Here is a 117339-nt window from a genome sequence, read left to right as displayed (position 1 = left end):
CTTCTTCTTCTTCTTCTTCTTCTTCTTCTTCTTCTTCTTCTTCTTCTACCTAGTGTGAGGGGGTTGGAAGGAATAGGGGTAATGTAGAGAGGTAGGTAGGAGAAAGAACCCAATAAAGTAAAAAAAAAAAAGTCTGGTTATAGGGGCTGAGCAGTGGTGGTTCATGTCCTTAATCTACCAGCACTTGGGAGGCAGAGGCAAACAGATCTCTGAGTTCGAGGCTAGCCTGGTCTACAGAGGGAGTTCTAGGATAGCCAGAGTTATACACAAAAAACATGTCTCAAACAAAACAAAAAATCAGAATGGGGGGATAGACTCAGCCCCCCAAAAGTCCCAGCTGGGTCATTAGTTAATCCCAGGACAAAGATGACCCAAGGGCGGGGGGGTTCCTTCCTGGGGCCATATGGCTGGCTCCAGGAGCTCCTGATCCTGCTATCATCGCTTTCTTGCAAGGAGGGATACCTCCAGATTCTCTTAGGGAGATATTGGGTAAATGTTCCTGAGGAGATGTAAGTACCACAGACCAAAGAATTCCACTCAAGTCAACCTCTGTGAACGACTATAGTTTTATTTCAGTCACTTTTAGGAGCATGGGTAAAGCGTTACTTATAAAACAGCTGTGTCAGCCTGGTGGCGAAGCCATACCCCTTTAATCCCAGTACTTGGAAGGCAGAGGCACGCGGATCTCTGTGGGTCCAAGACAAGCCTTGTCTACAGTTGGAGTATCAGAACAGCCAAGGCTATACAGAAACCCTGTCTTGGCAAAACAAAAACAAATACAAAACAAAACCCAACCTACCACCCGTCTGAAAATACATAAAAATAAAGCTTCTGCTTTAGTGAAAAGCCCTCTCAGCATGATGCCCACCTTCTGTTTCCCTACCACCTTCTGTGTGCTCTAGCCTCTCCCAAGAGCACATGCAGCTGGGAGAAGGGCACAGGAGGGAGAGGCCGGAGTCTCCAGTGAGAGTCTAAAGTCCTTCCCTTCTTCCAAGAGGAAACATCACCAGGCCCCCCCTCCCCCCAGGCATCAGAGAACTCTGGTCAGATTTGAGGGTTTCTTGTGGGCCTGAGGACAATGGGAGTGGCCTTCCATCTAGGGCAAGCAAGAGCAACTGTGTCCACCACCAGTGTGCATACACGGCAGGCTCAAGGCTGAGCTGTGAGGGGGGACAGAAGTCTGGTACAACATCAAGGTTTGAAGGTGAAGAGGGGCCTGGGAGGAGAGAGGCTGCAGAGGCCCCAGAAGAGGGCCTGCAATCCAAACTGGCGGCCATTGACCAGTCCCTTGTTCTGCCTGTTGGGGGGGCGACCTTTGGAGCCATACTGTCTCATATTGCCTCTGCCTGAGTTGCAGTTGTTGCCACTGATTTTTCAGTGCTGTCCCAGGGCTCCAAAGGAGGCAGAGGCAGGAGGATCTCTGAGGTTCTTTGAGGCCAGTCTGTTCTGCATAATGAGTTCCAGGACAGCCAGGGCTACACAGAGAAACTGTCCTGAAAACCAGAGAGACAAAGAGAGAGAGAGAGGTCTCCCATTGATGCTGAAGGGTCTGGGTCAGTGGTTCCCAACTTCTCTGATGCTGTGAACCTCAACCATAAAATTATTTTATCGCTACTTCCTAACTGTGAATCTGCTGTTACGAATCACAGTGGAAGTGTGTGATGCACACAGGTTGAGAACCGCAGATCTAGGAGTGAATGGATGAGCTCCATCGTGCATGAGAGAAAGGATCCAACAGGCCAAGGCCCCCACATCTGACCCAACCCAGCGTCACCTGCAGTTTCCTGGGAATTTAGAGGAGATGCTGAAGCTAGAGTGGAGGCTGGCACGAAGTGTCTGTGGTCAGAGAGGGTGGGCATCTCACCTGGACACCTTGAATGTGGACGTCTAGCTTCCTGTTGCATCAGGGCGCCCAGTCTCTGAAAATTTCAGTTTCAGAAAAATCAGTGTCTGACACCAGAAGACAACATGGGTCCTCAGAGAACAGACAGGCAGATGGGGTGGGTGGGGTCTCCTGATACCTGTAGGCCTGCTAAGAGAGAGACACATGAACTCACTATATCAAAGCTGCCTGTGGGCTCTTCCCAGCCTGTGTCTTCCTAGCCTCCCTGTGCCTGTGCATGGCCTGGTTAAAATGCAAACCCTGACTGCCCAGTGATGCCAGGCCACTGCCCTTGGACCTGGCATTGGTGACTGGAGGTTTGGGGATAAGAATCTACCTCTAAATATGCCTGAGAGATGGAGCACCAGGCACCCTTCAGGGATGCAGGAGGAGTCCACAGCATGGACAGCCTTGTCCGCTTTCAGCCATTTTAGTCTAGACAGCAGGGAGCTACAGAGAGATAGGCCTTTCTAGACCCCAGGGCCTGGTCCAGCCTCGGTGCTGTGAGCACCTGCCATTGGGTTTCTGTGAAAACGAAGCAGCTGCCTGATGACTCTGCTGGTCTCACTAGGCAGCTGGTTGGGATCACCTCTTCTGTGGTCCCACCTGATGATGGGGAAGCTCTAAATTAGGAGAGCCTGAAGAGCAGGGCTTGGCAATTGGAAACAGGCGGGAGGAACCCTGGGGACTCCTCTTACCAAGATGCTCAGGGGCACCTGAGCTGGAGCCACAAGGTGAGTGTCTCTGTCTCCCTTCTTCCCTCCCAGAAACAACTGCTGGGAACCTGTGGGCCGAGAAGCCACCTGTGTCTATGATTCATTTGCAAAGGGGCATGTTGAACTGGCTGGGACTGGGCACCCTGATGACACAGAAACTTTGTCTCTCAGTCCAGGAAGCTGGAAGTCCACATTTAAGGTGTCCGGGTGTTTGTTTTGTAAGTTTATTATTTTTATGTGTACACGGAGGTCAGAGGACGACTCTGAGGAGGGGTTTTTCTTCTCCCACCTTCACATGAGTCAAACGGGTCACCTCAGGTCACCAGGCTTGAATGGCAAACGCCTTTACCCACTGAGCCATTCTGCCAGCCTGACTTGGTTGCTTTTAAAAATTTTAGTTCCTTCTAAGGTTCAGGTTTTAAGATGATTAAAAAAAAAATGTTTTGAGTCAGGACCTCACTGTGTAGTCCTGGCTGGCCTGACACTTGTTATGTAGACCAGGTTGGGGCCAGACTCATAGAAGTCTGCCTGCCTCTGTGTGCTTGGATTAAAGATATGTCACACCACGTCCAGTCTCAGGTGATTTTTTTTTTAATGAGTTGGGCAATGACAAATGGTTTTACCTTTTTTTTTTTTTTTTTTTTTTAATTTTTTAATGTCCTTTAGTTGCAAAAACAAGAAAGCAGGTACGTACTAGCCCTGTGTTGCTGCATGGGCCCATGAAGCCTGCAGGTCCAGACCCTCTGTATAAACAGAGATACTTGACCCTCTGTATAAATATTAAACTCTGCATAAAGACGCCTGTGCAAGGATGTTAGGTACCAGCTTGTGATGGGCAGGGTGACTGGTGTGCCCAGCAGGATTGGCTGATCCCCAACCGTGCTCCTTTCACATGCTGGGAAAGTGTAGATTTGTGTGGGTCCCAAAAGGCAGTCTTATGTGGAGGGAAGAAGCCGGTGTGGCTCCGTGGTGCTGTCCCGGGTGTAAGGGGGAGCAGGTGGATGTGAATGCGTGTTCACAGAAGTGTGGGAAACCCCCACGGGGACCCTAGTGACAGCTGCAGGGAGCCCTGGGTAGAGATGAGATTATCTTTTCTTTTTTCTTCCTTTCTTTTCCCTTCCTCCTCCCACCATTTCTTTTTCTTTCATGCACTGGGTCTTCTGTTTAGCTAACCTTCAAGCCTTCCGACACTGAGCTATAGCCCCAGCCTGTTCTCTCTCTCTCTCTCCCTCTCTCTCCCTTTCTCTCCCTCCCTCTCTGCTGTTTATTTGGAGATAGTCTCACTGTCCAGTTTGGCCTTGAACTTTCAATCCTCCTGTCTCACACTCTGGAGCAGCTCTGAGGCCTGGCTGAGATTTTCTTTTTCTTCTAATCTCCTCTCAGACTCTTTGACAATTTATTGTGCTCGCATGTTAGGAAGAAAATGCCTGGTATTGTGTGTGTGTGTGTGTGTGTGTGTGTGTGTGTGTGTGTGAAAGAGAGAGAGATCTGGGATGTATGTGTAGGTGTGAGGTGCATGTGTAGATGTGGGTTTTTCCTCACACCTCAGCACTGAGGACAATCTGGAGGGGCTGCAGGAATGGTCTGCTGCCACTCGGAGCCTTCCTCGGAGATGAGGTGAGACTCGGAGGCCTTTCTCTTAGGCATCAGGAAAGCTGTGCTGGGGTCTGTACTGAAAGGGCTGCTGGTGGGCACCCTCCCCTGTGAACACTCTGCCTTTGTACCCGGCAAGAGGCCCCGCTGGGGGACTCACCTTCTGATTCCCCCGACATTAGCAGAGAAAGTGGGTCCATGGGGCTCCCTGGTTGCAGCCTAGAGTATCTTAATTGTCTCAAGTACCCAGGCTGCCTGAGCACACCGTGGCCCATCACACCAGCCTCTCGTGGTGGGCTCAGCCGGGGGAGTCATAACAGCAGGGGGAGTGCCAGAACAGCATAGCTGAGCTTTGAGGATGGATCTGGGTGTTCATCTCATAGGGCAGCTGTAGGGAGGAACCTCAGATGGGAGGTGGGGGTGGGGAGCTGAAACACCACGGTCTGGTCTCCTCTCCCTCCCCTCCCGTTCTGAATTCTGATCGATGTGTGGGCAGGGCTGGTTCCTCCCTCTGCTTCTCTCCGGGGCTGACAGATGGTGTCTTTATGTGTCTGCCGCAGCCGCCTCCTTCATTTGGCCTGTCGGTCGGTCCTTGCCCCGTAGCTGTCTGTGGGGCAGTGGGGACACTTTAGCTTTCTGAGCAAGACTCCTGCCTCTCTGTGTGCAATTGATCCCCCGGCTCACTTTTACCAAACTGTTCTGGGTGCCTGCTCTCAGACCGCCTCCCTCACTGGCGAGTTTTCTACTTTCTGGCACGTGGTGGGTACTCAGGAGCTGTGCAGATGAATGGCCGGTCATGCAACGACTTTACAGACCTGGTTTCCCCCAGGCCTCCCCTAGGAGAGCCAGTGGCATCTGGGGTCTTAACTTCCGTATGCGTGTGCCAGTGTGGGTGCGCGTGTGTACACATATATGTATGTGGAGGCCAAAGAGCATCCATGGTGTCATTCCTCAGGCACTGTATACCTTGTTTTGTTGAGATGTGTGCTTGCTTGAATTCTGAGCACACACTAGCAGGCCTGGCTCTCTCTCTCTCTCTCTTTTAACATAGGTCTGGGGATCAGTACCAAGTCCTCATGTTGCACGGTAAGGGTCTACCAGCTCGGAGTCCACAGATTGAAGGCACTGGGCAACGGTGTGAGCAGGTCTCTGGGGCAAGAGGCTAGGTTTTGTTTCTTTGTTTTTGTCTGTGTTTCAGCCAAGGCCCCCCCTCCCCCATCTGTACTCCCGGTACAATGACTGCACAAGACCTGTGTGTAGTAGCCATTGTCTGTTCTGGTTTAGTGTGTGCCTGGTGGAAAGCCCCCTGGGGGAAACAGCATGAAGAGCATGTAAGACCACGCAAAATTATCTTTGAAACTTTGCAGGAAGTTGTACTTACAACATGGCCTTAAAATCCTTAACTTCTTTTGAAATTTTTAAAATTGCACCTCTCCTCTCTTTTTTTTCTCTCTCTTTTTTTCTCTCTTTCTCTCTCTGTGTGTGTGTATGTGAAGGGTCAGAGGACAATTTGTAGGAGTCAGTACTCTGCTACTTTGTGGGTTCAGGGTATTGATCTGAGGTCATCAGGCTTGGTCGAAAGCCCCTTTACACACCTAGCCTGCTCACTGACCCCATAGTTCACCTGTGTGTTTCACCTTCACACAGCTCAGCTCCTCATGCTTCCTGTGACCAGGTTCAGCCTGTGGCCGCTGTGGTGCCCAGCACAGCTGCAAGCCTCTGCTGCCCTCAGGGCATGGCTACCCCGGAGGCAGAGTTGCTATGCCGCCTCCCCCACTGGCTGCTTGCTTGGAGGACCAGCTACTCATCTTCCGGATGTGGCCCTCTCTCCTGACTGGGAATGACAAGGCTACAGAGTTGTTTTCGGGATAAATGAGCTCTAGCCTGGGTGTTGTTCATTTTAACCACTGTACTGGAAGTTGGACGACCTCATTTAACTTGAACACCTGCCTCTTGGTCTCCCTGGGGACTCTGGCCCTTCTGTAGAGGGTCAGATGGCCGCCATCACAGAGAGAGGTCTTGCAAGCCTCTTGTGAAACTGAGTACTTCCTCCACCTTCCCTGGGCTGTGCTTGGTTGGCTGGTGGGTGGCTGCTTTTGGCCTTATAAGGCAATCCCTCCTTTCAGTGACCCAGGTGAATAGGCAGCCGTGGGCCTCCCATAGCAAAGCCACAAACTCTTCCAGCTGAGCTGTTCACAGGGGACTTCAGCAACTGGATGACTCTGTCGCCTTTTATGGCCTCAGAGGAAGATGAGAGACCTTCGCAAAACAGAAGCACAGAGTCTCACCCTCTGAGATGTGTGGGCTGAACTCAGGGTGACACCACAAAGCCAGCTTTTGCTGTGTCACATGGTGACTGCACAGAGACACAACAGGAGGGCTGGAGACCCTGTGGGGACAGCAATGGGGTAGAGGGCAGAGTGTCCTCCAGGCCCTTTCCCCTGCTCCCTGTGGGGTCCGGCCATGCCTTGGGTCATCAGCACCGATGTCCGCCCTCCTGTTTCTTCATCTCAGGGCTGGGTGAGGGCCATGACTGACGTTTTGAGGGGATATATGAAGGTTCTGAGTTGGGGTAAGGGGAGAGATGAGGAAGTTTGTTCTAGGCAGAAAGGAAGGTGCTGGGGGAGTGGGTGTGGACAAATGTGGGGGGGCCACCTGGCATGGGGCTCTGCTAGGGTGGCAGGCAGTCACAGGCAGGTGTTGAACCAGGTGTGAAGGAGAGAGAGGCAGGCTTCCTGTTGGTGTGGTAGAACTGAGTTGCTGTGGCTGGGACATCATCAGCCAAGTGTCACTCAATGGCCACTTTGAATCAGGGTCTCCTGTAGCCCAGGCTGGCTTCACACTGACTATGTAACTGAAGATGAGCTTGAATTTCTAATCCTTCTGCCTCTACCTCCAAGTGCTGGGATTATACGTATGAACCATGTCAGTTTACACGGTGCTGGGGATGGAACCCTGGCCTTTATGCCTTCTCCCTACCTCTCTCCTTGTTTCCCCAACCCAACCTCTTGGGATAGGTCTTCTTCTGTAGCCATGGCAGAGCTCCATCTTGAAATCCTCCTGCCTCAGCTTTGGAGTAACTGAAATGGCAAGCCTGAGTCATCCAGTCTGGCTAGAATGTAGTTTTGGTTTGTTTCTGTTTTTCCAAATAGGCTTTCTCTGTGTGGCCCTAGCTGTCCTTGCTCTATAGACCAGGCGGGGACCTGCCTGTGCCTCCTGAGTGCTTTGATTAAAGATGTGTGCCACCACCGCCTGGCCTAGAATGCAGTTTTTGGTTAGTATCAATGTAACAATGCCAACTCTTGAATGGTGACAAATGTATTAGAGAAATATCCAGTGGTGATGACAGAGAAGAGGTGTGTTACACAGCAGCCCTCTGATGCATCCAACACTTCCTTGCAAGTTATTTTTAACTTTTAAAAAGATCTATTTTGATGGTGCATGCCTTTAATCCCAGCACATAGGAAGCAGAGGCAAATGAATCTCTGTGAGTTCAAGGCCAGTCTGGTCTACATAGTGAGTTCCAGGACAGTCAGAGGTACATAATAAAGGGACTGCCTTAGGTTCCCTCTTCTCTGATGACTCTAGCATGTGTCAGGTTGCCATAAAACTAGCCAGCACAGTATCTCTGTACAGCCTTGGCTGTCCTAGACTCACTTTGCAGACTAGGCTGGCCTTGAACTCACAGAGATCAGCCTGCCACTGCCTCCCGAGTGCTGGGGTGAAAGGGGTGCACCACCACGCCACCAGGCATTAGTGATTGATGAGAGAAGGCCCAGACCATTGTTGGGGGGACCACCCATGCACTGTAGTCCTGGGTTCTATGGTTCTATAAGAAAGTAAGCTGAGCAAGCCATGAGCAAGCCGGTAAGCAGTGCCCCTCCATGGCTTCCGCATTAGCTCCTGCCTCCAGGTTTTTGCCCAGTTTGAATTCCTGTCCTGACTTTCTTCAGTGATGGATGATGATGATGTGGGTGTATAAGCCAAATGAACCCTTTCTTCCCCAACTTGCTTTTGGCTGTCATAGCAACAGTAACCCTAACTGGGAATGACCTCATGACCAAGGCAACTCTTACAAGAGAAAGCATTTATTTGAAGTCTTGCTTGCAGTTTCAGATGTTTAGTCCATTATCATCATGGCAAGGATTATGGCAGCAGCATAGCAGGCCTGGTGCTGGAGAAGTCATTGAGATCTATGTCCTTCTCTGCAGGCATAGAGAGAGAGGGAGAGAGAGACTAGGCCTGGAATGGGCTTTTACACCTCAAAGCCCACCCCCAGTGACGAACTTCCTCCAACAAGGCCACAACTCTTAATCCTTCTAATCCTTTCAAAGAGGATTAAGTATTCCTCTTTGGTAACTAAGTATTCAAATGTATAAACCTACACAGGACCACTGTCTTTCAAACCACTATTTGTCTCAAGAACAAAACAACAACAAAAGATTTATTTTTACTTTACAAGTGTTTTGCCTGCATGTATGTATATGCACTGTGTACCTGTGTGTCCTGGGGGCCAGAAGAGAGCATTGGATCTCTTAGAGCTGGAGTTACAGGGTTGAGAGCTGGGATCCAAATCTCTGACCTCTGGAAGGACAGCCAGTGCTCTTAACCTCCAGGGCATCTCTCTAACCCCTTCTGCATTCTGTTTTTAAATTTAATTTTATTAATTTTGACTTCACGTATGTTTGTGTAACATGTTCATGCAGTGCCTTTGGAGGCAAGGAGAAGGTGTTGGGTCCCCACAGACAGACGGTTGTGAGCTGCCATGTAACTGTCTTTGGCTACTTTGTGGATTCTTTTTACTTCCACACTTTCAACCCCCTCACGCTTGACAGGAGAGGAAAAAAGGATAGAAGGGAAAGGAAAAAGCTCCCTGAATAAAGTCAGGAGTCAAAAGGGGGGCCATGTTATCGTTACACTACTTCCTGCTGATTAGGGGCGTCAAGTTCCTTGGGGCAAGTTTGATTTTTGTTGTCAGGATATCTAACTACTACTACTTCTTCGCACGCAACTCCTCAACAAACCATGACCAACAGCAACTACCATCACCACTACCAACATCACCAACACTAACCAAGCCCCACTCCACCTAGGGGGCCCTAGCATTTATATATCCTCTAAAAAGCCCTCGGGATTTCCAACATCACAGTATGGTGGGAACTATCTGCAGCTGGCAAAACCTTGCCCTATGGTTTTTGCACGAGGCAAATCGTAGTCAGCTGCTGTGGACAAGCTGAAGCAGCCCCAGATTGCACACCTGGGGATTAAAACAAACAAACAAACAAAAAAAAAAAACAATATTCCCACAATATTTTTATGTTTTCCAAAGAAATAAGAGCTCCGAAATTGTCACTACACTGCCATACGGATGCTGGGTCTCATGGAAGAACGGTTAGTGCCATTAACCCCTGAGTCATTGCTCTAGCTCCCACATTTTGCATTCTTAAAAAACAAAGCAACAACGAAAACATTACGTTGATTTGAGAACAGGGTTCATGTCCTTGAAGCTGGCATCGAATCTCAATCTTCTTGTGTCAACTCCTGAGCGCTGGGATTACAGGTACAGTGTGCCATCAGGCCCTGCAAAGCCATATTATTTTATATTTATTTTTTTGACAATGTTTGCAGCAATCAAGAGTGCCACCTAGTGGACACAAGGCTACATGGCCTTGCTGTACTTAGGAAGAACTTTCCCATGGGTCTGTGGGGCAGAGTGGCCGGGCCTGACTCCTGCTCTCTGGTGGCCCTTATCCAGGGGGGAAAACCTGCAGAACAAGGTTAGGACTCCTGAGCACAACAGCCTCTGCCTGTACCCCCACTTTGAGTTGGACACAGGGCTGATGCATCCCTTTGAACTTGACCCTAGGCAGCCTTTGGGGCTTCATTTCCTGTTCCCCCTGCCCTGTCCTGCTTGGGGATGATGGGGAATTGACTTCCCCTCAGAGAACCCCGAGCTCCCCCCCCCCCCCCGAAAGGGTTTTCTTATGTATTTTCTTCTGTCAACGCATAAGCAGTCAGGTCCCAGAGTCGCTACATCGAGAGTAATTTCAATTCATGAAGGTCTACAGGGGCGGGGGCAGGGTCTCCCCCCTCATTCTCCTGCACCCCCAGTGATTTCTAGCATCAGCACTATGCTCACGTTATTATGAGCTGGGTCCACCTGAGCCGTCTGAGATGCTTTCTTCATCTCAAGGTCCTGGGCTCGGTCCCACCCGCAGAGTCCCTTTGGTTGTGGGAGAGGGCATGTGCAAAGGGGTTACAGATTAGGACATGGCCATGTTGGGAGCATGCAGCTTCGCTCCATCTGAGCCTGGCCCATGTCTCCCTCTGCCTTTGACCTCATGGCCCCCTTTCGCACCTTCCTGCTTCTGCCATCTAGCCCAGAGTGCACAGGGCTGGTGGTTTCCCAGTCACCTGTTGCAGCCCCGTGGACTCTCACTGCTCGTCTCCTGCTGCCTTGCAAAGGCCCCGTCTGTGCCGACTCTAGGCAACAGGCTCATGTGTCCCAGGTCCCCACCTGAGCCTGCTGCTGTGAGCAACTGGTCATGTCCCAGAAGCTAGGCTGGTGCCTGCTGAGGGGACAGCGGCAGGGCTGACTGGTGTCTTTATAGGAGGTTGGAAGGAGAGAAGAAGTACAGCCAGGCCAAACAGTGGCAGGGACAGTGGGGATGCAGAAGATAGCTCAGGGATCACAGGATGAGGAGGACTGAATGAGGCCATGTGGTGCTGCTCCGCTCAGGAGGACGCCGGGCAAGGAAAGGCTGAAGGGTTCCAGGCACTGGCTGTAGCTGAGGCTGGCTGTCACGGAGCGAGGAGGGGGGCAACCCCGGCTGACATGAGAAATTTGGTGGCAGGTGAATTTGAAAAACGGGTCTTGTGAACTGCAGCGGGAAGCCTTAAGAGTCTCTCAGGGAGGGGTGGTGTGATGACATCTTCCTTTTAGGGTGGCCCTGGCCACTGAGAAGACCTGGAGCGAGATGGCAGCAGGTCAGACAGGAGGCTGCAGTGTGGTACAGTGTGGGCAGAGCAGTGGGACGTGTGATGGCAGCGGCCAGGAATGAAGGTGCAGAGAAACAGAGCCCTTCCCACTGTTTTCATATCTGCCTGCCTTGAGTCTGTGTCCTTCAGGCATCACGCGTGCAGAGTTCGCGCCTGCAGAGTTCCGGGGACTCTGCCGGGTGGAGGGCTGCCTATGCCTGGTCGCTGCTCCAGAGTGCAGTAGAATCCCTGGACCGGGCCGGTCTTAGATGCCTTTTCCAGAGGCTCCTCCTGCCGAGCATGGGCACACCTCACAGGGCCTCTAGAAACAAGGCTACCTGCTCAGGCTCCCAGGCTGGACATGTGCCTGTCATCCTAGCGCTTGGAAGGCGGAGGCAGGATTGAAAGTTTAGAGAGACTGCATCCTAAAACACACACACACACACACACACACACAAAACCACAGGTCCAAGCAAGATGGTCTAGTGGGTAAAGTAGCTCGCCACCAAGCCTTATGACATGACTTCAGTCTCTAGCATCCGTACAGTGCAAGGAGAAAAGCAACGCTGACATTGTCCTCTGACATTACACTGTGGCCTAGAACAACAATGAGCTCCTGAGGTCTGAACCCACAGGGCACTCTCTTCCCTGGAAATGACTGCCAAGACACCAAGCCAGGTTACAATGGAAAGAGCCTCCAGTTTGGCATCAGGACTGCCTATGTCCTAGCTGTGTGTCCCTGGCTGTGTCCTGGTTCAGAAGAGGGGCCCTGGCTTCTCATTATGAAAGGCCTGGAGAGACGTTTGACCCATGACACAGAAATTAGCATGCGAGGACGAACTCTTAAGTCTAAACAGCCAATTGGGATCTTTAAGTTTTTGGCTTATGGAGACAGGGTTTCTCTGTGTAGCCCTGGCTGTCCTGGATTCACTTTATAGACCAGGCTGGCCTCACACTCGGAGATCTGCCTGCCTCTGCCTCCTGAGTGCTGGGATTAAAGGCGTGCACCTCTTAAGTTTATACACGTCAGGTGGGGGCTGAATGAGGAAGGAGGGTGCTGAGGGCAGGGGTTGTGGCCTGACACGCCGTATATTATAGACTGAAGACCCATGCTGCCCTGGAGGACTCAAGGGTTGTCCTAGCTGGCTTAGCCTGACTCCCTCATGATGGTTCATGGAGTCTAACATAGCTTGAGGCTGTTCCCACTGACTCAGGTAGTTTTCACAGGGGCTCATAGGAGGGTGGGCCTCAAGTCAATCCAAGACATCTCAAGCAAGGCCAGGACTAGGCTCCTGGTTCTCAAGGACTGGCTGTGGGATGCTGAGAAGAGACAGCACTAGTGAAGCTTGGCTGAGCCAAAGGCTGCAGGCTTTTGATGGTCATGTGACTTCAGTCCACTGGGGGGAACTAGCTGCCCATTTTTTTTTTCTCCTTTGCTTTCTCCTCTCTGCTCTCCTTTTCAAAACTTCCAATCCCTCTATCCCCCCCCTTCCCCCGTCTAGGCCTCTTGGAGTGTTGAGATTACAGGTGTGAGCCACTACACTCAGCTGGGTTGATGTCATTAAAAAAAAAATTATGTGTGTGCTATGCCTCTGGAGGCCAGGGGAGGGCGTCGGATCCCCTGGAATTGGAGTAAGAAGCAGGCATGAGCTTTACCTGTGTCCTCTTCTAGAATAGCAAGTGTTCTTAACTTCTCCGCCACCTTTGCAGCCCCTGGTGTCATTTTTCCGGCTACAATTTCAAACAGCAAAGCTTCTGTTGCTGTGGGCTTCGGAGTAGTTCTCCTGCGCGACTGGGACGGTGGAGTTCTCAAGAAGAAGCTGCCCGTCAGTGAGGGGGCATCGCTGCTGAGAATTCTGGCGCTCCCCTGCACCCAGCCTCGAATTCTGGAGCTTCGCCGCACCCAGCCTCGGCTGTGTCTGTGAGCAGCCTCAGAAAAGGCACAGAAGGGCTGAAGGAAAGCTTTCCCGCTTTGGGGACAAGGCCGGTTGGCGTCTGCTTCTCTGTGTCAGACGCTCCACTAGCCAGCAGGATGGACTGCAGGAGGTTAGACGCTCAGCTTTTCCACCCTAGTTCTGGGGGGCTAGCCCCAGCTTAGGCTTTCTGCTCCCACATCCCTGCGATGCTCCCCGTTCCTCTGCTGCCAGCTCCTCTAATCTGCTCCCAGCCTCCTTGCTGGGAGCCATCTTCTATCAACCCCCCTGCGCTTAGATCCCTGCTAGGATCCCAGCCCCTCCGCCGCTTCCCAGCACCCCTTCAAGCCCCAGGCACCGCCTCCCAGAACCCGAGCGGCTGTCCCGAATACTCAGTTGCTCCTCCCTGCAGACTCAGGTTCTCCGCCCTCAGGCTCCGCCCACTCCATGTGAACTACAACTCCATTGGTTGATCTCTGCCTCGGGCTCCACCGCTAAATGGCCCTTCCCCAATTGGTGCTTGTGACCGTCCATCAGCGCTGTTGGTAGGGAATGGGCTGGGCGACCCAGGGAACCTTGCTGCCCTGGACGCACCGGAAGAAGCTCGGTCCCTGTAGGCTGTAGCGGGTGAGCCGGGGGGAGGGAGACCCGGGCGAGGCTGGGGACAGTTCAAGGAGGGAAGTCCTGCGGGGTGGCCCGAGCAAGCCGCCAAGGAGCCTTCCCACAGTTAAGGCTACTGTCAGAGAAGCGGAGAGCGCCAGGGAAGGGTGAAGCTGGGCTCTGAAGGGGTCTGTGGGCTTACCTTGTTTTCCAAGACAAACCCAGCGGGGTTCCTTTCAGCGGGGAGCTCAAAACCAAGTTTAGGGGGAGACGCCCTGGCCTGCACCCCTGCGCGGGGCTGGGCTGGGCTGGAAGAAGGGCGGTCAGTCGCAGAGGCCTCAGTGGGCTCCAGGACTCAGCATGGGCTTGGTGAGGCTGTTCAGATGGGGTGATGGACATTGCCCCAGGAACCAGGCAGAGGGTCATTTGGAGGCCCTAGTGGAAGAGCCCGAGGCACACCACAGCCTGCCACCAGCTTGGGGCTGTAAAGACCTGGCATTCTAACTCTTCAGAACAGACTCAGGGACCCCCTTTTCTATCATCGTGGGCCCAGCTGTTTCTGTCTTTGGCGGCCAGGAAGCACGACCAGGTGCCCTGGATGGCTTCATTCAGCCTGATGCCCTAATGTTAAAGGGTTCACCTGCGCTTATTAAAGCGTGGCAAGGCAAACTCCACTTAGGCCGTGGAGACGTGACTTGGTGATGGGATTTCACAGCTGGGGAGAGGTTGCGCTCCTCTGGGAATGGATCACCTGGTTGGGGGAGGGCAAGGACGTGATTAGCTACCAAGGGTGCTGGCGTATTGAGGACGGGCTGTAGCTGAGACTGGATTGTTCAAGGACTCGCACTGGTGGGTTTAGGAGACATGAGATCTGGTCAGGCAAAGACCTGGCCCTTGATTGTACCCAGGTGGGAAAGCAGTCACGTGTCCATTGTTCCTGGAACAAGTATTTGATGAGGCTACTCGTGCCCAGAGTGTGACTGCAGAGCTCAGGCCCTGCTGTGTGGCAAATGGCCAGGGCTGTGACTACGGGTGACCTTCGAGGGGCCCCTCCCGTTTGGTCCCTACCCTGTGTTCCCATCAAGCCATGGCTGGATGCACTGTGGTGGTCAGGGTCTCCCTGTGAGGCGTTCAGCAATGTCCCTGGCCTCTGCACAGTGACCATGAGCAGCAACCTCCCACCCTCACCCCCGATGCCACTTCTGAAAAGAAAAATGGCTCTGCTCCTTGCTAAGGCACAGGACAGTGGTCGTGAAGCTGGGTCCCTTTTTGTAGCCTTCAGATTGGAGCCAGGAGTCACATGCATGGCCTGGGGAAGGGCTGTGGGGTCAGGTGTCAGGTTGCCAAGGGGGACAAAGCAGGACAGGAGGGACGGGCTCACCCCTGAGTGAGGGCCACCAGGGAGGTCCTCAGAGGAAGTGACCTCTGAGCGGAGTGAAGGAATCGGCTTACAGCACTTGGAGGAGTCTCTCTGGAGTCTGTGGACTCTGGCACCTCCAAGCTTGTGGGTGGGAGGTCAGGATGGCATGGGCTCTCTGCAGCGTGAGTAGGAGGGGCTTCCCAGGAAAAGTGGCAAATGCTGAACAGTTAGTTGGAAACAAGAGCTGGAGAAGGACAGTGAGGGTTGACAAGTAGGAAGGAATCCACCCTTCGAAGGTGATTCTGACATCTCATGATGCCTTTGGAGCCTGCTTGGTGGGAGCCGCCACCAGCCAGCCTTGAGCCTCCATCCCTGACAGGAGGCTATATACCATGCCTTTAGTAGGCTTCTTCCTCCTCGATATGTATGTTTGTTTGTTTGTGTATATGAGTCCCCTATCTGCATGTACACCTGCATGCCAGAAGGGGGCATCAGATCCCATTATAGATGGTTGTGAGCCACCATGTGGTTGCTGGGAATTGAACTCAGGACCTCTGGGAGAGAGATAATACTCTTAACTGCCGAGCCATGGCTCCAGTCCTCCAGTCCTCAGTAGGCTTCTTGAAGTCTGACACTTAGGTGAGATACAACTCTGTCAGAAGCCCTCAGGCCTTCTGATCCCTGCTTGCTTCTGGACTGACTGACTGACTGACTGACTGAGAAGGACAGGGCCTTACTATGGGACCCAGGCAGGCCTTGAACTCACTACCCCACCACAGCCCCCCAAAAGCCTGGATTACAGATATCACCACCAGGCTAGGAGTGGGACAAACAGGAGTGCTTTGAGGCATGAAGGTCAGCCTGCAGGGGGGAACTATCATGTGCCCGTGTGTTGTCAACACATCTGTCATCTGCAGGAGAGTGCAGGGAGAAACAGACAAGGTTTTCGGTGACTTGGTAAATTCAAATGCCCTTTGGTAAGAGGAAAAATAAAACCCCAAACACTTGTAGCCACAGGTGGTGTCCTGGAAAGGCCCAGGGCTATTGGGGTGTGCTTGGCCTTCAGCCCTTGGTGAGTTTTCTGTGTGTCAGCTGACAGCCACCTTGCGCTACGGGCAGGGCAGGGCTCGGCTCTCCCGAGGCGTGCAGACAGTCTGCAGCAGCAATGGCACCATTCAGCCTCCCTGTGCAGGGCAAGGCCAGGCTGCACAGATGAGAGCAGGCAGCTCTCTACCCTCTTGCTTCTTGGGTAGAAATTAAGATACTGAGCCAGTTGGGTGGTGGAGTCTCACGCCTTTAATCCCAGCACTCAGGAGGCAGAGGCAGGCGGATCTCTGAATTTGAGGCCAGCCTGGTCTTACAGAGTGAGTTCCAGGACAGCCAGAGCTACACAGAGAAACCCTGTCTCAAAAAACCCAAAACCAAAAAAAAAAAAAAAAACCCAAAAACAAAAAAACAAACAAACAAAAAAAAAACCAAGCCACTTTACTGTCCCCTTTCTTGGAGTCTTTCCACTACCACCACCCAGGACAGTTTGGAGTCCTTCCTGAGCCCTCCCCGCACCCCGGTCTGCAGCTCTGACTCCAGGCCTAGTGCCGCGTTGGCATTTTCCATCGTAGATGGCCCAACCCTGCCTCAGAACACTTTGAAGTGGTCCCCACAGGGTTCCTGGTGGCCAGATGGCTTGAGAGAGCTGTAGAAGCCATCCTGTGAAGTCCACTATTCTGGCTGTTCAGGAGCACACTCTTCTTTACTGTCCCCCTCCTGAGCACAGGGCACCACGACTTCCCCTAAACAACTCTGACTTCTCTGGAAGTCAGTGGCTGTTTAAAACTCAGCTGGGGAGACCCATAACCTGAGTCCCAGATGGCTGAGCTGCTGCGCAGAGTTGCAGTCTCCAGGGGTCTGCTCGGTGCGACAGCACAGGCCTCGTCCTTGGAGGGAAGGGCTTCAGCTGTGCTGCTGCCTGCTCTCAAGGGGAGGCCAGCCCCGTGCTTCGTGCCCTGAGTGTAGGCTGGAGCTGCCGCTGAGAGTGTTACGTTGGCAGGGGGCGGGACTGGGTGAGTCCCCTCTCCTGCCTTCGTGATCAGTGTTCCCATGAGCCCTTGGAGGGACATGTCTTCTAGGGGAGCTTAGTAGCATGGAAGCCTGTCAAGAGCAGGGCCCCAGCTCCCTAAAAGACAGCAAAGATGTGGAGAGAGTGGGGCCTTGCACTGGTCTAGTGGGAATGTAAATTGGAGAACAAGATGGCAGCTCCTTAAAACATCAAAGTTCCACTCTCCTGTGTCTGAGGCTTGAGCATGTGGGTAGAATATAGAGAGCTGAAAAGAGGGGCTCAAGTACAAGGGACTGCAGCAACCCTCTCTAATAGTCCCATAGTAGAAGCAGCCCAGATGCTTGCCAGTTAGTGATTGGTGAACAAAATGTGGTACGTCCATACAATGGCATGTTATTCAGCCACGAAAAGAAGTGAGGTATTGATAAGTGCTAAAACATCACCATGTAGCTGGGCTGGCCTCAAGTCACAGCCACCTTACCCTCCTCTGCTTCAGTCTCCCATAGGTTAGGATTATGGGCTGTGCCACCACACCAGGCCAAGCAGTATGCTTCTAGAAGGAATCCAGGCTTCTTCAGTTGACTCGAGGGATCAGAATGGGGCCCCTGTACTTCACTGTGTCAGCTGCTAATTTTTACCCCGACAAATGAAAATGTCCATCAAGAGTGTCTAAGCTGCATCTTACAGTAAGTGGTCATTCACTGACCGTGGTCTTTCAATATTTCTGTGACTCTCATGTTGGGGTTTTTTCTCTTTTTCTGGCCTGCAGAGAGTTCCACCAAGCAGGCAAGATGGGGAATGCTAAGAGCCATTCGAGTCCGAAGACGTGCTCAAGGTTCTTGCCTGAGGAGCAGGCTGAGGTGGACAGGCTGTTTGACACCCTGTCATCTAATAAAGGCAGCTCGGCAACAGGAACATTCTCTCTGGAGGCACTGAAGGCAAGAGCGACCAGGTGGAGGGGATTTAGGGTCTGCAGTTGTGCCAAGCACCAAAAAGCCAATTTTTGGTGAAGGGTCCTTTTTTTTTTTTTTTGGCATTGTGGGCTCTGTGACTACACTGCTCTGTCCTTTAGGGTGAAAACTCGCCATGGGCCATGCACGAACAACACCCCCACCCCATTTTTTTTTTGAGACAGAGTCTTGGCATATGCCAACACTGGCCTAGCCTGGAACCCACTGTATAGCCCAGGGTGGCCTTGGATGGATAGTGATTCTCCCCTCTTAGCCCGCTGAGTGCTGGGCTCAGTGTGAAAGTGTGAAAGCACAGTGTCTTATTATATGAACCAGAGCGAGGACCTGGGACAGGTGTGGTTGCTCCTGCCCCTGGGCCCCACACTCAGGAGGCTGACCAAAAAAACGGCTGCTGAAAATTTGATCCTGGGCTATAGGGAGGCTTGTCTCAGAAAACAGGAAGAAGGGTCAGAGGGAAAGATGGAGGGAAGGAGAGAGGGAGAGGGAGGAGGAGAAGGGAGGGAGAGAGGGGACTTGGAATGGACTGTCACTGGGCCGTTCAGGACATTTCTAACTTGTCACAACATGAGAGGAGGAAACGCTTGACACCTCAGCTTCTGTTACCTGTAGAATGTGACCCTGACATCAGGGAAGGTCACAGCACTCCTTGTCCAGTGCCAAAGTCTCGTCGTAAGAAGTGAGAAGTGGCTATGCCCTCAGGGTGAGCATCCTTGAGCAGGTGTGCCCTTGCTCCTTAAGACACGGACACAAGCAAATATCAGCTTACCCCGGAGGCCTGGGACTGGGTACAGTGTGCAAAGCCATTCTAAAGGCTTAGCTTCCAGAGCAGCGATTCTCAACCCATGGGTCGCGACCCCCCTGGAGCCAACCACTTCTTTCACCGGGTCGCCTAAGACCATCAGAAAACAGATATTTACATTATTATTGGTAACAGTAACAAAATTACAGTTACGAAGGAACAACATAATTTCACGGTTGGGGTCAGTGCAATGGAGGGACTGCATCAAAGGGGTTGCAGTATCAGGAAGGTTGAGAACCGCTGTTCCGGAGCATGGCAGAAGATAACTGATGGGCCTTTAGGGACCCACAGTCACGTGTTGCAGGACATTTGATCACACCGTGAACCCCGAGATTGTGTTATTTCCTGAAAGAACCTGTTACTAGTTGTGGTGTGGCCCAGCCCTTAGCACACACCTTTAATCCCTCTGGCTGGAATATACAGACATGCCCTTGTACAAACCTTTAATCCCAAACAATGAAGGCGAAGTCAGTTTGTAGAAAGAAGAACCCATGTTTGAAAGTGATATCTAATTGAGTGACAGAAAAAGTGATGAACCACAGAAGGATTTGGCAGAATAGGAAATGCCCAACTCTCCCAAGAACAGCACAGGAAAGGGAGGCTAGTTAAGAGCAGAGTAGGAAGAGAAGAGGCAGTTTTACCGGTAGAATTTTACAGAAACAGGTTAAAGAAAAAAGGAATGAGTTGCAGGTGAGGACAGAATGAACTAGAGAATGAGTAGGAGCCAAGAGATTAGAACAGATTGCTGGGGTTAGTTTGAGGCCATGCAGAGCAATGTAGAGGCTGAGAAAGAAACCAGATTGAATAAGTCATCTGGGAGAGGAGTCTGAACCAGAACAGCTGAGTTGGACCAGCCAGGCAGAGCTCAAAAAGAGCTAAAAAGGATGAGCTTATTCAGCACTAAGTCTCAGAGGCTGAAAACATCCTAGGCCTAGAGTAGAGTGTAGAGAGGCTAGAAGCTTCCAGGACTAGGCCTAGGTTAGCAGATGGAGTCAGTAAGCCTCCAAGAGGACAATTACATCGGGCGAATAAAAGTTACATTTACAACTACGTTCAGCCAACCAGCTGCTCCAGAAGTTACCGGAGCCCCAGATTTGGTGTATGTGCGTAAGTGTACGTGTGCATGCATGTATGTGGGTGACTCAGATGCAGCTAGGCCCAGCATAGCGTATGCATGTAGCTGCAGCAGACAGATCAACCATGTATGAGGGAGGAGCCTGGCAGCAAATGCAGCATTCAGAAGGGACAAGCTGCTGGTGTCCTGACCCTGCTCTGCAGGACACCTGTGACTGTGAGACACACTCTCTTTCCACTTCATCACCACATCAGGTGTGATGCTCCAGCCATTTGTAGAACATTAAGGTCTTAAGAGTTGGTCGGTCTGATGGGTGGTGTTGCAGCTCAGTGGGAGAATAATTACTTGGCAATTGTGTGGCTCTGGGTCCCCTCTGCATCAATGCAAAGGGACACAAGGAGTGAAAATAGTTTAAAACATGGAAGGAATAAGAGCCAGCTAATATATAGTGGCCCAGTGTAGAGATCACACCAGCTCCCTACAGACATGGTCCACGTGTTCATGAGCTCAGACCGGTGCTGCGGCTACGAGAATCTATGGACACGGTCCCCAAGCGGCATGAGTAGCAGAGGCAGGAAGGCGATGTCTGGCCTGGAGAGACTGGAGTATGAGGTGTGGTCTGTGACTAGACTGGCAGTCTCTGATGCCCATGGTGAGCTGGAGTGCTTTGGTTCTTTCCTGTTTTACGTGTTTCTTTTGGTTTTGCAAGACAGGGTTTCTCTGTGTAGTCCTGCCTGTCCTGGAACTTGGTCTGTAGACTAGGCTAGCCTTGAACTCTCAAAGATCTGCCTGCCCCTCCCTGGAGTGCTGTGCAATGCCACCACCCAGCTTATTTTATCTCACACCGCAGATCAAATCCTGGATCTTCCACGCGGCAGCAAGTCCTCTAGCACTGAGCTCCACCCCAGCCTGAGCCAGTACACTTCTCTGGTTGGGGGAGATGGTACCGTGGGGTCACAGGCAGATCATGCAGCCATAGGCAGCATCTGTGGGACAGTGGTTGGCCTTGTCCTCAGCTTGTTTTCCAGTGAACCCTGCCTGACCCTCTCTTCTGTTTGTCCCCGACAGAGCCATGTCAAGGAGGATCTCCCCCAGGCGATGGTCACCAGACTATATAACGGCATGTGGAGGGTCAAAACGACCCAGAAGGCACACGGGAGCCAGGGGAGCCAGGGGAGCCAGGGGAATGTTTCCCGGGAGCAGTTCACAGAGTTCCTGTCCCATCTGTTGAAAGGCAGCTTCGAGGAGAAGGGCCATATGGTTATCCAAATGCTCTCAGCTACAGAGAGTACTGTGAAGGCCAGGGACATCCTGAAGGTAGACGCTTGGTGTCCAGGGGTGGGGGATCTGGGACAGCCAGCGGCTTAGGTGAATGCAGCATCATGGTGCTGGCCAGCCTCAGGATGCTGAGCCCACAGGATGGCAAGATTTGTTTACTTATTACATACATAGTTTTCCACCTGCATGTAGGCCTGCAGGCCAGAAGAGGTTACCAGATCTCATTATAGACGGTATGGTTGCTGGGAGCTGCGCTCAGGGCCTCCGGAAGAACAGCCGGTGCTCTTAACTTCGGAGCCATCTGTCCAGCCCGATTCAGAACTCTTGAACTAGGACTTTGGCAAGCTTCTAGGTGGGCTAAGTGTTACCAATGAAATGAAAGCCAGGCCTGGCGTAAAGGTCTGGCATCAGAGGGTCGAAGGCCAGCCTGGCCACCTTGGTAAGATCCTGTGTCAAAATTCTACAAAAAGGGGGGCCAGGAATGTATCCTCACCTGGTGGATGTTGACCTAACATCCATCCGGCCCACCGGCCCATCCCCAGCAGCTTTTAAAACCAGTATAGTGGCCCACATCTGTAATCCCAGCACTTGGCAGGGAGAGGCAGGGTGATCAAGAGTTCAAGGTCATCCTCAGCTACATAGCAAGTTTGGTGCCAGTCCTGGCTACATGAAGTGCCAAAAAAAGAAAAAAAAAAAAAAGAAAAGAAACAAAAGAATGCGTAAATAGGATGGCTCAGAGATTAAGAATACTGGCTGCTCTTCCATAAGACCCAGGTTCAAATCGCAGCACCCACATGGCAACTCACAACTGTTTGTAGCTCCAATTCCAGGGGACCAGGCACCTTAACAGACATACATGCAGGAAAAACACCAATGCACATAGAATAAACACAAATCTTAAAAAAAAAAAAAATGAACATATGAATAGCCACACAAGGCAGGTGATGCCCACACTGGTCCATTTCGATTGATACTAAAAAGATAACTGTCACTGTCCTCACTGCGATGTACTGGGAGTAAGTCGGGGAGGGCTTGGCTCTAACAGCGAAGTATCTCCCAGTTCACAGAGGACCTGGTGGCCTCTTTGGTGCATGTGCTGATCCACTGGCCTGAGCTTCGAGGCTGGACTTGGAAGAAATCCACGGTGTGCCCCGAAAGCATGCAGGCCATGGCTGCCCAGCTGCTCTCAGAGATGAAGTTTCAAGGCAAGTGTGGACTGTCCTCTGTCAGTTTAAAGTGTGGGACTGTCCTGTCAGTGTTAATTTAAAGTACGGGCTATAGTTATTACGTTGCTGTATCTAACCCGCTATCACAATCAGTTTAAGACACAGACGCCTGATAGATTTTAGAATTGCCTTATCTTCCTGGGGCACTAAACTCCCTTTACCTCCCAGCCCCCACCCCAGGCCAGCTCTAATAATTTCTACCTGGCTACATCCCATCCATAATTCCATAAACACTTGTTTATTCTCTCATCTGGGCCGCTTCGTGTGCTGAGGTCAGAGGGACACAGCCGGGGATCTGAGCTCATGTTTTCAGCTTTGCTTGACAGCGTTTTACCAAGCCAGAGATCTCCGATGCCATGAAATTCTTAGTTTCTTCAGCAAGGTTTAGATGATTAATTTGAGGTCTCCTTTCTTCAGTGTAGGTGTTGATAGCTGTAAAGTTTCCGCCTGAACGACCCTTCAGCTGCATCCCAGAGGCTGCCATGTGCTGCTTTGGTTGTTATCCATCGTAGTAGGTTTTTTTTACTTTTCCTTTCTTTCTTTCTTTTGCTTTTTTAAGACAGGGTTCCTCTGTGTAGTCTTGGCTATCCTGGGATTGCTTTGTAGTCCAGGCTGGCCTGGAACTCACAATGATCCTCCTACCTCTGCCTCTCAAGTGCTGGGATTAAAGGTGTGTGCCCTCATGACAGGCCCATCTAGTGTTTTAAGACGTTTATGGATTTAGTTTTATTTGTGTGTGCACAAATGTGTGGGTGCCTGTAGATGCCACGGACTGACCCAGCTGGGTCCCACAACCGCGGGAGAATCAGGGTTTTTGGATATCAGGTTAGACACAGGTAGACGAATGACAGAGGCCATACCGAAGAGTGTTTGATTCTGCTGCAATTTTACTGAAGTCAGGCTAATAATTTTATAATAATTGCATAAGGAAACACCTTAAAGTTGGCATACTTCCCAGAACACTTAGATTTTTACCAAGAATACAAAGTTTACACTTTGACTCAAAAGTGTAGCCAAACATAAAGCAGTGCCCACAAGAAATCTTGGCCTGAGAACTTTTTGATCAAAGCAAACAAAGGACAAAACCTCAAACTGCAGTTTCATTATTGCTAACCAGTGAAGAGGAAAGTCAGGAGCTAAGTCAGATGCCTGCCAAAATCTTTCTCTGCATCAAAGTCTAAATACACCTTTGTTAATCGTCCTCCCATATGTCTTGCTAAAGATTTATAATCTTCCTTAGAAACAAGACGCCGAAGGGAGGCATGCTCGAGCCAGCTGTACTTTCCTATGCTCTCTTTTCCTAAGTAGGAGCCCATTATTTTTTTCACTATTCTTGTAATGCTTTTTAATACTAAATCTGATTCATTACTTCTCTTAAAATTATTTTTCTTCCATTCTATTCTTATTAAAGCTTTTAGTAATCTATCAAAAATATGTTTCCTTGAATAGTTAATTGTGCTGTCCCAAGAATAATAGAGAAAAATCAAAAGGCTCATTAATCCAACCCCACAACCGCAACCGAGAAAGCATAGAAATCTCAGGATACGTCTTTTTAGCTTAGGTGGTGGTGGTGTGTGTGTGGGGGGGGGGACACTTGCCAGGGACCTCCAGGGAGCGTGTTCCCGAAGAAAACGTATCTCCCGTCTATTGGCACAATCTATTGCTATGCTACACTGACGACGCTGGAGTGGGTGTAGCATGTAGAGGCAAGAAGAGGGCGTCAGACCCTCTGGAGCAGGAGTTCCAGGCACTTGAGACACTGGTGCTGGAGATCCAACCTTACCACAGGGTGCAGTGGAGGCAAAGGCAGTCGGATCTTTTTAGTTCAAGGCCAGCCTGGTTTATAGAGTGAGTTCTAGGATGGCCAGACCTACACAGAGAAACCCTGTCTCCAAAACAAAATAAAATAAATCCAACCTTGCTGAGTTCACACCTGGGTTCTACTCCCTGGGATTCCGAGGTGTGAACTGAGCCTTCCATCTCTTTCTGCAAGTTCAACTATGTATGTTCCTCCTGTCTCCATGGCAGTTTAGTAGGGTCTAGCATAACCTCCACTTTAAACCCAGTGACCCCGAATTCAAGATCCAGGGATGCCGTACAGGTTACCCTGTCACCTCCGCTCTTTGGAGTTAGGTAGCGGAGAGCTACACTGGGTATTTTTGGAAAGAGATGTGGTTAGTAGTTGGTAAAACCTGCCTTTCCCAGGCAAGCCAGCGGTGCTCCATGAGCCACAGCCTATCCTGCCAGGGAACAGTACAGGTCTCCAGCCTTCTGCTAATCTTTGGGGCCAAAGTCCTTGGTTGGGTATGGTCACTGGAGCTGTGGGGTTCCCAAGCTGGCCTTCCTTGTAAAGGCCTCCTGTCATCACAGGCTTCCAGAGGGCAGTTTGAGGAGAGGAAAAACCAGAGATCAAGCTGTTCAAATCTGTACCAGCCAATGAAATAGGCCAGCCCACAAGATGTCAGATTTTCTAGTGGTCACATTAAAATAGTACAAAGGTTGGCCTGAGGCTGTGCCTCAGTCAGTAGTGCCTGGTGTGCACAAAGCCCTGGCTTCAAGCCCGGGCACTGCATAAATCAGTTGTGGCACACATCTGTAATCTCAGCATGTGGTAGGTGGAGCCAAGAGGGATGAGAGTTCAAGGCCATCCTCAGTATAGTGAGCTTGAGGTCAGCCTGGATGACATGAGACCCTTTCTCCAACAAGAACAAAATTATACAAAGAAACAGACGTGAGTTTTGCTAATATATCCAAAATATGCTTCCAATATAATGTGAATATTTTGGTATTTCACAGTAAGTCGTCATAGTGGGTGTTTAAAATTAGGAGTGCTCATTAGATCTATGACATGCCTCAGCTCAGACGAGCCGCCTCCCAGTGACTTATGGTTTTTAGCTTGGTCCTTGCAGGCTTGGACAGTGGCCGTAAGGTGACACAATGGGCTCAGTAATGCCAATCCCCTCTTTCCTTAGATGGCCACAAGTTTCTGGGCCCTCAGTTCCTGGACCAGGTCTGCGACCAAGCCATGATCCAGGACTGGGTGTTCCACGTGCCCCACATGGGCATGTTTCTGAGTGTGGTCGTCCACAGGGGCCTTCGCCTCCTGAGCTCATCCTTTGACCTCTCCACACTGGTCCCCGAGTGCCACGTGGACCGAGGGAGGCCGTTTGAGAGCATTCTGGACATGCTGGCCGTCATCTACCTCAACTCCCACCTGGAGGCCGAGCACCGGCACGTCTGGCGCCTGCTGTTCTCCACACAGCTCCACGGGCAGAGCTTCTCCCAGCTGTGCAGCCATATCACGCACCAGGGGCCCTGCCTGCTCGTCCTCAAGGACAAGGACGGCTACGTCTTCGGTGGCTTCGCCTCCTGCTCTTGGGAGCTTAAGCCTCAGTTCCAAGGTAAGACTCCAAGGCGGCAGGGGGTACTGTGCCGGGCAGTGTTAACTCCCTGGAAAGGGAGTCTTAGGCTCGGCCAGAGCAGGCCTTTAATAGATGTGGGAAGATCCCGCCCATTGTTGGTGGTGCCATTTTGTGGGCGGGGCCTAAGCTGTATAAGAGTAATGAAAGCCAGCTGAGAGCCAGTGGGCACTGTGGATGTGCCCTCTCTGTGGTTGTGGTGTGCCCAGCTGCTTGAGTCCTTGCCTGGACTTCCCCAAAATGATGAGCCATAACCTGGAGTTAGTTATGAGACAATCCCCAGTCCCTGTGCTGCTTGTTGCTCGGGTCTTATCGGAGCCACTGAAGTGAAGCTTAGGACACTGATCTTTGTTGCCGTGACCAGCTACCTGCCAAGAGGCTGTGTCATGGCTCAGGGTTTGCAGGGTCACAGGTCATCATGGTGGACAAGGCAGCGGGAGCAGGTGCCGGCTGCTCGCCTACATCTTGGTGGGTTAAGGAGCATTGTAGTGGGGCCGGAGAGACGCTCAGAAGTTAGAGCCCTGGTTTGAGTCCCCGCACTTACGTGGCGGTTCCCAGCTGCCTAGCTCCAGCTCCAGGGGATCTGATGTCCTCTTCTGGCCCCAGGGTCACTGTGCACACATGGGACGCACATACATACATGTAGGCAAAACACGGGTACACACATTTTGTGGGGGGCAGGACAGAAGTAACCTGTGAGTCTCCTCAGCACCCTCCTCCTCCTCTGCCTAGAGGTTCCATAGCAACCCCCAGACAGCCCCACGTGTTCAGACAAGCGAGCCCATGGGGGACATTTCACACTCGAATCATGGCAGGGACCTAAACCCTGAGGGCTTGAAGTCGCCTCGGGAGGGCTGGGGAGATGGCACAACCTTCAGCTTCTGTACAGGTTTGCACACACGTCGGCTTGCACACGCACATGCCTGGCTCCTACGCTGTGATAGAACTATTATGCTTCTCCTGGCATCACAGACTCCTTCTTTGGTCCTGGAAGGGGGGGGGCATCAACCCTGACTCAGATGTCACCTGTCACCAGACAGATGCCCGGATGGGGTGAGTCACCTCTTCACGGGGTGCCTATGCTTGCTGCACTGCCCACTACCGACTGTGGTGGCCTGGCGTGCCCCTCCCCCTTCTGCTTGTATGGCTTTGTTGGCTACAGAAGCTCCATGTGTAACCGGGTCAGCTGTACCCTTCCTTCACTGCCCTCCCAGGAGCTGTCCCCACGGAGGACCCGCTTCCTGTGCCCACACACGGCCAGCTTTCACTCAAGGTGCCATCATGGTGCCCCTCTGTTACAGTGTGCCTCAGTTCTTCCTTCTCTTCCCCCTGCAAATCCAGCTCTGGAGGCCGGGGCGGGGGAGGGAGGGGTCGTGCCAGGCGTGTGTAGGTGGTACTGCCATTCCCAGAGAGCTCCTGGTCAGGCTGATGGTCACAGGGCCGGGAGGGAAAAAGTCGGTTTGTTGAGGCTCGTTGCATGCGTGTGCTGTTTGCCCTGTTGTCCTAGGAAGCGGTTACCCTGCACCCCACTAGAGACTCCGGGTCAGGCTGAGCTTGCCACCTCACTGTACCCCTACAGGCTCCACTCAAGGGTTGAGTGAGGTCTCGGATGAAACCCACTTCCTCCGGAGCCTTTGCTGCAGGACTCCCTGCAGCAAAGGTTTTGAGACAGTCAGGCTTTGGCTCTGGTGCAGAGGGCACTTTCCGGACTCCCACGTGCTCTGCGGCTTGAGCCTGGTGCACAGCAGGTGGTCCACACTGACAATGGGATATGGTGGTGGAGCTCTTGGGTTCAACTCTTGTCGCCTGGTCTGAAGATGGCCACACTGTCTATTCACTGTCATCAGATCGTTGAGCCCTCAGCCTCTCCTCCTAAGTTCTTAGACATCCATAAGTCTTGTCCTGTGTGGGGTCTGGGGCCGGGCCTCTCATCACCACTCCATACCTCCCTCTGAAGATGCACAAGATCTTAGTTGCTGCATCCTGAGGCTCAGCCTGTTGGTGTTGGCAGTTCTTGGTGTCTGGCTCTGAGGCAGTGACTGCTCTCCTTGGCTCTCCGTCATTTCCAGGGGACAGCAAGTGTTTCCTGTTCTCCGTCTTCCCCAGCATGGCCACGTACATGCACACGGGTTACAATGACCACTTTATGTACTTGAATCAGGGTCAGCAGACCATGCCCAACGGACTGGTAAGCAGGAGGGGGAGGGGTGTCCCACCAGCCAGGTGTGAGAGCGTTCTGTCCCCCTGTGGTATGTGCTGAGAGCCAATGCTAGAGCACATCTTCCTTCGCAATAGCCATGCCTTTGCCGGATGTCCCCCTGGTCTGTGTGCAAACAGTCCAGCCGTTTCCCTGGTTCCCGAACGATTGTTCTGCAGCCGTCACAAGCTACTGCCGTCTGCCTCACACCCGCATGTAACTGCACAGTGAGCCCATGTGCTGAGCTTGGTGGTGGCAGAAGGTCCCTGAGCCGGGGCCTCTGGGCACTGGTCTAGTTAGTGGTAACTTCATGAGACAGAAAATGGGCTCTATGTGGTGGCCGTTTTCTTGCCTGTTGCTAGCCACAGGAATAAGAGGAGAGGAGGGGATAGGAGGGGAGGGGAGGAGAGAAGAAATGAATGGGGGAGGTAGAGGGGAGGGGAGAAGAGGGGGCAGGTGAGCAATGGCGGCTGGATGGGTAGTGGTGTAGTGTGACAGATGCTCATAAGGATGTTTGGCATGGGTGAGAGCCATCCAACCTGCTGGCCTCCACCCCCCCACCCCCCGCCCATGCTTCTTGATGAGTCTTCTGGGAAGGCCCAGCTCTGTGCTTGCTGAGCTGAGAGCCAAGGCTGCCAGCTACAGAGGGTCAGGGTTTCCCTCCCAAGCTGCTGCCAAAGCAAATGGGAGGGACATGGTCGGGTTCCCAGGACACCAGAGTTTAGGCATGGGCCCCCTCCCAGAGTAGGCCTGGCTGTCAGCCTCAGGAGTAACCTCAGTATCCACAGGACCATTAGTCTTTGGCCTGGGGACCAAAAGTGGTCTCTAGACATAGGCTCAGACCCCTACAGTCCAAGATGGAAGCAGGTAGCCACCACATGTACCCCAGGCCCACCAGGGACAAGAGGGTGTGACAGAGGCGACCTTAGGACAAAGCTGTCCGGGAGGCAGGGTTACAGCGGGCTTGAGCCTGGCAGAGGGAAAAGCATTTGAGTTGCCGCTCTCAGCCTGCCACCTTTTCTGAGGGAGAGTCATTGGGCAGAGGTCGGTTTCCCGTGGGGACAGGACACAGGGGTCCCTGTGCTTTAGCTCATCCCCAAGTGCTGCCCAGGGCGTCTGCAGATTTTCTAGTCTGCTGTCCCTTGTGTGTAGCCTTGCAGAGAGCTGTGGAGTGTAGTTTGATGGTGTCCATGACCATTTAGCAACTCGGAACATGATTATAATCACAACCCTGCTTTCCCCATGTCGCAGGCTGGTTCCACTACCACCCTCTCTTTCTGAGACAAGGTCTTTTAGCTCAGGCTAGCCTGGAACTTTCTGTAGCTCAGGCTAGTCAAGAACTCAGGCTCCTCCCGGTTCTCTGGAGCGATGAAGCTCATTGTTTCTGAAGTTCTGGACCTGCTGATGGCTGCTGACACTGTTGCCTGCCCCACTCTGCAGGGCATGGGCGGGCAGCACTATTACTTTGGGCTTTGGGTGGCCGCCGACTTCGGGAAAGGACACAGCAAGGCCAAGCCTGCATGCACCACCTACAACAGTCCACAGCTGTCTGCCCAGGAGGAATTCCAGTTTGACAAGATGGAGGTGTGGGGACTTGGCAACCTCCCAGAGACCCATCTGGTGAGTTTTCCATGGCTGTGACCTCATGCAGAGCCACGGTCTTTCTGCTTCTTACTCTTCACTCTGCCTGCTTCTCCATCCAGGGCCAGCTTGTCCTTACCAGCTGTGGGCCATGCCAGGACGCATGCAGCAGAGTGGAGTGTGGGTTTGCCTCAGAGAGGGGGACCTCCATAAGCTCTGCACCCAGCCCAGCTAGCTGGCCCACCCTACCTGTGTGCAAGAACAACAGGTTTCTGCATGACCCTGGCAATTGCATCCCAGCCAGGGAGACTTCAGGGTACCCATGCCACCTGGCCTCCTGTGGCTCCAGTCTGATAAGCCAACCGCTGGGAGGGAGTCACTGTGAGGTCTGGGTTGGGGGGAGCTGCTATCTCCTCCTGTTCGTACTGAACATACCCACCCCTTTCTTCCCAAGGCCAAGAACAAGAAGAGCATCCTCGACTCAAATCCTGATGCCCGGGCCATGCTGGAGGCCAGTGGACGGACCCGCCACAGTGAGGGACTGCGGGAAATCCATGATGATGGTGATGACTGAAGCTCCTGGACAGTGGACTTCCTGGAGCAGGAGCAGGGACTCCCCCAGGGATGCACACAGCACCCAGGTTCCTCACTGCTGGGCCAAGCGGAGCTCTCCAGACCATCCGCCCTCACTCTGGCTTAGCCTTAACTCAGAGCCACATGGTCACACCCAAGGCCATCATGGACATACTTAATCCGAACACAGCCATGCCAAGAAAAATCCCTCTGAAGCCATAATTGATGGGTGTCGCCCCCCAGGGACCCTGAGTGTAGGTTAGAACCTTGGCCTTATACTTTTTTTTTTTTTTTTTTTTGTCGTCAATGGCATCTTAATTCAAAGTGGACAGTTGTAGACTTTAAGATGGACTCCAGCAATCCTGAAAGACTGAAGATTACTCAGGCGGGCAGCTGCCCATCACACCTTGAGCCATCACTGTCCAGTTTCATCCACTCCAAAGAGCTGTGAGCCTCTCTGTGAGACCTCTACCTCTTCCGTTGTTTGCCTTTTGCTGTAAATGTCAACCTTTATAGATCTGATAAAGGTTCTACCTTTGATGATACAGCTTGTTCCAATTAACAGCCATAGTACAGCTGGCTGTGTGCATTTCTCCTATTCTGCATTTTTTGCCCAGGAGGCTCCTGGAATACTCCATGTACCAATCTTGAGCACAGCAGAAAGGTCTGAGGCTAGCACCTTTTGAATACCGGTGCCATTCCTGTGCTGGAGGGCATGTGGTGCTGACAAGAGCTGGGCCATTTTGGTTTTCTTGGTAAGAAGCCTGTGGTCAATGGTTTGTGGGATAGAGACAGAAAATACTAGAATCTTCAGACAGTCCCACTGTAACTTCACAGAATTAGGTCACTGTGCTGTGGAATAGTTTTTGTTTTGTTTTTTAAGTCTGAATCCTCAGACTTTTCTTTCTTTAAAATAATTTATTTACTTTTATTTTATGTGCATTAGTGTAAAGATGTCAGATCTCCAAGTTATAGACAGTTATGAGCTGCCATGGGGGTGCTGGGAATTGAACCCAGTCCAATTGGAAGAGCAGACAGTGCTCTTAATCACTGAGTCATCTCTCCAGCCCCTTGCTTTGTTTTTTGAGACAGGGTTTCTCTGTGTAGCCCTGGCTATCTTGGAACATACTTTGTAGATGAGGCTGACCTCGAACTCAGTGATCTACTTGCCTCTGCCTCCGAGTGCTGGGATTAAAGGCATGCGCCACAACTGCCTGATAAGTGTTTTGTTTGTTTTAAAATAAAAATGTAGTGGTGTGTCTTGTTGGTAACAGACCTGTGGTGACCAAGGCTTGGTGTGACCCCTTGGGAAGTCATGACACTATGGCCCCCATGCTCTCTGACCTCTGTGCTGGGATGGAATTCCACCCCTCAAGACGGCACCCAAAAGTGTTTGCTCACAGTGCAGCCCTCTTGGGGTGGTAGCAGGCTCTGTTCCCCCCACACACACCTGTAATGTTTTTGAGGGCCCAAATGTTTGTGGGGTATCAGCCAGGCCCCAAGGAACTTTCCATTTCTTGCAAATGAGGAGTGTGGCCTTCTGTGAACCAGGAACAAGAATTCAGCTGTAAGTGCCAGAGACCTACCTCCATGCTGAGCTGACCGGACCCAAAAAGTGTTGGAGGGAAACGGTAAAGAAGCACAGACCGCACTGCAAACATGGTTATAACACATGCCTGAGTGAAGTGCTGGAAGGATGGAGATGAGAAAGGACAGCTCTGGAAGGTATGCCCCTCCTCCTGTGTGCCCCCGGGAGGTCACTCTGCACAGTGGGCCACAGCTGTGTGGCCACACGTTATCTCTCAGCGTTGGCTTTTCAGTGAGTTGCTCAGGGTTTCTCCCCATCTGTCAGCTGTGTAGATGCTCCATCTTGTCAGGTAGGTCAGCATCTTATTGGAGACTGACTGTTGCTACAGTGGCCATCCTTGGTGTGTCCATGATTGTGTCTCTGGGATGAACTGAGTGACTAGTTGGTTTAAAAGATGCCTTCTCTCTCTCTCCCCCCCTCCCCCTCTCCTTCCTTCTCTCCTTTTTGGTAATACTGTGGGATGCAACCCAGGGCTTTGAGCACGCTAGGCAAGTGCTCACTACTGTGCTTTGTCCTCAGCCCTTGGCTTTATGAGACAGGGTGTCCTATAGCCTAGGCTAGCCATGGACTCAAGGTCCCCCTGCTTCTGCCTCTCAGACACCGCGGCTACAGTTGTGCCGGCTGAGGTGGGTCAGCGCTCACCGTCACTCACCCTGTAACATACGGAGTGCCTGCCCGCTCACCAAGGAGCGTGGCCGTGGACAGCTTCCTTTTTCAAAGTGTTCTGGCTTTCTAGGGTGTCTTTTTGATTTATGAGATTCTTTTTTTTTTTTTTTCTTTTTGAGGGCGGGAGAGGGGCTCAGCAGTTAGGAGCACTGCGATCACAGAAGACCCCTGTAGCTGGTTTGTAGTCGAGTCCAGGAATTGAGCGTGAGTTGTTGGGCTTTGACACTCCGCTTTCCCTGCCGAGCTGTCTCCTCAGCCCGAGACCGTCTGTTACATGATACGATTTCCTCTTCTTCAGCCACTTTCTTTTAAAAATTGTGTTTATGTGGTATACGTAAAATGGACATTTTGTCTGCATGGATGTCTGCCTGTCTGCAGGTGCGCACGCGTGTGACACATGCCTGTGTGCAGATGTGTGGGGGGGGGACATGTTTTTATGTACATGTGTGACACATGCCTGTGTGCAGATGTGGGGGGGGACATGTTCTTATGTACATGTGTGACATGCCTGTGTGCAGATGTAGATCCACGTGTAAGCGTAACGTGCTTATGCAGGTGCACAGGTGTGTGATGCATGCCTGTAGCAGATGTGTGTGTGGGGGGAACATATGCCGTCATGCATCTCCACGTGTGTGTGATGTGTGCTTGTGAGTACATGTGGGAACACATGAGTCCATGTGTGTGAGATCTGTCCCTGCTGCTTGTTGAATCCCTTCGTGTCATGACCCCCAGCCAGAAGTGTGTCAGGGTCGCCAGTCCGCCTCCTTGAGACCCAGGAGCGTGGGCTTTACCTCACTTGAGGGAAGTGTGGAGGGACCCGAGAGCCTGTGCTGCCAGGGAGATGCCACGCTGCGGGTCCCAGCTCCCCCTGGCAGCCACCATAATGGCTTTTTGTTCAGCTATAGATTGTCTTGAGCGTGCATGGCTCCTCTAGTGGCATTACACATATTCCCACGACTCTTTTGTTTCCAGGGTGGGACTGAGCCCAGGGCCTCATGTGGCAGCGGCTCTAGTGCTAAGTCCCAGTCCTTTTAAGAGGCAGGGGGATCATGAGTCTGCCTGAGGTGCCCAGGCTGCCCTTGAGCTTGTAATCCTCTTGCCTAAGCCTCCTGAGTCACTGGCATGTCAGGTGAGTGCCCAGTCCTGCGATGCCCCCCAAGCTCCTGACCCACATGGAGACTGTTCTTTCTCCACGAGGCATGATGCTGGCATGTATCTGGTTTTCTTGGGGGGGGAGAGGGGGACTTCCATTCGTGTTTGTGTTTGAGGCATTCCTGTCAGGAGTGGAGGTTGATAGAGCGAGAGCTTTGCAAACGCTAGGGGACTTGGCATTTCGGTCACAGCACAGTTTTGTAAAAATCTGTGGCGTTTCAGGTTTTTAGATGACTAAATTCCCTAACCATGCTCGGTTGCCGCCACCCTGTTTTTGCTTTTGAATCAGATTTTACATAAGCAGTACTCGTGGAGTTTTTTGTTTTGTTTTCTGGAGCACTGGGGACTGAACTCAAAACCATGAGGCATAGCTGTTTGTGGAACCGCATCTTCGGTGAGGAAGCCAGGCCCCAAAGGGGACGGCTGTGGGCAGAGAGGCTGCACCCCTGGTTGCCGTGAGGCCCCGTGCTGTCACCTGGGGCCACATTGCTCAAGCACAGAGAGAGACAGGTTAAATAAAAAACACGGTGGTTTTAATAAATAGTTCCATGTTTTAGTGTGAGCCCCACCCTGTCCTGTGCACGACAGGTCCCAGCAGGCCAGGAGGACATGTGGAGCCAGGGTCCTGAGGCTGTGTGGTCCTTCAAATCTTGCCTCTTGGAGTAGACAGTGCTGAAAGACTGGAGAAGAGGCCACAGGCCCCCAAGGACACAGGTTGCTCAGGGCTGTGACACAGCGGTCCCTTTACACGGCCTCTGGGAGCATCTGGGTGGTCCTGGCTCCAGAGCAGAACTTTTCACACAGCTTGAGCAGCTCTGACAGAACGAAGACGGATGAGGCCAGGCCAGTCAACAGCAGCAGGTCTGTGGGAAGAGAGGCCCAGACAGCAGTGCCCACCTGCAGGGCACCCACCACGTCCTGCAGCGCCTCCCTCGGTGCTCTTTGATAGACTTGCGGTGGCGGGGAAGGAGCTTGCCACCCTTGAAGAAACCAGGGTCCTTCTGTGACACTAGATGCAAATCACGGTGGCTTTGGAAGCTGGCTTTCTTCCCCACCACGGAAAAGGCCACTTACAAACTTGCTCATTGGTTCCCTGTCTCTCAGAGGTGGGTCTCAGGTGAGCCCGGGGTTCCCTGTCTTTCAGGTTATGTAGCCCTGATCCTCCTGCCTGCATCTCTCCAGCGCCAGTTGAGATTACAGGCATGCTTAGGTCATGCTGAGGGTTGCTCAGAGCCCCAGGCCCAGCCCAAGGGTTTCTTTGTGTGAGTGCTTTCGTGAATGTGCAGGTATTGATATCGGGGTCTCTGCCCTCCACCTTCTGCGACAGTGTCTCTCACTCACTGAACCTGTAGCTCACCATTTTGAGGCTGGCTGGCCATGGAGGCCCGGAACTTCCCCCATTCCTGCCGTGTGGCCTCTGGGGCTCAAACCTGGGTCCTCATGCTGACCTGTCTCCCCAGCTCCTGAGTTCCTTTTTTCCATTTCATTCCCAGGCCACTCACTGGGCTCCCACGGGGACATGGGTTTTAGGTCACAGGGAGGGGTGTCCATCTGGCCTGCTCCAAGGTCTGAAGTGCCCTATCTGCGTATGTTCACACCCACACGGCCGCTTTGGGCCTGTAGTGAGCTGTGCTGGATCTGGAAGCTGACCCTCCGTCCTCCTGGATGGAGGTGGTCAGTGACCAACTTGGGACAGAAGGAAAGGTAGGGGACCTGCAGCTGCTGCTGTTGGGCTACTTGTCCTACAGGCCTAGGGACTGGTTGCTCCCTGTCCCCACTTCTGTTTGGCGGGGGGAGAGTCCTGCGCTCCAGAGCAGGGCACACAAACGGTAGCCTCTGGGCATCCCTGACTGCTAAATTATGTCCTTTTCAGCAAGAACTGCTGGGTGACCAGCTCTCTCATGAGAGAGCTGTCAAGGCCACACCAGCCCCAGTCAAGCCCCAGACTGTGTGTGACCTGAGGCAGAGGACTCCGCCACCCAGGCCTAGCCCGGGGTCCCACTCTCAGCAGAGGGGCTTCTTTTTGGGCTTCCTGTGTGTTCCTCGTGTCTGTGTGTCAGCTTTCTACCCTATGTGCCACAGAGCAGATGCCTGTGGACGAGCCTGTCTTTTGAGGACGGCCACCTCCCGCGCTCTGGCCCGTCTCAGGTGACCGCTGGTTCTGTTCCCGGCACTCACCGAGCGCTCTCAGGTTTTCTGTCTGGAAGACCTTCTGCAGGGGCGGGGCGTAGATCACAGCCAGCTGCCCGAGGAGGGACCCAAAGACCGAGTACAGGAACATGCGGTTCCGGAAAAAGCCGATCTCAAATATCAGCTTGGTCTGGCAGGGGGGTGGGGTGGGGGGGGAGGCACAAGTGGGCTGCTGCGGGCACACAGCGTGGATTCGGCAGCTGGGCCCCACTGTGCCGTCTGTGTCCCCCCATGATGGCACCTGGGCAGGATGGCAGGCGCCGGACCGGGAGCCACTAGGGGCATGAAGGCTGGTTCCTGCACCCCTCTCCCCAAAACTCTGCCAAGAGTGTAGAGAGGCAGTGGTACAGTGTCCCCAGCCACAGGGGCGTGGCCTGGGGCGGGGTCATCCCTGCTCACCTGAGAGCGGCAGCTCAGGGCATTGAAGAGGTCGAAAAACACGAAGCAGGTAAAGGCCATGGTGGTGGTCCTTGGGGTGCTGGTGCCGTTCTCTGGGATCTGGAATCACAGATGTGCTCATGGCAGAGGAGGAAGGGGGACCCCCTGCCTCAGAGCTGAGGGATACGGTGTGCTGGGGGTGGGGTGGGGTCCCTGGTCAGCCCAGCCCCAAGGGTATATACTAGAAGCTGGCCCTGTGCCATGTTCTGTGCTGGCCCCAGAGAACTCGCACCCTGGGAGGAATGCCAGTTGCCAGCACAGCTGGAAAGTAGCAGAGAAGGGAAAGGCACTTCTCCCGGGGGTCTCAACCCTTCCACAGGGTCGCCTAAGACCATGAGAAAGCACAAGTATTTACAATTCACACAGTAGCAAAATTACAGTTAGGGAGTAGCAATGAAAATAATTGTATGGTTGGGGGTCATCACAGCATGAGGAAGGTTGAGAGTGGATAACTAACTGCCTCTCAGGTCATGCTGCTACACAAACCCACAGACCAGAACCCAGGTCCTATGAGGAGAGTGGGGCAGCTGACAGTTCAGCATGATAAGAGCATCAGTTGCAGTCCAGCTCTGTCTGCCCGGGCTGGCTCATCACTGGGACTGGCCAGAGCCCTGGTGAGATGGATTTGTGGGTGTACGTTTTTAAGACCTTTTTTTTTTTTTTTTGCCTCAGTTTTCCCCTATCTAATGGAATCCTCTCCACCTCAGCTGCCAGGCAGACTTGTTCAGAACCAAGCTCCTCTGGCTATCCCGGAGGACATGTCTAAACACAACGGGGGTCCTCAGCCTACGGGAGGCTCAGATCCCCGCCTAATTCCTCATCTTGGCCATGGACAACCATGCCAGCGATTTCATGGCCCAATGAGACATGAAGATGGACCTGTGCTAAGAGAGCGTCCTATGATAAAATGGCTCTGGTCCCAATGCTTGGCCTATATGCTTCTCCCCACTCACTCTCTGGCCTCTGACAGCACCAAGCTCCTTTGTGTGTGTGACAGAGTCTCTCTCCCCGTTAGAACACCCACGTCTCCAGTGCTCAGTCCTGCACATGCCTCGCTCACCTCCCTCCAGAAGATGAAGAGAGTCCCTCCTATGATGACAGTGGCCGACATGAGGATCTTCAGGATCAGAGCTCTGTTCAGGATGGTGTCCCCGAGGCTCCGTGGAGGCCTCCGAAGGGCATCTCTGTCCACAGGCTCCACCCCCAGGCTGTGGAGAAAAAGGAAAGTGAGGCTTTGAAACGGCCAAAGCCACTTGGAAGCTGTGCCCTGTGGTATACACCTGTCATCCCAGCTTTCGGGAGGCTGAGGCAGGAGGATCTCTGAGTTCAAGGCCAGCCTAGGTTACATAGTGAATCCCCAAGCCAGGCAGAACTACCGAGCGAAAGCCTGCCTCAGAGAACCAAACACTTAAAAAACAGCACTGGTCCAGGCCCACACCTCAGCCTTGCGCTCTGGATTGTTGCCTGGAAGTGAGGCTGTCTTTTCCCCCAGCGACTGCCTCAGAGATAGCCCTGCCTCTCATCTGTCTCCAAGTATCCAGATGTGGAGAGGCCAAGCAGCTAGCCAGGGCCAGCAGTGGGCTCGGGCCTTCCCCATGTCACAGCCCCCCCCCCCCCCCCATGCAGTTCCCACTATCGGAAGGGGTCCTGAGAGCGGCCTGGAGAAATGACAGGAGGTCCCAGATGCACATAGGGTAGAGCCTTGGGTGCTACCCGGCCTGCTGCCTCTCACACAGGAGCCTCCCAGAAGCTGCAGCCCCTCACTGGGCTCGGGGGAAGTCACTGGGCCTCTCCCTCCCTGGAGCACAGCAGATGGTTATGCTTGACACTAATAGTAACATCGCCGCCTTTAGAATGACACCTCCACTAAGGCTGCTGGGCACACAGGTCTCCCGTGCCCTCCCGCCAGCCTGTGCCCTTCCCGTGCACGCCTGTGGCACCGCTGAGTTCCTGAGCATCCAAGTCATGCAAACATCACCGTGGGGGTCAAAGGTGCATGGAGTCCATGGTAACCAGCTACGGTGGGGATGGATCCAATCAGTCAAAACAATGTGACACTTTCCCCTTGAGGGAAAAAGCAGGGCACAGGCCCACGGATGAGGCCACTCCTGTTAAGAGTGCTCAGGGGAGGACTCCCTGCATGTGGGGGGCTGACTTTACGGGGGGACTGAGCCCCGTGCCCCAGGAGTGCGCCATGACCTAGGGAGCACAGGGCTCCAGCCTGCCCTTCCGAAAACTGCTCGCACTTCCGCAGCCTGGAGATCCCTTTCCAAGAAGGGGCGGAAGTGGTCCTGCCTGCAGCCCACTGCCTCACCTCTGCGCTGGCGGCCCATCCATGATGATATTCACCCACAGGATCTGCATGGCGTTGAGGGGGCTGGGCAGGTTGCACACGGTGGACAGGGTGATGAGGCTCAGGGCCGCGATGCTCCTGTGAGACACGGGTGACAGGCAGCCCCTCAACGCATGCGCCAGGCACAGGTGCGGCACCCAGGGACGACGCAGGAGGGTCCACCCCTGCTTACGTGCTCAGCTGGAAGCGGACAAAGTTCTTGATGTTGTAGAAGATGCCCTTGCCTTCCTCCACTGCGCTCCTGAAAGGGAGATGAGTGTGTGTGTGGGCAGAGAGGTCCCGGGGATTGGCTTAGCCACTGTGTGGTCAGGCCCGGTACAGCAGGGCGCTCCCGGGACACACAGGTAGGAAGTGATGTCGGCCCTTCTGTGCAAATCCCGTGTGTGAGCCCTCTCAACTGGAGCTCAGGGCCCCATCTGTGCTCGGGATGTGGAGCCTGCTTGACACAGCAGAATCAAAGAATCCAAACTCCACACTAAAGGGTCAGAGCCATCACCGTCCATCTGTCTTGAGTGTATGTTCCTGTGCAGTTTCTGTGTGTCAGAGCATGTGTGTGGAGCTATAGGAATATGTTGGGTGTCCTGCTCTCTCTCTGACCTATTCCTTTGAGGCAGTGTTTCACAGAGACTGAAGCAAAGCTGGCAGCCAGCAAGTCCCAGGGATCTCCTATTCCTCCCTGCCTCTCACAGTGCCAGAACTACAGGCACGTCTACGGCTATGTCTATGGAACACACACATGAACACACACTCTCTCTCTCTCTAAATCATGCTTGGGAGAGTTTTAATGGCAGAGAAATGTTGCTACAGTGGTGTGTCTGCTGTTAAAAACACTCTTCCAAATGTTCTGGACGCTAAGTATTGTGATTTACTCAAGAGCAAATTCTGAATTAAAGCTGGTTAAAATTAAATCCAGAGGAAGGGAACTTCAGTGCTCCTGTCTCAGCCTCCTGAATTCAGGGATCACAGGTATGTGCCTTTGTTGAGCCTCCAACCATGACTTTCACTTGTGCAAGCGTGCACACGTGTGGAGGCCAGAGAACCTGGTGTCATCCCCAGGAAGGCTGTCAGCCTTCTTGGAGACTAGATCTCTCACTGCTTGGAGCTCACCGGTGAGGTGAGGCCGGCTGGCTGGTTAGTGTCAGACTCAAAGCCCCATGCTTGCCGGCCAAGCACTTCTGCTGGCTGAGCCATCCCCCAGCCCCCAAATATGATTTCTAACATCTGCCTCTGGTTACTGGCCATTCAAGGGGCTCTAGGCCAGCGGTTCTCAACATGTGGGTTGAAATCCCTTTGGTAAACCTCTGTCCCCCAAATATTTACATTATGATTCCTAACAGGAGCACAATTACTTATGAAGTAACAACTGAATAATTGTATGGTTCGGGGGGGGTCACCCCAACACGAGGAACCATTTTAAAGGGTCACAGTATTAGGAAGGTTGAGAACCACTAGGCTAGGTTTTCTTTATATCCCACAGTGATGACGGGATGGCCCCAGGACCCTACCTTGAGAAGCTCCATACATTTGGAGTGGGGGCCCTTGCTACAGTGATGGGCCTGGGATGTCTCCAGGGAGTGCTCTGAACCCCAAGAAAGCCCCCCTCCTATCCACCACAGTCCATCCTGAGGATGCTGGTTATGGCAGCTCACATAATGGTGGAGAAGTCATCATCCACTAGGATCATGTTGGCGGCCTCTTTGCTGACATCCGTCCCTGACTGTCCCATGGCAATCCCGATGTCCGCAGACTTCAGGGCAACCGAGTCGTTCACACCGTCCCCTGTCATGGCCACAATTGCCCCCGACTCCTGCAATGCCTTCGAGAAGAGCAGGTGATGGCGGCCTTCGGCCCTGCAACCCTCTCAGACCCTTCCTGACACCCTGCCTGTACCACGGGGCAGTAGCCACTAGATGCTGGGGTCAGCCCGGCCAGTCACAGTAGCTCTCCTGCTGTGGCCGTGAGGGCGGGCATAGCCCTGACTTATTCAGCTTAGGTTTTCATCTGTAAAGCAGTGTCAGCCACTGTCATGGCCTCTCAGGCTGCCGGGAGACCCCAGTTAGGACAACACATGGGATTTATAAAGGTGCTGTTAGTGAGCAGTAAACTAAGCCATACATCAGGAAAAGACGCTTGAAAGACACTTGTTGCCAATCTTGATAACCTCAGTGTCATTCCCAGGACCCACATGGTCAATAGGAGAGAACTGGTTCCCACAATGCACTGTGTCATTTTTATTTTATCTTAATATATATATATATGTATATGTATATATATATATATATGTAGATGTATGTGTATATATATACACTTTTTTTTTAAAAAAACAGTTTTTCTATGTAGCTCAGGCTGCCCTGGAACTCATGAGCTGTAATCTTCCTGTTTCAGCAGGAGGACTGCTGAGACGGCAGTGTGAGCCACCGTATGTGGTTGGCATTTATTCTTTAGCACTAAAAACTAAATATCCCAGAACCCACTCAAAACACCCCCCAAAGAACAAGCTCCAGCCACCAAAGAGCTCAGTTAATTTCCAGGTACAGATGTGGGGAACGGTCTGAAACTAACAGGTTCTGGTTGATAAAGAGAAACCACGGCAGCGCCATGTGGGCACCTGAATATTCTTTCTTTACATCAGTGATGTAAAGCAGTGATTCTCTGCTGTTTCCAGTGTCTGTGGCCAGTGGTCCCCAGTTTTCCCACAGCCACGTTTTTAGGGCCCACCCATGTTTTAGCTGTGAAGTGCCCATCCCACTAGAGATGGCGTTTCCCAGAATCCTTTGCAGCTGAGCATGTGCTAGCATTCTGGCCTGTAAAGTAGGGATGGGTGCATAGGATGCATGCAGCTGCCTAGAACCTAGAGAAGAAAGCGATGACCAAGGCCAGCTGAGCACCCTGCCTTCTGGACTGTCCCTGTCACTTGGCCAGCTGGGCAGCCTGCCCTCGCCCAGATGGTCCCACCCTGGACAGCCCGTCACTCAGCCCACTTACCTTTATGATCTTAACCTTGTGCTTTGGGCTGGTCCTGAAGAATATGGACACCTGGCATGGAGCCAAAGAGCCATCAGTGGACATGGGAGGTGGAGAATCCCTCCATCGCTGCCCCATCTGCCCCTGGGAGAACCCACCTGCCTCACTCGGGCCGCCAGTGTGCCCTGCTCCATGCTCTCCACCTCCTCTCCAGACATAGCTTTCAGCTTCTCGTTGCACAGGCCGATGGTTCTTCCTTTGAGAGAGTCAGGGCTGAGGGGTGGCTCCAAGGCCTGAACTGTGGTCCTGTCCCACCCAGCAGGCGACACGCCTGACTTTAGTCTGTCTCAGTCACAGTGTCTGACAGGACCGTGGCGAACCTGGATTTACCCATGACGAGGAAGCTGTGGTGAAAACTGGCTTTCCTGAGGCCACACGGCTGGGAGGGGGTATTACTGGCACCTCACATGAGGCCTCTGAGACTCTGGCTTGTGACCTCACAGCACTGGGCTTAGTGGGGCAAAGCCAAATGGACTGCTCTTAACAGGTGATAATTGGAGGAGGCAGAGCAAGCTGCTAGCCCATTGTGATGAAGAGATTTAAGGATCAGAGTGGTTCTATGGCTTATCAAAGATGCCCAGCCAACAGAGGGAGCCAGACTGGAACGCCACAGTGGGAATGCCACCTGTGTGTGTAGATCGAAGCTGAACAGCTCCTACGTGCGTAGTAGGTCCGCAGTTTACACAGACTTTCCCCCCTTTGGATGCAAGGCGGAGAAGGGAGCACTGCTCTGCACAGCCCAGAGCCCTTTCAGATGCATGTTAGGCCCCTCCACTCGCCTCCCCTCACCCCGGTTACCTACGGCCAGGGCGGTCTCCAGAGCGTCCCCTGTCACCATCTTAACCGACACACCAGACTCAGAGAGGACCCGGACGGCCTCCTTCACGCCAGCCCTCGGGGGGTCGATGATGCCCACGAGACCCAGGAATGTAAGTCTCCCCAGCTCGGGCCCAGACGCCAGGGCCAGCACTGTGAGAGACACGGGGACAGTTGCCGGGGGCTGGGGTACCATCTTTTGTCCTAGCAAGCCACACTGTGGCTCTCGGGACAGCACGGATGCACTGGATAGGGAGGGAGGGGGCGCAGGACATAGCCCAGGTGGCACAAGGCAGATTGTCCAGCCACAGCCCCCGGGCGATGGCCTACAGGCATCAGGGGCAAGGGGGGTCAAAGTAATGAAAAGGTGAGCCCAGCTCCTCTCCTACCCCTGCCCCCAAGGAATACTAGTATTTTAGCATGTTTTAAGATGTTTTCTCCAACAAGGGACAGGGCAGCAAACAGCCCAAGGGCTTTAACATCAGTCTGATGGGGAAGCCATGGACCCTGTGGCCGAGAAAACTGCAAGTGGCCAGGAAATGAACTGTCTCCCTTCCTTGGAGGGTTTTCATGGCAGAAGGCAGGGAGCGAAACGGTGCCTGAAATTAGTGTTCATGGCACAGACTTCAATCCTACAGAACTTGGCAAGCAACGCCCCCGTACACAGGCCGGATGACTAGGCACTCTCTCACCCTGGGCATTGCTGTCAGCCGGCCCCTGCCTGCCATCCTGGCTGGCCGCAGGTTCCCCCAGGATCCTGCTCCCACGAATCCCAGCAACAAACACTGAGGCAAACTCAAAGCCCCAGCGGGCAGGGGAGGGAGACAGGGCACCCACCCCGCAGGCCAAGAGACCCCATCATCTTCTCCTCCTGCTGGCAGTAGGACTTCTGTTGGGGCGTCAGAGGCAGGGGGATGCCCCCATTGTTATACATGCTGCAGTGACAGATCACTTCCTCAAAGGCCCCCTTCATGAAGTAAATGTCTTCCCGATCCTTGGAAAAGAAACAGGAAAAAAAAAATCCTCTGTTTCTGGGGTGCCTCCTGCTGCCTCACGCTTGAGCCTGTACCAGGACCCCCAAAACACGCAGGCCCCTGGGTCCACACCTGGACTTTCCAATGTGGGCCAGGAGGAGCCAGAGACCCCAGGGATGCAGGTCCCCATCGTGAGCCCCATGGGTCATAAAGCCAGGTTCCTGGCCGTCACTTTCCTGTTTGGAAGCTCCCGGACACCCTCTTCCCCAGGGTGTTCGTGCCTTACTTTGGTTTGGGGAAAGGATGGCGCTCATACAGCCCACTCCTGTCACCCCAGCTCTCAGACCCTGAGGCAGGCCAGTCTGGGCCCCATAGCGAGGCTGTCTCAACAATAGCCAAGCTCACCTCGTTCTTCAGGCTGCACCTCACTGCCATCCACTTCTGCTCTGAGCTGAAGGGAATCTCCTTTTTCCGTATGTAGGACTCTTTGACGCCACCCAAGTTCATCTAGGGTGTGAGAGGGGATGTTTGCAGGGAGTCACCCCGAGCCAGGCTGCGTGCCAAGTGCCAATGTAACCCCAGCGCACGAACTACAGAAACCCGAGTGACAGCTACGGAAAGGCTGCCTGATTTCAAAGGTCTCGCCCAGGAAAACAATTCCTTTTCTCTGGTCCCAGAACCAAGCCATCGCCTCAGCTCCCTTGGAAACTTCTGGGGAACAAAAATGTTGGGAAGGTGCAGCCTGGGGCCTGCCCAGCCATCACTTCTGTGGTCTTTGGTGGCCTATTGCTCACCAGCTCAAACTCAGTTTTCCAAAAGCAAACCAGTGTTAGCTGGATAGCTCACGGACTAGAGATGGGAGGGAAGAGAATCCAGTATTCCAGTAAAAATGGTAGAAGTGGGAATGACTTGAGGAAGGAGGCAGCCATGAGGATCCTGCTCCTTATGGGCCTGGGATTTGCTATGTAGACCAGGCTGGCCTTGTACTCACAGAGATCTGCCTGGCTCCTCTTCCCTGGATGCTGGATTTAAAGGCATGTGCCACCATGCCTGGAATGAATGCCTCTCCCACTCCCCTCAAAACACAGATATGCTGGCAGTCCCCACAGCAGCGAACAGTGGCTGTGCTGTGGATTGCTGTCCTCTGAGAACCGTCACTATCTTCATCAGAGAAACCGACTCATCCCAAGAGACCCTCGAGATGAGGCCTCAGAAGGAGTAGGGTGGGCCTTAGACCCTTGCCTCCTCATCCAGAGTCCAGTCACCTCAACCCCTCCCTAGCTGTAGCGGGGACAGGCTAGAGTATGTAAGAGGCAGAAGGTCCCCTGCAGGGGACACACCAGAACAGGGCGGGCTTCATCTCTGCGGGAGATGTTTCACCCATGCTGGGGTGGGCTTTGCAGGGATGTGGCTGTTTGGGGTCATGCTACTTTGAACAAATGCAATAAGCTCATTCACTCAGCAAGCTGGGCTCAGGTGGGCTCAGGTGGAATTGGTTCTCTCTGTGGGCGCCCTATCTGGAGTGAATAGATATTTGTTGGCGTCACCTCAGGAGAAGTTCACAAAACCACAGAGATGTATAGTGGGCAGGGTGTGATGGCACGTGCCTGTAATCATAGCTACTCAGATACTGAGGCAGGGCTGTGAGTTCAAGGCTGACCCATGCCACCAGCAAAGGTGAAAAAGGGGGGTGGTGATGGAGTGTGGCTCAGCCAGACACGATACCCTGGGTACCATTCTCAATACTGAAAACTAAGTAATGTAATTGTGAAAGTGTTGTACGAGAGGGTTAGGCAGATGTCTGGGGCTGGGGAGATGGCTCAGCAGGTAAGAGGGCTTGCTGTGCAAACAGGAGGACCTGAGTTCAAATCCCCAGCATTCATGTGTACTAGTCAGGGTTCTCTAGAGGAACAAACTGATAATTTAATGACGTGGAAAAGAAAGAGAAACCACAAATACCTGCTTAACACATGTGTATATATGCACACACACATTCTTAACAAAACGTGACACAGAACATTCATGGCAATCATAATCCTCGTGCCTGCAACTGCTCACGTGACCTTAGCTGGAGTTCAGAACTATCTTTCTCTACTGCCCATCTTGCGTTTCCTCCACCCTCAGCAAAGGCCTCAGCAGGTCTTGGCTCTTCCCCTGGAAGAAAGACCCATACTTTCATTCTGGGCGGGTCTCTGGATGGGTCTGTGCCCTTTGCCTTCCTGCCTGGATTAGGCTGTTGTAGCTTCCCATTGACCTTAATCACGGGACATGGCAGCATCAGGCGATGCCCCAAAGAAACTCCTGCACCCCAGACATGATCTTTCTTGCCTCCGTTGTGGAAAAGCAATCCAATTTCCCCCTAGGAGTCCGGGTCAATCTCCCCTCCTAACCCTGTTATCCCTTTCTTAGCCTGTTGGCTTAAGGACATCAGAAGCCCAAAGTTTCCAGCTCAGTGGAATGTTGTTGTGTCTCCGGGCAGGGGTTCTCCCAGCTCTGGAACCAAAACTTCTAGGCATGCCAGTGGTCATGTGTGTTCTAACCTCAGTGCTGGGGTGGGGATGGGGGGTGGGGCAGTAACAGGAAATTTCTGAGGATTGTTAGCCTGGCTCCAGGTTCAGCGAGAGATTCTGTCTCAAGGGAACAAATGGAGAGCCACAGAGGACATGGACGCCCTCTTCTGACCTCTTACCTTCATGGCCAGCGCCATCAGGGCTCCTTCTGTGGGCTGTCCCATTACAGTGTTCTTTCTGATGACAGCATTGTTGGCGACACAGCCTGCCTGAAGCGGGGATTGCAATATCCGAGGTCAGTGCTGGGAACCAGCGCCCGGGCCCTGGACTCGCTCACACCGTGAGAAGGTTGGACACTGGTGGGCCTGGCCTTGGAGCTGGACCCGGCCCAAATAAGTCAGGGTCTCAGACACACACGGGGGTGTGTCCGTTCTCCCCACCCCATCTTCAGGCATTGAACTCAAGGCTCTCTAAGTTGCCCAGGCTGGCCTTGAACTTGCAGTCCTTCTGCTTTTAGCTTCTTGAATAGCTGGGATATCAGGCCTATGCCACCAGGCTGGGACGTGGCTTAGGAGGAAGGTTGGGTCCAGAAGCTGTTGTAGGGGAACACCTGGTGCAGGTGGACTAGGGTCTGAGGGGGTGGGAGGGTAGCAGTGACCACCGGTGGGTCTCTGCTTGGGATGACCCTGTGCTCAGGGGCTGGAGAGGGGCGGTGGCTGTGGGGGGGGGTGGGGGGAGGAGCAGGCGTCACTGAACTACAGGGCTTATGGAAGTGCTCTGCAGGACACAACTGGCTTAGAGAAACTGACAAAGCATGGCTAACTATCGCCACTTCCCTGCCACACTGGAGCTGAGCTCAGCCCTCCGGTGGCTTCCCCAGATCTAGGGGGGCTGAGGGGAGGGAAGGCAGCCAAGCAGGGACCACCAAAGGAGGAACTATGGGGGAAGAGGCTCTGACTCCCTGGAGGCTGCCTGCCACCCAGGGAGGGCAGATGGCTTAGGTGGAGGAGGACCACGCCTGACACGAAAATGCCAACAGTGATGGGGAAAGGCTCCCCACCAAGGAACCCAGCCAGGCGCCAGCCTTCCTTTCCCCTCCCCCCTCCTCCAGCGGGGGTGAGGTCTGCAGCTAAGCCCTGAGGTAGATCAGTCACCTCCTTCACTTCCGGCACGTGGCACACCCCTCCCTGGTGAACCAATACTCACCTCCACCAGCTTCCCCACCGACACATTGCTGAACCCCTTGATTACTTCCTTGGAGGGGAGGAGGCACACAGTCCCTTCGCCACTGTACCCGACTCCACTGACCTGGTAGAACATGGCAGAGAGAGGCTGTCATCAAGAGCCCAACCCCCAAACCATGCATGGCCACTCTCCTAGGGTCCACCCTCAAGCCATGAGCCCACCCACGAGGATGACCCTGCAGACTGCAGGCTGCTCAGGCCCTCTCCCCGACAGTAGAGGCCACCCGCTCTATGACAAACTGCCTCCTGGGTGGAGGCTGTGGCCGCACAAGCTAAGGTGCAAACAGAGAGGGCTTGGGAGAGAGCGTACACTCAGCCAGGAGGAAATGTCAAGGCCTCTGTAGCTCGTAAACCTCTATCAGTCAAGATGGTGCGGCCTGGGGCTGAAAGGCAACCAGCCATGGAATGTTTACAGATGGGCATGACGGTGCAACCAAAGTTATTGAGGGCCGGAGGTGCCTACTGGTCTCATAAGGGACAAGTTCAGTTCCCAGCGTCACCACTAGATGGCCTCAAACTACCTGCAACACCAGGTTCAGGGATCCGACGCCCTCTTCTGGCCACCACGGGCACTGCATTTATGTGCATACACTGGCACGCAGGCATATTAGACATACACATAATCTTTTTTAAAAAAGAAAAGATTTATTCATTTCATGTATATGAGTGTTCTATTCTATCTGCACGTATACCAGAATGTTAAAAGAGGGCAGCAGATCACATTATAGATGGTTGGAAGCTACCATATGCTTGCTGGGAATTGAACTCAGGACCTCTGGAAGAGCACTTAACTGCTGAGTCATCTCTCCAGCCCCAAAGAAATCTTTAAAAAGAAGTTAACGCTATTGACAAGTGCAGGCCATGGCCTGTGAGTCTCCACTTGCTGATCCTTTGCTCTGGAAAGTTCTAAATTGCTGGTGAAGGGAGGGTACAGCTGTCCCACGGGGGACAGAGAAGCACAGTGACTCAGGGTGGCTTTGCCATGGGTGGTGACAGGCACTTCTGTGGCTTTTAAATTTGGTAAAGAGCTGGGCGTGATGATTCCCGCCTAGAAATGACAGCATGTGGGAAGCTGAGACAAGAGGCTTTATTACACAGTAAATCTTGGGCTATATAGTGAATTCCAGCCCAGCCTAGGTGGTGAGATTCTTGTTTCAAAAGCCCCAAAGCAGCCAGGCCTGTAATCCTAGCTACTGGAAGAAGCCAAGGGAGGCAGATCTCAAGTTCAAAGTCAGCCTGGCTACAGAGTAAGACCTTGTTGCCAAAGGAAAGGGAAGAGCGAGCTGGAATACAGCTCAGTGGTGGAATGTTTACCCAGAATGCCAGTCAATCCCCAGCACCACAAAATCGGGGCAGGGTGTAAATGAGGGCGCATGGGCTGGTAGCTAGTGCCTGTCTAGCATGGAGGAGACCCTGGGCTCCATGCTGCAAAAATACAAAAAAAAAAAAAATTGATAATAAAAAAAAAAAAAATCAAAGCTGAGCCGGGCAGAGATGGTACACACCTTTAATCCCAGGCAGAGGCAGGTGGGTCTCTGAGTTGAAGGCCTGGATCTACAGAGTGAGTTCCAGGACAGCCAGTGCTACATAGAGAAACCCTGTTTCAAAAATCAATCAATCAATCAATGAGAATGGGTCATAATACTTTCTTAGGCAGACCTCCAAGGTAATTACTTCTTCCTTGATGTTCTAGAGGACTCTGTAATTCCCCTGGGTGGATGGACTCGCAAGGCACACCTACGTCTCCTGCCCTGTGAGATAGCTTTAGGCTCACCTCAGCTCGGAACCCATCGGATGTGAAGAGCTGGGTCGCTGTCATTTCATTGGCCGTCAGAGTGCCCGTCTTGTCAGAGCAGATGACAGTACAGCAGCCTGGAAGGATGGGGATGGGATTAGAGAGACAGGTTGTCACCAAGCCTGGGCTTCAGGCAAGCCAACCCCAATCCTCCACCCGACTCAGCATCGGAGCGGGAGCCCTCACCAAGAGTCTCCACAATGGGCAGCTTCTTCACGATGACCCGCTTCTTAGCCATCCGCAGCACCCCCAGGACCAGCGTCACCATGACGACGATGGGAAGCCCCTCTGGAATGGCCGCCACTGCCAGGCTGGGTAGAGAAGTGGAACCAGACTTAACATGCTAAGGGCGGTGTGAGTCTCACCTGCTGCTGGTGACGACGCCATCATCCAGGGAAGCTCGGCTTTGCCTCTGCTGAACATCCTATTCAATTTCTAATCCCACAACGCACTTGCCTTCTTCACTATTGCTGCCCTGACCACTTCCCTGGTAAACCACCTCCGCAGCCAGGCAGTCACACGTTCCTGCGAATTGGTGCCTGCTCAGTCTTTCAGCATTTCAACCGTTCTCATTTATTAAAAGTAGCTTCTGGGGGGGGGGCTCCGAGATTCCAGAGACAGAGAGCGAGGGAGGGTGGCAGGTTTTGGCACGCAGCCTCTTCTCTGGGTGCTTTGAATGGCAGTTGTCACTGGCTAATGGTTTGGCTGTTTTTCCTGTGGATACCAAAGGAACCAAAGCAGAGGGCGCCCCCACCCCGCCCCGTGCACACTTCACAACAGAGCAGATCTGATGGGTGCTCACTTCCGTACCACCCCCTCCAGCACTGTGAACCCCAAGCTGAGATCCCAGGAGAAGCTGGCCACACCCACCATCTAGCCCCACTCCTTGAGCCCTAGAGTGGAAGTGCAAGTGTGAAAGACTAACCTCAGTGGACTGTCAAGTCTTCTCCTCGCAGGGAACCACCCGCAGTAATGTCTCGAAAGGGACCACTTGGGGTGTGGCAGTACAGGGACCGCTGTTACCCGAGAAGCCTCACACTAGCTAAGAGAAGGGCTAGTCCAAGCCATGCTGAGCATGTGACCTCCAGGCCAGGCCTGCCTGAAGCAAACTGTCACCCGGAGGTCTGGGACAAGAGTACTGCTAGACCAACTCTCCTTCCCAAGAAATTGGAGACCAGGCATCGTTTTTGATACAGCGGCTATATTTGTTTTTTTTACAAGCCAGGGTCTCATGTAGCTCAGGCTGGTCTTGAACTCACTGTGTAGCCAAAGACAACCTTGATCTTACTTCAATCCCAGTCTCCTGCCTGCTAGGCAAGTGCTGTACCAACTGAGCCACACGTCAGCCTTACAAGGACCAACTCTTAAGCATTAGTAATGACAACATAAAAAAAAAATTAAATACCACAGAGTTCAAATTGACACATGCTAAAGGGATAGATGTGAACCTGTGAATATCTGTGAGGACCGGACCCTGAGTGGCCTGGTGCAGGGTGAGCCCTCAGCTCAGGCTGGTGAAGAGTCAGCAAAATCGGCAGAGGCTCCCAGCCCCCTCATACCCAGGGGACCTCCCTGCCTTAAATAGTGAAGGCTGTCAAGATTTGGTGTCCCACTGAGAAAAGAAAGAGAGGCTGGTGAAATGGCTCAGGTGGCAAAGCTACTTGTCACCAAGCACTGAGGCTCTGAGTTCTACCCCAGGGACCCACGTGGTGGGAGGAGAGAACTCACCTCCTGAAATCTGTGGCCTGATCTTTAAACATGTACCGTATCACATGTACGTCCTTACCACTACCCCCAAATAGATAAATGTAAAAAAAAAAAAGCAGCAGTGCTCTGTCTGTGTGCGTGTGTGTATGTGTGTGTGTGTGTCTGTGTGTCTGTGTGTGTGGTAGTATAGGCTTTCTGGTCACCCTGATATAAGCAGTCCTTTGGCCAAGCAGTGTCTCCCACCTGTAATCGCAGAGCTCAGGGGGATCTCCGAGAATATGAGGCCAGCCTGAGCTACATCACCAGACTCTGGTCTTTAAAAACACAAAACAAAACAAAAAAACCCAGAATCTGAATAGTGACCTTTCACCCGAGACAATGGGCCATTCAGAGACAAGTTATATAAACTAAGATTGCTGAATTTGGCGGGGGTTGAGGGGAGTCGTTTCCATGGCGACGGCAAAGCCAGCTTCCTTGGTTTTATGGCCCCGGCTGGGTAGATTGGCTAAGCAAACATTTACTCTAGATTATGAGGGGGACGCCTCGTATGTCAAGGATGGGCGTAGCGTGCACACACCTGAATATGTTCATAGGAATTAAAAAAAAAAATCAACCCCAGACTAATAAATATCAGGAGAGACCAGGAAGAGCAAGTTCCTTGAAGCATCTTAATAACTCCGGCCACCAGGGCCTGAGGTAAAGTATTTAGAAGAACAATTCTTTGTTTTCATTTACTTTGGAACGTCTCCTCATTGGCTTTTCTGCCATTTCTACCTGCCAGTTCAGTGGTTTGGGGTGATTAATCTATCATGTTGAAGGGCTTTGTCTCTTGAGTGTTCCAGGGAAAGGAAGGAATTCTTGTTTGGGTGTACCATGAGCCACGTGGGGAAAGGATCAAGGTGGGCTTTGGGGTTTTTAGCCTTCAAACATGTTTTTTTTTTTTTTTTTTTTTGGCTCTGGGAACTTGTGGTGGTTTCTAAAATGTGAGAAAGTACAGCGTGTGTGGTAGGGGTTACCTTGTGTACACCAGGCAAGCCCTGGGCTTCAGTATCACGTAGAAAACACCCCCCCCAAGCTCTAGCTGCACTCTTTGTTTTTAAAGATTTTTAATTTTGCATCGGTAGTTTGCCTGCACGTATGTCTGTGAAGGTGTGAGACCCCCCCCCCCCAAGGAATTGGAGCTTCAGATGGTTGTGAGCTGCTAAGTGGTTTCTGGGAATTGAACCCAGGTCCTTTGGAAGAGCAGCCAGTGCTCTTAAACCATGGAGCCATCTCTCTGGCCCCCGTAACTGCACGGTCAAGCCACACTTAAAGAGCTCACATTCACTTTCTCCTCCAGCCTGAAAACCTTATACAGGGCCAGGCCTGCTCCTCAGCCAGTACTCTGATGACGTAACAGACACTCCATCAATGCTCAGTCAATATTTGTGGGCCGACGGCTGCCAGCTGCCAAGGGTAGGAACAGAACCTCAGCAAGCGAAGGGCCCCATGCCGCCTAGTGGCCTGGGAGGGATGCCTCAGTCTCCCCTGCACTCCCGGATTCTGTAGCCATGGGCAGTTGTGGATCACTTCCCTACTTGTAAGATGGAGCATGTGTGGCCTCGTGGAGCTGAGCAAGGGCTAGCTAGGACCACATGTAAGTCCTTGCTCCTCGTCCCAGTATCAGGAGATCCAGGCTCCCACTCCTGGGCACCCAAAGCCCTGGGCTCGATTCCCATCAGGGCATAAACCAGGTGCATACCCAGGGACTGGAAGTGCAAGGCCATCCTTGGCTAGATAAGAAGTTTAAAGCCAGCCTTGGCTACATGAGGTCCTGTCTTTAGAGGCAGAGGTGCAGAGAGGCAGGGGCAGACTGATGGGTTCATCCAGGTCCTAACCCCGGGTGTATGGCTGACCCTATCTGAGAACAGGGTTTTTGCGGATGTAATCAAGCCAAGGTGAGGTGTTGTGCTGATCTTTTGAGGTGCAGGGATGGAACCCAGGGCCTTGTACATGCCATATGCTTTATCCCTGGGCTGTGCCCTCGCCCATCTTAGAGTCTCTGCACTGTCCGCTTGGTTGGACGGAGGAATCAGCAGGAGATTACTAAAGCGTGCCCCTGGGCATGTGTGAGAGAATCGACTGGGAATGTACGTGAGCAGTACCCAGGTGGAATGAAAGGGGAGAGGAGAGAGCCAGGAGCACCCACAAGTCTCCCTGCTTCCTGCTTCGACACCTCCCACTGTCACGCCCTGCTCACCCGGGGAGCCAGGTGACCATGGGCAGAGCCCTCTGAAACCCTGAGCCAAGCTGTTTCTCCCTTACTTCCTAGAAACTGATTAAGGCACAGGGTCACACCCTGCCTGTTGTTGGAGGCATAATCTTATTAGGCAGGTGGCTGTGTGGCCCTCAGCTGGATAGACCCCAACCCTCAGCAAAGAGGGGCGAGAAGGATGTGCACACCCTGCACAGTGCCCCTACCCACAGGCCACTGGAGACCCTATTTGGTGGGGTCGAGGGGTATCTCCCCATCCATGCCTCTCGTGCAGGGAGGGGACCCGGAGCCTCAACAACATACCTGACCCCAATGGTGAACATGCTGAGAAGGGGTTTCCCTTGCACCCAGCCAACCAGCATCAGGAGACCTGAAAGAGACAGGACAGCGTCAGTCTGGGCTCCTGTGTCCCCAGTGCCTCTCCGTGCCTTTAGCTGCTCCCTGAGGGGCCGTCTGGGAACCCAAGTGCTGGAAATAAGGAGCGACCTCAGGAGCTTGCTGCTGCAGGGCCGGAGACTAACAATGACCTAGCATGCATGAAGGTCTAATCTCCAGAACTGAGGGGTGGGGGGCGGGGCGGAAGTAGTTTGAAGGGAATTAAACTGAATATGTAGGCATGGTGGCTTATGTTTATAATCCCAGCACTCTGGAGGCCGAGGCAGGAGGATAGCCGGGGGTTTGAATGCAGTATGGGCCTTGCTTCAAATGGACAAAAACAAAGAAACAAAAAGAACCTGCAAGCACTCATCTTTCCTAGTTAAAGAAGACACATCTTATTGGGGGAAAAAAATCCTGTTTTCTTTTATCCCTCTCCCTAAGATTCCCACCAAGCATTGAAGATGCCAATCACCAGTTCACACTGCAATGTTCTTTATATTCTCCTTCATATTCTGTGCTACTTCAAGGGCTGGGTAAACCTCTGTTGCTTTCTCTTGGCTTGTTTGTTGTTGTTGTTTTTCTTTTTGCAGTGTTGGAGATCCCAGAGCCTCACACACACACCAGCAAGCCCTCTACCACAGAGCCACACCCCAATCCCTGGGTCACTGTTTTTTTAAAATATGTCTTAGGTCTTGATCAAATTTCCTCTTCCTCCTTTGCCTGATCGGATCTCAAATGTTTACTAAACACCCTGGCAGTGTGGGGAAGAAGTGGCCTGAGTCACAACTGAGACCCGTGAACAAATTCATAGGACGTCCCAGCAATGGAGAAAAGGACTGAGGGTAGCAAGGTTAGGCCTCAGTTTCTACACCTGTAAAACGGGGTCATGACTGCACCTTCCTGCCCTTGCAATTGACATAAATAACAGTGAGAAGGACTCGGGCACGGGCTTGTTGACTGTGATTAGGGGATGCCAGCTTTGTTCCGCAGGGCACAGAACACCGGGAACGGCCTCTGCTGGTGTGCGCATGTGCACGCATGCGTATGTATGTGTTTGTAGGAGTTATAGGATATGACTGGCCAGAGAACTCCGCTCTCGACTGAAAACTTTCTTGAGATCCAGATGAATCAAGGTGAAATGAAATAGAGGGCTCTGTTAGAAACGAGAGGGGCGAATGGGGAGCCAAGGCCCCCTCTTTACCTGCCCTCTGAGCTACCCTCAGTGACCTGCCACAGACAGCTTGAAGTTGGCCATGCCAAGAGGAATTGGCAGATACCGTCATCCCCTGGAGCGCCTTTGCCATCTGCACAGCCCCCGGGGGGCTCCCAGGAGTCCCAGGGAACTCAGCTGAACCCCCTAACCTGCTGGGAAGGCTCTTCATCAGGGACTCCCTGAGTGAGCCGTGCCTTGCCGTGGGCGCGCTGTGGGATCAAGCTTTGCTTTAATGCAGGGAATATGTTTCTACAAGGTGGTCTCCCACGAGACTTCCACCTTGAACATGTGCGTGCATGCGTGTGATCGAGTGTGTGCAGGTGCCGGTGTGTGTGTGCCTATGTGAGCACAGGTGTTCATGTTGTGGCCAGAGGGCGGCCATAGTTCTTGGTGAGGCTGTCGTCGTTTTCTTACATGGGTCTCCCGTGGAGACTTAGGGCTTGCTGATTTGGTTTGGCTGGCTGGCTGGCAAGCCTCCCAAAGCCACACATCACTATATCCAGATTTTATTTTGAACATTCCTTTAAAACTTTTAAATGACAAATGTTTTTGTGTGTTCATGTATATGTCTGTGTATGTTTGGGTTCACATGCCATGACGTACGTACGGGGGTCGGAGGACAAGTTGCAGGAATCAATTCTCTCTTTTTACCTTGTGTTCTAGAAATTGAACTTGGCTCATCATTGCAATTGGTGGCAGGAACTGATACTCACTGAACCAACTCAATGGCCCACGCCAGGCTTTTTAAATGAGTTTGGGGACTGAATTTAGGTCCAAGGCAGGCACTTCATGGACTGAGCTAACTCTCAGGCCTGACATTATGTGTTTATTGAGACAAAGTCTCACTGTGTAGCCGAGGCTGGCCTCAAAATCACAGAGTTCTGTCTGTCTCATCTAGAGTGCTGGGATTAAAGGTTTTTGCCACTAAGTCTGGCCTCCATCACTTTTTTTAATTCTTTTTTAAAGAAATTTCATCTTGCTGGGCATGGTGGTGCAGCACACCTTTAATCCCAGCTGTGAGTTCGAGGCCAGCCTGGTCTACAAAGCGAGTCTAGGACAGTCAAGGCTACACAGAGAAACCCTGTCTTGAAAAGCAAACAAACAAATTTCCTCTCTGGACAAGCCTGCTCTTGCCCTCTTCCTGACAACGCTCTGTAAGCATCAGGATCCAAGTTCAAACCGCCAGCCCCATCCCATGTAAAGAGCTGGGCATGGCTGTGTGTGCTTTTAATTCCAGCCCCGTGGGACAGAGAAAGGCAGATCCCAGAGCTCTTAGGGCAATTAGAAAAACTGGAAACCCTCCCTTTTGGGGCCGAAGGCAACAACACAGAGCATGTGGGAGATGTCCCAGAGCAGGGCTCTGTGTAAATGACCGCTGGAAGGGACGCTGGGCTGGAGTCTGGGCCCCGATTTTACCCTCTCACCCACTCCATTCTCCACAATGCCTTTCTCTTCCTGAATAAAGTTGTTCTGCTTCTCAAACCATTCCCAAGCTTCTGGTCCAGTTCTTTCTTCCAGGATACAAGAACCTGGGTCTCTCAGGAGCTGCCTTTCCTGACCTGACTCATTCTACCAGCAGTGTAGTTATGGAATCTGCGAAGGCCACTGAGGGTAGGCTCCTTCCTAACGGCTCTACCTTTGGCCCTTGGTAGAGACGGGGCATTCTGATCTGTTCCAAAGTTGGGAACATCACAGGCCGCTGTCTCTTTCCTTATGAGCTGGGTCTGGGGGTACTAGAGGCCGCCCCCAGGAAGGCTGATTCACCCTAAGTCTTCCAAGGGTGGGAGGAGTAAGTATCCCCTTTAGGACAGGATGTACTTTTATGTACTTTAAAACCTGCCCTTGTAGCCGTCCTTCACAGAGCCTCACCAGGAAGCTCAGAGAAGTTGGCTCCATTTCTGAGTCCTAACTCAGAAAAGTGTAACTTTTCCTTTTTATTCCTTTCTATTTTTTTTCTTTCAGGTATTAGCCAAAGCCAAAACATATTTTTTTTTTTTTCTGGTGCATTGGGTTTTCTTGTTCTCTCTCTGAAGCCATCCCTGCCTGACCCTTTCTCTTTCTACAAATGACTGCCTGTTGATGTCCATTGCATAACATTCTAGAAAGACATGGATTTTTGTCTTCCTCTTTCCCCACATTCTTCTCCCCAAAAGATGCCCTATTATCTTCTCTCAAACTCTAATAAAAAATATCTCCAAACTTCCTTCCAAGCTCATTTAAACATTCTTTTATTGCTGGGTGGTGGTGACGCACACCTTTAATTCCAGCACGCTGGAGGCAGAGGCAGGAGGATGTCTGTGAGTTCGAGGCCAGCCTGGTTTACAAAGGGAGTTCTAGGACAGCCAAGGCCACACAGAGAAACCCTGTCTCAAAAAAAAAAATTATTAATGAGACCAGGAACCCAAAGAAGGGACCCCGGTTTCCCCAGTAATATGCAGTGCCGAACCTAGAGCCCCTAAGTTTCACCAGCCCTGCGAGGTCTGCAGAACCCAGCAGGAAATGACTCCACTCACCGATGATGCCAAAAGAGAAGATCGTCAGCTGCTTGCCCAGCTTGTCCATGCTCTTCTGTAGTGGAGTTTTCGGGGTCTGTGGGTGGGAGGGGGGATGTTAGGACCCCACGGTCCTTTTGCCTGTTCTGAGTGATGCCTACGTGGGGTACAGGTGCACATATATTTAATAAACATGGTAAATCTTATCTTTTGGTTTCTTTGGCAGGGACACACGTGGGAGTTCTGAGGATTTGGGGGGTTGGTTCCCTCTTTCCCATGAGTCATCAGGCTTGGCAGCACGTTCCCTTGACCCGTTGAGCTAGCTCACCTGCACACGTGCTAAGTTTTCAAAATGAAAAGCGAAGAGCGCGCTGCTAACTCCCATGTCCCCCAACTGCGTGTAGGTGAGCAGGCCCTGACTCTGGCTTAGGACAAGCCTGACGGAAACTGTGGCCACCCGCAGCCCTGCTGCTCTCACCTCTTCCGCCTGCATCATCTTGAACACTTCTCCGAACTGAGACCGCTCCCCGGTTCCGATCACAACTCCCTGTGTGGAGGAGAGAGGGGGGTAGCACAAGCCCGGAGCTATACTGGCAGGACCCCGCGCTCTGCTCACCTGACCCTTGCCACACTGCACCAGTGTGCCCATGAAGACCACGTTGCTCAGGGTGCTGAGGCCCCCTCCGCCTGGCAATGCGCTGTCCGTTTTGCTGCATGGCTCCACTTCTCCCGTGAAACTGGATTCATCCACCAGGAGGTCTGTGACCTGGGGGGGCGAGGGAGCAAAGGGGAGGCCCTGCCATCGCCTCTTGCCCTTCAGAGGGTTTGAGGACTGGAACAGTACCCAAAGCCCTGAGAGAGATCAGTTAGAGAAGGAGCCTTGGAAACCCAGATTCAGAATCAGAAAAGCTTGGCGCTCCGGGCCCCTCCAGGAAGACATGCAAGTCTCACACCCTCTCTAATGTGATTTGCAATGTCAGAATCACCAGAAAACGGGCTCAACTGTCCCTTGGAACACTTCTTTGCCTCCCCAAGCGCCTGGGCCTGCCTCCCGCCCAGCAGTGGCCACCACTGAGAGAGCACGTGGGCATGGTAACCCAAGGCTCCATCTGGATACCGAGGGAGCATCTCCAGGGATCTGAGTGCTGCCCCTCAGTTCCCACCGTGAGGTGGAACAGGCCTAGTGAGATGGCTAGCAGGGAAAGATGCAGGGCAGGAAGGATGGACAGACCTGAGCTGAGACCTCAGGACGGGAAGGGACATAGTGGGGAAACAGGGCCAGCAGCAGGTGGGGCCCCTTCGTGGAGACAGCAGTGCCTCTGGGCAGAGGTTAGGCCGGGCTTGTAACGGGGGCCTTTTCTGTTCATAACAGCCAATTCCTGTCCATTTAACCTTTGTGGTCCTCCCCAAAGTGCATGTCTCCAGGAAGCCCTTCCTGCCCTCCACAGGCGGGGCCGGGCTCCAGGACTTTCTAGCATACTCTCCAAACAGCCACTGATCAGCTACCTCCAAGAGCAGCCTCAGCCTCAGGCCTGCTCCTCTGGGCTGTAAACCCAGAAGTTCAGGGCCAGGGCTGTTCTGTGCCATATTCTTGGCACCACCACAGTGCCAAGAAACAGAAGAGCTGGGCCTGGCAGTGCCAGTCTGTCATCCAGAACTTGGGAGGCTCAACACTCATATCCCCACCTTCAGAACATGTGGATGTGTTACCCAGGTCAGCAGAGGGAACTTGGGAGCTGTGACAGGCACTCTGAAATGGGGAGGTGATACTGACTCCCAAGAGAGTAAGGGCAACGGCACCCCAAGATCCTTGGGGAGGATAGGTGATCAGAGAGGGGCTAAGGGTTGGAAGGAGCCGTAAGAGACACAGGGGGCTGGCACCTCCCATCACTGGGAAGCTGCTGCTCTCTAGGGGAGGGGAAACTTGGGGAATATTACAGCTGCTGCTGGCGCATGACAGGCAGAAGTGACATAGAAGGATAGAAGAGTGGGGAAAGGAGAGTAGATCGGAGCCTCACAGCTCAGGTACAAAGCTACCCTGGTGTCACCTCAGGAGGCCGTACAGCCGTGTAGGCCACCAGGAGATGACGAGAAGGACTCCCACAGTGTCAACAGGCTCCTTAAGGACAAACACAGCCACCTGTGCTAACGCTGGGGAAGTGGCTCTGACAAACGTGTCTTCATGCAACTTCAGTTGCAGCTGACACCACAGATGTGTGGACAAAGGCAGGATGCCTGTGACATCACTAGGGGTCCGGGTCTGGTGGGGCCAACACTGTGTGTGCACATGATTATAGATAAACACCAGCCCCTTCCCCGGAGCCTCGGACGGAGTGTCTGAATGAGAAGCGGGTAGTTGTGGGAAGGAGGGCACAATCTCAGGGGTGACACAGGAGCTGAGTGGGCAGAGACATGAGGAGGCCTGACATAGAACTGGGGACCTAACTCCCACAGCCCCGCCCAGCATGACCAAGGTGGCTGTGCTGGAGGATGAGGGCCAGAAAGGCTCCCTCCTTCCCCAGGCCATGTGTGTGTACGCTCCTATTCCCTCCACCCCCTTACATTCCTGTCCCTAGTTCTAGAGCCTCTTGATAAAGCTTACTTGGAGTTCTGACAACCCCGTTCCATTGTCTTCACTCTAGACTCCACAGGAGGAAGGACAGCCAAGAAGCCTCGCCTTTGTTCCCAGCCAGAGGAACAGAACGTAAGGCTTTGTGACCCCGTGCAGCTATGCACAGGCTATTGTGGGTCCCGTCTGCAGGCTTGAGAGCCTCCTGTTCCCGGAACTCAGTCTCGGAGCTTAATCACTGATAAAGGTTTTCTGCTGTGAATAAACAAAGCTATTGATTGTCCCAGGGAGCTGCAAAAATGCCAACAGGGAGATGTGTGGGGCGTGATGGTGTCACCTTTGCACTACCAACACGCACAGGGCGTTACTGAAGTGAATATGAGCTGCGGGAGCCAGTGGCGGCAGACGGGGTGATGCCGAAAGGGACCTAGAGGCCTGTGGCCTGCTCAAGGCTGCATGAATGGAAATCGTCCGCCAGCATCCCGGGCTGGGCCATTGCAGGTTGTGGATTGTCTGGTCCTCACAGAAGCTCGGTACAGTCAGGACAAACACGTTATGCAATGAGACGCCCTGGCAAGGACTTACAGGCCATGGTTCCCCTGCTCCTCACACACAGGAGCCAGCTGGTGTCCACACAGCCCTGCATCTGTGAAGCTAGTTAATCCTAACTGCCCGGGCTGTTATCACCTCCCATGTTACACATAAAGAAACTGAAGCACGAAGAGCTCCAGGTTACACTGTTGGCATTTCAGGTGCTGAGTTCAAGACCAGGCTCACCTGCAGCCCCTCGTGGCCCTGCCTCTTTGCCTCCCAAGAATACTTGGCAGCAGAGTGGGCTTCCTGAAGGGATGGCTGTGTAGCATCCCCAGAACTCTGTAAATAAATCCCTCAGTTACCTGCCATTCATCCTGCTCCCTAGGAGCCCAAGCGGTAACTCTCCTGCTCTTGAGGAGTTCCTCACTCGTGTTACTGTCACCCAGGCCTTTCTCCAGAATGTGGCATCGTATCGTGTACGGTTCGGCTAGACGGTAAACTGAACCTTCAAGGTGTGTGAGGAGACACCAGAGTAGCCAAACCAGACCTCTGCTGCCCTTGATGGTCCTCTGCCTCAGTTTCCCTCATTGCGTTGAAGCAGCCCATAGCCCACCCCCTTCCCCCAGCCCTGGATGATTTTGCCATGATGATCTACTCTGTAAACCACACAACCAGGGCTAGGGGATAGCTTAGTTGGTAAAGTGCTTGCCTTGCTAATACAAGGACCTGACTGGAGCCCAGAGCCACGTAGGGAGAAAAGAGAGAAGACAACGATGAAGAGGAGGGGGAGAAGAAGAGAAGGACGACGAGAAAGAGGAGGGGGTGGTGGCTGGGGCGTGGCAGTGAACACGGAACTAGGGAGGCAGAGACAGGTAGGTCCGTGGGGCTGTTGAGCCAGTTGTGGCTACTTGGTGAGCTCTGGGCCAGTGAGAGATTCTGTCTCAAAACCCAAGGCACACAGTGCCCAAGAAATGACACCCAAGCCTCTACACTCACATGCACACATATGAGCTTGCACACATATGCACAAAACCGCACATAGCCAACTGCCTGGAAGATGCTCAACTAAAAGAACAGATTATAGTAAATGGTCTCTCTGTGCCTCTGCCTGTCTCTCAAGAGTGAAGACAATTGCTAACATTTCAGGACCACGGTTGGCTGTGGGTAGCAAGCTGGAATGGAAGCCACCCAGCCAGGGGGGCCTCTGTTCTTGGGAATGGTGAGTTCGGGGGGTCTGCTCACCTCAGTGAGACGGATGTCAGCAGGAATCCGGTCTCCTGTGGACAGGAAGACGATGTCTCCTGGAACCAGGTCTCGTGCGAGCAGGTGCTGCAGCTTGCCCTCCCTCAGGCTGCGTGGGAGAGGAGGCAGCATGGTGACCCCCGTTTCATGACCTCTGAGAACTGGATTCACAGATCAACTCGGCATTTTTTTTTTTTTTTTTTTTTGCAGGCAAACTCTCGAGACTTTTACAGCTCTGTTTTCTAAACTCCTGCCTCTCACAGTGCTTTGGGGAGGCGTCTGGCTACTGACTAGAAGCTTCTGCAGGTGGAGGCCAACTGTTCTATGGCCTCCAAATGGCACCCAGGAAAACACTCTTTGGTGCTGAGAGAACATACTACCCTGGCCTAGAGGCTAGGGAGGAAGGATGTCATCAGGGTCAGCTCCAGTGCCTGGGACCCTGGCCCTCCTCAGTGCATGGCCACCTCTGGCTGTCTGGGCGCACGTTCCTACTGCAAATGCCCCTCTTCTAATTCCCCTATCCCAGCAGCTAGGGAGAGCTAGGGCAAGCTCCCTCCTGCCTCAGACTCTCTGGTAGCTCCTCACATCCTTGGATTTAACCACCACAAAAATCTGCCACCTGATCTGCCTTCCTGTTATTCCTGGTTCCACTCAGGCCTTAAGCACATCCCCTTTTTGTGGTCTTAGGGTCTTTATAGACCTTAAAAGATAGGGGAGGAATCCCCTTCCTCCTAGCAGGGGATTTGATTTTGCTCAGGCCTCCTCCCTTATCCATAGCCATGTGTTTATTTAGCTAGTGGTTTCATCCTTGCCTGTGACAGGCTTAGACATGAACACGACACAGAGCCCTGGCGTAAGAGACAGGAAATGATGCTGGAACGTGGGAGAAAGGCTTCCTTGCCTTGTACACACAAACTCTCTTCAGTGGGACCTTTGTATGTTTGTGACTGTGGTGTCTGGAGCTGTGGCAGCCATCTTGGCACCGCAAGGGAAGCCAGTCAGAGTGCAATGCCAACAACCTGAAGATGTCCAAGCCCAAGCCCCTGGCGCCATGTCAATCAACCTCCACTCCGATCCCTTGCTATGACACGATATCATTTCCTTGTGTCCTCTGCAATTAAGTTTTCCATTCTCTGTAGCCAAGAGCACCTGGCACACCGCTGCTGCTCCATGGCTCCTTCCTTCAATGTCATCTCAAAGTTGTCCTTGTCCCTCCCCCCATCACTGCGACACCCCTGGGGGGTTGGTTGGTTTGGTGTATGTGGTGCAGGCTTTGGGAAGCGGTGAGCACCTGCTGCTTCCCAGTTTTCCGGTCTCTTAGCTCACTATCCTGTCTCTGAGCTCTCGGGGGCCCAGTCTCCCCATTGCTCCCACAGGGATGACCTCATTGCTGTGCACTCCACCGTGTCTTGCTTTGAAAAGAAAATTGTCTCTGAAGTGGGCCTCTGGGGATATTAGTGATGCACGCAGTTATGGAAAGATCAAAGCTTGGTGTTTAAACTTAAAGTCAAGTGGTCATCACCGATCATTCACGTTTCCGGCTGCTCGGGTGATAATGTCACTTGTCTGGCTTTGTGACAGCCTCACTGTCCAGCCAGTGAGCCCAGGTATTCAGGGTTCCCTGCAGCTTCTGGGATGTTCACCCTACCCATGGCTCCATCTCTCCCTCGCCATCCTCACTGTGCCCGTCTTCCTCTGTCTGGCATGTGTGCTTCTCTGTCTTTGTCCTTCCCTGTCTCTCTGTCTGTCTCGCACACCTGTGACTGTTGGCACCTTGGGAGGCCTCTCAGCAGGCCTAGGGCTGAGTATCTGAGTCTCTCAGCATCTCAGGCCACCATGGGCCTCTAGTCCTCGTTTTGAGAAGCACAGGTACTGAGGGGAACTGGGCCTCAGCCGGGTCTGTGGGCAGGGTGAGGACAAGTCTTTTCTGAGTCTCTTCAGTTCCAGCAGGCACCTTGTGAATGCTATACAGTGCCCTGAAAAGCTGGCCCCAGAGCTGGGAGACGGCGCATCAGGTTCAAAGGTGACCACCTTTTCACTCAGCTGCATTTAAAGTCCTTCCCAGGCACCCGTGGCTCATGACCCCACACTTCTAGAAGTTTCTAGAACTTGCTGCACGTTGCGCTAGGTTGAAGCCCCAACCTAGCTGTCGAGGACACATGGTTGCTTTTACTATTTTCCTTTTCAAACCTCACTAATAGATGCTGGGGACAGTAAATGGCCGAGGAGTAACATGTCGCCTGGCAAGAGGCTGCCATCTGCCCAGAGCTGCTGAGCCAACCAGTGGGAGTTTGGGTAAGAATGGCCCCCACAGTCTCCTGTGTGAATGCTTGGTCCCCGTTTATGGATATGTTTGGGAAAGGCCAGGAGGTGTGTTCAGGTTGGATGAAGTGTGTCACTGGGGGTTTCTAAAAGCTCATGCCATCCCACTTGGCTCTGTCTGTCTGTCTGTCTTCCACATGGCTGTTGTCCCAACATGTAAACTCTCAGTTAACTGCCCCAGTGCCATGCCTGCCCTCCTTGCCCAATGCCATGCTCCCTGCTATGACGATTATGAACTCACCCTCTGAAGCCGTGAACCCCAAATAAACTTCCCTTATAGGCTGCCTCGGTCACAGTGTCTTCAGAGCACTAGGACAGTCAGCAAGCCACCTTGCCACATACAGCCACGCCATAGCCACACTGTGCTCTCTGCTGCTGGTCCTGTAACTGTCTCAGTTTAACTTCTTGGTCCCTCCCTCCAGGTAAAACTCGGGTTTTGGCTTCATTTTCCAGGCTCTTCCCCTCTATCTGTAGCCCCAAGTCAAGTTAGATCCTAATGCCAGAGCAGAGGCCCAGAGAGATGGAACACCTCCTGTCTTTGGTCACACAGCAAGCCACCACCAGGGCAGACACCGGGTCTCCTCACCCACAGTGAGACTGAGGCAGCTCTCCCCATGTCACACCACGAAGGAGCGAACCCTGGCCCATCATTTGTCAAACCCATCGGTTGCTTCCAAGGACCACTGTCTCGAAAAGCCCTGACTTACCAGTTGCACTCTGGAGGCACCAGCTTGGTCAGCTCTTCCAGAGACTTCTCCGACCTGTATTCCTGGCAGGAAGCACATCAGATGTGCTGTTCAAAGGTGGGAACCCCGACAAGTTCCTGTCATGTCCCAGGTACCCCACCCAAATGGGACTCAGGGTGCACACACCTGGATGAAGCCGACAGTCACCACAATGAGCACGGCCTGGAAGACAGGGTGTCGGGAGGGAGGCCATGAACACTACTCACAGCTGGAGCACGGGGATTCTGAAAGCACACTGTACTCCAAGCCCCGTGCTGCAGGCTCGTGATCCAAGCCACTCAGGAGGTGGAGGCAGAAAGCAACTTTTTGGGACTAGGTCTCAAACAGCAAAACTAGGGCTTCAGGGGTGTGTGGGGGCCTCAGAGGAGCCCCTGCTTAAGATCCCCCAGTCAGTGACAGGACAATAGCTTGGGAACAAAGCTCTTGCCCTGCATGGATGAGGTGCTGTGTTCCATCGCCGGAGCCACCAGCACAGAATAAACAGAACACATTGCCGTTCTCTTTGCAAACCAGCTGCTCTGTACAGAAACTTAGAAAGCCGCCAAGTGTCCCCCGGCTCATAGCAGAAAAATTACCAAATCCTACTCCCCAGGGCCTCCCACACTGGGGAGCCTTTCCAGATTTTCCTGTAGACATACCTTCCTTATTGCATTCTGCTTGACACAGACTGTTCCTTGACAGCCTGCCGTTTTCACCCTTTAGCTCCAGGCCTCTCCTACCCCTGCACGTGTGGCTCTCCTCACCCTCCCACCCCCCGTGTTCAGAGAGATGCAGGGAATGCTGAATGCCGAGTATGACACGATGATGTGATTAAACCCAGAGAGGTGTGAGGGTCGAGGCCAGCAGGGCAACATAAATGACTGTCATTGGCACAGGGTTTCTCTTAGGGCAATGAAAAGTGTTTTTGAACTGATAAGAGGTGATCAAATGGATGTGCAAAATCCCACTGAATTCTTCTCTTTAAAACCACCAGACTGGTTTTTGTTGTGTTTGGTTTGTTTGTTTTAGCAGTCTCTCTGTGTAGCCCTGGCTGTCCTGGAACTTGCTCTGTAGACCAGGTTTACCTTGAACTCCCAGAGACCCACGTGCCCCTGCTGATATTAAAGGTGTCCACCACTACACCTAACTAAACTCAGCAGTTTTAATGTCTCGCTCACTAAGGTGAGAAACGTTTTAAAGGTGAGGACACCTCTGGGGTGAGTTAGGGGTAAGGGTGTCATGCCTCTCACAGGCTCATGCACTTAAACACTTGGTCCTGGAGAGTGGTGCCATTCTGGGAAGGCGGTGAAGCCTTTGGGAGGTGGGAGCAGAGCTGGAGGGCAGGGTTGGCTGGGGGAGGGTGGAGGTTTCTATGCTGGCTCTGCTTCCTGAGGTGAGCAAGCAGCCTTCTCTGCAGGCACAGCTGAGCACTGCTCCCAGAGCCATGCCTTCACCATGCTGCCACCACAACCGCGCCTTCACCACACAGCCACCGCAGCCACCACCACCCTTCACCACCAGGTGGACTGCCCCCCTCTCCAAGCTGGAGCCAAAAATAGGACCTTTCCTGGGATGTTTCTTTTCGGTATTTGGTTGCAGCAGAGGGAAAAGTAACATGTAGGGAGTAACTGCGTCTCATAACAGACACTCAGATCTCATGGAGAGGGGCGAAGACGTCAAAACAGCCTCCCCCAAACAGACCCCTTCATCCTGGGGCCGCCTCTGCCACGCAGACCCCTCTATGCTGGCGGATTTGCTTGTTTTAATCTGTCCTTTTTTCGCTCTGTTCACAGTAAACTCCCTACCCCCTTCTTGTGCAATAGCCGGCCACAGCGGGGGATAGCTCCATTGGTAAAGAACTTGCTTTGTGGGTATGAAGAGCTAAGTTACATCCCCAGAACCCAAGTAAAAGGCCAGGCGCAGCGGTGCGTGCCTGCAACCCCAGCACTGGGCAGGCAGAGACAGGGGGATTCCTGGGACTCACTGGCCAGCCTAGTGAGCTCTGGGCCAGTGAGAGGCCCTGTCTCAGAAAACAAGAGGAATGGTTTCTGAGAACCGGCAGCTGAGGCAGACCTCTAGCCCTGTGCACGTGCGTTCCCACGTGTACCTGTACATAACACCCGACATAACGACTTTCTGAAAAACAAGTGCAGCAGACACGGCTAGCCCCGAGCAGCCCAGCCCGGGAGCAGAGGCCACCAGTCACTCACCAGTGCGATGCTGATGGCATCTTCGTACTCTTTGGTGAGGACGCTCACCACGGCGGAGCCCAGCAGCAGCAGGATCAGGGGGCTGCTGAACTGAAAAGACCAACAGCAGAAGCTTAGTGTCACAAAGGCCGGCTGGTGGTGGGCAGCTCAGGCCTTCTCGAGAGGCCAGGCTTCCAGTTGGGCCTAGCGTGGCTGAGGGCTTGAGGAGGGGGTCCCTCATTCCTCCTCTGCAGGGATGCCCACCACTGACAGACTTCTGGGCTAATCCTGACACTGTCCTCACCCAGACCCGGTCCTGACTTTGAGTTCTCTGGCTCACCTAGCCACACCCCATCAAGGATCTCATGGTGGAAGCCCACGCTGGCTGCTGTCACCAAGAGCTCCTCTCTTGCCACAACAGACCCCCCAAACCTATGAACCACAATCATCTTGCCCCTGTGATAACCCCTGGGACTCTGGTTTTAGTCCCCACACGTGTCACATGTGTCACGTAGGGTCTGAAGTCCCAAATCTCTCTCCCGAGAACTTCCCATTATTGCTCTGTCCATCGACATTTCACGTCACGACCGCTCAAGAACTATAAACACAGAACCAGGGTCAGGGAGCAGAGGAAAGGGGATCAAAAGATCCACAAGCATGCCTCTGCCTCTGAGCTTCCCGGTGGCCAAGGCGCAAAAGCAAATATGACCCACTGCCTGGGTCCCACAACTCGAGAGAAGTGCTTCTGTGTGCGTTGGTGTGACTTGTGAAGGGACCGAATCCCACTCTCACCCCTGGGGCCACCAGGTACATGTTCTCCGTGGGAGGACCCGGTGGCTGGGGCAGCTCAGCAGCAGCCCTGAGCTGGCCCCAGCAAATGTCTCAACTCTCCCATGCAGGGAGGCACAGGGGCGTTTTAGTTTTGAGTGATGATTTGTCTGTGCTTCCCTCCCTCTCTCCTCTCTCTCTCTCTTTCTTTTTCTTGCAGCCCAGTGTCTCCTCAAACTTGCTACATGGCCAAGGATGGGCTTGAATTCTTGGTCCTGTTCACGTTCAAGTGCTGGGGTCGCAGCCATCCACACCATGCCTGGCTAGTTCTCTGGGTCAGCATTTCACTATGTAGCACAGGCTGACCCAGAACTCACCAGCAATCCTTCTGCCTCAGCCTCTTGAGTGTTGGGATTACATGTATGAGTCTCTGTGCCAGTTTCTCCTGGCTCTTGAGAATCCTGCCCAGGGCTAAAGAAGTGTCTGCTTCCCACAGACGCAGGCTGACCACAATGCCGTTTGGTATTGGTGGAATGGAGAAACGTGGCTGTGTGCTCCAGGAACGGCTCCCAACCCAGCAAGCAGTTTCTCATCCTCCTTGCCAGAGCCAGAGAAGAGAGGAATGATGGGAAGGGAAGGGAACCCCACCACACAGTGGGATGCTTGCAAGCTCTGGAACTTGGGTCTGACACATGGGGTGGGGTCTGCTGGCACGGAGAAGGGGCCTGCTACCCAACAAAGCCCACGACCTACTTCAAAGTACAGTTTCATCCAGAAGGCTGTATTCTCCTCAAGAACAACGTCACAGGATCCAGACCCTCTAGACCCCACTGTGTGCCAAAGACCTTCACAAGCCATTTAAGGAGACTGGCTACCCAAAACGATGAGTGGGTCTTGTTCATACCCCCTGTCAGACTCAGCAGCCAGCCCACTGGTCACAGAAGGAGGCAGATAGGAGGGTCCCCCGAAGCTGCCTCATAGCAGTCCGGGGGTGAGCGTAGGAAGGGGAGAATATGCACAGTGTGTACAGAGAGAAGCTCTGTACACGTGGGCCCACAGGGCTTGCACATGCGCACTCCAGCCCCTCTCCCATAGGTGTGTCCTTGAACTTATGGAGGGAGGAGAGGTGTGAGCAGGTCTTTAGCACACAGGGAGACTGAGAGAGGCTTCGAGGGCTATGTACGTGGGTCCTGAGCAGCGCTGCAGGAAGCCTTCAGTGTGCAAATAGAGGCTCCAAGGGACTTGACGGGGCAGATGTTGGATGAGGTCCCCAGAGGAAAGGAAGACAGGGTAGGCACCTAGCAGAAGCCAGTGGGACAGAGCTTTCTCAGCCCTCCATGGTTTGAGCCTCCATCCTTAGACTCTAACTTCCAGGAGCCTCCAATGCCTGAACAACAGAATTTCAGGAACCTTCTGCATTTGGCTGGAGCTACCTGGTGCCTATGGACCAGTTTTGGTGCAAAAACCGTCAATGCAGGATACTGAGAACTGAATGGTGATCAGGGTGAAGGGTACAAGGTGTGTGTGTGTGTGGGGGGAGATGCTGCCTGAACTGTGATTGGTTCTTGAGCCAGCCAATCAGGAAAGCTTTACACATAGACCCAATCAGGGGGCAGCAGGAGTCTATAAATAGGAAGAATGTGGCCTGGCCTGGAGTGAGAAACGGCCTGGTGGCTTCAGGTGTCAAAGATCTGTGCCTGGTCACTGGGATTGGGTACTGGCACTAGGCTGGGGCAAAGTACAGACTTCTAGACCAGAAGGGACAGCCGTGGTCATTCCCTGTTTTCTAATGGTGGCCATATTTGACTTGTAGACTGCCCATAAGCACCAGGCCAGCATGGAGCTCAGCAGCCAAGATTGGTGGGTGCCCCGGGGCAGGCTGCGACGGCATGACCTCAGCACCAAAACCTTCTTCTGGGTGACTTTGGGCTCCTGCACCCAAGATGAGCAGGTCAACTTGAAGTTCAGAAACACAGGTGTGTGAGTGCGTGCTCGTGGGCGTGCGTGGACAAAGCACCAAACTCAGCTTTGAAAAAGTAGCTTCTGGGAGCCAAACTCAGGTCCTAGGTGCTCGTATGGCAAAAACGCTGAGCTGTCTCTCCAGCCTGACAGTAGCTTCACTTTCACAGTCTCTTGAGGCACACTTCTGCTTAATTTTTTCTACCTTGGCCTTCTGAAATGCCGATTTGCCAGGGCACCCTGTGTCTCTCCTTGCTTCCTCCAGCTGTGTGCCCTGGGGAAAGCCTTCCCGCTCCTCTGCCCCACCCTCCCACGCCCTCCCCACTTTGCAAATGCCTTTAGGGGGTTGATAAAATAAATTAACACTACTTATTTACTTAGCATTCAGCGTGGTGCCTGGCATGGGGTAAGTGTTCCTAGCATTGATAGTAAGAGTTATGGCTATCTGTATCTGTAGTCACCTATGCAGGGTTCTTCCTACAGGCACCGGGCATCCGAAAGGACAAAACTGTTTATCTTGAAACTCATTCATCCCCACACCCCAGGTGGGACCTGTCTGAGGACACCCAGGGTCAATATTTAAAGAATGAGCGCTCGGCCCGCCCTTCCTGGCCAGTGCCCCTAGTGAACCCTTCCTGGCCAGTGCCCCTACTGAAGGCAGAGACGTCTGTCCTGCCCCTCACCTGATCCAGGTATTTCTTCCACACCGGCTCAGTGTTATCAGTGACAAACTCATTCCAGCCGTGGACCAGCCTACGCTGGGCCACTGCGAACTCCGACAGGCCGCTGTCCAGGTCTACCTGAAAGGAGAGCGCCAGTGTGGGATGAGTACGGCGGCAGGCCCAGCAACAGCCCTAAGAGCCAAGTCACAGGTGCCAGGCCTCTTTTGGGGGAGACTAGGAAAACGGGCTTATCCCTGCCTCAGAGGTGGCAGCGGGAGGCACAGGGAGAGAAGGGACACAGTAAGCCCACAGGTCAACACACACCTGCGGCAGGGACAACGGCCTTGAGCCACAGCACCAGCAAATGGAGCTGGAGAGGGGAGAGTGAAAGGCCGAAACATGGCCTCTTCAAAAAGAAGAGAGAAAAAGCTTTGGCAGCTAGGGAGATGAGTCAGTCAATGCTTGCCTTGCATGCACGAGGACCTAGGTCAAACCCTAGACTTGGGAAAGCTGTGTGTGGTTGTGTGTGATGGCAACTTCAGCACCAGGGAGACACAGAAAGATCCCTGGGGCTCTCTGGCCAGCCAGACGAAGCCAGTGAAGCTCAGGCCTGGGAAAGACCCTGCCTCAAAGCACAAGGTCTCTCTCTCACACACACACACACACACACACACACACACACACACACACACACACACAGGTTTAGCTGCCACCTAGCAGCATTTCAGAATATTAAACAGAATTACCACGTGAGTCAGCCATTTCACTATGGGTATGTAGGCCCAAAGGCATTGAAAGCGGACACAAGGAGGTGCTTACACCCCACACTGTAAGTAAGCATCATCTGTCTCAGCAGTCAAGAGGAGGAGGCAGCCTGTATCTATGAGGTGAATGGCTAAGCTGTGTCACACAGGCCCGTGACAGGGCTACTCAGCTTCAGAAAGGAGAATCATCCTGTTGCTATAACAAAGTGTGGATCTTGAGAGCAGAGCTAAGGGGGACAAAACATTCCCAAGAGAAAAGCCGTAAGATTTCATCAAGCCCCCACCCTGGCAGTACAGTTCATATCATATAGGCTGGATGTAAACTGGGCTGTGAGGCCAGCAAGAAGGAGGTGGGAGCTGCTACTGCTGCTGCTTAGTGAGGACAGAACCCAGGCTGGCAAGATGGGCACAATTCCAGAGACAGATACCGAACGGTGCCATTGGCAAAGACTGGCAGCTGTCCTTAGTAAGACATTCACTTACAAACGTCAAGAAACCCTGGGCTGATGAGGCATAGCTGTGATCCCGGGGCTTGGTAGGCCAAGGCAGGAAGATAGGAAGTTTGAGGACAGCTTCAACTACAGAGTTAATCTGAGGCAGCCTGGGCTACATGATGTCAGAGAGCTTTGTGCTACAAGGAACTCACCGAGAAAGCTGCACAGAGCTGAGAGCGAGAGGAAAGCTGGGTGGAAAGGAAGGCTGAGCTCATTTTCTAGCTGGGGAAATGTATGGGCAAGAAAGAAATTTCCTCCTCTGTCACTAAGAAACAGGACCTGAGATGGACAGCTAGGTCATTCTTAAGGCCTTTTCATAGCACCATGCGCCCTTTCCCTGCTGGGCTTTTGTTTTCCCAAAGCGCGATGAAGTAAGGTATGTAGGTACCACTCACACTTGTACATATCTGTGTTCACACATGCCCACGCAGACACTTATGCATATGCCCATGTAACATATATAAGCATGCACACACACGTGTACATACATGCACATGTGTACATACGTACAAGCACACACCTACAGCACGTGTGCACGCAAACCCCTCCACATGTACACGCACAGGCACTGCAATGCCCACATGTTTACATATGTACATGCACACACATCCCGACACCCATGCACAGACACACACACGCTCTTGTCATACATAGATGCATGCATACACCTAATACATACATACAGGCACACACATGTGCTACCATGTCTGCCCGGTATCCCAAGTAACAGGAGCTAAAGACATGATGGCTGGCTCCAGGGACAGCAGCACTGCCGTCGCACGCTCCACACCGACAGCTCTGCGGTGCCGTCTCCTGATCCGCAAACCGCCTCACAGTGGCAATCCCGGGCACGGCTTATTACGACAGCAGGACTTAGAATCCCCATAAACGAGGTTCTGGAAGCACCTATGAGGGCATTTCCGAGGACTGCTCCCCCCCCCTCGCCCGGATGTAGGGGAGGGGCCTAGCTGAGCCCCAGCGCTCCTCTCTCCCTCTTCCTGACTGCAGAGGCAGTGTGACCCGGTGCACCGCGCCCCTGTCGCCATGTCCTTCTGTGATGGGCAGAACCTGGAACTGTGAGTCAGAGCAGACCCGTCTTCAGGCTGCTTTCGGGCGGTGTTTTTGTCACGACGAAGAGAAAAGCAATGGGTGCAGACGCAACGTTCTTACGTGGAAGGCTCTGGCCAAGTCCTCCTTGCTGCATTTACACGCCTCCCCGGGCGGGAGGGCTGCGACTGTCTTTTCTCTGTCGATGGCTTTCAGCTCGCACTGCTCGCCGATCTGTGGAGAGAGCAGTGTGGCTGGTGAACACTGGCCGTTTTGCTGCGAGGCCCCTGCCTAAGGCGGGGCACACGTGTGCAAAGCGTGCATTCCTCGAGGACACGCGCCAGCCCGTGGGATCTGCTCCCACACTGGGAGACGTCCGTGCCCAAGCTCCCTCCCTGACCTCCCAAAGTGGTTTTTCCGGTGTGAACTCCACAGAAATCGACAGGCGCCCGGCACCCTCCGACTGCTTTCCCTGCCCGCTGGCGATGGGCGCAGCGTGCCACACTGCTCTTTCCGAGGCTGCTCACGTTTCCTCCGAGTGGTGGATTCGGCGCCTACCCAGCCTGTGAGGGCCATGCGGGGTTTAGTTATAGACATTTGCTATTACTGACACATCTGCTTAGAAATAACCTCTTCCTGTCGTTACTATGCTCCAGTGTGTGTGTAAGGTGTGTGTGGTGTGGGTGCATATGTACTGTGCACGTACGCATACGTGTGGCCGGCACTTGGTGCTCTCTATTAGCCTGTTCACTCTTTCTTTTTGTCTCTTTTCTTTCTCAGGACCGGGTCTCTCACTGAACTCAGAGCTCACCCACGGGCTACCCTGGCTGACCAGTGAGCTCCGAGGCCCCACCTGGTTCTGCAGGCCTGTGCCCTGGGTTGGGTTACAGATGTGCCACACATGTGTGTCAGCACGCTCATGTCTATGTGGACACTGGGGATCTGAGTTCAGCTTCCCTGTTTGTGGACCGAAGCACGTTGCCATCTGAATGATCCGTCCGGCCACACGAAACCATGGGATTAGGGTGAGATTTTACGCGTACGTGTTCAAAACCCTGACCTCCCGCTGCGGGAATCTAGGTTAAGTATAAGCTGAAGAGAACGCCTCCCGAGGCAATGTGGAACCCTGGTCCCGTGAGCCTTTGTAAATGGCTTGAGGGAAGGAGTGGAGGCTGCCGACAGAGTCTACAGGCCTGAGATCTGTGCCCAGGGCCCCAGGCACAAACACCCAGAGGCCTGGGACACTGGGACAACACAGGGCTCTCAAGATGCTTACAGTGCTCTTCCCAGAATTCTGACCCTGGGACATGATAGCATCTTTTCCTTCTCGAGCCATCGTGGGAACTGGGAAGGAGGAAGGGAAGGAGGTGCTGACAGCTTCCTTTAGCTGAGGTGCAGTCCAAGTTCCTCTTCCTTTTCTCACCAGTGCGGCACCCGACCTCTAGTTAGCACCTGCTGGCCCATTTGTCCTCAGGAGCCAGCAACCACATTCGTCTCCTGGGAGTCTGCTCCTGGTGTCAACGACCAGAGCCTGGCAGCGAGGGCCCAGCTTCTTGCCGGGCTCCATGGTCCCCAAATGTCCCCATGCCATTAATGAGCTTGCTGCACAGCCCCTTAACAGGGAAATATACACCTCTGGGCTGTAGGCTCTAGTCCTGCTGTGCCCATCCTGCCCTCACCTTGCGCCCTCTGTATGGGAGACAGCCTGGGTGTGAGCACACCTGCCCCCCACCCTCCGGCTATACCACACTTACTCTCTAAATGCAGTGTTCTGTGACCTTGAAACATCATATGTGTATATACACACATACATATAGACAGACACAGACACACATACATACATAAATATGCAATACCTACATATATATGTGTATATATATATACACATACACCCAGAGGCATACATAGATATACACCATATACACATATGCACACACAAATACACAACACACACACACACACACACACACACACACACACAGGCTTGGTGACACTCAGATCCTGGCTGCTATCCAGACATACCTATGTCTTACAACCTGGCTGTGGTGGCTGACATCCCCCGACCCCACCCCAAGTCTTTGCAGCCACAGCCTCATTTTCTCTGAGGTTCAGCCTCTGTGCATTTCCTACCACAGAATCCCCACACCAGCTGACCTTCCCTGCCCCCGTGCCGCCTCTGTGACTCTGGAGTATTGTTTGCCTGCAGCAAACAGCCTGCTGCTCCCATGTGGGGCCCTGAGGCAGCGGTCCAGGAAACAGACTTCTCCAAGAAGCTTCCCCCACAGCGGCTCACACGGGAACTGAGCCCGTTAGAGACCCACAAAGAACAAACATGGTCTCCTATGAAAGACATAAGCTCAGCAGACAGCCTGGAGCTCGGTGCAGAGGCACCAAGTAGGCGGCAGCATGCAGGCCCCTCAGTCCCATCCGGGCCTTCAGCCTCCCTGTCTGTCCAGTGCCGGGATCCGTTCATTTCCCTTCTATCCCAGGGATCTCTGTCTTGTTCTGGGCTGACATCGTGCGTATTCTTCCAACACGCCTCCAGTTAAAACCGGCCCCTGCCTCGGCTTCCTCCTCTGAGTAGTAGGGATTGTCGCAAGCCTTCAGGAATTCCTTTGTGTATATGAACCCAAGGCTGCCAGAGACACAGATCTACTATTAAAACATTAAAATAAATAAAAAATTACTCAAACTGGACATACAGCTGGAATCTCAGCACTTGGGAGGCTGAGGCAGGAGGATTACTGAGAATGCAAGGCCACTGTGAGATACATGGCAAGGTCCTGGTTTGTTTGTTTGTTTGTTTGTTTGTTTTAAATACTATGACTAAAAAAAAAAGAAAGCCATAGGTCATGTGTGTGTGTGTGTGTGTGTGTGTGTGTGTGTGTGTGTACATCTTGCAATGGCATTAGGTATGAAGAATTTGAGAGACGCTTAGAAATGCGTGCTACTGCCTTGATGGAGTCAATGAGTTCTGTGATGGAGATTGGGGAGTCACAAGCTAAGGCCAGCAGCGGCCTCCCAGAACTGGGAGAGGCAGGGAAATAGTTTTCCCCTGGAACCTCAGCAAGGAGCCACTCTGCTCAGACTGGCTTTTACGTGTGAGACCCAGGTTGAACTCTGTTCTCCAACCACCAGGGAACATGTGTGTGCGGCTTGGAGCGATGGAAGTTTGTGGTGCTGTCAGAGCAACAGTGGTAATTCCGGTGTTGCCATCACCTGCCTGCCGAGCTCCAAGCTCCAGCACCTCCATGTACCTAGACACCCAGGGCCCCTGCATGGCTCTCTGCTGGCCTTATGGGAGAGGGGCTGCCGGAACCCAGCTAACGCAGGAGCGCAGGAGCAGCAGCACAGCGCATGAGGAACGGAAGATGCCACAACATTCCGTAGATCGGAGAGGAGATGAGAACAGCCTCAGCATTGCTACCAGAAAGGAAGGGGGCGGGTGGCCACGCTGATGCGTGCACAGCCACGCACAGGAAGGCAGTCAGAAGGGAGTGATGTTCACAGCACAGGGGCCCCCTATGGTGGCACCGCCCCTCATGCCCACAGCAGCCAAGCCTGTGCTGTGGCCTCTGCAGCTGGCCAGAGTCTACCCTAACAATGCCTCGCTCCTTTATTCCCTGGCTTCTTCCTGAATGCAGGGCGCCCTGCCCGCCGACTGGGAGACCACAGTTCCTGTGCTATGCCAAGAAATTACGCAAGCCCCTTCACTTAAATCAACAAGAAGGAACACGGGGACAAAGATGAAGCCATCCGAGTGCCAGGGGCAGCCAAGGCCTGCCTTTTCTTAGGATCACAGAATGAGAAAGGCCTTTCTAAGTACAAGATAAAACCCAGATAAGTACTACACTCAAGACCCAGATAGAATGGGGGCACTGGGCGGCCTAACACCCAGGGTGAGCACTGTCAGCAGAATCCCAAGATAAAACCGCTACAGAAGAAGGCGAGTGTCCAGCCTCGAGAGAGAACATGATCGCTCAGTTGGCTTCTTGTGTGTGTGTGTGTGTGTGTGTGTGTGACAACTGGGCAGAAGATGTGGACTGAGGACGTGAGGCCTGTGATAAAATCCAAGGACATTTACACACCACAGTTTTGTGTACATAGTTCATGCCCCGCACTAGCACTGGTGTGGGGGACAGCCCCTCAGAGCTGTGGGGCATGAGCCAGGACGGTCCCCACTGCAGAGCGTGTGGCACCATCCACCTTGATGTGTGGCACAGCGCTGTCCCTGAACGAAGACCCAGAGACCCTCCCAAGTTCCCTGAGCGGAGATGTTAACTCTGTACTGAAGTAGTCGTGTGCGCACGTCATGCACAGCCGTGTGGACACTCACGTGTACATACGCCTGAGTGAGCACCTCCCGGAGCCAGGATGGGACTTATAGCTCCCAGAATCCTCCTGGCACTGGGCCTTCTCGCACACACCACCTTCTTGAAAGATTAAACGTACTGACTTCTTTACACACGGATCTGCCCTGCCTGCTTTAGAAGCCTGCAGAAGTGTCACACGCAGGGACCCCGGTCCTCCCGTTATCTTTGTGAGAGTGGCTGTTTCTCTACCAGCGATCGCAGGGCATGCTGTGTGGAACCACGTGCATTTCATTCCATCGGGATACAGCAACCTGGCATCGTGATTTGTTATCTGACTGGAAGGGCGGGCATGCAGGCTGTGCCCAGTTTGAGCTGCGACATCGTACACAGCATTGTTGGGCCCCATGGACACTTCCACAGAATTGTCTCCATAGAGGTGTGTGATATGTATATGGTGGCCAGTGCAAAACATGGAGAAAAAGACGATGGAAGAACACACTTCCGTCAGAATCCACCAGACGATGGGAACGCAAGGGGCGTTCCCCAAAACCTTTGGGTCTGGGGACAATGGGAAGTGGTGTGTGCCTCTGTGAGTCTTGAACTATGAGTAAGAATTACTGATTCAAGGTACACCAGAGAAAAGAGGAGACAGACGGCCGTAAGTGAACCAGGAGGGCCCACGTTGCAGTTTTAGTATCAAGAGGAAAAATTCTTCAATGCAACAACCCAGGCAGCTGTGCGCATACAGGAGGCAGCTTGCTCAGAATTCAAATTTTGGTTCCCTATTTGCCTCCTGGGCCTCCTTCAGCAAAGCCTATGCCTCTCTTGAATCTTGGTGTGCCGTCCTGTGATACGAACTTGACAAAAGCACGCAGCAAGAATGCTGAGAGAACAGCCTTAGTTGCAACTTTTCGTCAGGACGGGTAATGAGTTCCCGCCTGGGCTGCAATGGTGTCTAGTGTGTGCGTGCATGAGAATGTGTATGTGCATGCGTGTGTGTGTGTGTGTGTGTGTGTGTGTGTACGCGCTCGTGTGCATGTACACCTGCTTGTATGTGAAGTAAGGCCTAAAGGAGTGTCCGGCTCTCAGCCAGGCACATTGTGGCCCACCATGTGCCGTTCAGGAGGAGCAGCATAGCCAGGGATGAGGGGACACAGCCGGGCTGAGTGGCAGCCACTGTAACTGGGAACGGACGTGTAGCTGACGGAGAGGAGAGCGCTCACACACGGGAGAGCGCATGATTCAGAAAGAGCCAATAAGCGTGGTAACCGGTGTTCTGGGACCAAGCACAGGCTGGTAGCATGCGTTGGATTGGAATGTAAGGGCGCATATACGCACAGAAACAACACTGAATAGAGACCAAGTGTCCGAGTGCACACATCCCTCATCCCGCTAGCGGAGACCAACAGAGGCAGATTTGTTTGTTTCTCAACACGGTGGCTCAAGCAAAATGCACTCCCACGATCCAAGAGACAAGGCTGGTCAGCTAAGCCTAGCGTGTCTTTCTATCTCAACAGGCTCGTCACTTCTGAGCAAGGTCAGGAGGGCACGGAGGCTTTATGAAGGGTTTCCCACAGCCGGATCTGGGACCCTACAGCAAGCTGCACCGGATACTGACAGCCACAGACATTAGCAGAACCAAATAGGAACGTGTGCATTCACACCGGCCTGAAGGACTCAAGGGGTGGAAGAAGGAGGAAGCTTTTCCCAGCGTGGGCAGTGAGCTAATGACTGAAGAGTGGGTTAGGAAATCACTCAGTGATTTAGTCAGGAGAGCATCACCGTGCAGGCTGAGATCAGAGAGCGACCCATTAGCACTCCGAGGAGACAGGCGCCGACGTCAGCAGCAGCGGCACAGACAGCATCACAAGGACGCTGGGCATGTGGCTCTGTCGGTAAACCATGTACCACCATGTACACGTACGGCCATGAGGACCTGAGTTCACTACCCACCAGCAGCCGTGTAAAAAGCCAGGCAGGGCAGGGCACGTCTGCAATCCCGGCACCGGGGAAACGGAGGCAGGCAGTCAGGCTGAGCCAGGATGCTCCAAGTTCAGTGAGAAACGCCGTTTCAACAAGTGGAGAAGAAAACATCCACCTGAGGTGTTATTTGGCTAGTGTGTGTGTGTGTGTGTGTGTGTGTGTGTGTGTGTGTGTGTGTGTATGTAAAAAACCTCCAGGTTCACATTCCACCACTGAAAAGAATTTGTGCAGGTCCATGAACCACATTACAACACAGTGAGGGCACACACGTGATACTTGTGCAACACAGCAGCTAACTTCTCTGCTCTTGTTTCCAATGACCTCCCGAGTGATGCACAATGCCCTCATCCCCAGATAAAATCATGTGACCTCCACTAAAGGGAGAGTCGGGGCAGCAGATGGAGACGCGGCTCCACATGTTGGGACCCTCAGAGTGTGACTGCTGCTTGGGATAAGACATGACTTTGAAACCGCCAGTATCACAGTATCACATCATCAGGGTTTACGGCCCAAATTACCCTCTGCAAAGAGCTGTTTAAAGTCAGCGATGGGGGAGAGCGGCCTTCGAGACTTCACGTCAACATGCAAGCCCTCGGCACAGCTCTATTCACATAGCGAAGTCCTTTGGATTAATGATTTTCTATTCAACTGTGTCCCCCAGCCTTGCTTTGTCTTATTTGGGCGAGGAAGGGACGGATCTTAAATTCTCATACTAGGGGCTGGCACCTTGGGGGGCCATGACAGTAATCAGAACCGAGCTCTGCACAAGAGGAAAATCACATTACTGTCCCAATTAATCCACAAATGGTCACAATGCTAATAAGGTACAGGCAGGGCGCGCTCGAGCGCGTGTACACACACTCACACCAAATACCGCCTCAGGCTTCTTGACACAGTGGACAGAGTGGGACCCGGCACAACGCCCTCTGCAAGGCCTCTCCAGAGGGTGGAATCGGTATCTACCCGAGGAAACGCCAGACCAGCCTGAACGGGGGACATTCCACAGAGTCATGAGGAGCTTGGGCTCTTTAAGCACACAAGGGACCTCAAAGACCAGGAAAACCCCAGGAACCATCACATAAAGCAGTCGACAAGGAACACATGACCCCAGGAGGTTCCGTGAATCGCAGAAATGTGCCCCTGGCCGGGCAGAGGCACCAAGTGTACTGTACGGGCTTTAATTGTGATCAGGAATTAATGTCTTTAAGTGTTTAGGGACAATAAATCACCATGGAATTTGTGCCCAGGTGGGGGTGGCAAGGATGACGCTGAGGCAGTCAGCGTCATGTATTGACTAGAAGGGTCTGGGTGAAGGACGTTCTGTGTCTGTTCCATGGTCTTCTAACAGTCACCTTTACAGCTGCAGCCCCAGTTTGCATTTACTAAGCACAACTGGCCCAACACAGCTGCCCATTCTGCGAGTACCAGCTCCCAAGTCTGACCAAAAGGCTCAGCTAGCTGTGACGCACAGCACTCTGTTGAAGGGGAAAGTGGTGTCCCTGAATCAAAAGACTTCACCCAAGGTCACGGTAGGTGGGTTCTGAGTGAGGGCTGAGCCTAACTCTCTGCTGGTCCCACAATCTATTTCCTTACATTCAGGCAGAGCTGGACCTCCACATCACCCATTCATTCTGGGAATGAACAGTTGTACAAGGTGGGTTTCCCTAAGGTCCTCTGTGGTCTGTGAAGCAGGAAGTAGCAGAGCCTGGGCTGAGCCCAGGATGGTAGGGAAGGCGGCTCCAGGAACTACCATACCTGTGTTCCTGGAAGCAGAGTCACACCTCTGTTTTCACCTCCAGGCTCTGCCTGCCTTTCTTTTTTTTTTTTTTATGATAACATTGCCATCGAAGCTATAATTATAAGAAATGAAACTCAGAGTATGTAGGACATTTGTTCAAACGTAGATAATTAATAAAAATAGAGAATTCTGAATGTACATCTCTATCTGCCTGCCTTTCTTGAGGCCACTTCTGTGGTCCTCGATTCTGGAGATCAGCAGATCAGGGCTGCTTTCCTCCAGCCCCGGGAAAACCCCTCCTGTTTATTCCTGCAATGCCAAGTCCTGTGGGCAGCACTCCCTCCTAACCACAGCGAGGTTGGGTATCTGACCTATGGTCTTAGACACATTTGGCCCCGGATCCCTGGCTGGAGCAGTGTTGGGCAGCTGGCTTCCGCCTGGCCAGGAGGAGACGGGAAGGATGACTTGCTTACTCCCTTGACAGTCAGTCCATGTGCAAAGGGCTATTTGCATAAACCATTTTGAAAGAGCTTGGGTAGCAAAGAGAAGATTAGCCAGTGGCACAGAGAAGTAAAACATCAGAGGACCAGCCTCCAAATTCCCAGGCGGGCTGTCTAACTGTAGACAAGCTCCTGAAATCTTAGAACCTCTGGTTGCCATGGGGGATTTTCTCTAAGGGTTCAGAACCAAAAGGAAACTAGCTGTTCTGAGCCCCATCCAAAGTGAATGTGCCCACTCCTAAGGCAGCAGGCCTCAGGGGATGGGGGGTAACAGAGGGTTGGAGGGTAGCTGGGATGGCTCTCTGCAGGTGGAGAAAAGATAGTCAGAGTCATGTAATAACACCAACCTGCGATTAAAGAGTGTCAACAGGGGCTAGGGAAATGGCCTTACAAGCATGCGAATCCTAAGTTCAATTTCCAGAAACCATATTTTAAAAACAAAACAAAACAAAACAAACAAACAAAAAAAAAAAAAAACCCCAAGGATCCCTAGGAGGAGGCAGCCTGGAGGCAGAGGCAGACGGATCATTCTCTGTCCAGCCAGCCTAGCCTACCTGGCAATTTTCAGGCCAGAGGGAAAGAAAAAAGGGCATTTGAAGAATGAACCCAGCTCAAGGCTGTGGCCTGACCTCCATGCAGCTGTATTCACAGGAACTGCTCACAGATGGCACACTCCTTGTTTAACGTTTACTCACCATTTAATGAGCCAAATATTTAATCCTGTCTTTAATCACTCTTTCCCAGGAGGCACCTCTAATGGACGCCTATCCCCTTGCACAGAGGGAAGACTCAGGCACAGGGATGTGAAGGCATCACACAAGTTCTCACAGGGCAACGGAGTTCACAGGAAAGCAGCCCGGGCTGGAGAATCTTGCAACACACCCCACGGCCTTTAGAGTAGCGCAGAGAAGGGACCAGAACACCCATGACCATCAGAGTCTTGACTGTCACACAGTGACAGAGCAAACAGTGACCAGGAGGAAACCCACCAGTGTGGCATTGTGCCCATTGAGATTTGCTTTCAGGACTGGAGAGATGGCTCAGCAGTTAAGAACATTTGCTGCTCTTGCACAGGACCAGGGTTCGATTCCTAGCACCTAGATGGTAACTCACAACCATTTGTCAGTCCAGTTCCAGGGAAACAATGCCCTCTTATAAGGTCTATTGAGAGCAAGCACTCACATAAGGACCATACATAAATGTAGAGAAAACACACATAGAATAAAACAAATAAACGTAACAAGATTTGCTTTCAGTCCAAGAAGAAAAAAAAATGAGGATGGGTGTAGAAAAAAAGAAAAATAAAAGAAAAAGAGGGAAAAGTCACATTCTGTCCTAGGTACTTCAGAGACAGTAAAGAATAAATAACAATGGATACAGGCAGAATTGAATGAAAACAGAAGGCAGGGCACACTAAGATTTCACTACCTCCACACTCGGGGGAGGGGTTGAGAAGAGGTGCTGTGAAGAGAAATCTTCAGAAACAAGAGGGAAAGTGACACAGAGAAGAGACCTGCCCACAGGGCTTCCTGGGGGAACAGCCACCTCCCAGATCAGAGGAGGAAGACTGGCCTTATTTCCCAGGAATCCACCGCCATGGCCAGACTGTGGGCTCTATGGCTAGAGAGGGAGCACAGGAGGTGATATCCAACCAATGAGAAGCTGCTGATTTATTGAGCGCATCTCTTGGTCCAGGGAGCACCAGAGCCACCAAGGCCAGCTGAGGCCCAGAGTGCCCGCGTCATCCTAGTTGCCAGGGTCTAAGGTGGAGCCAGCCCAAGACTGGACACTTCTCACACACTCCTGGGGCCACTAGGAGTCAGGCAGCCTCTTAGTCATTCCATAGTCTCCTTGGGTTTTGAGCAAAGGCCTACAGGTGTGCAAATTTCATGCAAATTCTGCTAATGCAGCCTAAAAGCTATGAGGAGCCATGGAGGGGCCAAAGGAAGAACCCGGAAGCCTGGGGGTGAACCTGACTCTCGCTGATCCTGTCTCCTTACACAGCAGGACACAGGGATGAGTCACCTCAGCCTCCTCCGTACACCAGGAAGGGATGGACCCTCCAGGTGCTGCAGCTGGAACTCCAGGTGGCAGACACACGCGTGGTCTTGCAGGTGACACACAGACTAACCAGGCCTCATATTCACGGCTGTTCAAGAGATCATGTGCAATGCTGACCCTGGTTCCGGAAGCTTCCAGAAACACAAGTCACGGGCACGTTGTCTTCACTGTCTACACTTGATGGTGCTTCGCTGGGCTCTCTTCCCTCCAGTAAGTCAGCAGAAGGTTCTGGAAGAGGCCTTGCAGTGGCACAGAGCGGGGCTTAGCCTAACTTTGAGAATTCTGCAGCCCCCGTGGTTTTCTCATAGTGGCTGCAGCTCCTGGAAGGACAGTGACTCTTCAGGAGATTTTGCCATAAGGCACTTGGAGCTATGTGCTGCGCCCCGTCCCATGACCACCATCACTCTAGCCTCGGGGTATGACTTCCTTACAGGCGGGGCTGCTTTCAAAGCCGTGATGCGATGAAGCGAGGATACAGAGGGCGGTCCATCAGGTTGGAGTTCTCAGCTGAGGACACAAGATGCCTGCAGAGGAAATTGGGGCAGGGCCAGGGAGGATCATGCTTTCTGGTTTAGGCGAAGCCAGCTACCAACACCTCCATCCCAGGCCTCCAGAATGAGCCATAGCAAGCTGTAGAGAAACGGCACCTCCTCCGAGGGAGGGCATCTGCTCCCATGAGGGACAATACTATTGAATCCTCACCCCCAGCTGTGCCCGTAGACAGGAAGCAGGCAAGAGGCCACAGAAAGCGCCCAGGCCTTCAACCCCGGAGACCATAGTGACCACAGGCCCCACTGAATGGTGCTGTGCTCCCAATGTCTCACAGGTCAAAAGCCTCACAAGGACATGAGTGTGATGGCTCAGTGAACAAAGAAAGATCCTTGTTGTCAGGCCTGATGATCTGAGTTCAAGTCCTGGGACCCATAGGGTAGGAGGAGAGAACTGATCCCCACAAGTTGTCCTCTGACCTCCAAACGCACAAAATAATTTTTAATACTCTGTAACAGACCAAGGTAGCACAGACACGACTGTGCGTAGGTACTAATCTTCCCCTCCTCTCAGCATGGACCATGACTGTGCTTCAGTGTTAATCTTCCCCCACATTTCCAATGAGAGCCCAAGGGACAGCCACTTTGTGGCTTCCTGAGTATGCAAGCACAGGTACTGAGTGAGAGCTCAGCTCTTAAGGGACGGGAGAAGTGGTACTTGGAGCTCACTGCTACGTGCTCGCCATCTTGATTTTAGCTTTAAGTTTGTGCCACACAGAAGTCCACGGGGACATGGGTCTTGGTGGCTCTGCTCCTGCAGGGTTCCGCTGCTCACACCCACTATTCCAGGGGCTGTGACTACCCTCCCTCTGCAGTCTCTGCTGTGGGAAAGCCCAGGAATGGCAGCCTGGGTCCCCCTCCCATCCTCTTCCCACTGGCACCTCGTGTGATAGGCTTCAGTCTGGCCCGACAGTGTTGCTCACACTCACAGTCACCTCATCCAGCTTCTGCAACCCCAGCTCTTGACTCTGCTAGGGTCATTGGCCAAGGCCCATTTTGTCCCAGTTAGGAGGTCCCTGGATGCACTTTCTGCCAGTGCTCATTTCAATTGGTCATTGGCAGGGCAGGAGGAGAGCTCAAACACTCTCTATAAGCCAGGCTGCTTTGGGCATAGACAGACTAGTTCCCACCCTGGTGGAAGTAGCTTCCTTATTGAGGAGGGACACCTATCCATCTGGTGGATGACCCATGAGGCCACTGAGAGTGCTCAGGAGCCCCAACTCCTAGCTTGAGCCCCTCCCGCACCACACACACAGGCACACACCTGTATAGGTAGATCCTGGCTCCAGAGCTCTGACTCTAGGCTTCTTTACCCTTGAGGACAAGGCTTGCAGCATTAGGACTAAACATGTCCTAGGGTGTCATCTCTGCATTGATTCTTCAGGACCTTCAGGCTTCCCTGAGAACTAAGTTGAACCTGCTTCAGCAACTGTGCCTGATAGGCACAGGCCTGGTGGCACCAGTGACAACAATCTCAACACACCTCAGTGACAGGAGACCAGAGACATTATAGATCTCAGTTGGGGGATGCTCCAGTATAAACCACAGAGGTTGGCAGGGCAGAGAAGGGCAGCCAGTAGCAATCAAGTGCTTGGCATGGGCCTGCCACCACCAAGGAGCCCTGGAGTGAGCTATGAAACACAACAGAGAGCAGTGAAGAAACAGCAGCTCTGCAATCCAGATGTTCCTTATCTGTAAGCGGCCAAGCCAGTTCTGCAGCTGTTGGTCACAGCCTGCTTGATGGCAGATTCACAGAATGATCTCCTTAAACTAGCAAGCTCCTGGTCAGCGCACACACACTTTGAATGTCCATCCTCCTCTCTCCAGCTCCAGAATGCTGGGTGACAGATCTGCATATCGGGCTGGAAATCTTGCTACTACCGTGGAAGGGCAGCCTGAGGGAAATCCCCTCCCCCAGTTCCCACCCAGCTCCCGGGTATCCACGTGAGCGGTGTGTCTTCCCTTCCCTGTGGAGGGGGCTGACTCTGGACTTCCATCACAGAATGGCAAAGAGGTACATCAGAGGTTGTAAGTCCTCATTCTCGGGAGGGGTTGCGGCTATTCTGAGTCTGCCTTTAGGCCTTCATACCGCACAACCCATCAAGCTTGCAGCAGGGAGCCCCGTGGAAAGGACTGCATGACCAGGAAACTGGCCTGGCACAGCCATAGCGCTTAGGAGTGGATGGCTCCAGCTGAGGCCACAGCCCTGCACACAGTGTGGCCACGCCTTCGTGGGAGACCCTGAGCCAGGAAGACTCACCACACACACAGGCACTGGCTGCGAGCTCGGGGGCAAAGCGTTATTCAGTCAGGGGTGGAGAAGGAAACCAGCTGCTGCACATCGTGTGTTGGGTCTTAGTCTTTCCTGTCTGTCAGGAGCAGCTTTGAGCTCTATACTGACAAGCCTGTACCCACAGCTGAGCTGTAAGCCTGTGGCTCCTTCCATTGGCAGGTTGAATGATAATATGGATTGAAGTCACACCTCAGAAGATGACAAAGGGCCTTGAAGATGACAAGGGGCAGAGGATGCCACCATCTTCTCTAAGCTCCCCACAGATTGGTGACTTCTGAGGGGCGTGGGTCAGCCTCAGGCTAAGAATATGTATGTATAAGTCCTGTGATATATTATGGGGAGATAGAACCCAGGGCCTTGCACATGTTTAGACAAGTGTCAGGCCTTTTTTTTTTTTTTTAAATTATTTTTTACTTTTATTTTTTAGTGTATATGGGTGTTTTCTCTCTCTCTCTCTCTCTCTTTCTCTCTCTCTCTCTCTCTCTCTCTGTGTGTGTGTGTGTGTATACACACTACATGCATGCAGTGATCCCAGAGGTCAGAAGAGTATGTGGATTCCCTGGAACTAGAATTGCAGATGGCTGTGAGCTGCCATGTGGGTCTTGGAATTGAGCCTGGGTCCTCTGAAAAGCGACCGGTACTCTTTACCAAGAAGCTGTCTCTTCAGCCTGAGTGTTGGGTCTTAAACACGGAAATCTGTGATTTTTTTCCCCTTTACCACGTCTCTAAAGTCTGGCATAGTTATGAATTTGTGGACAACTGCCAAGTCCTGACTTAAAACTATTCAAAGGCCCCCACTGCTGTCAGTAGAAAGGCCAGATTCCTCCTGACAAGGCTCCTGGGGTCACCTGGGTAGCCTGACCTTTTCAGTCCAGCCCCTGTTCGTCCCTCCTCCTGTCTGGAACTCTGCCTAGTTCACTCATCTTTCCACTGCTGTTAATCTCAGACATTATTCTCTCCCAGGCACCACACTCCACAGTCAAGGTCAACTGTAACCTGCTTCCACCCACCACCACAGATGCCTAAGGGTAGAGAGTGCGAGCATTTTCCTCAGCTCTGCCCCCCCCCCACACACACACAACAGGGGCTGGGGGCCGAGTTGAATGACAAGGTATCCACTGTACGTGCACATCTTCTGGCACCCAGACCTCCATCCGGAGAGCCCAGAAGGGTGACAAGCTCAATAGTCGGGATGGCAGGGCAAGCGGGAGTCACACCCACCTCAGGAGCAGCCTCGGGGGCAGAGTCAAGATCCCGGATCTAGCACCTGGCCTTCCCACAACAGGAATTTCTAGTCTAATGTTTCTCTCCTACTCAGCTGGATGTCAGGGAGAGCTTTGTCCAGCGGCAAAAACAAGGAGTCCTTCAAACGCCTGTCCACTTATCACCCTCAAAACAGCAAAAAGGAGCTCTCGTCCCAACTTGGGAAGCTGAACTTCAGTTAACTGACCTGTGAATACTTCTGTCCTCAGCTCTGACTAGGACCGTCCAGTCCATACTCAGCAAGAACCCGCTGGTGTCTGCCTGGAACCCCGACACTCTTCTCTATCCCAAAATTGCCGTAGAGTTCATCCAGAGGCCTTTGAGGGGACGTGGCCAGTTCTTAGGACCGATTCCTCTCAAAGCTGGGCAGCTGTGACGCTGACCAGCACCTGGGACACAGCACAAACCCCACTGATCATGAAACCAAGTCAGAAGTGATCCCAGAGGGAACTGGGGGTCCTTCCAAGGCCTCTTGGGGGCCACCAACCCCCAGCAGGAAGCGGTGTCACCTCTGGCCTTCTTCCCTCACCTCATTCCTGGGGACTGGTTTTCAGTGCGGTTGTTTTGTTTCTCGCGGTTCTGAGGGTGGAAGCCAGGGTCTCACGCACTGACCCCCTGCAGGTTCCACTCTCCCCTGAGCCCCTACTGCAAGCCTTCTGCAAAGGCCCGCTTTGGAGACGGCACATCGGCAACGGCTAGCCTTTTCTGAGCACTGCCAGTATCACCAGCCTCCTCACAGGTCTACCGTTAGGCTCACCACGTGCCCAGGGGACTCCCTCACCTCCACGCACCTGCAGATGGGGAATACACCTGCAGACAGCTCTTCTGAACCGCTCAGAACCCAAGTCCACCTGGCTTAAAGTGTCTCCATGTGAGTCACACCAAACCCAGGCCCGCACACTCTGAGACTCCCTGATGACCACCAGCTACACATCAGTAGGCCTTGGAGATGCCCAGCCTTGCACAAAACATCAAAAGACAGAGAGAGAAAAATAGAAGGTGGAAGGAAGCCATCTGTGTCAACAAACACACTTCAAACCCCTGTTAACCACACATTACAAACATGTAAGGAGACACTTGGCATCAGCAAAGGATTATGGTACGCCGCTAACCAGGGAGGCTGCAGAGAAACATGGATGGTTTTGGGGCCAGCCCTAACACCAGAATTCTGACACCAACACTGACACTGACTCATACAATAACCTTTGTGGATAAATGCATAAACATTCAAGAACCATACAATCAAATGTTTTGATTATGGCATTCTTTGGGGGAAAAAAAAAGCTGAAATGTTACAAAACATTTTCTGTTTTACAAAAAAAATTTTACAAAACAAATTTAACCTGGGCACACACACCCCCCTTCCCCTCTTCCCCCGTATGGGCCATGGACAGACATGGTGTTCTGGGTGTTCCTCAGACCTTACAAAGCTGGCAGTGGGGGTGGGGGGCTGTGCTGGATCACCAACCCACTGGCGTACCCCAGCTGCCCTATCAGAGTCACAGAACAACTAACTATACGGTTGTTGGTCCTGGAGAGAAACTCCCGCCGCTGAAGTTCTGAAGGGTTATCCCAGAGAGAGCTCTGGAGGTCCAGGGTCATACAGCTCAGACTGGGTCTTTTTTGGAGGGGGACAGGGTTTCTCTGTGTCACTCTGGCTGACCTGGAACTCAGAGATCCACCTGTCCCTGCCTCCCGAGGGCCGGGATGAAAGGCGGCGTGTGCCACCCTGCCTGGCTCAGAACACCTTTTAAAAACCACAGCGATGTAGACGAAATAAAGTCGGGAGCCCTATTGTGCCGTTTCGGTTTTCACTCTTCAACTTGGCCAGGATTTTGTGTGGCTTTTTGGTCCCCATCTCCACCCCACCCCTTTCAATTACAGCAGCGTTGAAAAGCCCGTACAACTGCCTGTGTGTGCAGAGGCATTTAAATTCCCTGGAGTCGGAGAAACCTAAGTCATGACCAGATGGGGAATACGGGTCCCGGGCTGGGTGGTCTGCCAGCAGCGAGCCCTTAAAACGCGCAGGCCTCAGTTTCTCATTCCCAGAATGGGCTGGCCTTCCCCGGTTAACTGAGTTCTCTGCCTTGAGCCCGGTTGAGCTGCTTCCTCCGAAGCCAGCTTCTTTTCAGTCGTAGGAGGTGTTGAGAATGATCTCGGTGTAAAGTGACCCATGGGGTTCTGGGGCTCAGATGCAGCGCCCCAGGGGACAGATGTGGAATCCGATCCCTTGCTTCACACCGGATCGCCCAGACTCACCAGGGTCTCCACTTCGTCTCTCTCCAGCGGCTTGTACCGATGGTCCTGGCCCAGGAAGGGCAGTTTCTGCAGAAACTTGAGGCGTCTCCCCATGGTGAGCTGGCGTCCTGGCTGCTCCACGGCCGGGCGTGGGGCGGGCCGCAGTCCCTGCCCGCGTCCCTGGAGCCCTAGCGAGGCCGAGGCTGCTGCGCGCCCAGGCTTCCCCGGCGGCCGGGTTGCCCGGGAGCTGCCTACCTGATCCCCAGGTGAGCTCCGCCCCTGGGCAGGGCTGCAGCGGCGCCGCCCTCTGCACACCTGGCCCGCCCCGCTGGCGCCTGGACCCCAAACTCCCAGGGTCAACCGCGGGGGGCTCTGGAAGGACCAGGAAGCTACTGTGTGGTCTCAGAGCTGTGGTTTTTGTCCAAACCTGCCAGAGTATGAGAATCACCTGAAAGGGGGAAGATCTTGAGCCAAAAGCCTTAATTGGGGTGGTGCAGCTGGGGCCAGTCAATCATCTGGCCTCTCCGAGCCACCTGGCTGCATCTGTAATTGAAATACAGCAGGAAGCTGAGACCTTACCTCCCGGAGCCTTACCTGCACCTCCCAGGGAGTGTCCGTGGGAGTAGGGAAACTGGGGGCACCACAGCCACGGGTGGAAGATCCCTGAATGGTGGGTGAGTGTTGTACATTTCCTGAGTCTTTGGTTATTGCCCTGTCAACTAGCCATCAGGACGGCGCCCCCTTTCCAGGAAAGGGGGGGGGGCTTCCTGAAGGCAATGTGATGCCAGCATCCTGCAGGGCTCAGCACAGAGCGCGTTTGCATCAGCAGCACGCTGGCACCCTGCAGCAGGGTGGCACACGCTCTGGGCTGCCCAGGGTGGGCTGCGGAAAGCCATGAGGCTTCAGGGTGCACCGGGGCCCCCAACTCCACAGAGCAGAGAGGGCTGGGCCAGGCCCCATCCTGGGTTTACTTTTGACCACAGGCAACTGATCAACTGACAGCCTATTTGTGTAACTAAACTTCCCCCCCTTTGACCAAATATCTGCCACCTGCCTCACTGGCTCCCCCAAGTGGTGGGCACTGCAGCCCTAGCCAACCTGATGGGTCACGCCCGTGGGCTTCACGTCTCCCCTGCATCCTTCTTAACAGAACCAAAGCTCCTCCATCCCGTTCCCCTTCCCCCATTACAATGCCTGTTCCCCACCAAGACCCCTCCCCCAGCCTGAGACCTCACCCCACTCCTACTGCACCTCACCCCCCAGTTCCAAAAAAGAAGGGGAACTGCTGTATTCCCTCAACTTTCCCATCCAGGCCACTTCCCTCCAGATGTGTGAGCTTGGGTGACTTCTCCCACCTCTTTCCACCTCAGTTTACCTCTCCATGAAATGGGGGGAGGGTGACACTATCTACCCACTTGTATGAGTCGGGGGTCCCAGAATGAAATAGCACCCTCAGGCTGAAAGCTGAAGTGAGAGGCTGTCCCCAAAGATGTGGGAACAGGTAGGGGAGCTGGCAGGGACCTGAGATAGGGCCTGCAGGATAGGCACATAGAGAGGACAGAGCCACTCTGTGCGAGTCGGAGCTTCAGGGGATCGGAAGCCAGCAAGCCACGGGTGACAGTCCGGGCCTGAGTCCCTGAGAGAAACGGAAGAAGGTATTCTGTGGCAGCAGCAGAGAAACTTCCAGAACAAACGCCAGGGCCTGTTGTGTTGCTGGTGAGGGCTTGTGCAGTGGGAGACCTCTGCCACCTCCTGGCACTGAGAGCTCCTGGGAGAGGCTGCGGTTCGTTTGGAGAACAGGTGGGAATGTGGCTCTTCTCTCTCCTGGGTCCTCTGCAACTTGTCTCCCATGATTCTAAGAAGGATGCCGTGGTGGCGTGGAACCTCTCAGCTTTCCGGCCGTGTTGCTGAAGGGGGCAAGGCCCCAGCAGCAGCAGCAGCAGCAGCAGCAGCAGCAGCAATGGGTTGGTTGGTCATCCCTCTCCCTCCCAGAACAGCCCAGCTCCTGGATCCTCACCACAGCCTCACTCCCACTGGATGTGTGGCAGCTAGAATTTGTGGGCAGGTATACAAATGCACGGGAAGCCTGAGCTGAAACACTGGGTGTTTCGTCACGGAACGACAGCAGATCATGAAAAGATGTGCACAGCAATGGGACGAAATGGCTGGGTGGGCACGCTCAGTCTTCAGAGACTGAGGTTTGCACGTAGCCGCCACACACCTCTGCTGGAGTTTAACATCCTGAACATGCAGGCCATGTTCTCAGGCCATGTCCATGGCAAAGCGTGCTGTTTGTAAACTGGAGTAGCGTGGGCTTTCTGGTCCTGTGGTCATGTGCTTTTTTTGGAGGCTGGGGATGGATAACGGGGGGTGAGCAGCAGCCACTTGATCTGACCGGGGGAGAAGGGTTTTGAAATTTCCTTCCCAGCCATTCTCCTGTTCTTCCTGGGTTCACACTTCCCACATTTGTGTTTCTAGTTGCCTCCCTCCACCTCTCTCACACTTCATGCCTGCTTTTTGAGGCGAGTACTCTCTGTGGCTCGTCTTTTGCTTTGACTGGGGTAAGTAGGGCTCTTGTTCAGGTGTGCCCAGCAGTGACACCTGGGCTTCTCTTTGTTTTCAGCTTCTCAGTTTTGTCGCTTGTCACATCACAGTAGCTCCTATGGCCTCAGAGGGTCTTTATTTTGTCTTTGAGACATTTTGGTGATTTTATCTCTTGGTAATAAAATTTTTATTTTCAAGGCATCCTTCTTAGAATCATGGGAGGCAAGTTGCAGAGGACCCAGGAGATAGAGGAGACACGTTTTATTTCTAGACTCTTGGAAGATTCCAGAACCCACACTTGAAGGACTACCCTCAGAGAAAACAACCAGCTGGGAAGCCTTGAGGTGTGCAGGTTGGAGATGGTCCTGACAGCTGGGCCGGGGATGAGAGCCAAGGGCGGAGCCTCACCAGAAGCATGTAGCCTTTCTTGAAATGTGTGCTCTGGACTCCTTGAGCAATGAGTGAGGTCACATCGGTCAACTCCCTTCACTCTCACCTTGAAAGTGGACTCCTTTCATTCTGTATGAATTAGCTCCCAAGAATGCATCTCAAAGAGCTTGACACAATCTCAAGGCGCCTGAAATTTATTTGGTCATAAATTACACTCCCGGGTTTGGCAACTGAAGGCATCCTCTTCTGAAAGGCTACGCCGCACACAGGTGTATCTCAGACATGTTTTTACGTCGTGGGAGTGAGCTGGGAGTGATGCCTCCTTGCACAAACACTTCCCCTGCTCGTGGGCTGGTAGCACACACGATAGCAGGTGCGGCATGACTGTAATCCCAGCACTGGAGAGTTGGAGGCGGGAAGATTGCTGTGAGGTTAAGGCCAGCCTGAGCTACAGTGTGGGTCCCAGGCCAGCCTGAGCTACAGTGTGAGACATTGTCTCAAAACAGCAGGAACAATACGATGTACAGTTCAAGAGAGCTAAGTTGCTGGGGAAAAAAATACCATTGATTCAACAACTATTCTGCGTGTGTGTGTGTGTGTGTGTGTGTGTGTGTGTGTGTGTGTGGTCATGTGTGTGAAAGTGCATAGGCATGTGTGTGTGCGTATGTGTGGAGGCCAGAGGTCAACCTTGTGCATCTTCCTTAGTGAATCTCTACCTTGGTTTTTGAAACGAGGTCTCTCACTGGTGTGGGCCACCCCGGTATAACTGGGTGGCCAGGGAACCCTGGGAATCTACTCCTCTTTGTCTTCCAAGCACTGGGGTTCCCCGTGTCTCATCACATCTTGGACTCTGCCTCTGTCTACCCTTGCCTCCTGTGTGCTGGGATTAAAGAAGGAGTTCACCACCACTGTCCCGCTTAGTTTTTTGGGTTTTTTTTTTTTTGTTTGTTTGTTTGTTTGTTTGTTTTGTGTGTGTGTGTGTATGTGTATTTGTTTGTTTGTTTCTCTGTGTAGCCTTGGCTGTCCTGGACTGGCCTTGAACTCACAGAGATCCACCTGCTTCTGCCTCCCCAAGTGCCAGGATTACAGGTGTGTGCCACTGAGCCTGTCTTGTTTGGCTTTATACGGGTCCTGGGGATTGAACTCACCTTCATGTTTGCACGGGACATGCTTTACGGACTGAGCCATCTCCTGGCCCCTCCACAAGATCTTTTAAGCTGTTGTACAGGGATTTGGGACAGCCACAACCACAGCACACTCTGGCCCTGTCCTCTCCTATGGGTGAGATGGCCGCCGTGACTCTCTGTGTGGTGCACTGCCAGGCGGTGAGGGTGGCCGGCTGAATAACTGGGTGAAGGCATGTCCCTAACCCCTGCCATGTCACTTTCCCACTGTTGTGACAAAATGCCTTAAGGAAAGATTCGTTTGTTCTTTCCTTTGTTTTTTACCCACAGTTTTAAGAAGTACATTCCATCATGGTAGGGAGGTCATGGTGGCAGGAGAGTGAGGCAGCCAGTCATAGTGTACACAGTCAGGATGTCAGGAAGCAGAGAGAGGTGGCCGCTGGTATAGCCAGCTGATTTCTCCTTTTTAGGAAGCCCAGGACCCCGGCCCAGGGCATGCTGGACTCATCTTTAGGCCAGTTCTCTTTCCACCTCAGTAGCCCAGATAACCCCTCAGAGAGAAGCACAAAGCTTTGTTTTCATGGAGACTCTATCTAACCCTATCCTGTCAGCCATCACATCTGAGGGTGGATCCTTATCTGGAATGGCGATCTTCATTGCTCTTAAGCTCCTGGGGGTAAATTCAGCCTGGGCCAACTCTGGGTCCTGGTTGTGGGGTATCCCCCAGAGAAGACTGCCTGGACACAGGTCTAAGCCAATAGAAAGTCTTTGCTAGCCAGCTGATGGCTACACTGTGTGTGTTCCAGATCCCAGTGTACCACTGAGCCTTTCTCATGTTCTGGGTTGACATACTTCAGTGAACAAGAACAGTTAACCAGAAGCAGAACTACGGAAGCCAAAAAGCAAGGTTAGTACACTTAGAGACTTTCCCAGAACTGTGGACTTTGATTGATGAGGCCTTTGTTTTGTTTTTGGCAGGTGTCTCCATGCTGAGTTTTACAGCCTGAATGGTACTTCCACCATGGAGTCAGTTGTGCTAATGTCTCAGCCAAGGCCCTGTTTCAGTTCTGACTCCAGAACTGGTGATGTCATCAGAGTGACAGAAGTGGAAATAGGTAAGCTCCGAAGCTGAAGTGTCACCAAGGAAGACCCAGGACCACCCAACACCGGAAGAAGCTAGAAGGACCCTGCCCCAGAGCTGCAGAGGGGCTGTGGCCCAGCCGGCACCAGATTTCAGGCTGTGACTTCTGGAGTGGAGGAATAAATCCTGGGAATCCCTGAGGTGTGTGGGTTGGAGCTGGAGATGGCCCTGACAGCTGGGCTGGGGGGAGTGAGAGCCAAGGGCGGAGGCTGACCAGAGCTGTTCACTGTTCCAGCCCAGAGCTGGCGACAAGCAACAGAAAGAATACTGGGGGTGGAAAGGTATAGCAGGGGCAGGGCTGGGGATCGGGGAAATGGGGGATCCTCCCAAACCGAGTGGGAATGGGGTCCCATAGTGAAATCTGAACACTAATTTTAAAAGGGGGCTAGGGTGCGGTGGGGGCTGGAGAAATGGCTCAGCAGTTAAGAGCACTTGCTCTTCCAGAAGATTCCAGATCAGTTCCTAGCTTCACGTCAGGGAGCTCACAACTGTCTGTAACCCCAGCCTCTCCAACACCCTCTTCTGACCTCCGTAGCCTTCAGGCTTGTACATGGTACATACACATATATGCAGGCAAAACACTTATACATAAAATATAATTTTTTAAAAAATATATCTTTGAAAAAAAAAGCAAAAGAAATAAGCAGGATGGCCTGGTGGGGATGTTCAGTGAAAGTGATTGGCAGGTGACTTAAGGGCAGACAACTGAGGATGAGGAAAAGGGTCCTAGGGAGGGCAGACTCCAATCACAAAGGGCAGGCCAAGGTCAGGGAAAAGGCCTGGCAGTCTGGGCCACAGCTGCGGAATCCCCTTCCTGTGTGGACTTGCTCTCAGACTGTCTCCAGACCTGTCCTGCTTCGAGCACTTCTCCACAGCCTGCTGACATCAGCGGCCTCTCAGGGTTTTCATTCCAGTGGGAGGGACAAGCTCCTATCTGTTCATGGTGATACCAGGGACCCAGTGAAGGTGCCCCAGGACACTCTGGAGCCCAACGGGTAAACACATAGCTCGGATGCCTGGATCCCTCCTCCTCCCACAGCTATAGGCATCTCTATTCAGTCATAAAGTCACAGGCAAAGGGTCATTTTCACTGGGCTGACCCTTCTTTCATAGTCCTTAGTAGCCACCATAATTGTTGACACCTGACATAATGATGTATCTGTTTACCGAAGGGTTTTCACAGGTAGAAGGCAGAGCCTGGCTTCGAGGACTTCAAGAAAACTTCTAGATGATAGACATATAGATGAAAATCTCCGAGCTCTCTCTTTACATGTTCTCCCTAGGCCAATGTCACGGTGTGGTAGGAATTTGTGGTTCAGCATAAATGGCTCCTATGGGCCGGAGAGATGGCTCACTGGGTCACACGCTTGCTATGAAGATTGAGGGCTTAAACTTGGGTCCCCAGAACCAAGGCAAACCATGACACAATAGCCCGCATCTGTGACCCCAGCACCCCTACAACAAGATAGGAGGCAGAGACAGGGGAATCCCCGGGAGCTCCTGGAATAAGAGTTAGCCTGCTCTACCCAGGGGCGAATGGGGGATCTTGTCTCAAAGTCGAAGGGGAGGGCTGATACCCAAGGTCAACCTTTGACCTTCACCCACAGCGGCACACATGCACCCCACTCTCACACGCAGAGATGAAGGAGAAGGTGAAGGAGGAGAAAGAGTGGTGACAGGCAATTAAGAGAGACACCTGTCATCGATCTCCGGCCTCTGCATGCTCATGCTCTCTCATGCATGGACACATATGAATACACACACGTGAGTGAAGCAGGTGGCGTTGGAGAGGAAGAGGCCTTCTGCGAGGCTTTGAAACATGTGCCCACAAGGCACTTGCCAATCAATTGCCAGGGGGCCAGGGAGCCAACCTAGCCGCCACCAGGAAGGGACAACAGTGTCCCCTGCCCTGGTCAGAAAGATGCATGGAGGGCACGCGTCACCTCAAGGGCGTCCCTGCCTGAAAGCCCAGCCTGTATATCAGTCCTGTGGTGTTGAGCTTTCTTGGGGAGTCTTTCTATCCACCCGCAAGGAGGACAGTGAGCGACAGACCAAAGAGACGATTCCACGCATGTCCGGTGTGGTGAGCCGGGGAGCATGGCTGCCTCAAAGGCAGTTACATCACCCAAGTGTGGATGATGCCCAGATGGAGTGTCCATCCTGGGTCTTCTCCTCAACACTCCAACATCTCCAGAAGGGTGACACACGGGGGGGGGGGGAAGTAGTGAGTGGCTGTGACTACAGGAGAGGCTCTGATGCCCCGCCCCCATTCTACCGGAACTGCTGAAGGTCTCGGGAGCCCCCGGGTGACCACAGTTGTCCTGAGACTGAGACAGCAGTGGCCATCTCACAGTGTTACACAGTGGGGATGCCGGTCACAAAGGGAAGGTGTCCCCAAAAGTCGCTGGCTGATTTCTTAAAAAAAAAAAAAAAAAAAAAGTAGCCGTGAGGCATCAGGAAGAGATTGCAGAGCATTGCAGAAGGAAGGAAGATGCATCCCAGTCAAATACATCTTGCCATCCTGGACTCAGAGGAAAACGCTTTTGCTTTCTTCCACAGAGGGCATCATGGGGCCAGGGGGGTGCAATGAGCTCTGTAGGTGACGGCTCTCGGCAGCGGGGCCCTGCAGCTTTTATTATTGGACAGTGTGCTCTAGTTATACGAGAGAGAGGCCCTGTGTTTGGGGACATGCACACTGAAGTTTATAGGGACAAAGGAGAGAGGAGAAAAGGAAGGAGGGAGGAAGGGAAGGAGAAAGAGAAGGAGGGAGGGAGGGTGTGAGAGCCGAGGGAGGGGACCAGGAGAGGATACTTGTGGCTCAGAAGGTTGGTGCTACTGCACTCCACTTGCGGATTGTCCTGGAGATGCCGTGGAATAGCAGCACAGATGAGGGATGGGAGGGTGGAGGGGTAGGGGGAGGGTAGGGGGCCAGGCCAGAGACAGCATGGTGGGGGCACCTGCATGGTAGTGGTCCATTCTGTTCTGATGGGGGTGAAAGTCACCTACACCCATGCAAGTTGCCCAGTGGCACAGAACCCGCACACTCGCCCCGAAGCCAGGCTGTGTTCCCGCCTCTGATGTCACACTACAGCCATGTAGGATGTAACTGTTGGGGAAACAGTTCCCCCCAAGATTCCCCATACCTGCTCATTCTCTCTGCCTCTGGAGACCTGGGGCCCATTTTGGCACCATTTGGTAGCCCTATAATTATTCCAAAATAAACAAAGGTTCTTCCCACCCAAGTTCTTCTGTGGTTCCCCCAGTTGCCTCTGCCCACCCACGTGAGCTAGAGTGATGCCAACTGTCTGTCCCCCATGGGCTGTCATCCCACGAGAGCCAGGCAGCATCTGCCTTTTGCTCGTGGCACCCCCAGCCCCTGGAAGAGTATAAGCAGTAGGTGCTTATGGTCTGTCGCTAGATAAGCAACTGAGAGAGCTGTGGCTAGCCTTAATGCAATATGCAGCCAAGGATGGAGCAGAACTCTTGACCCTCTTGCGTGCACCTCCTGGCTGCTAGGATAACAGGTATTAACCAAGAAGCCGGTTAATGCCATGCTGGGGATTGAACCCAGGGCTTTGAGCATGGAAGTATCTACCAATTAAACTACATACCCAGCCCAAAGAAAGACTACCGTTTGGACAACGCAGGAAGAGCAGGCACCAGCAGCCTGTTTAACCAGTAACATTGGGCAGATGTCTACAGAGAGTCGAAGGATAGAGGGGCTGGATGGTGGCACCAGCGGCAACCCGGCAGAATAAAGCCTGGCTCTGTGCTCAGGTTCTGCTCCTCCATGCACTTTGGCACCCCATTCTACAGCATGGGAAATGATATCAAACAATGAGGAGCTCCACCCAGGTCCCCTAGGTCCCTCCCTTCCAGGTTTCTGCTCCATCGCCCCATCCATTACCTTGGTGTTGGTGGCTCCCCCTCTGACACCCTGTCCCTGAAGTTTGGGAGTCATCCCTGGGATCATGTGCAAGCTCAGACGGTAAAGCATGACCTGCCTCCTCTCCACCCCCTCCTTGTCTGCCAAGGCCACTTCCAAGCCTCATGTCCAGACCTTCTATGAACCAGAGACAGGTTCCAAGATACAGTGCAGCTGAGTAACTACCATATAGCCACAGTGAGAGCAGAGGGAAAGTCAGATTTCATGGCCCTGGTGTCTGCAGACTGTAACCGCAACACCTCCAGGTGGTGTCATATCAGTCCATCTGTGTGACAGTCCACCCATCCGTCTGTCTGCAAACCCAGTTCAATGACCCCTCCTATAGGCATGGTAGGAGGCTCCAAGTCAGAGGGAGGGTGGAGGTGAACTAGCTCCATGCTGCTTATTGGGTCTCTCCTTGGAAGCTCTCAGTCTTTTTAGGAAGGCAGATCTGACCTCTTGATCAGTCACTGGTTCAATGCTGCTGTCAATGACTACTGTGCGGCTGGAGGGATGGTGGGGTCAGAGATGCATGAGCTCTCAGTCCAGGAGAAGGCAAGGATTACAGTGTCACCATGCAGAACCTGAGAAGAACGTGGTGCCATGTTGGTCTCTCTGGGAGGCCCAGGATAGGGTGGTGGCAATGGACCTGATGACCTTGCAGGAGTCTTGTTGGGGGAGGTGCACATACAATAGGTGAGAGACCATTACGTAACCTCTAAGGCTCTTGATTGGCAGGCAGGCAATCAACAAGATTTCTCTTGGCCCACTCTGGAAGCAGCACCTTTGGAGGTGGCTCGCAGGCCTTCTCCAGCAACAGATAAGCATCGCAGCCTCCACATGACAGCAGGGCTGAGCTCGGCCCAGGATAGACTCCCAGGGGACCTCCGACCACATCTCAGCCCATCTCAGCCTCTCATCTGCAAAGGTATCGGTCCACATGGGGCAAACAATATCGCAAAGGACCCATGAGCATCCCTAGTCTGGAGAGCCTGGGGGACCCGACTGGATTGGCAGGTATGCTTGCACAGGAAGGAGAGCTCGGGGCCTCAGTCATGCGCTGCTGTGATGGGCAGAGCTGATGTTTGAGGATGAGCTCCCGCTCTTGACCCCCACAGTACATCTGTGGTGCTGAGCCGTGGAGGAGATAAACGTTTCCGTTTTGGTCCCAGGTGTGGGAAGTGGGACTGATTCAGATGGGCCACAGCAGCAGACTATTTGCCTCATGCTCTCTGCCAAAGGCTCTGAGAGGAGCTCTTTGCCAGCTGCAGATGATTTAAGTCTGAGGACTCTGGAGAGAGAATCAGTGCCAGAGCCCAGAGAGTCAGTAGATCAGAGAAAGAACAAGGCTGCTCCTGCTTCCTCCTTGCTGCTCCCAGTTGCTGTTGTGAGACATGAAGTTGGAGATCTCCTGAAACAAGGATTGGACTGGCTCCAAGGAACCCGACAACCCTAACCAGCAGGAATCAGCTAAGAAAGAAAACTGTGCTCCCTCTCCCACTAGCCCTTTCTCTCTCCTACCTGGATTGGGGTGGAGTAGGGAGAAAAAGATAAAGAATGTAAATAAAAGAATTTTTAAAAGTGCACCAACACTGAGCCATGCTGGGACCTGGCCGAGGAAGGAAACTCACTGTCCGTTGCAAGCTCCTCAATGGAGAAGCCGTTCGTGGGCGCCCGCAAGCTCCAGGCTCCTCCATGAGCCTTTGGGCTGCAGTGTACGCTATGCTGGTAAATTGTGTGTTGTTTGAGCTTGTAGAAAGTGGAGTGTGGGAGGTAGGAGGCCTTTGTCTCCTCCCAAACCTCCTGTTCCGGGTCGGACTGAACTCCTGGATCTGGACAGCCCCCTTTCCAGCTGCTTTTTGATATTGGGCCAGTTGCACATGGCCTCGGGCAGTGCTGGAGTAGATACAGGGTGGAAGGCACCTGAAGGGGGACCTGCTTTCCTGCAGCTACGGGGCAGGAGTCACCCACGGCGGGATGAGACTTTGCAGTGATGTGTCTCCTTTGGAATCATGCATGCTCCTGTAGGTAACCCTTCCCCCAATCCTGTAAGCATCCCAGTTTGTTTTCTGTTGCTGTGATAAAACATGGACCAAAACCAACTTAGAAAGGAAAGGGCTTATTTGGCGTATTACACACTCTTATTACCTATTCTGGGTCATAGTCTATTGAGGGAAGCCAAGGCAGGAACTCAAGCAGGGTAGGAACCTGGAGGCAGGAGCTGATGCGGAGGCTGTGAAGGGTGCTGCTTACCAGCTTGCTCCCCATGGCTTGCTCAGCCTACTTTCTTATACAGCACTCGGGTCCACCAGCCCAGGGGTGGTGCCGCTGCTCCCTGATGAGATGGGCCCTCTCACATCAATCACTAATCAAGAAAGTGGCCCACCGTTTTGTCTGTAGGCCACCATGATGGGCCTATTCGAGGTTTCCTTTTTCTAGATAACTCTAAAACAAAAACAAAACAAACAAGAACAAAACCAACCAACCAAACAAAAACTAACCAGGACAGTAAAGAAGAACAACAAACTCATTGGTGGCCTTATTTCTTTAGCTGTGAAATATATGTGTGTGTGTGTATATACATGTGTGTATACATATACATATGTATATATTCATGCATGTATGTATATGTGAAATCTTTCTAAGACTGGTTCATAATCTTAAAGGGTCAGAACTGTAATCCAGCAGTTTATAATTTGGCATATGTGTTAGTAATAAAGTGTTGATTTCCCAGAAGGAACGTCCCGACTGGAGCCTGGGTAACAGGAGCGGGAGGCTTCCTGTGGTGTCTCAGCGGCAGCTGATGGCTGATGGCACACAGCTAGTGAGCAGGTATGACTCGGCTCTGCGGTTACTCGTGAAATGACAGTCAGCCTGCTCCTCCACTCTCCCCGTCTCCCGGGCTGGCTGGGGCAGCACTCCTTCATCTAATGGGCGTTGCCATCTCCAGACACCTGTTGAACAACTCTGAGTGTGACCTGGTGAGGAGCTGGCGTCTCTGTGAGCAGCAGAGGCAGGCTTGGGGTAGGTGTGGATTGGGGAGGTGGCCGTGCCTGTCCCTAGCTATGAGATTCAGGCATAGGGGGCATCCCCACCAAAGAGCTCCATTGTTGCCGCTTTGTGACTGTGGCCTGCTGGACTTTCTCTCCCTGGTCTCGGGGTCCAGGGCAGGAGATTTTCAGGATGCAGGTCCAAGGTGGTTCTAATAGGCCTGTACCAACCGAGAGGATGTGCCATTTCAGCTTTCTTTTTTATTTTTTCTGAGACAGGGTTTCTCTGTGTAGCCTTGGCTGTCCTCAAACTCACAGTGATCTGCCTGCCTCTGCCTCCCTGAACACTGGGATTAAAGTACCATCAACCCAGCTTCGGTTCACCTTTCAAACAGGACAAACCCATTGAGCAAGTCTAAGCCAAAATTAAGGGAGCTAGATACTGAGGACCCCACAGTTACTGCCTGTTGCCAAGTGGGTTAAAAGCCCTTGAAACACTGTCAAGAGCTCTTTCTCTTTCTCTCCCCGTCCCACCCTCCTTCCCTCCCTCTCTCCTATCTTCTTTCTCCCCCCCCTCCCCTTCCCTCCCCCTAGATTTATCTAGCCTACCCTCTTTTCTCCTGCACTCACTGCAGTGTATTCACATTTGTTCAGCATTTTCTTTGTGCCAGACCCGGGGTTAAAACTTTCGCCACCGGCATCCCCGATAATCCCATGGTAGTCAAGGGGCTGGAAAGGTCAGAAGAGCTACCCAAGACCTCCAGGTGAGGGTCAGGCTCTGAGGCAGGCTCAACTACATGGCTGTTCTGCTGTCTTTAGCTAGTTGGCTGGGGACCACTTGGCATGGCAACCCCCGAGACCAATACCCAGAAACTTAGCTCAGACATTCCCCCACCTCCAGGAAGCCCTCTCTGGCTTCTCCCCAGGAGCCCACGAATGGCTTTCTCCCACACTTCTCTCACAGCCCTGGAGGGCTCAGACACCGCACATCACCTTGACTCAGCCGGGTTAGTCACTGTGCCTGCAGATGGAAGGGTTCTGGGATCTAGGGTCGTTTCTGCTTTGCCCAGGATCATGTGACTGCCCTATGGAGCAGTACAAGAGGACCCTCCCCGGGGGTCATAGATGCCGTGTATGGTAGCTCAGGGCCACCTGAAGGGGACCGCCCTGCTCTTGCCTTAGATCAGCCTACTGATCTTGGGAGAATGTCCTAGAAAAGAAAGAGCGGGGTTGGGAGTTAAAACTAAAAGACTTGATGGAAAACCCCAAGAAGGACCGAGCCAAGGTCAGCAGGACCAGGGCACAAAGCGGTTATTTAATTAAATCTGTTCTTACAGGGAAGTCCTTGTTGAGGGACTTGGCCCCCGGGAGGCAACTGGCCTGAGGCAGCTTCCAGCTTGCCTACTCTCCCCAGCTCCCCAGGGCCCCTCCCTGCTGTGGGGACTGTGCTCCCAGGACTCAGCTGCTCGTGTTTAGAGAACCCCTCTGGCTCCAGGAGGCTGGCATCTCTGCACTCCTGGCCAGCCACCAAAGGGTGGCCTCCAACACAGCACAGGTAAGGATGCTAACTAGTCGCAGCCCTAACTAGGCCTGAGATGGCTGAGTGGGGGAAGGGCTGACACCAACCTGACAACCTGAGTTCCACCCTGAGATACGGTGGAAGGAGAGAACCAACTTCCATGAGTTGTTTTCTGACCTCTACATGTGCATACACACACACACACACACACACACACACACACACACACACACATACACACAGACTCATGGGAGGTATGGAGGTCCTTGCACTCACAGAAAAGCACTGAGGGACCCAGGAATATGAATAGATATACACATGCATGCAAGCATATACATATATGTATGTATGTATACACATATATGTATATATGGGGAGGGGGTTCTAGACAGGGTTTCTCTGCATAGCCCTGGCTGTCCTGGACTCACTTTGTAGACCAGGCTGGCCTGGCATTCACAGAGATCCTCCTGTTTCTGCCTCCCGAGTGCTGAGATTAAAGGCATGCACCACCAGGACTGGCAGGACCCAGGAGTTTTAAACATATAGGGGATGTTCCTTCAAAGGAAGAAATGCATAACCTGTTACCTGCCCAGGTTCCTGGGAGCGGACATGGTTACCAGCCCGGGGACCTTTTCACTCTCTGTGTAGCCAAGACCACATCTGATCCTTCTCCAGAAACTTTCTGTGAGCTTGTCAATCTACAGAACCTATCTTTATGAAAGATCACTTGTACTTTAAGAAGGGCTTTGAAATAGTCACATCTGCTTTATTGTGCACACGGGTTTCAGCTAATTCTCACCAGCAAGGTTTTCACCGAATTGTGCTGTGCTAAATAGCCCTAAAATAAACCACCCAGGGCCAGACTCTTGAGGTTTACACCGGCACTGGCTACTTAGTTATGTTGAACTGAACTTCCTTCTTGTTGTTACCCTGCCGGCCATGGTGGTTGCAGAGACCCCACCCCCAACCCCAGCACACATACATACACAACAGATGTACACACACACATCAATAAATGTTATAAAAATTAAAAAAAAAAAGCAGCTGTGGCTCAAGTCTGATAAAGGAGTTCATTTCTGTGACATGGTGGGCAGATTTATTTCTGGAACAATTGGGATAGATAAATGCCCGCCACGGCCACAATCTGCAAAAGTCACCTAGAAGCTTCAGGTTCATTTGATCAGGATGCTGAGCGGGGACCCAGAGCTGGGCAGGGACTTCCAACAAGTCACTGTGCCAGGCTGGGCCACACTGGGATGGGGTGGGGTGGGGTCTGGAGTCCCATTTCCCAGGAGCTCTGGAATACTGTTCTGTGGAACCAGGTGTGATGTCTAGGGTGGAATTCTTTTTCTGTTTCCAAGGCTTAGCATGTGGAACGCAGAGGAAAGGTCCGGCAAAGGCTGTAAAAGATACAAGGACACAAAGAATACATCAAGGAGTCCATTGTGGGCAGGCCAAGAGCACAGGCCTTTTGAACTCCTGTCTACCTTGGACCCACCAGGGGTACTGGAAAGATGTGTTTCTGCAAAGACAAAACCCTTAGGCCCCTGAGAGGTCTCAGTGGGTTCCTAATTAGCTACTGACCCATCCATTACCATTACATCCATTTTATAGAGGGGGAAACAGGTTTTGAGAGCTGAGTCACACGGTTTAGGCTACACGGTAGGAAGCTGGAATTTACAGCCAGGCCTCGTTGGCTCCAGAGCCTGAACTCTCACCCACCCTCAACCATGATTCAAGACTTTACGCCGAGCCTGAGCCAGCTGGCCCCGATGGAAGGTGCAGCCTGGACTGTATCCAATATACGCCAAGGCTGGCTTCTGCCATTTGCGGACAGCAGACAGGCTGGCATTGGTGCCCGCCCGCTCCACAGTCTTCCAGGGGTTTAGCCCTGGATGCCCTGGAAGCTGGAACCTGCTTTCTTTTCAATGGCCCCCGGGGGAGCTGCTGCTGTCATGGCTGCCATTTGCTTTGTGATATTGCTAACGTGCGGGTGGGCGGGTGTGAGGGTGTTTGGGTTTGCAGGCAGACCCTCTGGCGGTTGCAAACTTGCTGGGTAAGTCCTATGCAAATAGCCTCCTCCCTGTGGCTCCTCACAGCTGAAGTGATCCACCATGGTCTTCACTCTCCTACCCATGGGGAGTGCCCTCCAGCCTGCTCCGCCCTCTCATCCACAGATTTCAGTTCTGGGCGCAGTGCCCCCTCCTGGAGCCACCCTCTCCCTCATTGGAGGCAGCTCCTGCACCTTGTTTGTCATTCCTTGGCATATCTGTGGCCTCCTTATTGATCTACCGGGTGGCTGGTTTAGCCTCCCCTCTGACGGGATGTCAAACCCACCTGTGGAGTTTGTTCCCTGTGGTATACTGTGGAGACCACCGGCTACAGCTGAGCTGTGGCTCAACCAATGGGGAGCCAGGGGGTCCTGGTGCCACATCACTCAGACAGCTGCTCCCTACAGCACTGTCTGGCAGAATGGGAGAGAAGACAAGCTTTGTGGGGCACAGGAGGCACCGCTGGGTTAAGCTAGGAGGTGTGAGGCCGCAGACTACTAAGGAGGCAACGGGTCAGCCAGACCTTGGGTGTAGGGTCTGCGTCTATGATATTCTGATGTCGCCCTCCGGTGGCCAATGTGGGGATGACGGCTGTCTAAGCAACCATCTCACCTGCACTTACCTGCCGATCTTCACTTTATTGAAAGCGCCTCTGTTGCCCCTTCCCAGGTTCGGCCACGTTCTTGGAGTCGCCTTCTGCAACCAGAACGCAGCCCGTCAGAACAGATGCTCTGTTTGAATTCCCAGCCTGGCTCCCTGTGACCGTCAGAGGAAGTCTGGATGCCTTGGCACAGCATGGCAGCTGGCCTTGGGCCAGATGAATACACTCAGCCTGCTCGTGCCTCAGCAGGGCTCCTCCCCGCATCCCTACGTTCCCTCTTTACTACACTGGGGACTGATCCCAGGGCCTCAGGCACACTAGTCTGTACCTTTGAGCCTTATCCTTGGCTCTCCTACCAACCCAATCTGCTCTGCTCATTCAGCACAGGCTGTAGCCACGGGGACAGCCATCCCTGCCCATGCCTCCAGATCCATGGGCTGAGTTTTCTTGGTCCCTCCTTAGGAATTCTCAGCAAGGGTGCTCATGGTAAGCCTGGAGTGGTGGCACACCCCTCTCATCCCAGCACTTGGGAAGGCAGAGGCAGGTGGACCTCTGTGAGTTCGGGACCAGCCTGGTCTACAAAGCAAGTCCAGGACATCCAGGGCTACACAGAGAAACCCTGTGTCAAAAAATAAAATATATAAAGAAAAGAAAGAAAGAAAAAGGGTGTGCATAGTATATGGTGTGTTACATCTGGAGCCATCGTCACCAGGACCATGACATAACCGCATGGGCTTTATGGGTATTTAAATTTCCTGTCTAAGCTATTTGGTGACAGGAACTGGGTTCACTGTGTTTGCAGATGGAGCCATAGCCTCTGAGTGGTGAGCAATGACTGATAAAGACAAGCTGTATGGACGGAAGGGTAGTGGATGGGTAATGAACAGATGAATGAGTGCGTGGGTGAGTGGTGGATTCATGGAGGAATGAGTGGCTGGGTGGAGAGATGAACGGTAGGAGGTAGAATGAATGGGTAAGTAAAAGAAAGGATAGGCAGGGTAGGTAGATAGGAGACAGGATCGGTGAATGGGTAGATGCATGGGTAAGAAAGGAAGAGCAGAGAGAGGGATGGAAGGAAGAATGGATGGATAAAAGATGGATTGGATTGATGAAGAAATGGATGGAAGGATGGAAAAAGGATAGATGGCTGGGTGGATAGATAGGTGGATGGATGGATGATGGATAGATGGATAGATGGGTGAATGAAAAGATATGTGGGTGGATGAATGTTGAGTGTATGACAGATAGGTGGATAAGTGGATGGATAAATGGATGGATGGCTAGGATGGATGGGAGGATGGATGGGAGGATGAATGGATGGATAGAAGATTGGATGGGAGGATGGGCAAATGGATTAAATGTACGTATGTATGTATGTATGTATGTATGTATATGCATGTATGAGTGGGTGGGTGGATATAAGAACAGATAGGTGGATTAATGAGTGGATGTATCTATGGATTCTCAGATAAATGAAAAATCAGAAAGATGGGTGAAGGATCATCTTCTCCAATTCCCTGAGTGAGGGTAGGTGAGACAAAACTGCTCCCATCCCTAGATTCTGACAGGCATGGGGACATGATTGCCCTGAGCCCCTGTCTGCGTCACATCTTCCCTGCCCGGCATCAGAATGACAGGGCTTGGATTTATTTCTAAAACCCAATTGCCGTTTTGTCCTCTCTCGCTCAGTCCTGGACTTGCACATTTTCTTCCTCATGTAATGCTTGCTTCCCTTCCTTGTGTCTTCTGCAGGGAAGGAGTCCCTTCTTCCTCTTACCTGGGTATTCCTTGTGAAGCCTCTGCCGCAGGGCCCGCCCCTCTGCAAAGCAAGTGAGAAGAGAAAGTTTTCAGGAGCTTGGAAAGCTGTTCTAGTCAGTTTCCAGTTACAGCCCTGAAGATGTTTTGACATTATTTTGAGGGTCAAAGGGGACCTGAGACCAAAAAGGTGGGGAATTACTATCTGGACCATAAAGCTCTCTGACCACTAGCCTCAGGAGAGCTGGTAGCAGAGAAGACTGTCTTAGGGTGGTCTTGAGCTTGTGATTTTGTGTGTGTGTGTGTGTGTGTGTGTGTGTGTGTGTGTGTGTGTGTATTTGTGCACACACACAGGCAGTAGTGCTTGCCTATGTGTGCTTGGAGGTCAGAGAAGGACGCTGGTATCCTGATTTTCATTTCCTACCTTGTTCATTTCCTGCCCTTATGATGTTCTATGTCAGTACCTATGTCCTAAGACATCATCTCTTCTACTCTCTCTCACTCCAGCTCCAGCCAATGAATAGCTTTCATATGCATGGTGTCTTTAAAAATATATACTAACAGTAGGGTCCTTTGAACCTGGAACCAGGCTGATGAGCAGCGGTCCCTCTGATTCTGCGCACTCCACCCCAGTGCCGGGATTTCACACCTGGCCACACTCAACTTTTTTTTTTTTTTTTTTTTTTTAACGTGGACTCAGGCTCTCATGCTTGCTCAGCAAGGGCTGTTACCCACTCGGCTGTCTCTCCAATCCCATTTAATCCTCAAATGGCCCAAGAAAGCACAAATGTCCATTTCTATGGAGGGGAAAGGGAGCGAGAAAGGGAGTGTTTTAACAGGGCCAGGCCGGGGTGATGGTTCCAGTAACGTCCCCGATAGCTCTTCTGTGAGTCTGAGATTACTCTGAACCCACAACTTCAAGCAACAACAACAGAACGGTGTCTGTCCGTTACTGCGGCAGGCACTATGCTGTCCTGTGCCCCTTCTGCTGAGACCGTTGCCCTAAGGGGAGGTGAGGGACTTTAGAACGTTTCCAAACTCAGGTATACTTATCACCCATTATTCCTAAGTGACAGCCCCGAGGGTCAAGGCCGGGAGCGTTTGCTTCCACCTGGGAGGCTGAATGGTGTTCCTGTGGAGGGGAGGCGTGCCCAGCACACACGGGCGTGGGCATGCTCAGGTGCACCCAGGTGCATGCTCAGGTGCACCCGTGCACTTTGCAGCTGGTGGGGCAGGTCCCCAGCCCGGTTCCCCTCACCCCCAGCCCTGTCCCTGTGCCTCACTGAGAGCTGCCAAGTGTCTGTGGGACATAAGCACCCCACAGATGCTGACTCGAGCCGTAGACTCTGCCCACGCAGTAATTCCTACATTGCTGCCGCCAAACCCATTTTACAGAGAGAGAAACCGAGACTAAGAAAGTCTGGTGACAGAGCGAGGCCACACAGGAAGGAAGCCGCAGACCGTGAGCTGCTTCTCAAGCTTTGAGTCTGCACTCTTGCCTCCATCCCACTTCTGTCAGGCTTGGACATCGCTGGTGTGGTCTTGCTGAATAAGCTCTCCGTGCTTAGCTTCCACAGGAAACGGGTCCATTTGGATTCAGACTCCCGAGAACTGGTCTGAACTGGTCTGAACTGGTTTGACTTACCCCAGTCTTAGAAATCAAAGAATCAAAGGAGTAAGATCAGGAGACTGGAAGGGCCTTTCTGGGGCTGGAACTGGTAGCCTTGGGGGAGCGCAGTTGGTAGAATGCTGCCTCGCTGCACAAAGCCCCAGCCTCCAGCCCCTTATATATAAACCCAGCACGGTGGTTTGTGGTGTAGGCCTGTAATCCCAGCAGGTGAGGGTGGAAGAATCAGAAATTTAAATACATCCCTAGCTATAATAAGTAGCTAATGGGCCAGCCTGGGCTACATGAGACCTTATAAGAGACAAAGATGGAGGGCTTCCACTATATGAAGCGCCCCTGGGCAAGGTGGGGCCTCTCATGGAAGGCATCCCTCTGTCCTGTAGCCCAGCAGGCTGCCTGCCTTCAGGGGTTCCATATCCGCAAGTCTACCCACCCCTCACTGTGACCTGGTGCCTAGGGACTGGCAGAGATACATGAGAAGATGCCAATGCATGCAGAGCCATGATGGCCATGTGTCTGGGTTAGCCTGGCTGTTCGTTACAGAACCCCAACGGGCAGCTTGACCACCCTGCTCTCAGCTGGAGCCTGTCACTGCTTCACCCATGACTGCCGGTGACACATGTTAACGATGGCCAACTGCCATCTGAGAAGCAAGGATCCTCAGACAATTCAAATGTTGTGGGGTTTGGATCTCGCAGATAGCTCAGCAGGTAAGCCTGACGACCTGAGTTCGAGTCCCAGAATCACATAAAAGCCACAGGGCAGAAAATGGACTTGTCAGAGTTGTCTGAAGATCACATGGAGCCTTCGCTTGCTCTTTTCCTCATCACGAACACATACACAGTAATAATGGATTTTTAAAAATTCAAATTCTGTGCTGTTAAAGACAGATCTATCGATAGAAGCATGATCCAGGGTCCCCCAACACCTGTGATCGCCTGGCTCCACTCCCTTCACTCTGCACGCATGTTCTCCCTTGATCTCATGACAACAAAAAGCGGCCCCCATCATACGGGGGAGGAGATGGAGGCACAGAGAGATGAAGAGATTGAGCCCCAAGGCCACCCGGGTAGCAGGCACAGACAGAGCCGGAGTTACAGGGGAGCAGTAGTGGGGCTAGGGGACACTGAGCCAGGCTCAGGGTGACAGGGTGTTCTCTGGCAATGGGGGCGGGGCAGGACCAGGGCAGCCTTTGGGGTCTCATTACTCACCCGCTTGTCGCCGCTGCTTAACACACTGGCCACGGTTGGGTATGCCCTGGGCCGCGTCCCCCGGGCGCAGGATGTGGCACTCATAGCCTGAGGGACACAGCAGCGGCTCTGCCCCGTCCTCAGTGGTGCTGCATGCCTCTGCTGGGGGGGACACGGGCCAGGTCTCAGAGGGCAGACCTGGGGAGCAGACGGCGCACCCCAGCCAGAAAGGCCGATTTCTAGCCCCACCCAGACGCCAGGCCAGGCCTGTACCTCCCACATAGTGCATACATGTACGCTCAAAAACCAGGCCATGTTTGTACATACGTGGGCACCCACAGAGGCCACCTCCACCTGCCTTCAGACTCCAGGCTGTACCTGTGGTTTGTATACAGACACCTCCCATCATCGCCTGCTGCACACGAACACAGTCACAGTACCCCAAACACACCATCGTACATGTACACTGGCATACCCTGAAACATGCACTCACATCCTCAGCCACATGTGCGTGCACAGCACACCCACAATCAACACCTCTACACATGCTTACACACGAGCGCTTGTACTCAGACACACAGGCACACAGACACACACACATGCAAGCATTCAACCACAGCCACAAGAACAGGTGTGTGCACAGTAGCACACCCTGATGGACACTGTCCACATGAGGGTGTGCAAAGCCGCAAACCCAGCTGCGCGCGCGCGCACACACACACACACACACACACACACACACACACACACATATCCTACCCCCACAAGCCTCTGGGCCTCAAGCCTGTATGTGGTTCATTTAAGAAACCCCCTTCCACTCCCCATCCACACAAGGAACCCTTCTGCAGGGTCTCAGACCCCCTCCTTCTCATTCTCTATCCAGGAAGGAGGCCCGCTGTCAGGGAATGCCTTGCTGTTTTTCTGCATAGGCCACAGGAACCAGCCTGGGTCCGAAGCCAGCAGCTGGGTGACCATGGGCAGCCTGGTGAGGAGGGAGGGCTGGCTCTGACTTGGGGACCTGGCGCCCATGGCAGGTACCTTGTAGCACTTCCTCAGGACCATCCAGCAGCCAGCCGTTGCCACCAAGCCATCGGGGTTTGGGCTGCACCAGCCAGTCTAGAACTGACAGAGAATTGGGTGAGAGGGAGCTTTCCTGGGGTAGTGCCAGCCTGCCCAGCCGGGGGGAGGGGGCAGAGGCGTGTCAGCCCATAGTGAGGATGGCCCCAGCACACTGCCTCATGGGATACGCCACAGGCCAGCTACAACCAGGCCACCTTCACCCTCCCGTCCCCTAATCCCACAGGCCAAGTGCTAAGGCAGACTCTACCAACTGAGCCATGCCCCACGATTGAGATATAGATGTACATGTATTTTGAACTCTTATTTTCCGGGTGTGCGGGTACATGCGGAAGGTCAGGTGACAACTTGGGTTGGTGTGTTCTCTCCTTTGACCACAGGGGTCATCAGGTTAGTAGCAGGTGCCCTTACCCTCTTATCCCTTTCTCTCTCATGGGCTCAGCCATCCTATATTGGACACACACACCCCTTAAAGGGTGGGGTTACAGGGAAGCAACATTGTGTCTGGGTGTGTTTATTCCATGCAGGGGAGGCAGGTGCACCCAGCGGGAGCTGGGAGGTGCTGGCTGAAGGCTGCAGGTGGGCAGCGGCTAGCTCAGTACGAACCCAGCTCAGCTCGTTCTCATCCCCAGGCTGGCATTGTGTTCACCTGACCCCCAACCCCCGACCCCAGCTCAGCTTACCTGGTGGAGGTGGCACAGCCTCCAGGCAGGCATAGGCACAGCCATTGTAGCAGCAGCGCCTGTGTCGTGGGCACTCGGAGTCAGCCTGGCAGCGAGTGGCCTGGCAGGCCCCTGGGGGCAGTGTCCGTGGGGGCGGTGGGCAGCGGTCTGCGCGGGGCTGCCGGGGTCCTGTGGGTGCAACCTCTTCAGCCTGTGGGGCAGAGTGGAAGGGCATCAGCCTAGCTCTCTGCCTGACCTTCCTCCCTGGGAAAATAGTTATCTGGGCAGAACCTGCCACCGGAGTAAGACAGAAAGTGGAAATGTTCTGGGTTTGACTTGCTGTTTCTCTGTGAGTCCCCAAGAGATGGCTGCAAGAGGGAGAGAGGGAGGGAGGGAAGAAGGGAGGGAGGGAGGGAGAGAAGGAGGGAGGGAGGGAGGATGGGAGGGAAGGAAGAAAAGAGGGAAAGAAGGAAGGAAGGAAGGAAGGAAGGAAGGAAGGAAGGAAGGAACGAAGGAAGGAAGGAAGGAAGGTAAGGGGGGCATTTTGGAGCATGTGCTGGAGCAGCTATCTATATACTAAACATGACCCCCTGTGAGACAGCTCTCATCTGTCTGTCTGCAGGGGTCTGCACATACATGGATAAACCTGTAAACACACATGCAGATCCATGTATGTGTATATTTCTGGATAAACTTCTTTGTTGTTGTTTTTACAGTCCATCCACGTACCTAGACATGGATGACTGAGAATTCACAGACCACACACAGAATATAGCCACACCATCTGAGTAAATCTCACACAGTAACATGGAGGTGGAAAAGCCACCGGGGAACATCTCTGTGCCCTCTTTCCTTACACTAACCCAAAGCCAGGCAGAGCAGATGCCTGGTGTGGGGAGTCAGAGAGGCCACTGAGGCACTGGCTGGCTGGCCAGGGAGGGCGCTCCAGGCAGCCCACCCTGGGTCCCTCTGACAAGACTCCATCCATGCTGGTCACAGTGTCATGATGGAACTTGAAATGGAATGTGAGGAGAACAGACCATTAGACATTCACACACACACACACACACACACACACACACACACACACACACTCAAACACAGGTGGCACACACACGCGCACATAGATGGAAGAAGTTGATACGGAATAGGTTTGTGGGGGAAGCACTGTCTGCCTCCAGGCCTGAGCTGTAATTTTCATCCAATGCTTTACCTGGTCACTTCTCCCCAGCTCTCAACCAGAGTCAGTGCCTGCAGATAAGATGCCAAACGCATTTCCCCCCACGGGCTCATGTGTAGAACACTTGCTGCCCAGAAGGTGGCGCTGTTCAGGGAGAGTGCTAGAAACTCTCCGAGGGAGGGTGCAGTTGGAGGGATTAAGTCATGGACCTATGCCTTTGAAAGGAGATCCTTAGTCCCTTCCTGTCCCCAACTTCCTGAGTGCCATGAGTAAGCAACCTTCTCCACCTCACATTCCCAGGGCCGGGATGCTCTGCCTTGGCAGGACCCACAGCCAGGGAGCAGCTGACTATGGACTGAACTATAATTGTTTCCTTCAAATACTGTCATAGCGGTGAAACACCTGACTGACAGGGCTGGTGCGCTGGCTACATTTATATCAACTTGACACAAAATACAGTCATCTGAGAGGAGGAAACCTAGAATGAGAAAATGCCTCCATAAGATCTGGCTGTGGACCAGCCTATAGGACATTTTCTTCATGAGTGGTTGATGTAAGAAGGCCCAGCCCATTGTGGGTGGGTCCATCCCTGGGCTGGTGCTCCTGGGTTCTGTAAGAAAGCAGGTTGAACAAGCCATGGGGAGCAAGCCAGTAAGCAGCACTCCTCCATGGCCTCTGCATCAGCTCCTGCCTCCAGGTTCCTGCCCTCACTGCTTTGGATGATGAGCTGTTACCTGGAACCGTGAGCAAAACAAACTTTTCTCTCCAGGTTGCTTTGGTCATGGTGTTTCATCGCAGCAATGGTAACCCAGCTGAGACAGCTGGTGAGATGGCTCAGAGGGAAAAGGCCATTGCTGCCAAGGCTGGTGACTAGTTTGATCCCTGGGACCTATACGGTGGAAGGAGAGAGCCAATCCTGACAAGTTTTCTTTTCACCTCCACATTCATGTGCTCCCTCCCCCCCAAAAAAATGTTAAAAAAACAAAAAGCCTGACTCTACACCTGCAAGAAGTGACATGGGACTGGAGAGGTGGCAGGGTCAGGAGCGCCTGCTCTTGCAGGAGACCTGTATTTGATTCCCAGCATTCTCACGGCATCTCACAGCCAGAAAGGAAGCACTTGGGAGGTGGAGAAAGGAGGATCAGAAGCTCAAGGTTACTCTTAGCTACATAGCAAGTTCAAGGCCAACTGGGGATATATGAGACCCCGTATATAAAAAAGAGTTGGAAAAAATTCATAATTCAATTACCAAATGTAAATTACTGTTGTTATTTTGACACCTGTTCTTCCTACCTTCCCCCCCCATGCATACACATGCATACATTAAACATACACTGACAAATAATGTGTGTACACCAATAGCCAAGATCTGATTACATAGGTCACTTCATTATATATACACACATATGTGTTTGTGTGTGTGTGTGTGTGTGTGTGTGTGTGTGTGTGTGTGTGTGTATTTGGTTTTTCAAGTCTGGGTTTCTCTGTGTAGCCCTGGCCCTCCTGAAACTCACTCTGTAGACCAAGCTGGCCTCAAACTCAGAGCTTCTGATCCTCCTTTCTCCACCTCCCAAGTGCTTCCTTTCTGGTTGAAAATGACTGCTGGGGTTCACGGAGGCTTGTGATGGACCAGAGCAAGCTGTTCAAAGCAGTTCTGGCTAAGGTAGTGCTTGCTGGAGCTGGAACTGTGTGTCTGCAGCAAGCAGCCGTGGCTGCCGGGCATTGCCTCATTCCAGTAGCAAGCAGCCTCATTCCAGCAGCAAGAGGCCGTGGTTGCCATACATTTTCTTCATGGTCTCTGTGGAGTGTTCGAAGCAGCTGGGCTGCATAAGAGGAGTCTAGCACAGAGAAGGGTCTAACAAAAATCAGGGGGCCAAAGACTAAACTTCTTAAAGGAAACACAAACAAGAATTAAAGGGTTGTTTGCATCAAGTCTGTCATAATTTTAACAGTGTTTCCCCGTGTTTAGCCGTGTCCTGCTTCACCCGTTTGCATCCGCAGCCCATCGAGCTGTCTCCTCCAGTGTGCTTGAAAGAGGAACCAGCTCCCCCATAGTCATGGTTGCTTCAAATCCATGGCCTGGGAGTCGGCACCTAGCTCTGCCACCCATCCGCTGTGTGACCTTTCTCCACGTGGGGACAACATAGCACCTCTCTGAGTTTTGTGCGGATTAGACACGCTGAGACATGTACAGTGCCTGGCCTTTGTGCCTGGGTGGAAGCTAGCTCGGTTCAGCGGTAGCCATCCACGTAGGCAGGTGTTTCGCTTGGGAGACTGCTCCATGTCTGTCTTCTGGCTGGATCGCCTTTCAGCCCTCAGCATATACATCCTCCTGAAGGTGGCCTTCGCTCACTAACAATCCTTACACACCCGTTTCTGAACCGCCATGCACTACTGCTTGTGTCCTGCAGAGGGTGTCTGGTCACAGGGAATAAGTCCAGCTCAGGCTGTCCCGGAGTTGGCATCAGAGCAGGTAGTCCAAGAGCTGGGGCGCAGGTAGAACCGAAAGCAAGCAGGGCGAGGGCAGCGGAGTGGAGTACCCTGCCCTACCGCCTGCTTCACCCAGAAAATCTGTCTCTTCTGGCTTGTACAGATTGCTCATTCGATTTGGGAAAAGTTGGGGGCTCTGTTAGTAAACAGTTTACCTTGCAAGCACGATTACCTGAGTTCCATTCCCAGCACCCTTGTTAAAACAACAAAAAAATCCAGGCCCACTGAGAAATGCTTGTGTTGCCAGTACAGGGGAGGCAGAGACAGGCCAGCCTAGCTTCGTGAGTTCCCTGTCTCAAAAGCCAAGGTGAGCAGGGCCAGAGGAGCACCTGAGCTAGCCCTCTGGCGTCCACACATGGGCACACACTTGCAATCACTTAACATGCATTTACGAATATCTACACCCCAATGCACCCCCACATCTACCCACACACTCAGACACACGGCTCTCCCCCATCTATACAAGTCTACCCATAAATACGCATATGTACCCGCCGAAACACATACAAAAATAAAGAAATGAAGCAAAGGAACGAATAAGAGAAAGACATGGCTAAGCAACTCTGGGTGGATATGGGGGGAAAGGCCTGAGGTTAGAGGTCCCCCAGAGACCCAAGGGAGAGTTGTGTGGGGCTTCTGACCCCCTCAGTCTTCAGTCTTTATCATCCCGCTCCTGTCTCCCACATTCACACACTGTCCCCAGTTGCTTGGAAACTGCTGGCAGGGGCCATACCCCCCGACCCTCTCACTCCACCTCCATCATCTGGAGGATTAAGTGAACTGCTTTCCTTCAGCCTCACCAGCCCTAATCCTGATCCGCCATGACAGCCATGCTGGCCCCCTTCAGAGGGTGATTGAGAGCCACTGGGTACAATCAGGTTTTCCTCACAGGAGGCCCCATGTGCAGACACTGTGGTTCCCCGGGGGTCAGCAGGAGTCTCTTCTCTGATCTCCTTGGCCTCCTGTCCCATTAGCTGGTCAAGGACAGCCCGAGGGAGGGGTCTGCGGAGGGATCAGCTTTATCTGGGCCGCTGTTGTCCCACGGGAACAGCAGTGAGAAGGACAAGGCTGATTCTCACGATGGAAATAAGTACCTCAGCCTCCTTCCTGGCAACAGATGGGCTCTGGTGTTTGAGAACGGAGGGCCCCTGATTAAAGGGTCGTGAAGAACATTCTGGGTCCTGCAGGGTGATGCTTAGAAAAGCTCTCAACAAAGGGTGCTTGCCGAGATCTGAGACACTCAAAGAAACAGGCTGTACTCTGTAGCCCCTCCCAGTGCAGGTTAAAGGCCTGACAGCCCCAAGGGTCAAGCCAGGACTGGCTCTCCCAGCCCCACCCCTCCTCCTCCTCCTCCTCCTCCTCTTCCCTCTTGTCTTCCTTGTGCCCCCTCCCCAGATACCCTGCTGTCTCCTGCCAGCCAGCCAGCCAGCCACCACTTACCTGGCTGGTCACTTGTGTATTCTGCTCACACGCAATTCCTTATTCAGCCTTTTGTCACTCTTGGATATACCAGTGTGCATGTGTATACACGTGTGTGTGTGTGTGTGTGTGTGTGTGTGTGTGTGTGTGTGCCTGTACCTGCCTGTATGTCTGCATATCTGTTTCTGTGTGTTCCTATCTTACTAGCACCCCACATTCTAAAGGCAAGACAGGGCTAGCCTGGGTATCATATTCCAGATATAATATCATATTCCATGATGCCATGGTCTATGACTTGCATCAGGCCTCCTCTTCACACAGGCTGTCCACTCTGCCTGCTGCTTTGTTCATCCTTTGACCTTGAGCCCAAGAGCTGGATTTACCTTCCCACAGACCCAAGAGGAAGAGGACAGGCCAAGGCAGAGTTGAGG

The 117339-nt window shown here is 52.8% G+C and overlaps 3 protein-coding genes and 1 long non-coding RNA gene across 7 annotated transcripts in view; 1 reads left to right on the top strand and 3 right to left on the bottom strand.

Annotated features, from left to right (window-relative positions):
- Positions 1–8275: 8275 nt before the first annotated feature.
- LOC129686900 (uncharacterized) lies at positions 8276–13452 on the bottom strand. The gene is made up of 3 exons (XR_008721711.1): positions 12826–13452; positions 9666–9771; positions 8276–8396 (listed from the first exon to the last, which is right to left on the bottom strand). It is a non-coding gene; the product is annotated as an uncharacterized LOC129686900 (long non-coding RNA).
- A 205-nt stretch (positions 13453–13657) lies between these two features.
- Positions 13658–31432, top strand: Meak7 (MTOR associated protein, eak-7 homolog). Of its 2 annotated transcripts, none has more exons than XM_055621047.1 (8): positions 13658–13709; positions 17868–18036; positions 21012–21260; positions 22282–22426; positions 25420–25848; positions 27936–28054; positions 29504–29683; positions 30099–31432. In XM_055621047.1, the coding sequence occupies exons 2-8, from the start codon at positions 17890–17892 to the stop codon at positions 30216–30218; spliced, it is 1389 nt and encodes a 462-aa protein (XP_055477022.1). In that variant the 5' UTR covers positions 13658–13709; positions 17868–17889; the 3' UTR covers positions 30219–31432. The 2 variants fall into 2 exon arrangements, with proteins under 2 accessions (XP_055477022.1, XP_055477023.1); XM_055621048.1 differs by having other exon boundaries at positions 13691–13695.
- Positions 31433–34172: 2740 nt separating this feature from the next.
- Atp2c2 (ATPase secretory pathway Ca2+ transporting 2) lies at positions 34173–89366 on the bottom strand. Of its 2 annotated transcripts, XM_055621104.1 has the most exons (27): positions 89245–89366; positions 72410–72520; positions 70003–70119; positions 66614–66703; positions 64551–64586; positions 64386–64447; positions 61357–61465; positions 57628–57777; positions 57490–57558; positions 57033–57108; positions 53232–53298; positions 49154–49278; positions 48947–49044; positions 47135–47236; positions 46108–46197; positions 43824–43925; positions 43282–43438; positions 42427–42597; positions 41727–41824; positions 41590–41640; positions 40254–40420; positions 38777–38845; positions 38566–38682; positions 37312–37459; positions 36213–36311; positions 35802–35943; positions 34173–34486 (listed from the first exon to the last, which is right to left on the bottom strand). In XM_055621104.1, the coding sequence occupies exons 1-27, from the start codon at positions 89335–89337 to the stop codon at positions 34368–34370; spliced, it is 2835 nt and encodes a 944-aa protein (XP_055477079.1). In that variant the 5' UTR covers positions 89338–89366; the 3' UTR covers positions 34173–34367. The 2 variants fall into 2 exon arrangements, with proteins under 2 accessions (XP_055477079.1, XP_055477080.1); XM_055621105.1 differs by lacking the exon at positions 34173–34486 and having other exon boundaries at positions 35853–35943; positions 38777–38837.
- A 14541-nt stretch (positions 89367–103907) lies between these two features.
- Positions 103908–117339, bottom strand: part of Wfdc1 (WAP four-disulfide core domain 1) — a 20208-nt gene continuing 6776 nt past the window's right edge. The window contains exons 2-7 of one of the 2 annotated variants that reach the window (XM_055621176.1): positions 111841–112030; positions 111119–111202; positions 110102–110239; positions 107286–107327; positions 105530–105603; positions 103908–104256 (exon numbers count right to left, since the gene is read on the bottom strand). In XM_055621176.1, the coding sequence (XP_055477151.1) occupies positions 105545–105603; positions 107286–107327; positions 110102–110239; positions 111119–111202; positions 111841–112030 (513 nt within the window). In that variant the 3' untranslated portion in view covers positions 103908–104256; positions 105530–105544. Of the gene's footprint in view, positions 104257–105529; positions 105604–107285; positions 107328–110101; positions 110243–111118; positions 111203–111840; positions 112031–117339 lie in introns of both variants that reach the window. The other variant, XM_055621175.1, reaches the window with a different exon arrangement.

Source organism: Psammomys obesus, unplaced genomic scaffold, assembly GCF_907164565.1.
Source record: "Psammomys obesus unplaced genomic scaffold, mPsaObe1.curated_primary_1811, whole genome shotgun sequence".
In the NCBI taxonomy this organism is placed as follows: Eukaryota; Metazoa; Chordata; class Mammalia; order Rodentia; family Muridae; genus Psammomys; species Psammomys obesus.
The sequence above is the reverse complement of the archived record's forward strand: the minus strand, read 5'-3'. Positions and strand labels throughout refer to the sequence as shown.

Coding starts and splice junctions, on each gene's coding strand:
- Meak7 (XM_055621047.1), top strand. CDS start 17,890: ATGGGGAATGCTAAGAGCCATTCGAGTCCGAAGACGTGCTCAAGGTTC. Junction 22,427..25,419: donor CTCAGAGATGAAGTTTCAAG/GCAAGTGTGGAC, acceptor CTCTTTCCTTAG/ATGGCCACAAGTTTCTGGGC. Junction 25,849..27,935: donor GCTTAAGCCTCAGTTCCAAG/GTAAGACTCCAA, acceptor CGTCATTTCCAG/GGGACAGCAAGTGTTTCCTG.
- Atp2c2 (XM_055621104.1), bottom strand. CDS start 89,337: ATGGGGAGACGCCTCAAGTTTCTGCAGAAACTGCCCTTCCTGGGCCAG. Junction 72,521..89,244: donor GAGACGAAGTGGAGACCCTG/GTGAGTCTGGGC, acceptor CTCTCTCCACAG/ATCGGCGAGCAGTGCGAGCT. Junction 41,641..41,726: donor TGGCGGCCCGAGTGAGGCAG/GTGGGTTCTCCC, acceptor GCTCCATGCCAG/GTGTCCATATTCTTCAGGAC.